The sequence below is a fragment of the Vulpes lagopus genome, chromosome 9 (assembly GCF_018345385.1).
Source record: "Vulpes lagopus strain Blue_001 chromosome 9, ASM1834538v1, whole genome shotgun sequence".
NCBI lineage: Eukaryota > Metazoa > Chordata > Mammalia > Carnivora > Canidae > Vulpes > Vulpes lagopus.
The window spans coordinates 40,731,922-40,856,538 of NC_054832.1; the positions used below are offsets into that span (position 1 = coordinate 40,731,922).

At 43.6% G+C, this 124,617-nt stretch overlaps 3 protein-coding genes across 11 annotated transcripts in view; 2 read left to right on the forward strand and 1 right to left on the reverse strand.

The window, feature by feature from the left end:
• Positions 1-9,217, forward strand: part of TP53INP1 (tumor protein p53 inducible nuclear protein 1) — an 18,942-nt gene extending 9,725 nt beyond the window's left edge. For 5 of the 6 annotated variants that reach the window (XM_041769247.1, XM_041769250.1, XM_041769251.1 and 2 more), the window contains one exon: positions 4,224-9,217. In XM_041769247.1, coding sequence (XP_041625181.1) covers positions 4,224-4,470 — 247 coding nt within the window. In that variant the 3' untranslated portion in view covers positions 4,471-9,217. Of the gene's footprint in view, positions 1-3,049; positions 3,088-4,223 lie in introns of all 6 variants that reach the window. The other variant, XM_041769253.1, reaches the window with a different exon arrangement.
• Positions 9,218-39,070: 29,853 nt separating this feature from the next.
• On the forward strand, positions 39,071-52,571 carry CCNE2 (cyclin E2). 4 transcript variants are annotated; one of them, XM_041769105.1, is made up of 12 exons: positions 39,071-39,288; positions 40,285-40,320; positions 40,407-40,503; positions 40,601-40,654; positions 41,576-41,727; positions 42,591-42,726; positions 44,729-44,875; positions 46,125-46,220; positions 47,494-47,628; positions 49,518-49,629; positions 50,756-50,913; positions 51,309-52,571. In XM_041769105.1, exons 2-12 carry the CDS (start codon positions 40,307-40,309, stop codon positions 51,420-51,422), a joined length of 1,215 nt encoding a protein of 404 aa, XP_041625039.1. In that variant the 5' UTR covers positions 39,071-39,288; positions 40,285-40,306; the 3' UTR covers positions 51,423-52,571. The 4 variants fall into 4 exon arrangements, with proteins under 4 accessions (XP_041625039.1, XP_041625040.1, XP_041625038.1 ...); XM_041769106.1 differs by lacking the exon at positions 39,071-39,288 and adding an exon at positions 39,546-39,608; XM_041769103.1 differs by lacking the exon at positions 39,071-39,288 and having other exon boundaries at positions 39,989-40,320.
• A 147-nt stretch (positions 52,572-52,718) lies between these two features.
• INTS8 (integrator complex subunit 8) lies at positions 52,719-104,178 on the reverse strand. The gene is made up of 27 exons (XM_041769101.1): positions 103,757-104,178; positions 101,698-101,872; positions 98,802-98,942; positions 98,417-98,488; positions 97,527-97,578; positions 96,449-96,631; positions 92,515-92,622; positions 90,976-91,131; positions 88,592-88,692; positions 88,026-88,167; positions 82,094-82,164; positions 81,555-81,730; positions 80,212-80,345; positions 78,474-78,584; positions 74,304-74,505; positions 70,247-70,368; positions 66,390-66,574; positions 65,947-65,980; positions 64,782-64,838; positions 64,630-64,691; positions 61,023-61,141; positions 59,341-59,444; positions 58,535-58,585; positions 56,930-57,003; positions 56,786-56,850; positions 56,593-56,636; positions 52,719-52,910 (listed from the first exon to the last, which is right to left on the reverse strand). The coding sequence occupies exons 1-27, from the start codon at positions 104,172-104,174 to the stop codon at positions 52,794-52,796; spliced, it is 3,276 nt and encodes a 1,091-aa protein (XP_041625035.1). The 5' UTR covers positions 104,175-104,178; the 3' UTR covers positions 52,719-52,793.
• Between the last annotated feature and the right edge of the window lie 20,439 nt (positions 104,179-124,617).

Below are 124,617 nucleotides of genomic sequence, written 5' to 3' on the forward strand. Positions count from 1 at the left end.
GGGTTTGAACTGCATGTGTCTACTTACATACACAGAATATTTTTTGATAAGCGTAGTGCAGCACCATAAATGTATTTTGTGTCCCTTATGATTTTCTTGATAATATTTTCTTTTCTCTGGCTTACTTTATTATAAGAATACAATAGTTAATGCCTGTAACACGCAAAATGTGTGTTATTTGATTGTCAATGTCATTGGTAAATTTCCCAGTCAGCAGTTCAGTTTTTGGGGAGTCATAAGTTAAGCGTGGATTTTCAACTGCACAGGAGTTGGTGCCCCATCTCCAGGTCGTTCAGGGGTCAACTCTGTTTTACTCTGTCCACAGGCAGTCTGTGTGGCATGCATTTTATTTATTTCTACACCACAAAGCTAATTTTTTAGAAGATGGCAATCTTGTTAGAGAACTCGGGAAAGCATGTGCATAGTGGTGCACAGTGTACCAAGTAGTGGATGATATGGAAGAACATGTTCATTTTCGATTTTCAAAAATATTCATTGGAACCTGACCCCAGTTATGTAATGGAAAGCAGTTGGGTTTATAGTACTCTGCTGGTGACAGAAAAGACAAGACTGGCATTTCTGCTAAGTGTCTCAGGATATAACTCTGGCACTTTACACACTGAGTTATTTGGGGTATCAGATTCAACAAGAATTGTATTATCTATCTTTGTTTCTTTTTTTTTGTTTTTTGTTTTGTTTTTTTTTTTAGAGAGCGCGTGCGAGCAGGGAGGGGCAGAGGGAGAAGGACAGAGAATCTTAAGCAGGCTCCCCGCTTGGTGCAGAGCCCAACGCAGGGCTCGATCTCACAACCCCGAGATCATGACCTGAGCCGAAATCAAGAGTCAGACGCTCAACCGACTGAGCCACCCAGGCGCCCCAAGAGTAGTATATCTTAAAATAAAACTCTTATTTTCTTCCAAGTAGTCTTAGCTGGGTCACATCAAATGGCACTTAACCTCGAAAACTTGACAAATCTTGAAGTAGAATGGCGGTTTAACAGAAACATGTTGCCCAGAGAGTTGTTTTCTTGCCTCACAGAGGAAAGATTTCATACCCAAGGGATATTTTCTCGTTATGTGGGGGTCCTAATTGATCTGAAAGGCTCTGTTTGAATGGCAGGTAGGCTGAGGGCCTTGAAAGGTTCAGGGCAAGTGCCCAGCCAGTAAAGATTGATACTCCAAAGCCAACCTACAGACGTTCTGTGGCCTGCATCCAGCAAGTGTATTCCAGATTGCTTCCACCTGCTAAAATAAAGCTCACAGCCATGTTAATCAGCTCAAAGCCTGGCTTAGTCACGATGCATGTTAGTGGAATGTGCCTGCGCTGTTCCAGTATTGGGGGGATGCTGGCCCCGACCTAATTCCCTAAAGACCTGTCAGTCAGTGGTACAGGCCAAGCAGTACCTTTGGAGCAGTTCAGAGTGTACCTTTAGTTAGTCCTGTGATCCAGAGGGCCTCTTCTTAGATTGTTCAGGCTCTAACTCAACCGACTGGACCACCGGTATCGTCCAAGTCTCCTGTTTGCCAAACATAAGCAAAACCCAGGCAGCTCGTTAGCTTAACTTTACCAGAGTTTGCTGCACTCACAAGTCTTAATGTCGTAGATGACCTTGTGATCCTCTATGAGGCTAAACCTATCCTTTACCAAGTTGAAAAAACAATTTGCTTATATAATTACCCAGCTTCATACATAATTAAGATCTTTGTTGAGGAAATGTTACTCTAACTGGCACTTGATTTAGCACTTTATTAAGAGGTCAGTGCTTCAGGCATTCCCACAAAAGTTTAAAAAATTTTTGGACGTGGTATTGATTAAATTGCCATATAGTTGATTGAGATTAATTTCTTCAGTTTTTGGACATGCTTCCCATGCTTCCTGACTTTGATCTCACCTCTGTGGAATTCCACTCAAGAATTTTAGCATAATTAATAGTCACTTTAAACTTACTGATATTTGTATATTTACTTCTCAGTGTTTAAAGTGTGGGTGTGTATATATACAGCAGCTTTTTAAATATTATTATAGAAGCAGTGCATATGCATTGCAGAAAATTAGAAAATGAAAATATGTAAAAAATTTAAAAAAATTTTTTTAAATTAAAAATTTTAAAAGACATATTTGCACAACCCAGAGATGAACACTATTAACACCCTAGGGCACATCCTTCCAGGTCATTTTTTTGTCTCTCCTTTTTAACCTAAATGGGATCAAACTGTGTATGTTGTTTTGCAACCTGCTTCTTCAGGCAATGAGCTGCACCTTTTTTTTTTTCTGAGTAAAACTTCACTTCATCTATACCCAAACCATACTCTGCTCTCTGCACCGGAGTCCAGAATATTTCACTTCATTAGTCCAAACCAGCGTCCAGTCCAAGACCACACTCTGCATCTGATTATGTGTTTGCAGCTTTGATGCAGTCAGAATCATCATTTTTTAAATATCTTGTTTTTTATATCTTGTTATGTTTTGATGTGACATATAGGAATGTTAGACAAATAATGTACTTTTCCATATATGTAGGATCCAAAGCACATACTTAAATTTAGATGAATTCCTTCTGAACATTGGGAAGTACTGCAAATTATCAGAGTTTTTTCCAATAACAAAATTTTTTTCACATCTTTATTTCTGGATTTCAAATCTTTTAAAAAAAAAAAAACCCCGCTAAACTGAAATAGTTCAGGTGTTAACCAAAATTCGGATGGCTTTGGAGTAAGTAAACTTTCTGAGCAGGAAATAAGCAATGTCTCTAAAAAGTGAGACTGCTTCCATCCTGTCTGTCCTTCGGGATACCATCATTGGGCACGGAGAAGTAAGGTGCTTCAGAATTACAGATGGGCTTCAGAGTGTGCACTTTATTGTATGTTGGCCTTTGTAAGTATCGTTTATGAGGTTTATGTGCTATCATAGTCTTAAGTAATACATGTGCCTTTAATGACCCATAGTAAACCAGTTTTAATACATAAAATGAACCATGTCCTAACAGTTAAATTAAATAGCATTTTAAATCGTAATAGTGATTTAATAGTTCACCATTTAACATTTGTAGGGCCAGGAAAAGCTGCTTATAAGACTCACGGGCCCAGAGTAAGTATATTCCCTTTGAGACTGTGTAATGCGTGTGAATCACTCTGAGCAGGAAAACTCAAAATGCCCACCTTTCAGAAGCTGCTGTCTCTGTATTAACTTCTCTCTCTTAGTTTCTTAATGTGACCCCCCCCCCCTTAATCCTACCATTAAAAACAAAACAAAAAAATCTTAGAAAGGCACAGTGTTTCCTCTAGTGCTCACGGGCGGGGTGGCAACTGCCCTCGCTGTGCAAGTACCCCTGGCCGCTCCTCAGACCCTCCGCGTCCCGTGCCAAGAGGGCACACACAGGCTGCCGGTGACACAGGACACACGGACCCTCATGCGGTGCAGCCGTAGCTTAAGGGGGTGCCCCACTGGCCTTGGTGACACAACTGCGCAAACGCCACGCCACAGCATGCCCTGTTGGGACAGAAATCAAAGGCATACAGTTGTCTTTTATCATAAGCAAGTAGCATTTTAGCTAGAAAAAAACTTGTCAAATGAACAGATTTTCCTGGGCGTATTTCTATAAAATCGAGATTTAAAGCTCGTTTCCTGGAGCATTCACCCCCAGACAGAAGGTGCAGTGAGCCTCGCGCATGCACAATCACCGCCTCGTAAGCACGGTCTGTGGAGAGAGGCCTGTGCTAGGATCTCGGTCGCGAGACGTAATGATCGTGGCCTCAGCGTCACTGAGCCTCAGCTTTCTGAGCAGTGAAATCGGGCAATTTAGATATTTTCCTTTTAAGGATAATGGTGAGAACCAGATCCGTTATATTTGCAAAAACAGTCGGCCCACACGGACCCTCAGCAGGCGATAGTTCCCCTCACAGAAAAGCTTACCTGAATGCATTCGCCGCATGATTGAAGTCCACTCAAAACATGAGGCACTTCTTTTAAAAAAAGACAGTCTCCTGAATTAACCATATCTGCAGAGTGTATGGCACATGCCTCTGAGGATCTGGCTTCTCCTTTCTATCACTATCTGTCAGGGTGATCACAAACCAGAAGCTTGTGTGTCAGCCAGGAGACACTAAGCTCTTAGAGAAGCAGGAATCAATTGATTGTGGCAGGTTGAATCACTAAGTAACTTTTTCAAGTTCATTCCTAACATACTCTGTTACTTAATGCATCCCCGCGTTTTTCTGTTTCAGAGTAGAACCTCAAGATGAAATGGGGCAGCACATCCATTGCTACGTGGCAGCTCTTGCTCACACGGCTTTTCTGGAACAACCCAAGAGCTTTCGCCCCTCCCAGTGGATAAAAGAACATAGTGAAAGACAGTTTTTGAACAGAAATAGCCTTCGTCGCCAAAATCTTACCAGGGATTGCCACTCTAGGCAAGTCAAGCACAGTGGCTGGGCTGTCCATCAGCCCTGCCCACGTCAGTACAATTACTAAGAATTTCAAGCTTGGTTGGGATTCTCATGGTTTGTGCATATGTGTGTGGACGTGTGTGGAAGGACAATGAAGATGCTGTCTCTTTGCAGCCAACTGACGACCAATCACATAGTTTTATCGACGTGTTTAGACACTATCTTGAAAACCAGATTTACACGCTGTGTATCACGTAATGCCTTGCTTTTAACATTCACTTTTTTTTGTAAACTTTTTCAGAATATTTTTGGAAACATATCAATACGATTACAGTGTTTGGTGTTTGGGGATTGTCTTTAAATCTATTAAGGTGTACGTGAGTTAGCATTCTAAAGACATTTCTTCCCAAGTATGAGAATAGGCATCTTTCAATTTCATTTTATTTTGTATTACTTAATATTTTGAGCGAGCAAAAATTTATTCTCAGGGTCAGCCATACACTTTATTGACCAGTACTTGATAATCTTTTCTGTATATAACGAATACGTTTTTACACACTAACATGAGCATTAACAGGTGATAGTTGCCATAGATACAATGGAATTATGGCTGAACTTTCTCTTGAAAGAAAACTTGATATATTTCTGTGTGTTTGAGGGTTTTTTTGTTTGTTTATTTGGTTGTTTTTGTTTTTTTGTTTTTTTCCGGATTAGCCATGCAGTTCATTTTGGAATTCAGGTACATTAAGTGTTAGTGAACAGTGCATTCGGTAATTCCAACGTGACTGTGTGACGTGGTACAGAGACATTACAGAGTGTCGTGGGGCAAGAGCACTCGTCTCACCCGCAGAGGGATTCAATTAGACCTGTGAAGCTCTATTTGGGAAAATGTGTGTCTACGACTAAGCCGTGAGTCCACTATTTAACGTGTTTGGAGTCTTTCCTGTCAGCTCGGCTCACTTGCCACCTCACGTCAGCTGTCGATTCAGCAGAAGTACTTGTCCAGGCACTTTAGTGACCCCCTAGTTCTGACTGTCCCAGGGGGGAGATGTAGGCCTTGTGTTCCTGATACGGTGACCACGCCGCCGCCTGAGGTGCCGAGTGGCCGCCAGGCTGAGCAGGGGTTCCTGGGGACACCTTCCTAGCATCTGAATGAGGAGCAACCAGTTGGCTTCCCTCAGTTTCCATTTTTGGTTTTGTTTTGTTTGTCTTTTGGGGGGTTTTTTTGGAAACTGGGGCTTCAGGCAAAATCTTTAACCACTTTGGCCTCTGTTTCCTCCAGCGGGGGAGGGAGCTTTGCCGCCGTGAGGGCTGCGTGGGGATCTGAGGTGGACTGTCCGGGCCCAACCCTGTGTGGGCCGCCACGGGCCTGGGCCAGTCTTCCCGCTGCAGCCGCCCCCAGAGCGCCCGTGCTAAGGAGGCCAGGGTTCAGGGCTCGAGTCCCACGGAGGCCAGTTAACCCGGAGAAAAGTCTCTTTCTTACCTCCAGCCAGTCACTTTATTCTTAGCAGTTGTGATGGGTCCCCCTGAGCCACCCGCACTCCCTGGTTTCTTCTCGAAGTTACCCATCCACAGTCCAAAGCACATTCTGCCGACAGAACAGTAGTATCACCTCTGTCATCAAATAGCTTCTTTTTCCACGTCCTCTGCAACCTGAATTAAATTCATGGCCACACAAGGTTTTCAAGGGAAAAAAGCAGCATATAAGTTATGTGAAGTATTATATTTTTCAATGACCCTGTAACAGCTCAGTGCAGGGAATTATGGGAGACTTTTTTTTTCTTTTTTCTTTTCTTTCTTTTTTTTTTTTTTTTAAGTGAAGCGCCGTGCTCTTTTCTGCCTGGGTTGTTTGGAGTCAGAAGAGGTCAAACAGCATCCTTAGGTGGTGGTAGTTGGGCCGCTCTTTCACTGGCAGTGATGCAGTGCCAGGAATGTCTCCTCAGAACAAGAGCCTAGATCCCCCTTTCCTTGTTCCCTGTCCATTTCCACTACCCCTTTATTTATTTGTTTTCTGATTAGGGGCCAAGTTGTAAAGTTTTGTCAAACTGAGCTAGAAGTTATTTCGTTACTATTTGTGTTTACGCGAGTTGAGAGGTAGGGTGGAGTCTTCATGAAGGTGTGTGTGTTTTACGCCTTGTCTGTCGTAGGGCCGTGTGTTGGTCCCTTGAAAACAGACCAGCTCAATGTTTTCGGATGTAAGCCTCAGAATACACGGGGTCTCATTTTTCATAGATTACATGCAAGTCGTTAGTACCTCACAAGCTACAGAAGTTCAGCCATGAGAATTTGTTTGGCACCATGAACAGATTTGTATATAAAACAGCAACAGTCTTTTTTTTTTTTTTTTACTATTATTTTTTCAAATTTCCTGATACCTGAAATACATTTACATCTCTCTCGATTATTGACTTTTTTTTTGTTTGCTTTATCTAGACCTAGTTGGTTTTCTTTTTTCTTTTTTTTTTCTTTTCTTTCTTTTTTTTTTTTTTTTGGTGGTTTTTTTGTTTTGGTTTGGTTTGGTTTGGTTTGGTTTGGTTTGGTTTTGGTTTTTTTATGGTTTATACCTGGAAAGCAAATACTTTGTCTTGGGGATGTTTTGTTTGAAGGGTTAGCATGCCATCAGTCATACCAGACTGGCTTCTGTATCAACACCCAAGGTTTCTGCCTGAAATTGGCATGTGTTGGAACTGAAAGAAGCGGTTACATAATTCATTTGAAGTTCTTGATCACTAGATTGTTGGGCTTCTACTGTGTGCAAGACACAAGACCAATAAGAACAGAATGATGTTGACTGGTTAAGTATTCTTTGAAACATAGCCAAAATGCAACTTATTATAAGTTAATTATCATTTCTGCTGTTGTAAATATTACTGGTTTACAATGTGCTTTAGTGCATATTTCTTAAAACTTCAAGCAGTGAGAAATAAGACCCCTCTGAACTTAGTGCTCTGTTTCTAAACTGATAACATAGAATGTTACTTGGAAAAAGTCTGGAATATGTGGTGCACACAAGCAGTGCTTCACGAACGAGTTTCTTAGCTTTTAAAACGCACCATGTTCCTCGAAGTTTGTGTTTTTGTTAATAAAACATTTTATAATGTATTTTCTATGTTTATTACTTTTTCTTTCTCAACTATGTATTGCACTGTAAGTTGAAGATGAACCATCCTTTATTTATCCTCTGTGGCAATGCATTTATATGGCTGGGTGGGTGGGGAATTTTTTGCAGAAGGTGCACAGCGATTGGGTTTTTTGACTTTCTACTCCAGCAGGCTTTTTCTACATTAATTTCCTGTACATTTTTCCAGTTCCCACGCAGACTGCTCCTGTTTACGTACCTTCTCTGTTGTATCAGTACTTTGATTCCAGTGAGAAGACAGTTTGCTTAAAACTTGCAAGCGCCATTCAGCATCGCCCATTGATCTTACTTTTCAAATCTTTGTAGTGCACTGGTTTTGTCATCTTTACATCTTCATTGAAGCTAAGTGTCTCTGCTATTTCTCTTTCCCCTCAAGGAAAGATACTGTCTTTCTACACTCATAGGAAAAAAAGAGTATCTATCTTTATCCTCATTTTCTTTGAAGTAGAAACAAAACAAAGCAAAAAAAAAAAAAAATGAAGGATTCCAACTGGAAGATAGGCATTTAAGTTTAAATAGATTAGTGGAGAAAGTTTAAGATTTTCCAGGTATTTTTGTTTTTAGAATCAGTAAAGAGACTGCTCCTTGTACTGGAGATACTAGCATATGTTTGTAATGTTATCTTAAATTTATCTTTTATAAGGCCCATTCATACTGGTTAAATTCTTTTAAAAGTTGGGCTACTCTCTTGGATGGCTTCGCTGCCATCAGTCACGTTGATGCATTATAAATGGCATCCTTATCTACTTATTTTAATGCTTAAAATTTTATATGAAATGCTTTATTAAGAGAACCTACCTAATACAGTGGTGTCAGCCTTGCCATGTACTAATTTCACTTGAAATATGACACCGGTTACAGTGGTTTAGGGCAGAGGAGGAGGTACTAGGAAGCCTACAGATAAGGAGATCTTTTTCTATTTGCAGCAGTATCCTTTATGTGGGAGGAGAAGTTACTATTCAAGGAAGGCAGCTTCAGTGGATGTTTTATATGTATCATTTAGAATTTTTCTTATATATATTTTTTAATTGTATAATTGTTAAATGCCCCATTTTGCTCTGTATGTGCTGAGGTTTTAGCATTTGTTTTCTAGGTGGACTTCTGAAAACCAAATCAGTACCTGGGGAGTTAGATGTGTGTGTATCCAAGCTTGATATGTATGAGTGGTTTTGCTTGCTTTTTGGTTGTTTTCCTCCAGAGGTTTGGAACTTTAATCAATAATTGTGTGCGTTATTTTCTTAAAAAGTAGCTTGGGTTTTTTTCTCAAGTATCCTTGTGAACACATTTGCTTTTCAAGGGCAGGGCATCAGTTAGACTGAAGAGTATTGTAGATTATTATACTATGTGCCTTCTTGATGTATTTCTGGACACAAATTTTTTCAACTTGAAAACTCAAAAGGGACATTTGGTTAGATTATATACTGTACATCATCTATGCATAAATGGCAGCTTGTTTTCTTGAGCCACTGTCTATAAATTTTTTTCTGTTTTTATAGGATTTTTTATACTGATTGGTTCATAGATGGTCAGTTTTATACACAGACTAAACAATACAGCACTTTGCCAAAAATAAGTGTAGCATTGCTTAAACTTTGTGTATTAACACCAGTTCTTTGTATTTGGGTTCCTTAGTGCATTTTGCACTACTTGGAGTTGTGGTTTTTAATCTGTCAATAAACAAAATGTTCTTTAACTTCACATTCGTCAGATTTTTTTATTTTACCTTTATGGTCATCAGTCTTAAAACTAACAACAACTTAATAGAGTTACTTGCTATTTAGTTTTACTTTACCCAAAAGATGGGTTCAGTATGCACTTTAAATGCTGTTTTAAAAATTTGTATAAAATTGGTATGTTAAAATTTCCCCCCTGAAATGAATACTCATTTATGTGAACATGAATTTGAGGATGACTCCAAGCCAGTACCTCTTCCTCCAACCTATGTGTGTTAAACAAATACATAATTCTTAGCCTTTTTTTTTTATTTATGATAGTCACAGAGAGAGACAGAGAGGGGCAGAGACACAGGCAGAGGGAGAAGCAGGCTCCATGCACTGGGAGCCCGACGTGGGATTCGATCCAGGGTCTCCAGGATCGCGCCCTGGGCCAAAGGCAGGCGCTAAACCACTGCGCCACCCAGGGTTCCCTCTTAGCCTTTTTTTTTTTTTTTTAAGGTATTATTTATCTGAGAGAGACAAAGCACAAGCAGGGGGGAGGAGCAGAGGGAGAAGGACAAGCAGACTCCCCACTGACACAGGGCTCAATCCCAGGACCCTGAGATCATGTTCTAAACTGAAGTCAGACACTTTACCGACTGAGCCAGCCAGGCACTGCTGGTTCTTAGCCTTTTTAAAGCTACGCTGTTTTCAATGGCTCTTTCCCAGAAGAATATAGACACAATCTAACATAAACCTCTTAGGGCCATATGGACATTCATTTATATATATATAATATATAAATTTTTTATCGGAGTTCAATTTGCCAACATATAGCATAACACCCAGTGCTCATCCCGTCAAGTGCCCCCCTCAGTGCCCGTCACCCAGTCACCCCAACCCTCGCCCACCTCCCCTTCCACCACCCCTAGTTCATTTCCCAGAGTGAGGAGTCTCTTACGTTCCATCACCCTCTCTGATTTTTCCCACTCATTTTCTCTCCTTTCCCCTATAATCTTTCACTATTTTTTATATTCCCCATATGAGTGAAACCATATGATGATTGTCCTTCTCTGATTGACTGACTTCACTCAGCATCATACCCTCCAGTTCTATCCATGTTGAAGCAAATGGTGGGTATTTGTCATTTCTAATGGCTGAGGAATATCCCATTGTATACAGAGACCACATTTTCCATTCATCTTTCGATGGACACCGAGGCTCCTTCCACAGTTTGGCTATTGTGGACATTGCTGCTATAATCATTGGGGTGCAGGTGTCCTGCCGTTTCCCTGCATCTGTATCTTTGGGGTAAATCCCCAGCAGTGCAATTGCTGGGTTGTAGGGCAGGTCTATTTTTAACTCTTTGAGGAACCTCCACACAGTTTTCCAGAGTGGCTGCACATTCCCACCAACAGTGCAAGCGGGTTCCCCTTTCTCCACATCCCTTCCAACATTTGTTGTTTCCCGTCTTGTTAATTTTCCCCATTCTCACTGGTGTGAGGTGGTATCATTGTGGTTTTGATTTGTACTTCCCTGATGGCAAGTGATGCAGAGCATTTTCTCATGTGCTTGTTGGCCATGTCTATGTCTTCTTCCAATCCAATCATGAAATGGGCAAAAGACATGAACAGAAATTTCACCAAAGAAGACATATGGACATTCCCGATTTCCATTAATGCCATAATCTGGGAGCTCTAGTTTAATTAGGCCATTCTAGAGAACCCAAAGAATATCCACCATGTTAATGAATCCTTGGGGGAAGATCTGCATTCTAGAACAAGCCGATTTCAAGACAGATTCTTGTCATCTCTGAGAATCCACACTGAGATATAATGATTGGGGACAGGCAGGTAGAGGGGTCATCCAAAAAATGGGAAGAACATCTTGAAGTGAAAGAGCCGACCCTGGAATAGTCGGTTAATGGTCACCACTGAGAAGTGTTTGGCCTGCTTACAAGGGAAAGGGGTGGTTGAGGGAAACTAGCAGCTATATCCCATCTCAAGGGCAGTGACTGCATGGGGTCTTGAAAGTAGGTAAGTAGAAAGCAAGGCTGTTTCATAAGGACAAGCATGTCAAAGTTTCAGTTTGACGTGGCATCAGGTTATCTCGCTCCTTTGTTTGACTGTGTCCTGGTGACCAGAAGGTTATTCGTTGCCACGTGGTCTGTAAATGCAACATATTGAAAAAAAAAAAAAACACCTAAATGCTTATACAGAGGAGAATGATTGAAAATATGGCATATCCACAAATGGAAGTCTATGCACATTAATAAAAAAAAAAAAAGATGAGCTCTGTGAACTGATCTGGAATTATTTCTGAGACTCTTAAGTGAAAAAAAAAAAAAGCAAAGTGCAAAGACTACAGTAAGCTACCCTTCACATAAGAAAGAGTATAGGGAAACACACATTTGTGCAAAATACTGGAGGAATAAATCCAAAACTACAGACACTGGCCAGCTACCGAGGATGGGTCAGAAAGAATTGGACCAAGGGGAGGAATCGGACAGGGTCGTGAGGATCAGGGGCCGCCTCATTTCTCTGGCATCCCTGTTTGCACAGCTCTGACTCCTAGAACCACAGAGATGCCGCCAACGCCCCCAATAAAGAATGAAAATCAACTAGGCTCTGGGGGGGTTGAGGAGGGACCCCAAATGGGAAGCAAGAGCAATTGAACCGATTAGAAATGAGTCCATAACGACCGTGAAAGCAAAGGGGAAGGAAGAGCTAAGTAGCTGGGAGTCCGTGTGTGCACTGGGGCCACCGAGCGAGAACACACCTGCACCAGCGCGCTCCTCTAAGGGAGTCTGTTTCTCACACATTGAGCAGCAATTCTGCAGTTAATTTATGTGCCATTAATTCATGTATAGCAGGACTGCACGGCGAATGTATGATAGAAGACGAGAGCCAGCTTTCTCACAGTACGTGGGGCACACCCTCTAAGGGGACCCCTGTGCAACCCACCCCTTCCCCGTCGGGGGGGCCTTTCCCATAGAATATGACAAAGGTGATAGGATGTCGCTCCCAGGCGAGGTTACATCCTACAGCAGAGGTAGGGATTTTGTAGACGTAATCGCAGTCTTAATCAGTTGCTTTTAAGGTCTAAAAAGACATTCTCTTGGATGGGACTGACCAATCAGAGACAGTCTAGAGGTCACGAACTTGAAGCAATCGAGACTCTCTTTCCATTGCTGGATTTGAAAAACGCCAGCTGCTCTGAATTCTATAGTTATTTTTTAAAAAAAAGAATCCACCTTCTAGTGGCCCAGGGAGCATGGGGACAGGTCCCTCCTCAGCCACGCCCACACCACGACGCTGCCACATAGCTCTTTCTTCCACTTTACCTGCTTCAAGTTTCTAGAATATTCAGGCTGCCACCCTCTTTCTTCTCGGCCACCCTCTGTGCATTCAGCTTAGACCCCCTTCTGCACCACTAGGCCATCCTCGGGCCTGCAAGCTCAACCGAACCCCAGCACGCCTTATCTTTCCAGCACGCCTGCTCCGCTAATCTCCAACTTCATGTCCGCCTCAGTCTAGGACCTAGTTTCTGTGCCCCAGCTGCCCCAGAGCCCCTAGAGGGTATCACACAATTGTGGGGAGCAGGGCCACGAGACACCTGGGGGCAACAAGCTGAAGTGCCATTCTCTGGCGCCTTCTGTGTGCTGCTGGCCACCTCTGTGAGCTTCCCCTTCGCTCCTCTCTTCAAGCCTCCAAGCCCAGCGCTATCAAACCATGAAGTGCAAACGAATCATGTGGGAAACCTGAGTAAGAGTGCAGATTCTGTGGGGTGCCCCGAGGCTCCGTCAGTTGCAAGTCTGACTCCCGATTTCAGCTCGGGTCACGGTCTCAGGGTCATGAAATAGAGCCCTGCATCAAGCTCCATGGAGCCTGCTTAAGATTCTCTCTCCCCCTCTCTGCTCTCCCACCACCCCCACCTCTGCTCACACATGCACGCATGCACACTGTCTCTTAAAAAAAAAAAAAGAAAAGAAAAAAATGCAGACTCTGATCCAGTAGGTCTAGGCTGGGGCCAGAAGTTCTGCATTTCTTTCTTTCTTTTTTCTTTTTTAAGATTTCATTTATTTACTCATGAGAAACACACAGAGAGAGGCAGAGACACAGGTGGAGGGAGAAGCAGGCTTCCTGCGGGGCTCCATCCCAGGACCCCGGGATCCCGACCTGAGCCAAAGGGAGATGCTCCACTGCTGAGCCACCCAGGTGCCCCAGATTCTGCATTTCTAATAAAGTCCCAAGTGATATCCATGCTGTGAGCTCACGGGCCACATTTTGAGTAGCAAAGCGCTAGCCTAAAGACTTTTTTTTTAAGATTTTATTTATTCATGAGACACAGAGAGAGGCAGAGACACAGGCAGTGGGAGAAGCAGGCTTCATGCAGGGACCCCGATGTGGAACTTGATCCCAGGACCCAGGATCACACCCAGCGCCCAAGGCGATGCTAAACTGCTGAGCCACCCTAACCTAACGGTTCTTAAACTCGATGAGCATTACAGACATCTAGGTATTTATTGAAAGGATACAAAAATACTAATTTAAAGGGGCACATGCACCCCGCAGTTTATAGCCACATTATCAACAACAGCCTAATTATGGAGAAAGCCCACACATCCATCAGCTGATGAGTGGATAAAGATGTGTGTGTCTATATAATGAATATATTGTTATATATTATGTATAGTTGAATATTACTCAGCATCAAAACGAATGAAATCTGGCCATTTGCAACGATGTCGATGGAGCTAGAGGGTCCTATGCTAAGTAAGTCAGTTAGAGAAAGACAAATACCTTATGTGGAATTTAAGAAACAAACACAGGAGAGGAGAGGGAAACCAAGGAACAGATTATAGGGAACAAGCTGGAAGGGAGGCAGGCGGGGGATGGATTGACCACGTGATGGGGGTTAGAAGGGCCCTCTGATGAGCACTGGGTGTTGGCAGTGATGAATCGCTAAATCCTACACCTGAAACTAGTACCACATTGTGTGTTAACTAACTGGAATTTAAATAAAAACTTGGAGAGAAAAAAAAGAATTACCTGGAGGGCTGGTTCAAACACAAACCACTGGGTCCCACCTCCTTAGTGTCTAACTAGCAGGGACTAGTCGGAGGAAAGGCAGGCAGGGGCAGCGCCCTCCAGCCAAAGAGCAAACTGCCCTTAAAGGGAGAAGCCCCACCGCCCTCCTCGGCGCCCAGGGCGCCCTCCACCCTGCCCCGCCTGCAGCTCCCTGCAGCTGATGAGCCCCGGATAACAGTCTGACAGGTGACGGGTGCCTGGGGGTTAATTGGATGAAGACAGCCCACCAACGAGCTCGTGAAGACTCCCAGGCCGGGCAGCAGCCAGTGGCTCAGGATTGCGTCGGCCTCCCGGGCGGGGTGCCGGGGTGCCAGGGTCCTGGGGCCCAGCCCCGCGGGGGCCCTGCCTCTCCTGCTGCTGCTGCCCCGGCTTGTGCCCTCTCATCCTCTGCCAAATATATAAGTAAAGTTCTAAAAGGAACCCCAAACCCCAGCCGTAGACCCTCCGACCGTGGCGACCGTCTCAGGCCCCCCGGTCCTCGGGAGCTGTGCCCCTGACCACTGTCTCCCTGCCCGCGTCCTCATTCCTCCGAGGGACAGCGTGGCCGGACCTCGGCCCCAAAGGAAAAGAAATTGTGGCACGAAATCCGTGACCTGGTGGCGGCCCAGCAGGTGTGCCTGCAGTCCCCAGGTGCACTGGGGGCCTGGGACCCCGGAGGCCAGCACCCCAACCTCCAGTGGCGCCCGGGACCCGGTCTCTGGCTGCAGGGTCCCCAAGGAGCACGAAGAGGAAGGACGCGTCCGGGCTCGGGAAGCACGGAGCCCCACGGGATGCCCGTGCACCTGCTGCCGACGTCTTCCTCCGGATGAGAGCGGCCCAGTGCTTCTGGGGTCCCCCCCACCCCCAATGGTCCCAGAGGCCGTGGAAGCCAGCAGCCAGGCCTGGCCTAGCAGGAAGGCGCCACCCCCACCGGGCCTGGAGCCCAGGCCCCGCCTGCCCCTCTTCTGGGCCTGCGGACCGGGGTGACACCCCTTCCCACCTGCCGCCCTCAGGGAGCCCCCAAAGTGGGAGGCCAGGGCGGTGGCCCCCGAGCCCACCCGGGCTGCGCTGAGCGGTCTGCTGCTGCTCAGCCGCCGTGGGTGCGCCCTCCTGGTGGCCTCTGGGCTTGGAGCAGGGGCCCGCGGGCGCGTTCCCCTTGGCCCCCCGACAGGCCGCCGCGGGTGGCCGGGCAGCAGTACCATAGGGAGGCCCGGGGAGCCGCCGCACCCCTGCCACGCGGCACAGGTGGCACTGCCCCGGCCCCTGCCGCCCTCCGGGAGGGGGTGCTCGGAGCTCGCTGCCCCCAGGGGGTCCCCATGCGGGGTGGCCCCACACTGTCGTCTGTGGCCCTTGCCGGAACCTGCTTTTTGGGCGAACTGTCCTATTCCCTCTGAACTGTGCACATTTTCCTTGTTCCCTTCCCCCCACTGAGGGGACCTCCCGTCCCAGCCCTGCAAGATGCACGATTTTGTCCCTGGGACACCGGCGCGCCCCGTGTGTCTCACGCCCAGCGGCCTGTCCGTGTTCTTAGTGACACTGAGAACGGGCCCTCTGGCAACTGGTGGCATCTTGGACCCAGCGTGGGACGCTCCACGCCCTTTCGGTCCCCAGGCGGCGCCGCCTCCCCCAGCCTGGCTCCCCCTGCCCCGCTCTGGGCCTCTAAGCCCCCCGGCCCTGGGTGCCGGCTCCCCAGGCATCGCTTAACCTCTGACCTTACCTCGGGTGTGCATTCGGCCCTGGGGCGGTTAAGATGCGTCCTTCTTGCTTGGCTGCCTCCTCTAAACTCCAAGTGGGACCTGCCAAAGCAGTGAGGCTCCGGGAAATTCTGTATTAAAGACTCTCTAGGGGATCCCTGGGTGGCGCAGCGGTTTAGCGCCTGCCTTTGGCCGGGGGCATGATCCTGGAGACCCAGGATCGAATCCCACGTCGGGCTCCCAGTGCATGGAGCCTGCTTCTCCCTCCGTCTATGTCTCTGTCTCTCCCTCTCTTTCTCTCTCTCTGTGACTATCATAAGTAAATAAAATTTAAAAAAAATAAAAAATAAAAAAAAATAATAAAGACTCTCTAGACCCCCTGGTTCCTCCCTGAATAATTACCCTGATGCATCGAGTAGGGCGGTATTTTCAGGTTCTATAAGCTAAAAATCATGTATTCAAAGGAATAGGAATCAGAGGGATTACTAAAAGAAGGGATTTACTTCTAGAAGATGAAGAAAAACTAACTTCAATTTATTTATTTATTTATTTATTTATTTATTTATTTATTTATTTATTTCGCTGCTGAATGATTTACCTAAGGAGACTGTGTCCCAAAGTTGCTTCCATACACCCTGGCTTGATGGTTTCATATAAAATTTAACATTTGACTGAATGAAAATTAATCTCCTATTCACACGTAAGGACGGTAAAGGGGGATGGAGAGTATCCGGTGCTCAGCGTTCCCCGAATCCCCTCCCCCGGGGCGAATGTGGAGACTGAGCTGGAGAGGAGGAGGCTGGGGACCCTGTCACAGAAGGGATGCGTGGGAAGGGGCGTGGAGAGGACAGCAAAAGGAGATGTTTGGTTTGGGCCCCCTGAGGACTCCAGTCCACGGACTTCCACGCGGGAGCTCTTCCCAATGGATCTCAGGGATGACATTATTCGGGTCAAAGGAACATTTGACAACTGTATTCAGGGGGAGGCCATCCTAGGGCCTCCCGGCGGGCTCAGTCGCTTCAGTGTCTGACTCGTGATCTCAGCTCAGGTCTTGATCTCAGGGTCCTGAGTTCAAGCCCTACGCTGTGCTCCATGCTGGGTGTCGAGTCTACATATAAAAAAGGGGGGGGTGGATGCCTGGGTGGCTCAGCAGTGGAGTGTCTGCCTCTGGCTCAGGGCGTGACCCCAGGGTCCAGGGATAGAGGCCCTCATCGGGCTCCCTGCATAGAGCCTGCTTTTCCCTCTGCCTGTGTCTCTGCCTCTCTCTGTGGGTCTCTTGTGAGTAAACAAATAAAATCTTAAAAAAAAAAAAAATAGTAGGTCATGGTATAGACATCCAGTGCTATTTTATCCCACTACCTCCTAGGCTACAAGCAGCCTCTACAGGGATGCCTGGGTCGCTCAGCAGTTTAGCATCCACCTTCAGCCCAGGGCGTGACCCCAGGGTCCCAGGATCGAGTCCCACATCAGGCTCCCTGGGCAGACCCTGCATCTCCCTCTGCCTGTGTCTCTGCCTCTCTCTCTCTCTCTCTCTCTCTCTCTCTGTATCTCTCATGAATAAATAAATAAAATCTTTAAAAAAAAAAGTAGCCTCTATAGAAGATGATAAATTGAGCAATGGATTAGTAGTTAAAGAGTTGACCAGGCTTTATCTGCGATGAACAAAGCCTCTAGAATAACAATAATAGGGGCAGTTGTGGTGGCTTCAAGGGGCAGCTTATTTCTTGGCCAGCCTTCCCTGTCACCTCCCCTGTCACCTCCTCTCTCACCTCCCTTGTCACCTCCCCTCTCACCTCCCCTGTCACCATTGCCTCAGAAACCCCGAGAGGCCCGGGCCAGGGTTTCCTGATTCAAACCCAGCCTGGGCTCCAGAGGACACGGGGAGTAGTGGCTTCTCCCTGAGGAGCCTGGCTCATGGTGCAGGCCCTCGTCAGGAAGGGAGTCCGGCTGGTGAGGTCCACGTGCTCGGAAGACCTTGAGTTGTACAGGTCAGGCAAGGGGGCGGCTTTGTGGTATCTCTACTGGGGGCGGGGGGGTGGGCGGATTATGAATATCCAGAAATCCTAGGCAAGTTAGAAAACCTTGGAACTAAAGAAGAACTTAAAGATTTATTTATTTATTTATTTATTTATTTATTTATTTATTTATTTATTTATTTAGGAGAGAGAGAGAGAGAGAGAGAGCACGAGTGGTGAGAGGGGCAGCGGGAGAGGCGGACGCCCTGCTGAGCAGGGAGCCTGATGCAGGACTCGATCCCAGGACCCTGGGATCATGACCCAAGGCTGATGCTCAACCCCTGGGCCACCCAGCGGCCCCAAACAACAACCTAAAACACACAGAGAGAAAGTTCTGCTGGTCCTAAAGCATTTGGACCCAAACAGCGTCAGACAGCAGGTGCCGGGGATGTCTGTGTGCGGCGAGGCCTGTGGAGCCGGGGAGCGGCTGGTAGCGTCTTGAGTAGCAGACATGACGGCAACGTTGCTGTATGTCCCTGAAGGAGAGGAATAAACTTGGAATTAGCTCTCGTATACCTTGTTACAGAACCGGGTCGCTAGACCTCACACATGCGGTTACACGGAGCCGATGACAGCGCTTGTGTTCCCACTGAAATTTTTGCCGTATTCTTTTTAATAGAATTTGTACATTTTTGGACATTTCCTAAAATCCCTACAGGGTTGACATCCTAGACCGCTTCTTGGCGATTCTCTGTGGTTGCTTTTTTTTTTTTTTTTTTGCATGATTCTATTTTAAAGCCAGTTTTGCGAGGTGCCGGTGCCAATGCACGTACTGGGAGTTCAACCGTCTTGTCATCACGTACTCAGGCCCCAACGCCTTGTGTGTTTTTGACAGAGCGTGCTTTCCCGTCTCTCTGTTGTTACGTGGTGGGAAAGCCCACCGGTCTGGAGCCTGGGAGGGTGGCTTCTGGTGGCACGCCACGGCAGTGCCCGCCTTGCCGCTAAAGTTCCGGGGAGCAAGGGAAGGCACCAGGGGACATGGGGCTAATGCAGCAGGTCAGCAAGGGCCCCCACCCTGGAGGGACTCAGGCTGCGTAGACGCCAGAGGCCTGCAGGCCTGGGGTTACTGCCTGGACGCACGCTCAGGTGAAGCTACGTGCCGTCAGGATCCGTCCTCCGCGTTTATTCCTCGTGGCTGTTTCTGCTTTTCAGTCGGGCCTAGTGTCGTAGTCCCCGTGAATGTGGCCTCAGTAAGCCGGGGACCCCTGGGTGGCTCAGCGAGTTAGCGCAGCCTTCAGCCCAGGCCGTGACCCCAGGGTCCCGGGATCGAGTCCCGTATCAGGCCCCTGCGTGGAGCCTGCTTCTCCCTCTGCCTGGGTCTCTGCCTCTCTCTGTGTCTCTCGTGAGTAAATAAACAAAATCTTTAAAAAAAAGAAAAGCCTCAGTAAGCCTGCGTGGCTGATGTGGTGACAGGGTGACAGCTGAGCTACGAAGGGACTGGGCCATTCTGGGGCCGGGCCGGGCCTCTCCCCTCCACGGGCCCGGCGTCCTGGAGCCGAGGTCTCTCTGGTAAGGGTGTCATCTTATCGGACGCCGGGACAGGGGTGCACCTGCCCCCAGTTGTACGTGGAGGGACGACGGGGAGGACAGCCACCTGCCTGTGTCTCCCGCGGCCCACGACCCAGAGGTGGGCCAGCACCCTGGTGGCGGCGCGGCCCAGGAGGGCTTCGTGTCGCCTGCCTGGCACCGACCAGGAGACCGAGTGGCAGGACGGAGCCCACTGGCCTGCAAGGGCCTCGGGGTCTCCCTGGTGCTCCCCAGGCCTCCTGGGCCGGCCCCCCATCGCTCCCGCGCTGAAGCCCCCTCGTGCTCCCTTCCCTTGCTTTTGGCCTGTGACAGCCTGACGTGTGCCCTATCCAGGTCTCCGTCCCAGCTTGGGGTCCCGACCCCTGTGACGCACTCGCTGCCCACTTTCGTCCTCCTAAGGGCCAAAGGCCACCGTGGGAGTCTGCGGCCACGACCCTGGGACCCCTGGGAAGACTAGCGAACGCTTCTACTGCGCTCTTCTCCCGAATCCATTTAAACTATGACGTGCACTGGGTGACGTGCTATATGCTGGCAAATTGAACACCAATTAAAAAAAAAAAAGGGTGACAACTGCCACTCCTTGCACTTCACGGGCCAAAATGTGTTACATGCAAGGCCTAACCTTAGAGGCAGGCACATACCATCCAGGAACATCCCCAAAAATGGTGAGAACTGGAGATGTTTGATAAATTCCACCAATAATTGTAAAACCTGTAGTTTCAGGTAGCAGCCTTGCATAAACTCAAAAAATAAAAGTGGGATCACACACACAAAAATAAAACATACATACATAAATAAATAAATAAATAATAAATAAATAAATAAATAAATAAATAAATAAATAAATAAATAAACTACGACGTGGAGCCAGTCAATATTCTGCATAACCGGAATTGGTTGGAAGGCCACCCGAATTGGCTCTTTCTAGAAACGACATTATTTCAGTGTGATGAGGCCGGTTACCCATCCTATCAGAACCCTTGTCTGGCCATTACACACACATTGTCCCAAGACTAAAAGGGTCTCTGGTTGAAAAAAAAAAAAAAAAGGAGGAGGGTTGGAGAATTCCTGTCCTGGGTGCTCAGGAAGCTTTTTTTTTTTTTTTTTTTTTTTTAATAGAAGGTCTTACTTTTTTTTTTTTTTTTAAGATTTTATTTATTTATTCATGAGAGACACAGAGAGAGAGAGGCAGAGACCCATGCAGAGGGAGAAGCAGGCTCCGTGCAGGGAGCCCGACGCAGGACTCGATCCCGGGACCCCGGGGTCACGCCCTGGGCTGAAGGCAGCGCCAAACCGCTGAGCCACCCGGGCTGCCCAGCATTTCTTAATACAGCAGGAAACGGACATTTCTTCCACTGCATAAAAAAATTCTCTACAAAAAAATTAGGTCCACGGTTCCTTTTCTGCAATTCTCATCTGAAAAGCCCTTCAACCCAAAAGTTATTCCATAAATTTGGCACCGAAACTTATTTTGCAGCATAAACGGGCTTGAAGGGACCAAAGACTCAGCTGTCACAACATCACTCTCAAAATATCTGCTGAGTGTTGGAGTTTTGTTGCCTTTTTTGTTGTTGTTCTTTTTGTAACCAGGAAAACATCAAAGATACCCTCCTGGTAAACGTGAGAAGACAAAAAAGAAGAAAAAAGAAGTCTCTCTTGTTAACAGCGGCACAGAGAGGGAGGTCATCAGAGAAGCTCCATCCTGGCGCATTTGGGACGTATTTTACGAAAGATTACGGAGTAGAATAATTACTATCTACGACCTAAAGGGACAGAAGTCATCTAAGTTGTACAATGATGAGAAGCAAGAATTAATAAAAATAGGAAAACAACTGCAGAAGACAAAAGTTAAAGATTTTTTTTTTAAAGATTTTTACATAATCTCTACTCCCAACGTGGGGCTGGAAGTCATGACCCGGAGATCAAGAGTCGCAGGCTCCACCGGGAAAAGTTCAGCCTTCAGGTTACCATCAGTACAGTCACTAAGGCTTGGAATGATGTTGATAAATTAGTATTAAAAATGCTTGGCATTGGGGCACCTGGCTGGCTCAGTCGGTTGAGCATGTGACTCTAGATCTCCGGGTCATGAGTTTGAGCCTCAAATTGGGTGTAGAGAGGACTTAAAAATAAAAATCTAAAAAAAAAAAAATGCTTGGCGTCAATAGGATGCATAACCACACATTAATTATGAGGAAAATCAGAACCAAATTGAAAGACGTTCTACGAAACACGTGACCATCACTCCTCAAAAGTTTCAAGCTTGTGGGGAAACAAGAGAAGACTGAAGAAAGACCACAGACAAGAGGTGGCTCAGGAGACATGATGTTTTTTTTTTAATTTTTAATTTAAAAAAAAAAAAATTTTAATTTTTAATTTTTATTTATTTTTTTTTTTATTTTAGGAGACTTGGTGATTAAATGCAGTGAAGTGTCCCAGACTGGATCCTGGAACAGGAAAAAAAAAAGGCCATCAGTGGGAAAAACTGGTGAAATCTGATAAAACGTGTATCCATTAATTGTACTAGGCCGTTGTTAATGTCTTAGTTTTGACAAACGTGCCGTGGTTACTTGACGTTAGTGGAAGATGGGTGCAGATCGCACAGGGGCTCCGTACCGTATTTGTAACTTGTCTGTAAGTGTAAGATCACTTCAAAATTAGAGACCATTTTTATAAATGCTTGGCATGGGCCTTGGAAACCAAATCTAGGAAGACTTTGAAGGATTTCATGTCACCAGTGAGAAGACAACTTATGCCCCAAGGTCGCCAGTCAGAAGTATAAGGCCGACACCAAAGAAATGTTCCACCTTGACAGCGACCCTTCTGCTGGGCACTCTTGAGTGAGAAAATTGCTAAAGTGCTTTTTTTTTTTTTTTTTTAAGATTCTGTGTGCACAGGATTTTTTTAAATTGTGGTAAAATACATATAAAATGGACCACATTAGCCATCTTTAAGTGCACAGTTCAGTGGTGTTGAACACCCTGGCCCTGTGCAACCATCGCCATGAAGCATCCCTGTTACTCCTTCCATCCTGTAAAATGGGAACTCTAAACCTACAAGCAGCTCTCCATTCTCCCTCCCCCCCATTCCCTGGCAACCACCATTACAACTTCCGTCTTTCTGGTTTTGACTACGGGGGTACCTTATACGAGTGGAATCCTGCACTACTTGTCTTTATTGTGATGCCCTATGTCACTTGGCATAGCGTCCCCCCAAGGTTCATCCGTGTTGTAGCATAAGGAGGACCTTCTCCCTTTTTTCAGGCTAAGTAATATTCCATTGTATGGGGGGGGCCCTGGCTGGGTCCATCAGCAGAGGTGAGGTGTGGGAGTCTTGATCTCTGGGTTATGAGTTCGAGTCCCACGCTGGGTGTGGACATTACTTAAAAATAAAATATTTTTTAAAAATTCATTGGAGGGGGGATCCCTGGGTGGCGCAGCGGTTTGGCGCCTGTCTTTGGCCCAGGGCGCGATCCTGGAGACCCGGGATTGAATCCCACATCGGGCTCCTGGTGCATGGAGCCTGCTTCTCCCTCTGCCTGTGTCTCTGCCTCTCCCTCTCTCTCTCTCTTTGACTACCATAAATAAATAAAAATTTTAAAAAAAAAATTCATTGGAGGGACACCCGGGTGGCTCAGTGGTGGAGCATCTGCCTTTGGCTCAGGGCGTGACCCTGGGGTCCCGGGTTCAAGTCTCACATCACGGTCCCTGCAGGGAGCCTGCTTCTCCCTCTGCCTGGGTCTCTGCCTCTCTCCGTGTGTCTCTCATGAATAAATAAATAAAATCTTTAAAAAATTTCCATAGTATGTTTTACTATATTTTGCTTATCCATTCATCAGTTGATGGACACTTGGATCACTTTTCTGTTTTAGCTACCGTGGATAAGGCTGCTGTGAAAATGGGTGCACAGTATATCTGAGACCTGCTTCTAATTCTTTTGAGTACCCAGAAGTCTGACTGTATGGAATTGCTGATTATACAGTAATTTTATTTTCTTGGGGCGATGCCTTACTGTTCCCCACAGTAACGGTACCATTTTAACACTCCCACCAACAGTGTAGAGGGGCTCTGATTTCTCTACATCCTCGCCAACACGTGTTGTCGGGGTTTTTTTCATAGTAGCCAACCTAATGAGTGTGTGAAATGGTTTTACATACAGATGAGCATGAGGACAATAGGGCTGATGAAGATGAAACCACAGACAGGTGGGAAAAAGTACCTCGATGATATAGTGAAAATGTGTGATGAGTCAACAGCTGGCCTTGAACTAAGCACATTTATCAGTGGATGTGAGTTTATGGTGGTTTTGGTAATTAAGAAAACTGCTTAGATGGAGACTTAAATACCTCAGGCATGGGGAGATGTCCTTCAGGAGGCCCCTATTCGCATGCTTCCCTGAATCCAGCTCCTGGGATGGTGGGGGCCTCCAGCCTGCCACCAGTGAGAGGTCAGGGACGCTCGGGGCTTGCGTATGCACAGGCATATGTAGCTGAATTCGAACCTGTGTGTATTTAAACATTTATAAAATGTTTTCTTAGAAATAAGAGTGTTGGGCAGCCCAGGTAGTCAGCGGTTTGGCACCACCTTCAGCCCAGGGCATGATCCTGGGATCCCAGGATCGAGTCCCACGTCGGGTTCCCTGCGTGGAGCCTGCTTCTCCCTCTGCCTGTGTCTCTCCCTATGAGGGACTCTCTCTCTATGTCTCTCATGAATAAATAAATAAATCTAAAAAAAAATATATGAGTGTTAGAGTTTTTACCATCTCTTTTTATTCCACTATTTCATTCAGTGGTTTATTACTAAGTACACTACACACTCTTTGTCCTAATGAATGCTTCGCTGCAGAATTATTCACCTCTTTGGTCATGATTTGCCTCCTTAGCTCCTGCTGGAGCTGTTAGATAACATACCATGTTACACACGTAGTGCCTTTCAAGAGATCTGAAAAGTTTTGAGTCCCAAAATTCCCCAGGCAGGCCCCAAGGACTTTGGAGCATAGATTGTAGATCTTATTTTAGCAATTAAACAAATAACACGTTTGTAGGAGATGAGTACATTGCTCCAGGTTAATAGCCTTTGTGGACAATTTCTCATGCCCGCCGTGGTTAGCTACGCAGGATTCTATCTCTCCTTCATTGGACAAAGGCCTCTGTTGTATGCGGCACTGATATGAAACCAATCCTTACTTTTTAAGCAGCAAGACTGAAAACGTCTAATCCTCTCTGGTGAGAAGACTTCTAGGCTGCATTACAGTCTAATTAGGGGCATTTATAGGATTATATAAAGCATGAGGGACGCCTGCCTGGCTCTCTCGGAAGAGCCCGTGACTCTGGATGTTGGGGTCATGAGTTCAAGCCCCACGTTGGGTGTAGAGATGACTTAAGGAAACAAATAATTTTTAAAATATCATGTACAGAATGAATTTGTTTCTCCCTAATAATTCAGCGTCGCCTTTATGAAAAGGGGTCATTCGCCTGTGAAAGCAGGGCCTGGCTCCAGACCAGCTAGCTCGCTGAGTCCTTGTGTCCTCCCCGCACCCCAGGGCTGGGACCAGCAGGCCCTCCGGGCTGCGGTCGGGGTGCTGCCGGCCGTAGCACCCTCGCTAATGCCCTCGGGCTGGAAAAGCTTATTTGGGCTCAGATAAGAATAAATGATCCAGAAGGAGCCTGAACCTCTGAACATGCATTTGGGGTACCCGAGGCCCTCAGCCCATCCTACTTCTCAGCTGGGTCACTGGCTGGGGTCCCGGGGAAAGTAGCCCCAAGGGCTGAGCACCGTGGCGAGTCACCCCCCCTTCTGAGGAGGGAGGGAAACGGAGCCCCGGAGCCCTGGGTCCTGGAGGCCGGTGTTGGGCGGAGAACGTTGGGAGGACTGTCGCCCGGCCGCTGCGGACACACCTGCACGGTCCAGTGTTCCAGCCGCAAACCAGTAAGCGACAGAAACTGGATCATAGCCCATCTGTCTCGCAAACCCATTTTCTCCATTTTTTTTCACTTTATTAAAAAAAAAAATCACAGTATCCCTGCGTGCTTGTTGTAACAAGTCAAATATCGCAGAGGGGTTAATGTCTCCTTCCTCATCCCACTTCTAACCTCACGATTACACACTTGACCAGCTGAGATGCTGTCCTGCAGAGTCGTGCGATCACGCAGACACATGGAGAAAAGAGTTCTGCATTTTCCCCAAAACTGTAAGATCATCCCATTAGCGTTCATCCGTAACTTTTCCTGCCCTACTCGCGTGGTAACGTTCCGGGACAGCTTTCTCAGCCCTGGCATGTAAGCCTCGCCTGCTTTTTAAAAACCTAACAACGTGGTATGTTCCGTACTGCAGTTTATTCAACACTTCCTGACAGAAATTCAAATTATTTTCAGGCTTTTGCAATCCCAGATAATGCTCTGGTGAACTTTCTTGAACATATGACCTTACAAACTGTTAAACCTTGATTTCCACAGGATGAAGGAACAAGAATAACATGACTGAATGTAATCTATTTCTATATATTTTTTATTTTAATAGACAGTAGGCTATGTTCTAAAAAGATACAGTAATTCCTATTTACAGCACCAATGTGTGAATGCTCATTTTCTCCCCCCTTGCCAGCACAAAATATTAGCAGTCTCCTATCTCTCTCTGTCTCTTTTTTTTTTTTTTTTTTGCCTACTACTGGATGGTTGAAAAATGGCATTTTGTTGAATTTCTCTGATTCCTGGTAAGATTCAGGTTTGAGCTCTTGCTCGCCAGGCTCTGACTCACAGACAGAGTGATGTGCAAGGCCAGTCAATGGAATTATCTTCTCCATGGCCTGGTAAAGTCACTCCTACTGGATGAGGCAAGATTCCCTTAGAGTCCATGCAAGGCGAACCCTCGGTTAGCCAGCAGGGCCCAGACCGGGGGGCATCAGAGAAAGAAAGAAAAACAAAACTAGGTTCTGAGTGGTTAGCAGTTCTAAAGCCAGTAAATAAAAGGAGAGAGAAATGAGGTTACTTTTTTACTTTTTACTAACTTTCAAACTCAGTGACCTTTATCAAAACCGGGTCTTACAGGGGACGGCATAGGGAACGAGGGCTGGATGCCTCTTCCATAATCTCGTCCTACACCTCCAAGATAAATAAGAAGGAAGGAAAAATAAATGACAGAGGGAGAGAGAAAAACGACGTTTCCTTCAGCTGGGGCTGCATTCCTGTCCGAGCTGGAGGCCTCTGGGCGTGCTGGGCCTCCAGGGGCCTCCAGGGGCCTCCAGGGGCTCTGCTGCAGTGAAGCAGAGGGCACCCTGGTCTCCTACCAGCTCAGTCCACCCTCTCCAGCGGAGAGCGAAACCTAAGGACAAACCAGAGGCAGGAAACAGAGGAGCCAACTTCAGTGTAGTCCCTGCTTCAGCTGGAGGGGCGCCGTTGGACGCCCCCAGAGAACCTCTCCGAATCTTACATTCCCATTTTGAAAAATGAAGGAGGGGTTTGGAATGTTTCATGTGCGAGGTCGCCTCCAAAGCCAAGGCTCCACAGCTCCCACTGTACCCTGTCAATCGTGTTCTACGACTCCTGCGTCACCTTCTGCTGGTATCCATGCAGACGCGGAATGGTCGCCAACGTCCTGGGCTCAAGTGCCAACCTGCAAGCTACGTCACCTTAGACAAGCCCATTGAGTCTCCTGAGCCCTTTTCCTCATCCATAAAACCTACCAAATAAACCTCTTCGGGTTGTTGCAAGACTCAAGCGAGTGGGTGTGTTGGCTTATAAGTTCCAACGGTGTTAAAAAGCAAACGCAGTACAGCCACTCACTTCCATTTCTTTGCCCAATTTAAGCTTCACTCACCAAATACTTACATCATTCATTGCATGAAAACCGACAGAGGGTTTGGAGCACTAGAGCTACCTTAGCGAACGAGGCCCCGGAAGTTACGGACCTCGCGGGGCTGGGACGCGGTAGTTCTTTTAACGTGTGGGTCAGTTAAGGCGATCCTGGTGCAGGTGTTAGGGCCCGGGTGATCGGACCCCGCGTCAGGGGCTGGAGGCTGAGCGCTGGACCACACACACCGAGGCCTTGGCCTCCTGGAGCTTACCTCCCATCGGAGGGTTGACTGGGTTGGACCATGGGAGTCATCCCTGGAAGATCAGCCAGCGGACGGCGTGAGGCTGATTACGAGGTAGGAACCCTTGTTCTGGAACCAGGACTTCTGGCCTCTTGGCAACACTCAGTTTCCCCTTTATGAGAACTGAAGGCATTACAGATCCTGACACCTCCTGCCCCATTTCCAACCCCAAGCACTCGGCCTGGATAGGTCAACAGTCTACCAAGCGGAGATGTTGGGACGAGGCATCATGACAGCTCTTCTCCAGCCGTGGTCGGCTGTCCGGGCTTCACTAGATGCTTAAGCAGCATTCGTTTCTACATTCTTCAGGAGTATGGCTCGGCCCCCCCGCTCTTGAGGTTCCTCTGGACCTACCCCATGACCACACCACCAGGCACACCTGCAGGACCCATCACCATCCCTCGGTGGGATATTCCTGCCAGGGCACTCTGCTAGGCCCTCGCTTCCTGGCATTCGCAATATTCGAAAACTTGAAGAAGAGAATCACTAATAACTCCAGTATAAGGTGGCGTAAGTAGATGCCACTGGATAAAATGGGACCAAGGAGCTCCGCGGAGGGAAGACATCACCTGTGACCTGAGGAATTAGGGCCGAGCAGGACGTGGCCCTGATGGCAGCACGCTGTGTCCACACGCAGGCTGGACGTGTTGCACGGATCCTGTCCCCTGGCGAGGGAGCCTCGGCGAAGGACTCGGACGGGAGGCCGTGAGTGATGGAGGGGATCGGGGGAGGCCGGCGCGCTGCCGCCCGGAACTGGGCCCCGACGGTGGGCTGTGCGGGTCCTGCCCGACTGGGCTTCCGGGGGTCGTGGTCCCACAGGGCCACCGGAGACAAGGTGCTGTCCGTGGTGCGTGGCCAAACTGACTCGGTTTCCTGGGCCAGACCGCAGCAGACGGGCTCATGTCATTAGGGACCCCGGGGTGTGTCCGGACCTAACCAAGGGAACCCTGTCTCTCTGCACTGTCACCGGACCGTCCACACTGCGGACTGGGCTCCCGACCAACGGCGCTGGGCACGGTGACCTCAGGGCAGCGATGCTGGGGGGCTGCACCGCCGTCCCTGCACCTGCCCCCGAGGAGGACGCCGGAAGTGGGGGACATGGAGGGATGCGCGCTGGCTGGGCCACCAGAACGGCACCCCCTGCAGTCACGGGCCAGCGGGAACAGCATTGGCAGCTGCGTTCCTGGGATGGTGACAGGCCCGCTGGGCCGCAGCCGCGCCGCCCAGAGGGAAGCAGACAGGGGGAGCCTGGGGGGCATGCTGGCCGCCTCGTGCAGAATGTCCCCGACTCTCCCGAAGATCATCCAGCGCCCCCAGATCGGAGGTGTGGGCAGTAGAGATGGCCGGCCTCAGGGCGACAACGGGGAGGCCCAAGGACCCCCCGGGGAGCCGGCCACGGGCCCCAGCGATGCCCCACATCCCAGCCCAGGGGGAGGAGACACAGCCCAGGGGCGACACCGTGAGCTGGACCAGGAGGAGGAAGGGAGGACTCACCATGGGCCTGGAACCCCAGGAGCAGGGCGGCTCCTTCCCCCCGGGAAGGGCCCTGGAAGCTTTGAGCGGGAGCCAGCTGGGACCCTCCCCTCTGGAGGCCTCCACACACACCCCTGAGCCACGGAGAGGGACCCTGTGAGCCAAGCAACCAGGAAAGCTGGCCGGCCAAGGCCCTGCTTGCAAACTGCGGGCCTGGAAAAGTCCAGGTCGTGCAAAGTGAGTGTTACCAAGTTGTAAGGCAGCATCGGATCAGAGGCACCAGGAGAAAAGCATCCAGACGAAGGTACCGTCAGGGAAAAGCAGATCTGAAAGGGAGTAGCCGAGCTTCCCGGCATGAAAATGCATCAGAAACTATGAAAATGCATCAGAAACTATGAAAATGCATCAGAAACTATGAAATTATGAAAATGCATCAGAAATTATGAAACTGTGAAAATGCATCAGAAACTATAAAATTAGGCAGCCCAGGTGGCTCAGTGGTTGAGCGCCACCTTCAGCCTGGGGCCTGATCCTGGAGACCCGGGATCGAGTCCTGCATTGGGCTCCATGCATGAAGCCTGCTTCTCCCTCTGCCTGTGTCTCTACCTCTCTCTCTCTCTGTGTGTCTCTTGTGAATGAATGAATAGAATCTTTAAAAAAAAAAAAAAAAAGAAACTATGAAAACGCATCAGAAATTATGAAAACGCATCAGAAACTATGAAACTGTGAAAATGCATCAGAAACTGAAAATGCATCAGAAACTATGAAAATGCATGAGAAACTATGAAACTTGAAAACGCATCAGAAACTATGAAAACACATCAGAAACTATGAAACTTTGAAAGCACATCAGAAACTATGAAAATATATCAGAAACTATAAAACTTGAAAACACATCAGAAACTATGAAACTGTGAAAACGCATCAGAAACTATGAAACTGTGAAAACGCATCAGAAACTATGAAAACGCATCAGAAACTGAAAACACATCAGAAACTATGAAATTATGAAAACGCATCAGAAACTATGAAAACGCATGAGAAATTATGAAAACGCATCAGAAATTATGAAAATGCATCAGAAACTATGAAATTATGAAAACGCATCAGAAACTAGGAAACTTAAAACGCATCAGAAACTACAAAAATGCATCAGAAACTATGAAACTGTGAAAACGCATGTGAAACTATGAAAACGCATGAGAACTATGAAAATGCATCAGAAACTATGAAACTGAAAACGCATCAGAAATTATGAAGACGCATCAGAAACTATGAAATTATGAAACGCATCAGAAAGTAGGAAACTTAAAACACATCAGAAACTACAAAAACGCATCAGAAACTATGAAAACGCATGTGAAACTATGAAAACGCATGAGAAACTATGAAAACGCATCAGACAGTATGAAACTGTGAAGACACATCAGAAACTATGAAAACACATCAGAAACTATGAAATTATGAAAACGCATCAGAAACTAGGAAACTTAAAATGCATCAGAAACTACAAAAACGCATCAGAAACTATGAAACTGTGAAAACACACCAGAAACTATGAAAACGCATGTGAAACTATGAAAATGCATCAGAAACTATGAAACTTGAAAATGCATCAGAAACTATGAAACTGTGAAAACACATCAGACAGTATGAAACTGTGAAAATGAATCAGAAACTATGAAAACACATGAGAAACTATAAAAACGCATCAGAAACTATGAAAATGCATCAGAAACTATGAAACTGAAAACGCATCAGAAACTATGACACTGTGAAAATGCATCAGAAACTATGAAACTGTGAAAACGCATCAGAAATTATGAAATTATGAAAGCGGCATCAGAAACCAGGAAACTCAAAACGCATCAGAAACTACAAAAACGCATCAGAAACTATGAAACTGTGAAAACGCACCAGAAACTATGAAATTATGAAAACACATCAGAAACTATGAAAACGTATCAGAAACTATGAAATTATGAAAATGCATCAGAGGGCAGCCCGGGTGTCCCAGCGGTTTAGCGCCGCCTGCGGCCCAGGGCGTGACCCTGGAGACCCAGGATCGAGTCCCCACGTCGGGCTCCGTGCATGGAGCCTGCTTCTCCCTCTGCCTGTGTCTCTGCCTCTCTCTCTGTGTCTCTCATGAATAAATAAATAAAATATTAAAGAAAAAACAAAACAACCATGCCTCTGGGCTCTTCCTAAGCACGCACCAGTAACTATATGTAGTATTTGCGTCACAGGCCTTCAACTTTATGTAAATGGTATGTATCATAGTGAATGTTTCAGTCTACAATTTGCTTTTCCCCCTGAACATCACATTTTTGAAGACCATCCATGTTGCTACATCGGCCCTCCTTCAGCTTAACCACAGCACAGTATTCCATAATAGGACTACGCCTCCATGGACTTACCCACCCTTTTGTTGACAGGACTTTGAAAAAAGGTCTAATGAGTGTGTTGGGATTTTTTTTTTTCAAGTTTTTGTTTAAATTCCAGTTGACATACAGTGTGATACTAGTTTCAGGTGTAGATTTAGTGATTCAACACTTACATATGCCACCTGGTGCTCATCGTCACAAGAGGGTGGTGGTTGTTTGTTTGCTTTAATAAAACTGAAACAGGGGATCCCTGGGTGGCTCAGTGGTTGAGCGTCTGCCTCCAGCCCAGGGTGTGATCCTGGAGTCCCGGGATCGAGTCCCGCATCGGGCTCCCTGCATGGAGCCTGCTTCTCCCTCCACCTGTGTCTCTGCCTCTCTCTCTGTGTCTCTCATGAATAAATAAATAAAATCTTTAAAAATAGTAATAATAATAATCACAAAACTGAAACCTATACCTACTCTGTGACCCAGAAATCCCGCTCTTAGGTATGTACCTGAAAAGAATGAGTATGTTTGTCCCCAAAAAAGTGTTCACAGCAGGAATGTTCACCCACGAGAACGTCCACGGCACCATTACTCATGATCACCAGAACCTAAAAAAATAAACCGAGGTAGAGCTATGATGGAACAGGGAACAGTAACAAGGAACAAAGTCCTGGTCGGTGCAGTGGCACGGATGAGAGTGAGAAACACGGGAAGAAGCCGCACAAGCATGCGATTCCACACGCGTGTGTGTATTTACACACATATAACACAGTATATATGTACCACGAAGTTCTAGCATCAAACTAGTAAAACCACTCTATGGTGGGAAAAAAAATCAGGACAGTGGCTCCTTGCTGGTTGAAGGTCGGAGCGGGGATTGCCGGGGAGAGGGAACTTTCCGGGCCCATACCATAATTCTGACTTGGCGGGAGTTGGGTTGCCCGTGTGCGCCCTGGTAGGGATGTAGAGGTGGCATTTGCGCTTTTCATTTTAAATAAGTTTCCCCTCTAAATAAATAAATAAATAAATAAATAAATAAATAAATAAATAAATAAGTTTCCCCTCAAAACCAACCAACCAACCAACCCTGAACAAATGCTGAAGTCTGCTCACGCTGGGCACGCTCAGGTTTTCGGGGGGAAATGCACCGGTATCGCGGGTCCCGTTGGAAAGGCACCCCGTAGTGAGACGGGATAACGGACGGACAGAGGGACGGTCGGAAGGCGAGAACTGGGGTCGAGTGGGCCCAGCAGAAAGCAGGCGCCGGTGCGCAGGGGTCCCTCATAAATCCCTTTGACTGTCACGGGCACTTAGAATTTTCATGATATCACGGGGCGCATCTGAGTCTTGGTTCTGGCTCAGGCCGTGATCTCAGGGTCTTGGGATCGAGCCCCGTGTCGGGCTCTGTGCTCGGGGCAGCGTCGTGCTCTCACTCTCGCTCTTTCTCTAGAATAAATAAATCTTTTTTTTTTTTTTTTTTAGAATAAATAAATCTTTAAAACTTTCATAAAGTGTAGGGCAAGATTCCAAGGTGGAATCTGTCCAAAACCAAGCGTTGGTCTCTGTGCCCGAAAGCCAGCCTCCTTCCTCTGCCCGGGCCACGCTTGTCCGCCCACAGTCCGTGTGCACCCCCCGCTCCCCTTCAGCGCTCGCTCTCCACCTGGCCCCTGGCCTCGGGGCTGTCGCTGGTCACCCCTGTCCTCCTGGGTGCGTCCCTCCCGCAGCCCCCCGGGCCTCCTCACACCCCCTCCTGCTGCGGCCTCCTCGGGCTCCCCGGGCCTCGCTGGGCTCGCTGCTGTCCTGGAGGAGCGGGGGACCCTGGGGCCTCTGCTCCCCTGTCCCCCCCCCCCCCCCCCGTGCACGGGGCCCCCTGCCAGCGCCCGGTTCTCGCCGAGCCTCACCCCACAGGGCATCCCCCAACACCTGACGGAGCCCCTCCGGTCACCGTGGGCTGCTTGCACTGCCCTCCTCGCGACTCACTATCCCACACACGTCTGTTTTCTAGGCCCCTCACCTGGAACCAAGCTCCGAGGGTGCAGGGACTTTTGTCCGCTTCATACCGTGTCCCAGTGTTTGCTGGATGAATGAATGAGACAGAGGACGTGTCACCGCCCACCCCCCACGGCTCCTAGCCCCCCCCCCATGACTCTTTTCCTTCTCGTATGGGCTCAGCGACCGTGTTCCCCGCTCCCCTGGCGCCCCCACCAGACGCAGCCACGCTCTCACCAGGCCCTGCCCGGCCCCCGCAGGTGCACCCCTGCCTCTGCCTGCCAACCCTACCCGCCGCCTGCCTCTCCCTGTCCTTCCTCTGCACCTTCGGGGGGCACAGGCCACCATCCTGGGGGGCCCTAACGCCCAGCCCTCAAGACCTCTCTCCTTGTGCGCACCCCCAGCACCCCTACCCCAGGGTGGCCAAAGGCAGCTCCCACCGGGCCAGACTCCCTGCCTGGACCCCCAGGTGCGGCTGGAATCCCAGGACCCCCGCCAGCAGCCCCGGGCCGGGCCTCCAAGGCCCCCGCAGAGGCAGAGGCCCAGTGTGGGCGGGGAGCCCCTCCACTCATTCCACAGACGGGCTGTGCTGGGCCAGGCCCAGGCTGGGCAGGCGGCGTCAGGTAGGAAGGGGGGTTGCTCCCCAGCTCCCACGGCCTGGTATGGGGGGCAGGGGCGTGAAGAGCCCCACCTCGCAGCAGGACAGCTCTCTGAGCGGGCATGTGGCAGGCAGCCGGGGCGCGGAGTGACGTGCAGGCACACGGGTCCACCCCACGGGCCCAGAGGCCTGGGGCACAGCCCCGCGCCCGATTCCCAGGTGTGGAGAGACGGGGCAGAGGCCCTGGCCTTCACCCCGAGGCCAGCGCAGCAGGGCAGACGGGGTGTGGGCAAGTCTGTGCCTGGAAACAGGGCTCTGGCAACCCGTGGAAGGGGCAAGCCTGTCAGGGGAGCCAGCCAGGAGATGACCACACTGAGGACACCTTGGAGTAGTCCTGAGCTGGGGGAGAGGAGGGAGGAAAAAGAAGAGGATTAATTTGGAAATGACACGGTGGTAAGTGGAAGCAGCTCAGCGCAGGGGTGCTGGAGTCACCGCACGGCAGGTCCCGGGCAAAGCGTGACGTCCTCTATAAAGTGGGGGTGACAGTAGGAACGCCTGTGTCAGTGCTGGTGGGGGCCTGCCAGGAGCTGGAACAGTGGACAAGCTGAGAGCACAGCTTAGCCCTCACCTCACTCTAGTTATGGGAACCCTGGGGGGCCCAGCTGGTTAGCGCCACCTTCAGCCCAGGGCATGACCCCGGGGTCCCGGGATCGAGTCCCACATCGGGCTCCCTGCATGGAGCCTGCTTCTCCCTCTGCCTGTGTCTCCGCCTCTCTCTCTGTGTCTCTCATGAATGAATAAATAAAATCTTAAAAAAAAACAAACTGGTGGTTAAAACTGGTGCCCTAGCATAAATGAAGACAAGGTGCCAAACTATACCAGTAGTCATTGTACCACCACTCACTATTAAAAAAAAAAAAAAACCCAAAACACAACAGTTTATTGAAAAATGTCCTTGATGAGGCAATAAAAGGAATAGTCTAATGGAAAATTCAGTATTAAAATGTGAAAGGATTTTTTTTTCTGTTGGTGTGTTTTGGCTAAAATGGATAATAAGTTTAATGGTAGATGGTAAAAAATGTTGTATTCCTCTCTTCGTAGGAGATACAGTGGTTATCATGTAGCCATATTCATTGTGGCTTAACTTCAAATCTATGATAAAAAAATATATTAAAAATACACTGGCCAAAGCTCGAACGATTTGAGCAACCAGATAAAGTACTATCAAGTTATACAATTCAAAATATTAAAAAAAAAAAAACTGTTTAGTGCCGCCTTCAGTCCAGGGCGTGACCCGGGGGTCCCAGGATCGAGTCACTTGTCGGGTTCCCCACAGGGAGCTTGCTTCTCCCTCTGCCTGTGTCTCTGCCTCTCTGTCTCTCATGAATAAATACATAAAATCTTTAAAAAACAAAAAAAGAAAACAAAACAAGTATAAATATCCATGAGTGTGTGCTGATACAACCACATCACTGGCTGAGTTAATCAATGAGACAGGAGACAAATCTAGCAGAATTCCAAATAAATCATGGAGATATTTTTCCCTAAAGGAGGGGGGCATAACTTCCCACTCCTTCCGTGCAGGCGGCGCACCGTGGCTTCCTTCCACCCAGCCTAGTATTTGAGGGTGGGGTTGGGGGAGCGACTCCACAGACGCTGTAGGCGGTCAAGGTCAACAGCAGCAGTCACAAGCCGCGGTGATGCGCGTACTCTTGGTACGATACAGGGACAACAGCGTCTACCTCTGCGGTGTTCTTCTTCGCAACCTACCACCTTAGTTGAACCATTAGAAAACCTAATTCTGCTAGAAAGTCATCCTACAGGGGCGCCTGGAAGGTTCAGCGAGCCGAGCGCCTTCCGCCCAGGTCAGGAGCCCAGGGCCTGGAACCGAGCCCCAGTGGAGCCTCTGGGCCGCACGCTCCCGGCTCAGTGGGGAGCCTGCTTGTCCCTCTCCCTCTGCACCCCACATTTGTGCTCGCTCGTTCTCAAATAAATACATAAAATATTTAAAAAATTTAAAAAGGCATCCTACAAATACTTGACCACTCCTTAAAACTGTCAAGGACATTAAGAGATCGGAAAATCTGAGAAACTGTCACAGCCAAGAGGAACCCCAAGGAGGCGTGAGTTCTAAACGCGATGGGTTCGGGGCTCAACTGGTGAAGCGTCTGCAATCGGCTCGGGTCGTGATGCCCGTGATGCCCGAGTCTGTGGAGCTCCCTGCCTCGCCCTCTCTCTCTGCCCCAGTCCCCACCCCACCCCACCCCCGTACTAGGGCTCTCTCCCCCTGTCGCTCTCAAATAAATGGAATCTTTAAAAATATGTAAGATACATAAATGTGGTAGGTTTGCATCTGGCTGCAATACAAAGACATTCGGGTAAAACTGATGAAATCTGAATGAAGCGTGGGCTTTAGCCAATAATAATGCACCGACATTGATTCATAATAAACGTAATAAACGTATCGCACCAATGTGTCAATAATAGGAAAACCTGTGTGAGGTGGTTGGGGAGGGTGGAGGGATATATGGAAGCTCGGCTCTACCTTCGCCATTTTTCCATAAATCTAAAACTTCTAAAAAATAGAACTGATTAGTTTGTAAGAAGTTTATCGTTAATTAGGAATAATTCTACTGTCCGTTACTCTAGCCTTGGAGAATCCAAGTTCTACAGTGGGATCTCCTTGCATCATTCAATTCAGTATTTACCAAGGTCCTACTTCATATGCCTCTGACCTGCTGGGTCCGGACTATAAAAAAGATGAACAAAACAAGACCCAAGGCCTAGGTGGAGATCAAAGACGTTTAAATAGGTAATTATTGTCCTGTGAGGTGAGCAGAACTGAAAAGTACAGAAAAGGGGTTTGGGGAAGGTTTCACAGAGGAGGCATAAGGAGGAAAAGGTACAGAAACAAGAAATAAGTGAGCTGGACCTGATTTTTTTTAAACCCGTGCCTATAAAAGTCTTCCTGTTTTTCTCCCCTCCCGTTTTTTCCCTGAAAATTCAAGCCCTTATAGAGGCCACTACTTTACTTACCATGGTGTTTGAACTTTGCATGAACAACGGGAAAATATACTTTAGAAAATGCCAAAATCTCTAAAATTATTACAGGCATGAAAGAATATCATGCATTTCAAAGTCATTTTTAAAAAATATTTATTTGGGATCCCTGGGTGGCGCAGCGGTTTGGCGCCTGCCTTTGGCCCAGGGCGCGATCCTGGAGACCCGGGATCGAATCCCACATCGGGCTCCCGGTGCATGGAGCCTGCTTCTCCCTCTGCCTGTGTCTCTGCCTCTCTCTCTCTCTGTATGACTATCATAAATAAATAATAAAAAAAAAATTTAAAAAATATTTATTTATTCATGAGAGACAGAGAGAGAGGCAGAGACATAGGGAGAGGGAGAAGCAGGCTCCCTGCAGGGCCCCTGATGTGAGACTTGATCCTGGGCCGAGGGCAGATGCTCAACCACTGAGCCATGCAGCCGTCCCCAAAGTCAATTTTTAAAAGAAATCATTTATTTTAGAGAGAGTGAGCACAAGCAGGAGGGAAGAGAAAGAGAGAGAGAGAATCTCAAGCAGGCTCCATACTGAGCGTGGAACCTGACACAGGACTGGATCTCACAAACCGCAGAGCGCAAAAATAAGTGAATTTTAAAACTGGGATAAAAAAATAATAATAATAAATAAATAAAACTGGGATAAGTCGGGGAAAGAGGGAGCTACAGAGGAATGTATACAAATATGAAACAAAGATAACATATTGAAGGGCAATGTCTGAGGGCGCCTGGCGGGCTCAGCCGGAAGGGCCCGTGACTCCTGATCTCCAGGTTGTGAGTTCAAGCCCCACGTTGGGAACAGAGATGACTTACATTCAATATTTTTTTTTAAGACTTAAAATTCTGGGAAATGGCAATTCTGTAGTTCAGCTTTGTTTCACCCAGGATCTTTTAAGCAAGTCGGTTTCTGCGGGTGTAAACCAGTAACAGGAGCGGACAGGGGGGCCAAGGGCCTGGCCCTGCGCATCTGCTCTGCGACGGGCACGTGCACCGGCGTCTCTATGTAACTCTTTGGAAGGAGCCTGGAAACGAGAGTGAGCTTCGCTTTCTGGAGAAAACCCGCGCTCGGAGGAACTTGGTCAGTTGCAGGCGAGCCGGATTGGAACCCGGGTCCGTCTCCGCCCGGCTCAGCCTCGTGCCCTGAGGTCGCCTCTCCCGCCTGCTTTCCCGGGGCTGCGGCCCCTGCACTTCCCGGCCAGGGGCTCCGGCCGAAGTTCACTTCTGGTTCCGCATCTCGTTCGTTTTTTTTTAATATTTTATTTATTCATTCATGAGACAGAGAGAGAGGCGGGGGCCCAGGCGGAGGGAGGAGCGGGCTGCAGCCGGGCGCCCGGCGCGGGACTCGATCCCGGGGCCGCAGGGTCCCCCCCACCCCCGGGCTGCGCGGGAGCTCCCGGGTCGGCGGGGCCTGGGCTCGCGGGCCCGTCCCGCCGCGCGCATCCACCTGTCCGCCGCCGGCCGCCGTGCGCGCGGGAAGCCTTGGCCGCCGGCCCCGCCCCTCAGCGCCCCGCGGGCGAGGTGGGCCTCTAAGCCCCGGGGCTCGTCACCCGCGTCGCGGGGCTGTGGGAGGACTCGGAGTTCCGAGGGGCGCGCGGGCCCCGGGGGGCGGGGGGCGGGGAGGGGGGCCAGGTCCCCGCCGCCGCCCGGTGCATCTCGGGAGCCCGCCGCCCGCCCGCCCGCCCGCAGCGGCTCCCGCCCGGCCAGGGCCGCGCCCGCCCCCGGGGCGCCTTTGTTCCCGCCCGCGTCCCCGGCCCGCGGCTCCCGGCGCTGCGGCCCTCGGCGGGGTCCCCGGGGGGCGCCCGGGCGCGGCGGCCGTGCAGGCGGCGAGACCCCGAGCCCGGGGCGGGCGGCTCCCTCCGCAGGGCGGGCTCCGCAGGGCGCGCGGGCGGCGGGGCGGGGCCGCACGTGGCGGGCGGCGGCGGCGAAGGCGCTGCGGCCCGGGGCCCGGGGCGGGGCGGCGGGGGCGGAGGGGGTCCCGGGCGGGGGCTCCTCCGCGGCGGCCGGCGCGGGCGGGGGCGCGGGCGGGGGCGGGGGCGCGGTCCGTGTTTACCTTCCGCGGCCGCTGCACGTTGCGCCGCCGCCCGCGCCTCCCATTGGCCGCTCCCGGGGGCGGGTCCGCCGAGCCCGCGCCTCCCGGCCGCCCGCTTCCCGCCGCCTGCGCGCCCCGGGGCCGCCGCCCGGCAGCTCCAGGCCCGGCCTGGGGGCGGGACGCGCGGGGCCGCAGCGGCAGGTGAGGCGCCGGGCAGGTGGGCGCGGGCCGAGGCCGGGGCGGCGGGGGCCGGGGGCGGGGGGGCGCCGAAGGGGGCTCGCGGGGCGGGGGGCGCATGGGGGTGCGAGCGCCGAAGGGGGCGCGCGGGGCGGGGCGCGGGGGGAGCGGGAGGAGCGGGAGGAGCGCGGGCGGGAGGCGGCGAGCGCGGGCGGCGAGCGCGGGCGGGCGGGGCGCGCGCCCGAGGTGTCAGTCGAGGCGCATGCGCGCGGGCGGGCCCGGCCCGGCCTATATATTGGTTGGCGCCGGCGCCAGCTGAGCGCGGAGCGGCGGCGGGTCCCGCGGTGAGGAGGCGCCGGGCGTGCGGGCTGCGGGCTGCGGGCTGCGGGGGGGACCGGCCCCGGGGCTCCCCCCGGGCGCGGCCTGGGGGCGGGGGAGGGGCGTCCCCGCGCTGCCGCCCTGTGGGGGCCGCCGGGTCGGGGCCGCCCTGTCGGGGGGCGCCCTGTCGGGGGCTGCCGGGGCGGGAGCCGCAGGGAATGCGGGGTCCCGGGGGCCGAGCGTCCGGGCGTCGTCGGGGCGCCCCCCGCGCGGAGGCCCTGGGGGCGGTGTCCTCCCGGGCTGGCCGAGGCGCCCCGCCGCCCCTCCGCGGGGTCCGTCCGCGTGTCCCTCACTCCCCCCCTGGGGTCGGGGTCCCGGGGTCCCCGCGGCGGCCGGGCCCGGGGGGCGGGGAGGGCGGCCAGGAGGCCGGAGGGCGCGACCCAAGCCCCAGTTCCCGCCGCCGCGGCCGCCGCTCTCCAAATTGGCGCGGAACCGGCTCCTCCGCCGCCTGGGCGTCCGCGGCCCGTCCGGGATGCGGGGGGGGCGGGGGGGGGTTCTGCGCTGCAAACCCTGGAGGTCCCCGTGTGGCTCGGGCACAGCCTGCGGACAGCCGCGGCGCGGGGGCCCCGCGGGCCGGGGCAGGGCGCGGGGAGCACGGCTGACAGTGTTCCTGAGCCTTGCTTTTTCCCCTCCCTCCTCCAGAGGCTTCACCCGAAAGAGGAGGATGTCCAGACGCAGGTAACCTCACTTGTCTTGTCCGTGCGTTTAAGACTACCTGAGACTCAGCACCCAGTGAAAGCTTTCCCCCCAACTTTCCCCCGCAGTAGCCGTTTACAAGCCAAGCAGCAGCCACAGCCCAGCCAGCCGGATTCCCCCCAAGAAGCCCAGATAATCCAGGCCAAGAAGAGGAAAACTGCCCAGGTGAGGCAGCCAAGGGGCGAGGCAGGCAGGTGGGGGCGGGGGAGGAGAAATCCCCGGCTGGGACCTCGGTGTGACTGTGGTCTCTTGTGTTTTGCAGGATGTCAAAAAAAGAAAAGAGGAGGTCGCCAGGAAACAGCAGTATGAGATTAGGGTACTGCAGGACTGGGCTGGGGGGATTGGGGCGAAACAAGCGGGGGACCGCGGAGAACAGCACTGTGCTGTTGCGGGGCTGTGGGAAGACCCCGCTGACGCGGTGACCGGGAGGGCCCCGGGGGTCAGCAGGAAGGCGCGCATCTCCGGGGGCTGGTGCGGCCCCAGTCCGCCTACAGCTGCAGAGTAAGTTTGCCTTGAAGCAGCTGGTTCCTCTTTGTAAATCCCTCCCTCTTGGAGTCGCCTGGTGCACCAGGGCCCGCCTAATCTGTCCAATGTACTGCTCTTTGTTCCCTCCCCGACTGCCGTGGAGGGTCCTAAGAGCTGCTCCTTGGGGCCCAAGTGGGATGTGAAGCCACTGACAGCTGGCACGTCCCCCTGGCTACCTGTTCCCCGTGGGGGGGGGGGGTACAGAGAACGCTGGAGACTCTGTACCAGCCTCAGTTAGGGAAAGGGTCCTTTAAATGTTTGACTTCATTCAGTGGATTCCATTTTTTAAGGCTTTGCCTTATCGAGTTCTGAAGTATGGGTGCAGGTTTACCTGGGGTGGGGAGGGAGGGAGGAACTTCCTATAAAACAAGGTGCCCTTGCCACTGCCGTAAACGAGGCAGAATTTTGATTTTTACGATCCTGAAAAGTGATTCATGTTTGGCTACAGATGCATTTTCTTATTCCTCCCCTCCCCCGACACCTGATATCTTCTTGTATTTCCAGAACTGTATTTTGTTCTCTAAAACATCCCACTTGTTGCTACTCACGGAGATCACTAGGAGCTGTTATGTCTTATGTATAAGATACACCTGTCAACTAGATGTCAGCCATGCTAGCTATAGACCGTGTAGAGATATGCACTTCCACTTAGGAACGATCCAAGACAAAAGCTGATTTTTTGCACCATTTTTTTCTCTTTTTTTAATGACAGAATTGTTGGCCACCTGTATTATCCGGGGGGATCAGTCCGTGTATTATCATTGAAACACCCCACAAAGAAATAGGAACAAGTGACTTCTCTAGGTTTACAAATTACAGATTTAAAAATCTTTTTATTAATCCTTCACCTTTGCCTGATTTAAGGTAAGAAAATTTTCTGTAATTTAATATCAAAGGTTAAAATTGTACTAAATATTGTACATAATGACACTTTTGAGTCCTATTTTGCCTTCGTTAGAAGAATAGAAAAACATCCAAAACTTGCTTTACTAATATTTATGCACATATCAAGAATGGTGCTGTTTGCAAAGGATATGGGTATTTAAAATACTGATTTTATGAAGTTATTTTCATTGCGGAATACCATAAGCCTCAGGAGAAGAGCTGAATCATCTTTTAAATGGAATTTAAATGATTTTTCTAAAATCATTGTTCAAATGGAAGCACTTTAACATGAACTCCATTTTCACTTGACATATCAACCCTATTATTTCTTGCCAAGCTTAGAAAGATCCATACACAGTTCTTTTTTCTAGTTAATGTGACTAAGAGGTACAGCTTACACAAAACGTGTAGTGTATTTGGCTCTAATACACAAATCAACGGGCAGACATTTACACTTACCATCCCTCCCCTTCGCTGTACTTTGTCCAGCTACCACCACGTTAGGTGACTCGACTACTCTACTGGGATTATATGCTTAAATATTTAGATTTTCAGTGTCGCTCTTGAGAAAACCTTGTTATCTTAAGTGGGAGAATTTGTAATTTATAAATGGGGAAAGTACTCCTGAAATCCACAGCCTAGGTTCTTGCTGTGGGATTTCAGGCTTCTGCTTTTTCATGCTAAAGAAATGGTTTCTAGCAATTTTGTCCTAACTTACTAAGAGCTGCTCCTTCCATGTTCTAACTGAAAATTTTATTTCAATGCCTTGAAGTTTATTCTTTGTAAAACAGATAGCGTATTCTGTGGGTCACATGGTTATTCTTTTCTTTCCCTTTCCATAGTTGGGGATGTTCAAAGGATGTTTGGCTAAACATGCTAAAAAAAGAGAGCAGATATGTTCACGACAAACATTTTGAAGTTCTGCATTCTGACTTGGAGCCACAGATGAGGTCAATACTTCTAGACTGGCTTTTAGAGGTATGTTCCATCAATATAAATTTCCTTTGTCTCTGTATAATGGAAAGATATTTAGAAGTGCGTGCGCCTTCCACGTGCCCTTGGTAGGAGCCATCCTTTTGGGGGGTACCTACTGTAGTCCAAAATGGAACGCGTCTGCCTTGTGAGAATGAAATCTTAACACAGCCACTACATCCCTTACAAGCCAAACCCAATGGAGAATTCCTGATGTCTGTGGGTGGTGCTGTGTGCCAGGCATTAGTTACCATTGAGGGTAACCAAGATGAACGGGAGGTATAACTGACAGGTTTTGAACCCTGCTACGCAAAGAACCAGGACGAGGTTTCAGGGCCCTCAGAGGTCCTTTTCTGCATCACCAAAATCAAAATAGGATTTGGAATCCTGATTTCTAGGTCCTAAGTGATAAGGAGGCTTTGAATATCCAGAAGGCTAATAAGCCCTGTAGGTTCCCTATAGTCTCCCTTTAATATATACCTTTATTCCTTTTCATAATGCACTGTGCCCTTAATGTAAAGGAGTAGCAGTGACCTCCAGGTTTCTAAAGATCTGTGCCAGAATGTTCTCCTGCTTAGGTCCATTCCCCTTCTCTGGATAAATTCTAAGAGTCTCAAATTATTGAGAAAGGGATTACTTGTGTAAATGACCAACTGATCTTCCTCCAGCCCTTGGATACTTGCTCTGTAGTTTCCCTGTGCTTGACAGAGATGATGCACGGAGGCAGAAACCCTACAGGCTCCTTGGTAGAATGATACATGGCAGAGTAGATCTCAGAAGCTATCAGAAAAGTCCTTAAGACTATAGAACGCTGCCCTTTTGAGTCCAGTTCTCATACCTTATTCTGAATAGAAGGGAAGCTATTTCAATCATGTCGGTACAAGTAGGTGGCTGCGTCCTGACCTCTGGAGTGCCTAGTGATTATGGAAGCAACCAAAGCACAATTAGGTAGATTTTTTTTTCCTTTTTTTTTTTTTTTTGTTACACTGACTTTTTATCTGGTGGTTGTCCATCAGATTTATTGTTTTCCCTTAAATAGGATTATATGCAAAACTGTACAGAGTGTTAAACTTTTTCTTAGTACATCCTTTCAGTCTCAGAATGCAAAGATGGTTCAACAGTACTTTAATGTTTTAAAGGGAAAAAAAATCAAAGTCTCAATAGACGTGAGAGACATTTTTTTGAAATTGTTTCCATTCATTTCAAAATGTATAATAAATGAAGACTCCCTTAACACATTGTATATTAGAAATTCCTGTATTTCCATCCCTGTTTCCTCATTTTCAAAATGGGGATAATGGTTGCTACTTCCTGGAGTTGAGAATTTAAAGCTTTCCCTATAATAAGTATGGAAATGACAGATACTGTTTATTATTAATGACACTAGTGAAACATTAGGGAAATTCCCATTATAGTCAAAAACGAGGGATGAGATCAAGACTTTTCTATCACCAATGTTGTTCACTCAGTTCTCTTCTATAAAGACTCTTGGCCAATGCAGTACAACATGAAAAGATGAAGTTAAAAACAGAAAGGAACTGTATCACTTTGTAGTTAAATGTCTACATAGAGCAGTGAAGAGAATCATTTAGAGCTGTTAGAATTAAAAATACAGCTAAGTGTGAAAACTTATTTACCAACAATAAACAATTAGGAAATTAATGGAAAAAAAGTTATCACTCCTAATCAGCAAAAGTATAAATGTATCTGGGAACAAATTAAGTCCTCATGGAAAAAAGAAAAAAAACTATAAAACTAGTAAGAACAAATGCGGATGGTAATAGATACTTTTTATCCTATCATAGTGCACATTAATTATCTGCCTCCCCTCCTTCACCACCCTCCCCCCCCGCCCAATCCCAACTGTGGTATCCTAAAAAGCAAAGTTGGGCTTTAGAAATATTCTGAAGAAAAAAAAAAAAAGTATTCTGAAGACTCGTATATTAGGAGAGATCTTTCTAATTTGGAGAAATGCATAGAATATTTCAACATGTGGATTCTTCTCTAGGTATGTGAAGTATACACACTTCATAGAGAAACATTTTACCTGGCGCAAGACTTTTTTGATAGATTTATGTTGACACAGAAGGATATAAATAAAAATATGCTCCAACTCATTGGAATTACCTCATTATTCATTGCTTCCAAACTTGAGGTAAGTTCTCAAAGTTTATCTATTTACCTCAGACTCCTTTAAATCAGCACATTAATCCTAGCCATAAAAAAAAAAAAAAAAAAAAAAATCCTAGCCAATAGAGCTTTTGACAGTAACTCTGTAGGAAAGATGAGTGGGGTTTTTTTCCAAAACATTTTCTGAATATTATTGATTTTGGATGAATGGATAAACATAGTTCCCTTTGTAGTATCTGAGCATCTGGTTTAGATTCTGGAACATTACCTGGGTGAAGTGTTCTATGGCACATTCTGCTGAACAAAATACACCGGTGTGGTCTCTGTACGTAATCCTGGCACTTGGATCCATAGGAGAGTCTTTGAATACTGACCAACCACCAACCAGATGAAATAAATATGACACCGAGTTAGAATAATAATGGTCTATATCCACACTAAGATTTCTGTATCTGGTGGTAGTGCCAGGATAGAGGACAACTCTTTTCTTGCCTGAGGTTTTCTTTCACACAATCTTTTTTCTTAATACAGTTTGGATATCATAATTTCTTCTGAAAGTTTGAAACCTGTATCATTTTGAGGGTGGGAGAGGGACCGATTCACTATTTGGACTCTCACTGTATGCTTCAGGTATTCTTTCCAGCCTGTTCTCACTCGTAGCAGGTCTCTCTTCTACTCTCATCATTCCGTTTGTTCTCTGGACTCTTAAGACAGACCAGTCGGCCAAACTGCACAACATATTTCTCGACATAACCTACTTTTTATAAAGTAAAGGAAATGTTTTCTGTAGTTTCTAGACCTTAGTCAAGCCTTGTTTCAGTCTGGCCAATACACTAAGAATTTATTCATGAGAGAGGCAGAGACACAGGCAGAGGGAGAAGCAGGCTCCATGCAGAGAGCCCGACACGGGACTCAATCTTGGGACCCCGGGGCCACGCCCTGGGCTGAAGGCAGGCGCCAAACCGCTGAGCCACCCAGGGATCCCCTACACCAAGCAATCTTAAAAGAAGTTTGGCTTTTTATTTTTTAACTGAAATGACTGGTTAAAATATTCTAGCTGTTTATTAAATGAAATTCAAGATCAGGTCTATGAAAATAAGTCTCAGTATAGTTGGCTAATTTAGATTCCTAGATCCTTAAAAAATTTCGTTACTAAGATATATCATCACTTTATGAAGCTGTCCTTAAAAATGAGGCCTGTATGTGATTTGTGTGACTTTTTGTTTTCATCACAATTTCAACTGTGCTTAATTTTTTAAAAATCCATTTTAAAGGAAATTTATGCTCCTAAGCTCCAAGAGTTTGCTTATGTCACTGATGGTGCCTGCAGTGAAGAGGATATCTTAAGAATGGAACTTATTATATTAAAGGTAATAAATTTATTACGTCTAGGTTGCAATTTAGTAACTTAGTAGTTACTACTGAAAGACCACAATATAAGTAGTCAGAACAGGTTTTATTCAGTTTTAGGGTCCAGTTCAAAGAATTTAATGCATCAACATACTGACAATGGTATGAATGGAGGGGAATTTACTTAACCTGTAGACTCTTCTTTTTCTCTATCCTTGAAGTTTTCTATATTGAGAATATATTACACTTTCTTGATTTTAAAGTGATTAAGAACACCACTTTGAAAAGTAGTTAGCATACCACGCGTGAATATGTATAAATGAATTACAACGACTCCCAAATCTTAGTTCGGATTTTCCCCTTCTTCCAAAAGATAATGAGAATTATTTTATTGCCTTTTTTTTTCTTTTTATTAAAAAAGGGCTATTAACACAGAAGGATGGAGAAGAGAAGCATAAAGGTTTTTAATCAGGCCCTAAATTAGAGTTAAGGCTGAATGTTAGCTACTAGAAAGTATGTTATTAGATCTGGATACCATGAATTTATACATAAGACACAAGAAAACAATGACTTTCACTTATAGATTATCTAAGGTATATGTATTATAAATTATAAATTCATATTTTTTGCTAATTATGTCTATAAACATTTGTATTCATGGCTCTTAAATATCAAGTGCCCAGGCAAGATTCCATTCTCACAATAGAAGTTGCTCAGATTCAGGCTTGAAGCACTGCATAAAGAGGATGTAAAGAGAAGATGGAATTCTCTGTAACACTGTTCTCCCCTAATTATTGTAGACTGCTTGTAAATGGTAAAGTCCCTGGGCTTCATGGAGGAGAGGATATCATAAATCCGGATTTGTCTTTTTTGTTTTGAACTTTTACATTGATGAGAAGCTATCAAAGACCATGGAAAGAAAAAGTCTGGAATCAGTTCTTGGAAAATCTGAATAGAATTGGCTTTGGTCATTGAATACAATTTCACAAAGGCAGCTTTGATAAATAATAAATAGATGTGGAAGACCAGGGGCTGTAAGAAAGAAGAGGAATGAATACTAGGCTCAATGAGCTTTCTAAATAAAGACAACTAGAGAATAATAAAGGGGCCCATATTAATAGACTGGAAAATATAAGCACCTTTACATTCTGAGGTAGCTATGAATATTTTTAATAAAAATGGAAGAAATAAGCCAAACCAGAAAGCTTTTAAATGACTATCTAGTAAAGTAGCAATTTATTAGATTGTCTATATACCTACATTTATTAACAGGCATTTTTATTCCATTAACAGGCTTTAAAATGGGAACTCTGTCCTGTAACAGTCATCTCCTGGCTAAATCTCTTCCTCCAAGTTGACGCTCTTAAAGATGCTCCTAAAGTTCTTCTACCTCAGTATTCTCAGGAAAAGTTCATTCAAATAGCTCAGGTATTTTCACTGAATGTATGCTAATGTCGTTTATTATAGCTGTTTAGTGCATTTATAGTCTTAAAATAAGCTAAACTACAAGAAACATAATGAATTAAATTCACTCTGATGAGAACAGAACTGCTGATACTGGGAACAGAATCTTGTGTTACTTAGTAATTCTAGAAAACTTGTGTTGCTTAGTAATTCTAGAAAACAAACTTAATGTTAGAGTTTAATTTTTTTTAATGTTTGAGTTTAAATGTATTAGGAGTAGTTTTCATTCTTTGAGTCCAAAATTACAGTGAAAGACTTCTTTTTGATGTAAAATGGAAAAAGGCATTTTGTCTGTTGTCTTTCGTATGAAATTAATTTGAAAACACGGGGTACTCATTCCATTAGAATGAAGAGTACTTTGGTTACTTTTTTAAATTTATTTTTATTTTCTAAAAGGGGCCCTGAGTCTATGTGATTTTTATTTATTCATGAGAGAGAGAGAGGCAGAGACCCAGGCAGAGGGAAAAGCAGGCTCCCTGCAGGGAGCCCGACATGGGACTTGATCCCAGGACTCCAGGATCACACCCTGGGCTGAAGGCGGCGCAAAACCGCTAAGTCCTGTCCACCACCACCCCCCCCCCCGGGCTGCCCCTTAGTTACTTTTCTAAAACTTGAGTTTAAACTCTGCTTTCCTAGGCCAGCAGAACAAACGTTCTTTCCTGCCTGCTCCTTGGAGGTATCTTAATGGCTACCATAACTGCCATATAGGAGCGAGGAAGACCGATGTTCTAATTCTCTGCAGGATACGAAAAGCTTACCATGGAATTGAAGGAACTGTGGTGTTCTGGGATGGGTTTTAAAGAACCTAGGTTGAAATTTATTTTTTTTTCTAGGTTGAAATTTAATTTGTATTTTAAATCTAGTCAACACACTGTGAACTAAAACTGAATTACCAGTAAAATATTAGAACTGGTTCATCTTATAAAATTTTCTAATGAATAAGGCTTATATTTTTCTGTCACAATTCCCAGTGTCCCAGATTATCTTAGGCAGCCGCTACATCCTTTTGATGGAGAACAAACATTTGATAAGCTAGTAATCACTGTGTCTGCATTGTTTGTTTCTAACTCTTTTACTCACATTTCTATCTTCTGGACCCATGTGAACAACTTGTTTTATTCCACTGGACAGGTATCACCTTAGGCCTCTGAAATGTAGCTTTTTTACACCATTCTGCCCTTTGTTCAATTTAGTATCTGGATTATACTGCCTTTTAGCTAATCTAATCTCACTATTCAGACTACACTGAGGCAGATATACAGAAGGGACTAGGTTTCTGAAGGATCATTCTTAAAAATGTATCTTTCATGACTTAAAATCATCCAGTAATTTCAGTAATCAGAACTAAAATTCTTCAGGACCCTTTATGATGTAACTGAGCTCACCTATGACCTAATCTGTTCCTCTCCAGCTACTGTCCTCCTCCCCCTTTAAGGAATGAAGGAAAGGAATTCCTTTGTTCTGCACGAGGAGTTCCAAGGGAAAGGGGTACCTTCTCATCGTCTTGGCCAATGCTGTTCCCTAGACATGGAATACTTCCTACACCCCCCGCCCCCAATCTTCCCAGCTGCCTTGGCTTTTAAGATTCACGCAGCACAGGCCTTCCCCACTCTGGATTAGGCGCCCTTCCTACCACTACCACCGCACTGCATCCTAACAGTCCTGGTCCCTTATTCACTTCCCAACTCAAGCCACCACTCTGAAGTAAGTTCTCTTTGGGTCCCTGCAGTTCTAGCAATCTTGGCATACGGGTCCACATCGAAGTACTCATTACAGCTGACTGGTCTTTAGGAGCAACACGTATTACTCATCCTTTCTCCTCCTAAATATGTTTTTGCTTTTTCCTTTGCTAGCTTTTAGATCTGTGTATTCTGGCCGTCGACTCACTAGAGTTCCAGTACAGAATACTGGCTGCCGCTGCCCTGTGCCATTTTACCTCTATTGAGGTGGTTAAGAAAGCCTCAGGTAAGGCACTGTGTGTTTCCTTACATGTGCACAACTAGGAAGGGCACTTGTACCAACCTCAGCTTCCTATCAAGATAGAAGAAAATTAGTTTAGAGGCCACCTGGGCGGCTCAGTTGGTTAAGCATCTCCCTTTGGCTCGGGTCATGATCCCAGGGTCCTGGGATTGAGTCCACCAGGCATCGGCTCTTAGCAGGGAGTCTGCTTTCTCTCCCTCCCTCTCTGCCCCTGCCTGCTCGAGCTCGCACTCTCTCTCTATCCCCCTCCTTCCCTTGCCCCACTGCCCGTGCTCTAAAATAAAATTACAGATTACCTTCCCTTGTGTTAGAAGTACTTTCTAATCTTCAATATATATCCATTAACAAAAAATAAGGTCAAATGGAACTTCTATCCATTTGAAGTTAGTCAACGTAGGTATAGTTCCACTTCAAGAATTCTTTGTGTGTTGACAATTTGTTTCATTTGTAGAAGTTATTGGTTAAGAAGCCCAGAGTCAGGGATCCCTGGGTGGCTCAGCAGTTTGGCGCCTGCCTGAGTCCCAGGATCGAGTTCCGCGTCGGGCTCCTAGCATGGAGCCTGCTTCTCCCTCCTCCTGTGTCTCTGCCTCTCTCTATCATATATAAATAAATCTTAAAAAAAAAAAAAAAGAAGCCCTGAGTCTTGGGGCACCTGGGTGGCTTAGTGGGTTAAATGTCCGATTCTTGATTTGCTCCCACAAACTGAGATGGAGCCCTGTTTTGGGCTCCACACTCAGAGGGGAGTCTGCTCCTCTGCCCTTCCCCCTGCACGTGTGCTCTCAAATAAATATTTAAACACAGCAGCAGCTCTTTTTCTCCCTCAAAATAGTCACATTATTAAAAGGCCAAAAATCAGGGCACCTGGGCGGTGCAGTGGGTTAAGCGTCAGACTCTGGATTTCAGGCCTGTGTTAGGCTCTGTGTACAGCATGGAGTCTGCTTGCCCCTCTCCCTCTGCTCCTCCCTTTGCTATCACATGTTTGCACTCTCTCTCAAATAAAATAAAAGGCCAAAATCAAGTTCCAACAATTTAAAACAGATTAACACTCTCAAACTATGGTTAAGGGCGGTTTCTAACGTAAACCTCACATTTTCCTCTTTCCTCTCTCTAGGTTTGGAATGGGACAACATTTCTGAATGTGTAGACTGGATGGTGCCTTTTGTCAGTGTAATAAAAAGTACTAGCCCCGTGAAGCTGAAGATTTTTAAGAAGATTTCTATGGAAGATAGACACAATATCCAGACACATACAAATTATCTGTCTATGCTGGTATGTTTCTTGTGGGGCTTCTTGGTTTGATATCTAGTAAGTCACCGAAACTGGTAGTAAAGATACTAAAAATACTTCAGGGCGGTGCTAGAGGCTATTAGGTAGTGGAAAGTTCTAACGGGCACACACTAATGTCACAGCCAGACTGCGGAGTGTTTCAGGATCAATGCTGGTAGCCCGGGGTAAGAGTTTTTTAAAAATACAGTTACAGGCAATTCAAACAACTGAATCTCCAGAACGGGACTAGTCCTACTTGCAGAGACCTAGAGAGACCACTAACGTTTGGGCCTACGTAGTCTCAAATTAATACCCAAGAGTTTGCGGGTTTGACTTTGTTTTACTCTATCAGTGCTTTATATTACCTGATTATCTCTGCATGATTTCTTCACATCTAGGATGAAGTAAACTATGTAAACACCTTCAGAAAGGGGGGACAGCTGTCACCCGTGTGCAGTGGAGGCATTATGACACCGCCGAAGAGCACTGAGAAACCACCAGGAAAACACTAAAGAAGTTAACTAAGCAAACATGTTCGGATTGACTGAGTATTGGGTATAATTTCATAGAACTTGAACTACTAAAGTTTTCAGGAAAGTAGTGCTGTGACTGTCCTAGCCAATTTGAAAGTTTCACTGCCATTCTTTGATTAAAAAAAAAACACTTAAAATTGGCATTAAGGAAGAAATTCCTAGATTAGCTGTTTAAGCAGCTGGACTTGTTTACAAAGATGACTTCATTCCCAATGTGACTGGATAAAAGCCAGCCACAATTTATGCCATAACAATTTTTCTTCTGATCCAGTGTTACTAGTTGTATCTTGATAAACTAAGAATTTTATCATTGGAGTTTTAGACTAGGTAAGGGCTACCTTAAAGGGGACACTGAGTAATACAATACTTTGAATCTAGTTTAGATTCTCAAAATTCATTCATATTCTTGACTAGTGCAATTTGGTTATTGAAAATAAAATTTAAACTTGTTTACAAAGGTTTAGTTTTATAATAAGGTGACTAATTTATCTATAGCTGCTGTAGCAAGCTATTATAAAACTTGAATTTTTACAAATGGTGAACTTTAATCTGTTTTTTTAAACTGGTACATTTGCCTTGCCATAATATTTTTTTAACCAGTAAGGCTTAGATGAACATGGCATTTAAACTGTGCTCTAAAAAGGGGGAATACCAAAGAAATTTTAAACAAGATAAATGTTGCAGCTCCTCTTTTGGGCTTTGACACAGAGGTTGCTTTATAATGACTTTATACACCACAATTTAAGAAGTACCCTTTCAACCTATTTATATGAGAAAGTCACTTTATTAACTCCAAGATATCCCCAAGGACTTTTTCTTAATTTAGTGTGACTAAGACTATTTATGTTTGCAAAACCATTAAGGTCCTTTTTAAATTCCTACATAATGAGTTAAGGACAGTGTCAAAGTGATTAATGCTTAACACTTGACATAAATTTCTATTTTCGTAAGGCAGAAAAGTAGTACATGTATACTGACTCCTAGATTATTTATTAAAAACAAAAAAACCTGACGTAAGAACTTGCTGTATATAGACTAGCTACTTCTACACAAATACTTCAGTTTTTTTAAAAATGAAATTTGGCCTCAAGAGTGGGTCTAGTACAAGACAAATTATACTAGATTGCTAGTTTATTCTGTTACTGGACATGTGAATCTCTTCCTTTGAAGAAATTATAAATCTAAGCCATGGTTATGGTATGAAGTCTTCTGTATAGTTGTTTTTACTGTTTCAGTATTGTCTGAAAAGAAAACACCACTAAATGTGTACATATGTATTATATAATCTAATACTGTTTATTTTTTAGCCCATTGTTTAAAAAATAAAAGTTAAAAATTTTCACTAACTGCTTAAAAGTAAAGTTTTGCCATTGCTTGGAGAAATTTCTTTTTCCTTCTCTGCGCTGCCAGCTGTAACACTTCTTCTGGGTTGCTTGCGTTCAGTTCGGTCTGGCCGATGGCTTTGATCTTCCAAAACAAGAAAGTGATATTACTACGGGTGTAAAAAATAAAGTCTTGCTAGTACACCTAATACAGCACTACCTCCACGCTAACAGTTGGTCTCATGGTAAGGGCTGCGGAAGACATCCAGACCAGAGCCACCGGTCATGGACTAACAGTAGGTGCCCCCGTGTCATACCCCAGCATGCCAGCGGTAGCCTAAGGCCGTCCCACACCACCATGGCACTCACCTCGCGTCCCCAGGACCTGTGGCACGTATGGTTACAACCGCTGTATCAACCTGGGGTGTATACAGGGCTCTCGCACTAGCCGTGGTCTCAGGCACCCACCGGGGCCTTGGCAATTATCCGCAGGGGGCGGGGGGATACTGCTCTACAGTAGCACTAATTCACATAAATTCATTGGACTAAAAATACTAGTATGTAAACCCAAATGTCATTTGACACATTTTTACAGTTAAATTAAGGCTCTGACAAAACAGCCTGAAAAATCAAAATTCATGTTTCAGGAAAGGCTTCATTCTTTTATTTTTTTTTTTTTTATTTTTTTTTTTATTTTTTATTTTTTTTTGGCTTCATTCTTTTAATGGGAAAAAATAGCTAGTTGCTCAGCAGCGTAATAGCAACAGTGGTTCATTTCTTTCATGATTAGAAAGCGTCACCTTGGCCTATTAATAATCCACAGAATTCAGCCAAGGAGCACTTTGGGAGAACACATTCAGACCTTCGCAGATTACTTTAAAAGTAGTAATCTATACCTTTAGATTAAAAAAGCCAATTAGAACATCTCTAAACAACAAAAACTACTGTTCTGTAGCCTGAAGGGTGGCGGTAGTAGTACTGAGAAATGATCATCAGCAGGAAGGATTGCTGGACGATTCCATTTCAATCTGAGGGAATGTGTGTGGAAAACCGGGTCCTACGGCATAACTAGAGCATTACTTCCAAACAAACAATGTCACCAACATGACAGGCTACACAAGTCCAAGGAGAAGGCAGAGGCTGGAAATGGCCAGAGACTGGAGAAATAATGGTGTGCTCTGCGTAGGAGCCTAAACCATGAGTGGATGACACCTCCTAGGGAGGATGTAGGGCAACCTGAAAGTAACGGAAGGACTAGCTTTGGGGGAGCCAAGGTTAAGGGGTCGACAGAGGGAGACACCCACACAGAAGAAAAGTAACAGAAGAATTGAATAAAAATGTCAAGGAAACCAAAGGAATAAAGAACTTTAAGAAGTGAGATGTGAACAAAAGGCTAAGGACTGAAGAGCACCCACTGGCTTTGGCCTTCGGTGACGCCAGGAGTCCAGTTACGCCGGATGGAAGAGCTTCAACACACCATGCAGAGAAGAGGAAGAGGAAGTAGAGGCACAGCCGCAGATGAAACCGTGTGTAAGCTGGGGGAGGTTAAGTACAGGAGTGGAGACAACTCATTAAGTGTCGCTGGAGAGAGAGAAAGCCTAAAACCTTGCCTTCATCAAGGAGTAACCATTCTCACCAAGAGTGCCCTGAGCGGTGAGTGCAGGAACATATTTTAAAGGTGGGAAGGAGGGATTTCAAGCTGGTACTTAATGGCCACAATTCCAAAGACTACAGTTCCCATGTGCACAGGAGCTGCTCAATCTGTCTTCTGGTCTATTCTACACACAGGCAGGGAAGCATGGAATAGGGGGAGAGAGGACAGGGGGCTAAACAGAAGGAAAGTCTAAAATAGTCCCTGACCACTGACCGCTGGCCCGGACACAGGAGATGAGGGGCCAGCGAAGGGCGGAGACCATGGTTTGGTTGGTAGTGGCACCAGTTTATATGGTTGCAGGATTTTTTCCAACCGGACTCAGTGGCTCAGGAAAAAAAAAAGCACACATTTTTGAAGTGGGATTTTTCCAGGTGAAATGAAGGATGAAAAAAGCAAAGATGCTGTAAATATCGGTCACAGGGTAGTTCTGACAGTAAGCCGTAGACAAGGAGGGGATCCCAAATCTGGCTGGCCATAAGAACTACCTGGGAAACTTAAAATCTGGATTCCAGAACCTCATCTCAGACCAAGCGACAGTACCTGACGGCGTACAGATTGGCATTTGCTGCACTGAAGTGAGTAGGGAAGGAAGGGAAGCTGTGAAGGGGCGGACAGACTGGTGAAAACCTAGTCTTCAACCTGAACACCTCACTGATCCTGAGGAACATGGGAGCCAGGAAGTGAGAGAGGGACAGGTAACTGGCCCAGAGCTCTTACGTGGAACAATTCTGACGACAAGGCACAGCTATGGGTGGGGTGGATAACGCAGGGTCTCGGTAACCATGGAACCCGTAAAGCTAGGGGGGTACTGGGTAAACTGACCATGTACATCCTGATGCACGCAGAGGAATAACCAGCAGACTGGTTAGATGAGCTGGTAAGGAGAAGACGTAAGCTTTAAGGACAAAGCATAAACCGATCACAAGGAGAAACGGTTTGGAAGCAGCACTGGGGAAGTGACAGGGTCGTACTGCCTGCCAGCCCTGCACAGGCTGGAAGTGGCAAGGGACTCGCCTCCCAAGTAAAGCTGGCTTTATGTTCTTTTTCTTTCTTTCTTTTTTTTTAAATACTATCAGGCTATAGGGATCCCTGGGGGGCTCAGTGGTTGAGTGTCCGCCTTGGGCCCAGGGTGTGATCTTGGAGTTCTGGGATTGATACCTACATCGGGCTCCCCACAGGGAGCCTGCTTCTCCCTCTGCCTGTGTCTCTGCCTTCCGTGTCTCTCTCATGAATAAATAAAATCATTAAATAAATAAATAAATAAATAAATAAATAAACAAACAAACAAACAAACTATTATCATTTTTCCTCTAAATGATGGTCATACAATTTAGTCCAAGTAGGGAACTTTAAAAGACATACCATAGGGCAAAATTTTGTTAATATGGGTGAAAGAGCAAAGACAAAGTATCTATAGTGATAACGATGCAATGAATGTTAGGCAAGTAAAAATGGGCCAAAAATTTATAATGCTTTGGCTAGTGAGTCAAATTTTCATATAAATAATTCATCTCTTCAATAACTACTGAGCATCTGTTATGCACCAGGCACCATTCTAGGTAGCAATTATGACACAATCAAGTCCCTACTTTGTGGGGAAATAGCCAGTAAGTAAGTATATAGTACATCAAAGGTACGTAAGTATAATGGAGGAAAATTTCAAAAGGGAAATGAGAAGCACAGAGAGTCTTGGGGGGGAAAAGGGTGGGGAGAGACACTGCAGTTTTATAAGATGACATCTCAGGAGACCTGAGAGAAGAAATGTTTCTGGAAAATTAAATTTCAAAGGCCCCACAGTGGTGAATGCTTTCAGCATATGCAAGGAACAGTAGGGCTAATGGGATAAGAGAAGTTGGCAGGGGAGAAAGTCAGGTAGATGGTTCGAGGTCAAGTCATCTGCAACCCTGTAGGCCATTATGAGGATCTGACGCCGCCCGAGATGGGAAATCATTTAAAGATTTGGAGCAGAGAAAGGACATGATCTAACATTTTAATACAAAATAAAGTAGGGGTAAAAGCTCTAAGATCAAAACAGGATCTGTTAAAAGTAAACACAGATAACCAAATTCTGGTAGCAACAAGGTACACAAAATCTTTTTTTGTTGGTCCAAATCTTAATAGTTTAATACCAGGGGAAATAGTATATACTGAAGAAAGGCATAAAGTAACTTACTGCAATTTGTCTTTTATCTGTTTCTCCTCTTTTATGATGAAGATCTAAACAAATCAGTTAAGAATAATAAATCTGATTAAATGCCATCACAGAATCTCAATTGTGCCTCAAATATGATTTGTAAAGTACACAGTATTTTTTTAATTTACAGAAATGAACTGTTCTAATAGCCCATGTATTGATGAAAGGATACAAGTCAAGTATTCCAAAATGGTGACATCCCATATGTAGTCATAGTAGGAGTCCATAGCATCGTGACTGAAAAACAGAATTTAGTTACTTCCTCTTTCTTAAGCAGAAAATTTCAACTTCATTTTATTTTAAAAATCATTCATACCTGTTTTGTTCCTGCAATGATTTAAAGGCTGTCTTGTAGTCAATCTCTCTGAGGAACTGACATAAAATTGCCACCTACATAAATAAAGATTTGAAAAATGGTTTCATGTAACCAGTATCAACAATGATTCCTGCTTTGGATAGAGTAAATTTATTTTATTCAATATTGTTTAGAAATCTCTACACTCAATGTGGGGTTCAAACTCACAACCCTACGATCAAGAGCTGTGTGCTGCTCCAACTGAGCCAGCCAGGTACCCCCAGCAGGGGTAATTTTTAATGATTCGTACATCATCACGATCCTGTGCTCCCTGCTCAGTGGGGAGCTCGCTTCTCCCTCTCCCTCGTCCCCTGCTTGTGAGCATTCACTCTCTTGAGCTTTCTCTCTCCCTCTCTCGTACTCCCTCTCAAATAAAAATCTTAAAAAAGAAAAATCTGCCTAATGTTGTTAATCAATGACCTAAATCATAAATTTTTACCAGCTTTATTTGAGAAACTGGCAAAAAGCCAGCTCAGAAAACTAAAAGGAATGGAAAACTGCCAAACAAAAGTATTATGTAATGACTTTCAAGGATGTAGAGAGCATGCAATTAGAGCCGTCACAGCTAATTCACTCCTCCGCCCCCTCAAGGCTCTGGCAACCACCGATCTACATTCTGACTATAGATTCGCCTACTCTGGACATTTCACATGAATGAAATCCTACTACAAAGCCATGTCAATGCGGTTTTTATTCAACATAAACACTTCTAAGATCCATCCCTGATATAGCATGTATCAGCCCTTCATTCACTTTTATGGCAAAATAATATTCTACTGTAGGATCTACCAAATTTTACTGATCCATTCATCAACTGATGGACATCTGGGTTGTTTCTACTTTTTGGCTCTTATGAATAATGCTACTGTGAACATTCATGTACAAATCTTCCTATGGACAGGTTTTTAATTTTCTTGGTTACAAACCTAAGAATTAAACTGCTAGGTCACATGGTAATTTTAAGCATACATTTTGAAGAAGTGCCAAACTGTTTTCCAAAGAGGTTGCCCCATTTTAGATCACTACCAACAGTGAGTGTATGAGGGTTACAATTTCTCCACACCTTCACCAACAGTAGCTACTGTCTGTCTTTCAATTACAGTCATCCTAGTCAATATGAAGGGTATCTCACTGTGGTATTGATTTGTGTTTCCCTAGTGACTGATGTACATATCCACTCTTAAATATTTAAAAAAAAAAAAAAAAAAAAGGATGCCAGGGTGACTCAATGGTTGAGTATCTGCCTTTTTAGCTCAAGGCGTGATCCGGGGTCCTGGGATCAAGTCTCTGCCTGCTTCTCCCTCTGCCTAATGTCTCTGCCTCTCTCTCTGTGTCTCTCATGAATAAATGAAATATTAAAAAATATATGTATATAAAATACACACACACACACACACACACACACACACACACTTGAAAACACTTCCATTTAGAAGATTCAATGACCAATGTTTTCTAATTCATACTTTCATTTTAGTTAAAATTTACTAAAAAATTTTAAAGAATATGCCAAATTCTTAACCAAAACTATACATATGAAAATAAACCAACATAATATAAACTAACCTGTGTGTGGCAATTCAGCAAAGAACAACATTTTATCATTCGTTTTATTACCTACAAAAACAAATTGATTATTTTCAAAAACTAGTTAACATCAACTGCAACCAATTTACCATTACCACTCTGATGTGGAATGTCAACAGTGGTGAAAACTGTATGTGGGAACGGTAGGTATGTAAGAACTCTTATTTTTTGCTTAATTTTGCTGTGATTCTAAAAGTGCTCTAAAAATTATAATTTTTCATTAAAAATAGCTGGTTACTAAAAAATTTAAGGAATTATTTCAAAAGCCATTTATTATTAAGTATTGAAAAATACCATTTAGAAGTTGATACCGGTGGCCTAAACCAGAGGAAAGAGAAATACGTACAGAAAGAAAATGAAATAAATTTGAGATTTACAAGATAGAATCAATTATGTCTTGAAGACTAATAGGATTTTGGTAAGAGCATTAGCGAATAGAGGAGACTCAGGATTTGGGCTTGGTCAACTCAAATGGCTGACTGAACAAAAGGTGTGTGGTGTTTTGGAGTTTTGTCATCGTTATTTTATGGAAAAAGGTCAGCAGGAGGGAGACTATAAGGTAAGATGCTGAAATCAGTTTTGGACAGGTTGAGTTTTCAGGTGTTCTAGGAAATCAAAGCAGCAATGATCTATATAGGCCCTGAAAATATGGAGAGGAACTGGGTCCAGAGCATTCAATTTAGGAGTTACCATCATATACGTGGAAACAAACTCACCCTGAAAGGGGTCCAGGAAAATGAAAGCATTCAGGTAGACAAGAAAGAGAGCCCACAGAAACAACTTACCTGGTCTGTATACACGTCAGGGGGCACGGCTTTATTGAAGAAATCAGAACACACAGCTCCTGCCTGCAGGTAATAGTGAAGAGCTGCCGAATACTGATTTGTTGCTGAAGTAGAAAAATGGAAATGCAGAATTACCTATTAGACACACCAGGTGAAAAAACAGACAAGGCCTCTTTTGTGAAGAGTTGGGTATTATACTTCATGAGTTGAAAAAAGCAGACTCAAAAACAAAACAAAACAAAACCAGACTCAAACCACAAGGCTACAGATAACACTCAACGAGGACAACACAGAAAAATCGCATCTTTAAAAACTATTTTAAGGAAGCAATAGGATATGCTCCTTGCTTTCTAACGGATTAGCCAAAAATTTAGCTCACAGAAATTAAGTATTGGAGGTATCTGTTTCCCAAACACCCACTAGGAACATGCCTAATTTGCTGAGGTAGTTTATCATCAGTAAATCTATTTTGAATATAGGTATTAAGATCTTGAGAATAAGTTATTTGGGGGGGTTAGGGTGAAAATGAACATTAAAACTGCTATTTAGGGGGATCCCTGGGTGGCTCAGTGGTTTAGCAGCGCCTTCAGCCCAGGGCGTGATCTTGGAGACCCAGGATCGAGTCCCACGTCGGGCTCCTTGCATGGAGCCTGCTTCTTCCTCTGCCTGTGTCTCTGCCTCTCTGTCTCTCATGAATAAATAAATAAAATATTAAAAAAAAAAAAACTAGTAATTATTGGGACGCCTAGATGGCTCAGTGGTTGGGTATCAGCCTTCAGCTCAGGGCATGATCCTGCGGTCCTGGGATCAAGTCCCACGTCAGGCTCCCTGCATGGAGCCTGCTTCTCCCTCTGCAGAGACACAGGCAGAGGGGGAAGCAGACTCCTCCTGACAGTTACGCATCTGCCTTTAGCCCAGCGCCTGATGCCAGTGTCCTGGGATTGAGTCCCACATCTGGCTCCCTGCAAGGAGCCTGCTTCTCCCTCTGCCTGTGTCTCTGCGCCTCTCTCTCTGTGTCGTTCATGAATAAATAAAATCTTTACAAAAAAAAAGTGTCTAAACAGATTTTAAAATAGCATATTTAGACTAGAACATTTTAAAATAGCAATTTTACAGGGTCGCCCCTGGATGGCTCAGTCAACTAAGCATCCGACTCCTGGTTTCAGCTCAGGTTGTAATAATTTATTTTTTAAATTAGCGATTTTACAAACTAAACTTTAACTTCTTTCCCTAGGAATGTTTTAACCGACTTAGTAGATGAACATTCACTTTTTCAAAAGAAAAAAAGAGTTAACATAAAAATTTAAAGCATCTGAACCAAAGGCTCAACATGGAAAAATGAATATATAATGAGTATATCTAGAAGAAGAATTAGAGGTCAAAACAAGACTTAAAGTAGTGGGGAGGGACACCTGGGTGGCTCAGTGGTCGAGCACCTGCCTCCAGCCCAGGGCGTGATCCTGGAGTCCCGGGATCGAGTCCCGTATCGGGCTCCCTGACTGGAGCCTGCTTCTCCCTCTGCCTGTGTCTCTGCCTCTCTCTCTGTGTCCCTCATGAATAAATAAATAAATTCTTTAAAACAAAATAAAATATTGAGGAAAAATGTGTAATAAATTTATTTTTTGCTTCTAAAAATGCTACAAAAAAGAACAAACCACAAAGCAACCATACATCTCACTTACCAAAATAAATGTCTGCCTGAATAATTAACCAGGAATGGTTGTTTGGATTTATACTGAGGGCATATCGAACCAGCTCCTTCACTGTGATTGCCACAGCTTCAAAGTCCACTGACTGGAGGCTTCAAAGGAAAAACAAAAAACAAAAAACCCACAATGAACATTAATCTCTCTCTTTCAACTTCAAATTCCATACATATTTATTAAAAACAAAAAGATTTAGCCAAAATTTAGGTGACCAAAATACAATGCTACATATTCCTGAGAGTAGACCCATTAAAACCAACACAGCTAAGTGTAGGAGGGCCCAGGCCAGCTGCTCTGGGCCGGGTTAAACCTGCAGCCCTCTGATGCAGAGAGCCATCTGCAGCCCTCTGTGAGCCTACCTGCCAGCCCCAGCCCTGCTGCCCCCCTGCTGCCCCCAGGAGGCAGTCGGGCACAGCCGGAGAGAACACCGGCTCCGGGTCAGACCCCCGGGAGGCTCAGGTCCTAGCTCTAGCATTACAAGGTGAAGCTGGATAAAGTGCTTCCTGCCAGGAGGGGTCAGATCCGGCCATAATCTGCCAGCCTCCCCGGGACAGCAGGAAAGCTGCGGTACTGTCTGCTAGATTATATTACATTTACAGCTAAATGACTGAAACTCCTTTGTGATATTTTATAGAAATCTATAAAATGTTGGGTCGCCCGGAGGGCTCAGCGGTTGAGCGTTTGCCTTGGGCCCAGGGTGTGACCCCGGGGTCCCAGGATCGCATCCCGCGTCGGGCTCCCTGCATGGAGCCTGCTTCTCCCTCTGCCTGGGTCTCTGCCTCTCTCTCTGTGTCTCTCATGAATGAATAAACAAAATCTTTTAAAAAATTAAATTTAAATTAAAAAAAAAAACTTTGGGAAAAAAAAACAACTTCGTAGAACCTGCTGAGTACGTGAATATAGGAGTGAAGAGGAGCAGGGAGGTAGACATCTCGGCACAGTGGCTCTAGTCTGGGGCAGAGGCAGAGGAAGTCCTCGACCATTAATAGGAATGGGGAATTTGGGGGGCCGCCTGGGTGGCTCAGCAGTTGAGCCTCTGCCTTTGGCCCAGGTCGTGACCCCGGGGTCTCAGGATGGAGTCCCACATCAGGCTACCTGCATGGAGCCTGCTTCTCCCTCTGCCTGTCTCCACCTGTCTCCTGCATCTCTCACGATTAATAAATAAAATTTTTAATTTATTAAAAAAAGAGAAATTTATAAAATGTTACCAAGAATTCTACCTACATATCAAATAACTGATCTTAAAATAGCCATACTTAATTCATGCCATTCTCACACTATTCTTGGGAGTCAATAAAGACTCCTGCTCAGGAGAAGTGTTTTTTTTTTTCTGGTCATTTGGTCACATTTTATTTTCTCTAGGTCAATTTACATAAAAGTATCATGAAGATAATAGTTATTAAGCCTATTATGTGCCAGTTCTTATTCTAAACACCTAGTTTAGAAAATGTATTAATTTATTTAATCCTCACAAATCTGAGGTAGGTACTATTCCTACATCTACTTAATAAATGAGAAAATGGACTAAGAAAGCAACTTATCCAAAGTTATATACCAGGTAAGTGAAGAAGAGTCTTTGAGACTCAAACCCTATCAATCTAGCTCAAAGCCTCTATGGTAAACTATTTTTTTGCCTCATTTATAAACATACACTGAAAATCAATCATTAGGTTACATTTTTTTAAGAGACTTTTTTATTTTAAAGATTTATTTATTTATTCATGAGAGATATAGAGAGAGGCAGACACACAGGCAGAGGGAGAAGCAGGCTCCCTGCCGGGAGCCCGATGCGGAACTCGATCCCAGATTCCGTGATCACAGCCTGAGCCGAAGGCAGGTGCCCATCTGCTAAGCCACCCAGGTATCCCTGAGGTTACAATCTTAATTTAGGATAAGGAAGCAACTTCACAGAGTTCCTACCAATCACCAGTTAAAAAAGCAGAAGGATCTCTATCTGATTTTTGGACTGCTATCTAGTATACTAAATTTTACACAAGGTGCCTCTGGGTGGCTCAGTCAGTTAAGGGCCCAACTCTTGATTTTGGCTGGGGTCATGACCTCAGAGTTCTGAGATCGAGCCCCATGTCAGGTGCCTGCTTAAGATTCTCTCTCCCAGGAAAAAAAAAAAAAAAAAAAAAAAGATTCTCTCTCCCAGGACACCTGGGATCTCAGTGGCTGAGTGCCTTCAGCTCAGGGTGATCCCAGGGTCCTGTGATCGAGTCCCTCTGCCTATGTCTCTGCCTTCAGTGTTTCTCTCATGAATAAATAAATAAAATCTTGGGACACCTGGGTGGCTCAGCGGTTGAGCATCTGCCTTCAACTCAGAACATGATCCCAGAGTTCTGGGATCTAGTCCCACATCGGGCTCCTGCATAGAGCCTGCTTCTCCCTCTGCCTGTCTCTCTGCCTCCCTCTGTGTCTCTCATGAATAAATAAATAAATTTTTAATAAATAAATAAATAAATAAAATCTTAAAAAAAAAAATCTCTCTCCCCCTCCTACAGTCCCTCCCTCCCCCACCTGGTTCCTGTGTATGTGTAAGAAAATTAAAAAAAAAAAAAATTTACATAAAAATCTACACTTATGAGATGCCTGTGGCTGGCTCAGTCAGTAAAGCATGTGACTTTTGCTCTTGGGGTTGTAAATTCAAGCCCCATGATGGGTATAGAAATTACTTAAAAATCTTGAAAAAAATCTACAGTTATAATGTTACGTAATAGGCACATTTGCTTCTTGATGCATAGTGATCCTTTGGGAAACAAGCCTCAGTGAGCACAGCAGAGGGTCACTCACCCACCTTTGATCCTCCAAGCCTCTACATGAGATGCACAACAACTTCCAATCTCCAAGCTTGGGATGAAAGCAAAGTACTCTCAATCTACAGACTGCTTATCTACCTACTAAAATCTTTTCTTCTTCAAGTATGCCACAAAGAACAATAAAATAAGGCCTAGTCCTGCCTTTTAGGCACAAAGTGGGGGAAAAAAAAGGGCTGCCTGGAGAGAAGAAAAAGTAACTTCTGTGAGGAAAGAAATGGGACTTCTGAATGAGAAGCTGCTATGTGTAGGAAGAGAAATGTGTAAATAGTTTCTTCTAGAAAAAGAACATTTTCTTCTCCCTCTCCAAAATTCCATCATCTTCTTACAATTCTCAGGAGATGAAAGAGAGAACATTTCTTAACGTATCCAAGAACTTAGTAACTAAAAAGGGTTTGGGAGCCTCTGACAATCACAGCATTAGAATGGACCCACAAAGAATTATTAAAAAATCATTTTCAAAAAGATACTTGTAAAAGATGTAAAATGCTGGAAACCTAACAGGAAATTTTTTTGACCTTGATTTTCTAATTCTACCCATTGACAAAATATCAGGATCACTTAGGGATCTTTTTCGACCAAAGGCTGGTATACCTTAGCTCTTAGAGTCACACCATATTCATTTTTAGGAAAATAATGGCTGCAAAAGACAAACTAACTTGGCTGTAGAATCCTTATAGACTTTAGCCTTTTAGTCAAATTATTCGAGGTTATCTGTATCAGGATGGTTTCTAAATACATAAATAATAAGTTATAATACATCTTACTTGGGGATGGAGGATGGCCAAATAGAAATGTGCTCAGCTGTAATATCATTCACAATGTCCTCCTTAAAAAAAAAAAAAAAAAAAATTAAAGTGTGATTTTAACAGGAAATTTCTTTCAAAGATTTTTTTTAATAAAATTATAAAATACTGACCCGAACATTGTGAAGTTTCACAAATAGTGACAAAATAATAGTCAAAACCAATGGTTCCTACAATAAAGAAAATACAGAATCCTTAAATATTATAAGTATTTAATATTCCTCCTATCAACCTCAGGGATACCAAGTATTTTCTCTCTAAAGATTCTTTGACTTTAGAAATGTACCATATTCTTTAGTTTAAAGCATACACACTACAGGTCAAGTTTATTTTTAATCTCATGAAAGAAATCATAGTATATAATTTACACAAAAATTACCCTACTTAGGGGAGCTTGGGGGCTTGGTTGGTTGAATGTCTGACTCTTGGTTCTGGCTCAGGTCATGATCTCAGGGGTGTGAGATCAAGCCCCGAGTTGGGCTCTGCTCTCAGCATGGAGGGAGCTTGAGATTCTCTGCCCCTCCCCCAATCACGTGTGTGTGTGTGTGTGTGTGTGTGTGTGTGTGTGTGTGTGTGTGTCACGCACACACACAGTTTCTCTCTAAAATAAATAAATCTTAAGAGACAAATTACCATATTTAGGTGACTGGTTTATGGTGCTCAAGTCTCTTCAGATGACTTTTTGAATTGAGTAAATCTCTTTTCCAATTAGTATTTCCAGCTATCTCTAAAAAACGTTTTTTTTCCTTACTCAACATTTAAAGGATGGAATCTAGGTTATGTTCAGTAAATACATGTAACATTAATCCTAGCAAAAATTAAAGCTAGGCTTCACACATCCAGCCCTATTAGGAAGACTGCTTTAGGGACGCCTGGGTGGCTCAGCAGTTTAGCGCCTGCCTTCAGCTCAGCGCGTGATCCTGGAGTCCTGGGATCGAGTCCCACATCGGGCTCCCTGCAGGGAGCCTGCTTCTCCTCTGCCTGTGTCTCTGCCTCTCTCTGTCTCTCATGAATAAAAACATAAAATCTTAAAAAGGGGGGGGGGGGGGAGATTGCTTTAAAATTTAAAAAATACCTGTTCTATTCACTAAAACATGTAAAGGTAAATGCACAATAAACCTCTCCATTCAGACCATCTCAACTTCAGGAATATCACTGAAGATAATAAGCACACTATACAGAGCACTTAAATAACCAGCATTTAAACACTCAATATTTTTCAGTCCTATTTTATGAAAATCAGTAGTAATAATTAGATCAACTTTTAGTAAGACTTACCCGTAATTTTTTGATAAAGGAAAGTAGTTCACTCCTACAAAAAACACAAATTTTGTATACACATTTACTATCATAAATTAGAAAGTAAATTATAGATGTAAGTTTATTCCTAACTCTCCAATTCTGCATGTATGAAAGAGCATAATGTTCTATTGTTAAACAAACCTAATAAAACAATTTCTGTTTTAATCACATGTGACTTCTTCAACACTATGCAGTCACAGGCATCACTGATTCTGATTTCCAGAAGATACTAAATGACTAATAATCTCTTAAAAATAACATTTATAAACAAAAGACATTTCCAAAGGTGGCCATGTCAGTACAGAGATCAGCACCAGAGAACACTGTCCATCTTTATGATATACAAGGATAAAGGCAGATGCTCTTGAAACAGTACAAATAGAATAATAAACTCAAAAAATAAACTGACAGAAACATACCGATACATTATACCTAATGTAGATTCCCTCTGCTTTATTAAACTAACTCTGCCATCATTTCCTCGTTTGTGTTGACTGGACACACTACAGATCTGAACAACAACTTCCCAAAGGTCTTTAGCAGTCCGTCTACTTTCTTTAGGGCCAGGAAGTTCTTTGCATGTAGCTGCTAAAAGCTGTCCAAGCTATAACACGAAAAACAGAAAATATACAAAAAAATAATTTGTGACATCATACATCTAAGTTCTATTATTAAGGCACACTTAAAGAAGGATAACTACCCAAATATACCCCAGTTATTTTACATTGTGCCTTCTATCCAACCGCTGAGGAATGTTAGAGCTCACTGTCTACTGACGGATCAGAAATCTGAATGGGGAAGAGAATGCTCTGGTTCTGCTGCATTATAAGGCTCATTTTTTCTACACAATTAATGAGGACAAAAACAAGTAGAGTCTAATTACAAAACTGAGACAAAGCAGAGAGGTACATGATTTATTAAGAGTATGTGTGTGGAGGGGTACCAAGCTGGTAAATAGTATGATCCTACTTAAAGAGGTAGGGGCTGTGTGTGTGTGTGTGTGTGTGTGTGTGTCTGTGTGTGTGATGGAACATATATACAATGTTAACTGTGGTAAAAGCCCAGAGGTGCAATTAAAATAGTGCTTTAGGGGATCCCCGGGTGGCTCAGTGGCTGAACATCTGCCTTCAGCCCAGGGTGTGACCCCGGGGTCCTGGGATGGAGTCCCACATCGAGATCCCCGCAGGGGGTAAGATCTAGAACAACCTTTCTCTAAGAAAAAGCCACTGGGGCTACTGCAGCTGTGAGGAAGCAGCAAAAAGGAAGGACAGACTACTGAAGCTGAACGATCTGATAGAGGCAGCCTTAGAGACCAAAAATGCAGGAAGAATCCATAAAGAGTGCAATGGCTGAAAGCAAAAGTCAGAGAAAATATAGGCTCAAAAGGTAGAGGGGGAAAAAAACAGACACAAGTCAAGTTGAGCACTTCCTACATTCCCTCTGTAATTTCCCAAAAAGAGGGCCCCTCTATCCTTCGTCCTTATTAAATCTTACACATCATTGCTCTTGTAGAGAGTGAAGTGGCAAAGATCATTTCAAGTCCATCAGGAAAACCCAGATGCCCAACTGAACCTAGAAAATAGGATGGGGTCCCCACTGCTGACGGCAGCTTTTAAGGAGGTGGTCATACTATGACAAGATGAAAACTGATACTTTTCCCAATCTTTTTATAATAAAAAACGTCACACGGAAAATCTGAATAGTCCCCTGACACCTGCAGACCGGACTCACCGTTGCTGCTCTGCACACACTTCGGAGCCTACGAGTACTGTTTGCCGGCTGCTAAGCTGCAGACACCACACCTTGTCCCTAAGACCCTTGGGATGTATCTCCGGGGACGGGAACACTCACCTTCATAGCCACAACTGCATGATCACACCTAAGGTAATTCAGAACGCCGGTGCCTCCTAAGGCAGTAGAAATGATGTAAAAACCCTAGGTGTGGGCGCCTGGGTGGCTCAGGGGGTTAAGCTTCCGACTCTTGATTCCTCCTCAGGTCATATCAGGGTCATGAGATTGAGCCCTGCGTTGTGGAGCCTGCTTAGGATCCACTTTCTCCCTCCCTCTCTGGCTCTCCCCACCCCCGCACCACTGGCACTCTTTCTCTAACAACAACAACAACAAAACCCTAGGTGTGCTCTGTGAATGGACATCAAGGAGTCCACAGTCTGAAGAACATTTCACCCTATTCGCCTACTGAACACAAGTTCGCTTAGCCAGGGCCACCGTATATGCAGCTACTGACTGCAGTGCAGGGCTACTGTAGCTCCTTATCTCAATTCATTTGCCGTCGTCAACAATCACATGCTTAGTTGAAGGTCACTTACGTTAATTTACTTGAAAGTAAGAATTTTGAGAAGTCTTAGGCCCCAGGGGCACCTGGCTGGCTCAGTCAGAACACGTGACTCTTGATCTTGGCGTGGTGAGTTCAAGCCCAACACTGGGTACCAAGATTACTTAAATAAGTAAACTTAAAGAAAAAAAAAAAAAGCCTTGGGCCCAAATCAGTTGAATTCCATAAACATCTATGTGTGGGAACCAAACAAAGCACTGAGAATATAGAAAGTAAGTATCCAGATTATACAGGTCCAGTGCAACAAAAATGTATGTCCATGGTGCAAAAGTAGCAGGGCCAGTGGCACAGTTCAAAGGTAATAAGAGGAGAAAGTGATTTACTCATCTGCAGAGAAAGGAATAAGGCAAAGCTTCGAAGAAGCCACACCAACAGGCAGAAGTGGACGGGGCACCCTGGCTAAGCGACCAAATGGCACATGCTTACATGCAGAGGCGGAGAAAGCATCCGGCGTACAGAGCCCTGGAAGTACTCAGAGTACTCTGGTACTGCCAGCACAGAACCGGTGTGACCAAGGAGCAGGAACCAGCAGACTGAGGAAGAAGCACCTATACCTTAAGGCCTTGTAGGCCACACTCAAAAGACATAGGTCTTTGTCCTATGCTACTACTATTACCACCAAGCCCTCCTCCTCCTCCTATTAGCTAGTCTCTAACAACCCACGCGTCCATCAGTCCTGTGCACTTTCCAATATACCACACTGCCTCCTATCCTCATCCAAGAGGGAGACTGTATAGTTTCATATTATTTCAAAAGATCACATTTTAGTTACATGCTTAATTAAGATTATTCCCTTTCCTTTTTATGATTAACAGAATATTCAAATTAAAAAAAAAAAAAACAGGAAAAATAAAACTGATAAAAATCACCTAATATTCCACTATCCAGAGATAATGACTGCTAATATCCTTCCAGACTTTTCCCTTCCCATGTCTATCCATGTCCCATGCCAAATTCCAAGTTTGGAAACTGCTCCAAATTATAGTATTTTCAAAACAAAGTCCCTTACTCTAGACTTCTTTCTCTGACAAGGGAGCAAGGCGCCAACTAGGGAAGGTGCCACACAAACCCTAACCAGATGAGATAATGAAATGCTTCAATGACTCTTCAGCAAGGTCACCAGATATCCCTCCTTCTTCTGGACCAGATCAAGGAGACTGCAGGAAGCAGTGGGAGAACTCAGCCCAAAGTCAGGCAACTTGCAGCACAATATCCTGTGCCCTTGTACACAGCAAGCCATCAAACACACACCCAGGTCCACCGAAGCACAGCTCCCCAGAACTCATTGCTGAGAGAAGCAAAGAAAAAGCTACTGTCCTGAGCAACAAGCTAGGATCATAAAAGGAAATATCTTGGAACAAAATGGTTCTCTCTGAGACCTTATTAAAGACCAAGACTACGGGGCATAATCAGACAAATACTCTAGATATGAGGTAATGATGTTACAGAAAGTTCACTAAAAAAGCAGATATAATCCAATGTCTAAAATTTCAAAGAGAAGGATGATTCAAATTATGACAATAAATTTTAGGAACAAAAGGAAGAAAAACTTTACAAAAGAAATAAGTAAACCTTCAGAGGGTTGAAATGAGCTCAGTTTTTAAAAGGACATACATGAAATTAGGAGGAAAAAACAAAGTAAAAAAGTGACAAGAGTCTTGTGCCTGGGTGGCTCAGTCAGTTAAGCGTCGGCCTTCAGCTCAGGTCATGATCATCCCAGGGTCCTGGGATCAAGACCCGCAGGAGGCTCCCAGCTCAACAGGGAGTCTGCTTCCCCCTTTTCTCTCTCCCTCCACCTCTTTGACCTGCTTTTGCTTGCTCTCTCTCAAATAAATAAAATCTTAAAAAAAAAAGAAAATCTAAAGAAACAGGTACAATAATCTCATCCTAATAATCCTTTTGTTTAGATTAAACACAAGTTACCTTTACATATGGATTATTCTGAAGCAGAAATGCAGGAACTTGCAGTGTAAGGTATTCATTTTCCCTCCAGTTTAACATAAAAGCAACACACTCCTCAGCAATAACTTGACGAAGAGGAATATCTAAAAAAGAGGAAAACAGTCGGAGTTACCATCATAACATTAAAATGAGAACAAAACAAATACGTACTAAGATTTCAGTTAAACAAATTAAAAAGTATCTGTAGATGAAAAAATAGAAAAATTCTAAAGTTTTACATTTCTTCCAGAAAGTTAAGGTTTCCCAACAAAAGACTGCATGGTCCTACTAATCAACAAAATCATCTGCTAAGAATATTTTACATGCCCAATGCCCTCCTGAGGAAGTTCACAGTACCTGTCCTCTAGAAACTTATAATTCAAGTGAGCAGAGAACACACAAAAAAGTACATTGGTACATACAGTATAAACTTTTAGCACATTAAGAGCACAGAAATAGCTAAAACATAGAATTGTAACAACTCTGAGTAAACGTAGTTTAAATATTTCTTTTTTTTTTTTTTTTAGTTTTTAGTTTAAATATTTCTGATTAAAATGTAATAAATACTCCTAAGAAACAAGTCATTCACTTTCAAAAAATACTGACTATACCAAAAACAATTTTAAATAAAAAGTAACGAGACCCCCTCCAAAAAAAAAACCAAAAACCCAGAATTGTTTTGAACAAGAAAAGGAACTGTTTTGCACATAATTTCCTTTGAAATAATTATTAAATATACCTTAATATAAAATAGGTTACAAATGTTCATAGCTCAAAGTATATACCATTCAGGTTTTAATGTACTTCAGCAAAAAGAAAAAAAAATCAAAAGAATGCTAAATAACAATGTTAACTGAAAACAGAGCTATTAAATGTCTTGAGTACCTATATTTTCATCTTTCTAAACAAGACAGCCTGTGGCTCTTTATTTCTCACCTTACCCAAAAAGGATTTGAAATGAAAAAGAGTGGCAAAGGAACACAGCAAAATAAATTATACATTATTTGTATCACTGTCAAAAACAAACAAACAAACAAACAAACAAATAACCAGAAGTGAAAGCAGTATCCCCAACGCATGCCTATCACTGAGTTCAAGATCACACAGCATTCGGCTCCAAGGCTTCCTTTATTCACCCAGCACTCTTCAATAAAAGACTAACAAAGGTTCTTAAAAATAAATCAGAATCTAGGGAGAATTCTGATACAGGCTGAAAAGCAGTAATTTGAAGATTTAATTTCCTTGTAGGCATCTCAATGCAATTAATCATTATCTCTAAATGTAGAGTCCTATGCTACAACAGGAACCCAGAGCAGGCCTAGAATTCAATTTTTCTGAAATCTAAGGAACATAACAGGACAAGTATCTCAATAGAACGTTACCTAAAATACAAAGATACTAAAAGTTGAGGAATTTCAGGCACCTGGGTGGTTTGGTCAGTTGTAGCGTCCAACTCTTGATTTCAGCTGAGGTCATGATCCCAAGGTTGTGGGATCGAGTTCCATGTTGGGCTCCAGGCTCAGGTGGGAGTCTGCTTAAGATTCTCTCCCTCCCTCTCTCTCTGCCACCCCCCACTTGCATGCACACTCACATGCTCTCTAAAATGTCTTTTTTAAAAAAATTAATAAAAGGAGGAAAATTTCTCCCATAATACATTACTGGTTTTAGAATAATTAATCTGTAGCCCTTATTTATAAACAGAAGGATGGATCTGTTGTCCATTAACATCACTCCCAATTCCTGATAGAGCCAGGCCAATCCACATTAACACCCTCTTTTACAGAGGGCATGCATCTAATTTGATCAAAATTGACCCAATATCACCAGGGAACAATTTTTTTTTCCTTAAAAGAAGAGGGAGGAGGGTCACCCGGGTGGTATAGTTTATCAGGCCTCCAACTCCTGATTTCAGCTGAGGTCATGCATCTGCATCAGGGGACTGAGCCTGTGCTGGGCTCTCCTTCTCCCCGCCCTACTGCCCCCTCAACCTACAGGCTCTCACAAAAGAATAAACCTTAAAAAAAAAAAAAAAAAAAGAGGGAGGAAAAGGCAGAGGACACCTTTTTGTACCCCTCCCCGTCCCGACCCATGGAGAGACCCGACTCTCACAGTGGCAGTGGAGTGCAGAGCTGTCAAACATCAGAGCCAGGTATCTGCTGAACCCAGGGACCTTAGTCTGTAACTGAGGCTTGAAGACCAGGAACTGAGTCTGTGCTTGCTCCTCCTAACAATAAAGGATATGCTTGCCTTTCCGTTTTAAACACTATTTGTATACAACACAAACTAAGGGATAAGCAGCTGAACATCCAACAAGAACTTACATAAATTATGTTCAGTCCTAGGAGTCTTAGACCAAAAACAGAAAAAGTGGTATGAATTCCAAACCACTTAAAGGTCAAAAACGTACCACAAATAGACCTGTGCTTATTTAAAGGCATTTCCATCCATTTCAAAGATTAAGAACAGAGGCTTAACCTGGACTGATGGGTTCAAATCACTGTTATGTCCCTTACTGCATGACTTTGGCCAAATTCCTTAACCTCTCTGCACCTGTTTCCTGACTTATGAACAGGAATAATTAAAGTAGCTACAGGAATAATTAAAGTAGCTACTTCACAGACCTGCCACCAGGACTAAATGAGTTATGCACCTAAAGCTCTTAGAATAGCTGATGCGTGCAGCTAACACTCAACAATGTTAGAATTTTTAAAAATTCCTTTTCCTTTCAGAGAAATCATACAAAAAATCAAACTTCCATCTTATTTAAAACACACACACACACAGAGCATGTGTCAGTTGATAATACCAGTATGAGATCAATTTTTTTTAACATTTTTATTTATTTATTTATTTATTTCAGAGAAAGAGTGTGAGAGAGGCAAGCAGGAGCAGGGAAACTGATGAGGGGCTCAATCCCAGAACGCCAGGATCATGACCAGAGCCGAAGGCAGACACTTAATCGACTGAGCTACCCACGTGCCCCATGGATCAATTCGTAAGACATTAAAGGGCACTGACGCATTAAAACTCATACAGTGCTAAAAAGTTGTATTATCTCCTAGAAATCAGAATGTTTATCCAAAAGACTCAAAAGCCATTTTTGTTTTGGCACATTACTAATACCTTCTTTTACACTTCAATTTTATAGCTTTAAATGTGTACAGTATGTTTTAATTGCTCTAAATATTAGTAAAAGATGTATAATTAAGAAACTGCTTTAATTAAGCAAGATTTACACACAATAGAGATAGTTTATACAATAAGCTCCTTTTCCTAACAACATAGTTACAACTGGTCACACAAGGTCTGTTCCTAAAGTGACAGGCGAGTTCTTGACCCACTGGCAATCTGATTTCTGTGACGGTAATGAGGAATCAAACATTCAACCTATACTTACTAGAACATTTTAATTCTTTGTTAAAAGAGTATCTTAAAGTTGCCATATAGTTTTATACTTCACTGAACAGTGTTTCCTCAATATTCATTTCCACCTGAGACCTGAGTTTCCTCACTTGGAAAGAGGGTGTTCACAGATATACTTAGTTAAGATGACATCATACAGAATTAGGACAGACCCTAAATCCAATGACTGTTGCGTTCGTAAGAGGACACACACACACACCCCTCCCCCAAAGACACACTGGGAAGGCCACGTAACAAAGGAGGCAGAGACAGAGTGTGAGGCGCTAGGCCAAGGAATGCCCAAGACTGCTGGGAGCCACCTGAAGCTAGAAAAAGCTTCAAAGAGAGTGTGGCCCTGCAGACACCTTGATTTCAGGTGTCTAGTCTCCAAAAATGTGAGAGAATAAACTTCTGTTTTAAATCATCTAGCTTGTGGTACTTTGTTACGGTAATCTTAGGAAATGGAATAGTTTCCCTACATTATCCTCAATGTTTAAGAGATGTCTACACCTGATTTCTGTTCTAGGAGAGCAGTAACTTTTTTTAAAGATGGCAAAAAGCCAAGAACATGTTAAGACTCTTCCCTACAATTACTTGAGTAGCACATTTCTGAAATTTGACTTTGTGAACGTCTTACCAGGAAGCCTCATTTCCAGATATCCCCGCACCCTACTAATAAGATCAGAAGGAGGCCTCTCTCCTGATTGCCCTGTTCCAGCTTCATGTGTATGAATATCCAAAAGCAGCATCTCATTCAGCATGACCTGACGAAGTTTCGGTGAGAACTCTGTCACCAATTCCAAACAAGCAGCAAACAGCTGTTTGGCATGGGAAAAGTCCTATAGAAAGAAATAACAGATCACTGGCTCACCTTTCCTATAGAATAAAAAAATGTACATGAGTACAGAACAAAAAATTCATTTAAATGGTTTACACTGATTATCCTGGAGAATGAAGCCAGATTATCTTTTATCATCTGTGTCACTGATTTATTCCAATACATACTTAATTCTTTTGTAATTAAAACCCAATAAACAGTATAAAAACATGCTATATTATTAAACAAGTTGTACATAAATTATAACCAAAAAAGCTTTTATAGAACTTACATATTATATACACATCATATACATATATTTTATATATATAACATATATATTATACACACACACATCATACATACATACACATAAATTATACAGATTTTAAACATATATATGTATAAACAGAATACATACAGATTCTGTGACAAGTACCCTACTATACCTAGGCTATACATTCTTTTTTTTTTTTTTTTAATTTTTTTTTAATTTATTATTTATTATAGTCACAGAGAGAGAGAGAGAGAGAGGCAGAGACACAGGCAGAGGGAGAAGCAGGCTCCATGCACCGGGAGCCCGACGTGGGATTCGATCCAGGGTCTCCGGGATCGCGCCCTGGGCCAAAGGCAGGCGCCAAACCGCTGCGCCACCCAGGGATCCCTAGGCTATACATTCTTCAACAAGGTTTCACATTCTAAAATCTTTGCACACACCCCTTACTAGTTCACATCATTGGCTAATAAATCAAATAAATACACTACAATCCAACCCTTTTCTTACATATCTGCTACTAATTTTTTCAAAGAGAAGTCTTCATTCATTTTGTCTTCCACCATGCCTCCTTGACTCCTATCCTCAAGACAATGAAGAAATAATTCTTACTAAATGACGATCTTCTCATTGTGCAACCTACTGACCACTTTTCAGTTATCTTACAGTGCTTGAGGGCTGCAATCACAGGGCTGCCCACTCCCTTGTTCTTGACATTCTCTCCATTCCGAACTTGGCTATTATGACTTGACCTCGGTCTGGTCCTCATACCCACCATGCCACTGTTTCTTGGATCCGATGCTGCATCCTCTCAGTTCTGTATATTCTCCCTGGGTGATTTCTAAGGCCTCCCAAATCTGTATTTCTAGCCCAGACCATTCCCCAAACTTCAGGCTGTTTCCAGTTATAGGCCCAAATTAACCACTATAAAAATGAATAATCCTTCAAAAATGTCTTTCTGTATATTTACTTGCTGGCATCCAAAGCAGAAAGCTAAGTATTGTTTTCCATTGTTTTTTCCCTCCCTCTTGCCTTCTCATCGCACATCAATAAGCAATCAATTCTAGATTTTACCTCCTAATGTTTCCCTCTGTTTTCTTTTATCCTAATACTTGTGCCACTTACTAGCTGTGTGACCTTGGACAATACCTTTGACTCTGATTTCCCACCTACAAAACTGAGCTAACACCTTCTACACAGTTTGTGTGTATGTGTGAAGAATAAATGAAAGAATAAATATGTATGAAAACTGCAGAATAATCTCTGTGCCCAATAAACGTTAGTTATTTTAGGCATGGAAAAAGAAAAGCTGCCAATGACAAGCCGCCTATTATAAATTTTTCAACAGCTCCACAATTATACAGAGCTGTATAGTCCAATATGGTAGCCACTAGCTATATGTGGCTACTGAGCATGTGAACTGTGACCAGTCCAAACTGGTTATTTTATTTTACACTTGAGGTGTAAAATAATACATTTTGAATGAAAACCTAGCACACACATTAGAAAAAAAAATCTAGTGTTAGTCTAGAAATAGTTCTCAAACCTTAGCATGCATCAAAATGGAGGGCCTATTAAAACAGAATTGCTGGTCCTCATCCCCAATTTCTGACTCAGCAGGTCAAGAGTGGGACCCAATATTTAGCATTTCTAACAAGTTCCCAAATGTGGCCAATTCTGCTGGTGTGGCAACCATGCTTTGAAGGACCTCTGGTTTATAGCACTATCTACTAAAGGTTCTTTGCTCACTACCCTCTTAAAAACAGTTTCACATAAAAATTTCTATCAGAAATTGAATATTTAACCTCAGAAATATTTCTGAAGGGAGAGTTTAAGGAGAAGCTAGAGTGTAGCAAAAATACAGACTTTCTGAATAAATGAATTACACAGGATGCCTGGGTGGCTCAGCAGTTTAGCGTCTGCCTTTGGCTCAGGTCGTGATCCCAGAGTCCTGGAATCGAGCCCCAAATTGGTCTCCCTGCATGGAGCCTGCTTCTCCCTCTGCCTAGGTCTCTGCCTCTCTCTCTCTCTGTCTCTCATGAATAAATAAATAAAATCTTTTAAAAAAAATGAATTACACTATTTTTTATTTTAAAACATACATACATTTAGGGATAAATCTAACAAAATACATGCAAGATTTGTAAGCTTAAAATTATAGAACTTGATGAGACAAAAATATAAATAAATGCAGACCTAAATAAATGAAAATATACTAAGGTCATGGATTAAAAAACATACTAAGGCCATCAATTGTCCCCAAATTGATTTACAGAGAGACTCATTACAATCTGAATCAAAATCCCAGAAAGCTTTTTTTTTTTTAAGTAAACAATGAAAAGCTGATTCTAAAATTTATATTAAAAAGCAAAGAGAAGGGTACCTGGCTAGCTCAGTAGGTAGAGCATGTGACTCTGATCTCTGGATCATTTGAGCCCCACAATGGGTGGAGAGATTACTTAAAACTCTTAAGAATGAATGAATGAATGAATGAATAAATAAACAAATAAATAAATAAATAAATAAAAGAGGGAAGGAAGAGGGGTGCACCTGGCTGGCCCAGTCAATACAGCATCTGACGCCTGATCTTGGATTGGAAAGATCAAAAGCCTCACATTCAGCACAGAGTTTATATAAATCTTTATTAAAAATAATAAATAAAATTCAAAGCAAAAGACCTAGAATATCCAAAGTGATTCTGAAGTACAATAAAACTGGAGGCCTTGACAGCACTTGGTTTCAAAACTTACTATAAAGCTAAAGTATAGCTCTTGTCCCACCTTTCTAAAATAAGCTCCAGAGTTGGGCTCCCTGTTCAGCAGGGAGTCTGCTGCTTCCTCTCCCCACCTCCCACTTGTGCTCTCTTTCACAAGCTCTCTCTCAAATAAAATCTTAAAAAAAAAACAAACAAAGTAAGCTGGAAAAGGAAAATTGTGAAAAGAGAATAGAACGTGGAGAAAGAACAGGGCATGTTACCTCTAACAGTATTTCAGGTGATTTCTGTAACGGCTGCACCTAACTTCCTCCTCTAGCCTCATCACAGCCTCACCGCGCACACCAGTGGCACTCTACCATCAGCTTACTCCTGCCAATCCGCATGTATACCATTCTATTTCTTATCTTTGAGCTTTTCCATGATGCCATCCCTTTTACCTCGCTAACTTATTCAAGCCTTGAGGTTTATTTAGCTCAGGATTTCTGCCTGAACTAAGTTTGGAAATGTCATCTTTAACCTGCTTATAAAATTTTCTGTACTAATACTTGCACAATTATACCATCTTAAATCATTTATTTAACATTTCACTTACATCTCAACTTCCCAAATACACTACAAAGTCCTTATGTAAAATAAATTACAAAAGTGATTTTAAGAGATTTGGAACACAATTTTACTAACAGAATCCTAAAGATACAATCAATAATTTTTCATGGTCTCTATATTTTTAAAAAGGAATGGAGCAGTATCCATATATCCAAGACTCCAGTTATCAAGGTGAAGGAAAAAGAATGAACTACAACCCCTTTAAAATATCTTTTTGGAGAAAAAGAAAAACATTTTAGGCCTAGAACTATATTTTAAGATCAAGGAAATATAGGAAATTCTGATTCCTGGGTTTCATGGTAAAATTAATAATGCTTTTTTTTTTCCTAAGGTCAGACTCTGGCTGAATATAAAGCATATTCTTAACCAGTAGTTGATGTACACTTTTACTCACCTTAACAGTACTGCAGTGTAAACCTTTGGCCATGAGAATGTAAACCAAATCTCTTGTTAAATTGTCTTTAATTCCCAGGATAACCCCACTATAAACAGAAGGTACCTCCCACTAGGAAAGAGAAAAATATATAAATATACACACATAAACACACACACAGTCATATCTAGAGAAGAATCTTTCAATAATCTTCAATCACATTTAAAATGGTCATGCAAAGGTCACCTTTATAGAGAAAGAAAAATGACAGCCATAATGAAATGTTAATCAAAATGAACTGTAAGCCAATATTAATTTAAATGGACTGGAACTTCCTAAAGGACAGTCTATAGAAAAAGAAGAAAAAAAAAACCCCTAGGAGTATATAGATATATTTTTATGTGATCTTCACCACAATATTCTGAAGTAGGTACAATTATCCTCATTTTACAGATAAGAAAAGCAAAGTGCACAAATGTTAAGTAACTTGCCCAAGATTGATTCTATAGCTAGTAAGTATAGAAGCTGGGATTTAAACTCAGGCAGTAAGATCAGAACTCTCCAACTATTATACTTCCTAATCTATAAAAATGAGTACTACTAGCATCAATACTGATGTTCAGGGAAGTTTTTCATTTTACTGCACTTCCATGTTCAAACCCCATAAAATGTACATAAATTTCTGGCTGCTTTTTTAATTATACTTTTAGCAGACAAGTATACAGTAAGTTAGAAGTACTGCCATAGTACTTTGATTTCTCCCACATCTATGTGCTATCTCCTTTGTACCTTAGTCACATTCCACTGAAATAGTGTTCTAAAAGTTATTTTCATTTGCACTTTGCATGCAGAAAAGCTTTTAAATAAATAAACTCAGAAATAGGTAAGTCCATTAGCTGGGCATTTTTAAATGAACATACAAAGCCAAAAACTTCCTAGAAGTAAGTTTTTATGAATCAATTTCAATCTGCAGGCAAATACTCTGTAAGCACATAGCAAAGCAGCTACAGACTACATAGAAAATATTCCTTATACATATACTTACAGCTACATTTAAAATATTTGGAGATGCTATGACAATAAATAGAATATAAATTTATTTTAAAAGTTACAGACTTAATCACTTTTCTTCTCAGCTTTTTGGCTAAGATCAGACTTACAAGTATCCTTTTTGACATTTTGTATATTCTCCATCAGTCATGTTCAAAGTGCATTTTGTCACGTGAAAGCCCTAACATTATTGAGCAAACAGGGTCTTTATTCTAAAAAAGGTCAGAGAATAACTCTTCTATTAAATTACATCAGAGGAGCATGTGGATGGCTCAGTTGGTTACGCATCTGACTTCAGCTCAGGTCATAATCTCAGGGTCCTAAGATGGGCTCTGCATTGGGCTCTTCCAAGCTCAGAAGGAGTCTGCTCTTCCCTCTCTCTCTGCCCATTCCCCCACTGGTACTCTCTCTCTCTCAAAATCTTTTTAAAAATAAGTAAATTACAATCAGAAAACAAGTATAACACTTTTTTTTTTTTTTTAGTATAACACTCTTATCTCTTTTTTTTTAAGATTTTATTTATTTGAGATAGCACATGCGCAGGCACATGAGTTCCAAGAGGGGCAGAGGGAGAAACAGACTCCCCACCGACCATGGAGCCCAAATGGGGCTCGACCCCAAGATCATGACCTGAGCTGAAGGCAGATGCTGAACTGAGGCACCCAGATGCCCCCTTCTTATCCACTCTTGAAAAAGTGTTATTTCTAACCTTGTTAGACACTGTCCAGAACTGGCGCTCTGAAGTCATGCCATGTAATTCAATTAAAATCTGTCGAATCCTCCAGGGATCCACTGATAATATCAGCTGATGCTCCAACTGACCAATGTTGACACTTGCTGAAGCTAAGAAGAGATTTCTATTTCAATAATAATTTAATTCAAAGAAACAATCCTACAAATATGAGAATGATAATTTGTTGAGAGAAATTGTATGTTTGTTAAGTATTATATCTCTAAGTGAAAAACAGCTCTCATTTTCAGAACTCATTCATTCAACACAATGTAAATTTTATCCTCATACAGAAAACCTAACAATTTGTATTAAGCCTGTATTTAATAAATAAATAAAATATAAACAGATAAAAATCAGTAACTGTTCATGGAAAGAACAAGATGGGATATACAGAAAAACTTAAGTTGTGCAGACAGTTTCCTGTCTCAAATAATTTTTATTTGAACATTGGCCCTTTAAAACATACCCTACAGTTTGAAAAGTTTAGATTTAAAAAGTCTCCTACTTTCAAACATAATATGTTAATAAAGGCACATATAAATATTTTTTATTTGTTTTGGTAAATACTAAAAATGTGCTTTTCAAAGGAAGAAGAAAAGAAGGTGGAGGCACCGCCTTCCCAGAAAAACAAAAAGATCATTAAAATCCCTAATTACAACTCAGCTTTCAGATACAGTCTTCATTAATCCATTCTCCGCATTTTAGGTCCTAATGTCATTTTCCTAGTGAGGTTCAAGCAGCTACAATTTTGTTTTGTTAAACCAACTGAATTGTCTCACCTACATTAAGCTCTAAAGCTTATGTTTCTTATTAATGAACAGCATTATATTTTCTATTTTATGGACTCATAAAATAAAAGCAAAAATGGAAGAAAATGATCAAATGAATAAGGAAAAAAATGGCAACGTTGCTCAAAACTGGTATACTGAGCCAGCAGATACTACAACAGCTCCGCGCTGATGGCTGAAATGCAGGAGAGCCTGTACTCTCTCTGAGTCTCAGGACCCTTTACCACTCCCCTCCCAGCTTTCATTTTTACCTCTAAGAACACAGCAGCAGCAGGAGAATCACCTTGGTATATTTCCCCAGCTAGAATCTTGTATGTAACTAGGCCTCAATCTCCATTAACCATAGACTCAGCAGAGTTCCAGCACTTAACTGCTTAGACAGAAATAGGACTACAGAAGACTAGTAAATTTCTAATTAATTAATGATATAAATTAAAACAAGTGCGAGGGCAACCTCAAATACACTGAGGGGCAAATATAACAGAGGGGCAAAATGTGCCAACATTTTCGCTAGCAGACTAGAGAGCTAACCTGGGATATCATAAAATGAAGTTACAGGTTTAATGCACAGATTTACTCTAGGGGATCTCTTCCTCATCTGATCAACAAGTAGCTTTCGTTCTTCATCTTTCAACAATGTAATGAAAAGCTCATGTGAAGAAATCATGAAAACATACTGCAGATCTTCCAACCCCAGACACACATTCCTAGATCAGTAAAAATATTGTAAAACAAAAAAAGTTTATAATTTAGTTTGGGGAAAACAATCATATTAACCAATCTTTATTAACAAACCATTTAATAAGCTACCCATTTCATAAACTGTATAATAATATTTGAAATAGATCTTAAAAAATTTTTGGTCCTTATTTAAAATTGTGACATCATGTCCCAATATACAGAAAGAATAACTAATATAAATCCTAAATTTTGTGTCATTATACAAATCTGAACTGTCTCTCAAATGACTACCTGGATATAAGACATGCAGGACAAATACAAAAAGTAATTAAAGTTATTTTTCTCACAGGACTAAAATGAAAGTTAAGGGGGGGAAAAAAATCACTTACTTTAGAAAAGCAGCCATGTTTTCTTTCAAAGAATCTGAAGCTTTTTCTAAATTTACTGATCTTGAACATACCTAGGAATTTGAGTAATTTTTATTTGAATATTGACCCTTTAAAAAACATACCTTACAGTTTGAAAAGTTTAGATTTAAAAACAACCAAATTCTCCTTTTCAGTTACATATCAATCACAGATTTGGCTACGTAACTTAAGATAAGACTGTGACTAAGAACCATTATGGAGAGTGAGTAGAACATGAACATTTCAACAACTGCAGGTATTTATATGAAAAAAGAATAACCTACCTAGCATGGTATAGAGTTCTCCCAAAATGTATAGATTATATTAACCAATTATATGAGGTGATAAATTCTGCCGCAGCTCCAGCCAGAAAAGTGAAAGATTTCACCTGAGATAGCTGAATGATTAGTAATAGCTAAAGTACTGAGAACCAACAATTAAGAAGGTAACAGACGTTTTAAAAATAAACAATGAAATTAAAGAATAACAAAAACTAGTTGTGGAATATTAGTTACCTACAAATAACGATCTCACAATATTCTGACTTTATTCATCAGATTAGGATTTCCTCCAAATATTACTTACATGAAACCAAAATAAAGCAATCACTATAAAAGTCCCTAATATAAGGAAATTGTCAAATACTCTCTAATATGTTAACAAAAAAACACAGAATGTTCACAGCAGCATTATTCATAATAGCCAAGAATTGGAAATAACCCTAAAGTCCATCAACTGATAGACACACAAAATGAGCAACAAATAATGTATCCATTCAATGGAATATTATTCAGCCACAAAAAAATAATGAAGCACTGACAGATGCTACATTATGGATGAATCTTGAAAACATTTAGTAGGGCAGCCCCGGTGGCCTAGCAGTTTAGCACCACCTTTGGCCAAGGGTGTGACCTCGGGGTCCTGGGATTGAGTCCCATGTCGGACTCCCTGCAGGGAGCCTGCTTCTCCTTCCGCCCGTGTCTTTGCCTCTCTGTGTCTCTCAAGAATAAATAAAATCTTTAAAAAAAAGAAAAAGAAAAGAAAAAAACATTTAGTAAAGGGCGGCAGGGGGGAAGGCCCACATAGGAGTGTGTGAGTGGCTCGGATGGTTGGGTGTCCAGTTCTTGGTTTTGGCTCAGCTCAAGATCTCAGGGTCCTGGGACAGGGCCACAAGTCAGGCTCCACAGTCAGCGTGGAGTCCACTTGGGTTTTGCCCCTCCCCCTGCTCACAATCGCTCTCTGAAATGAATTTTAAAATTAAAAAAAAAAAAAAAAAAGGACCACATATTATTTTCTTTTATATGAAATGCCCAGAGCAGGCAAATCCAGAGACAAAAGTAGCTTAGTAGTTTCCTGGAGTGAGGGAACTCAAGGAAAATGAAGGAGGACTGTTACTGGGTAAGAAGTTTTGTTGCAGAGTAGAAGAGGGAGGGTGAAAATGTTCTAAAACTGACTGAGGTGGTGGTTGTACAAATCTATGAACATACTAAAAACTAAAAAAAAATAATAATCACTGAATTGTACACTTTTAACGGATGAATAGTATGTGATTATACCTCAATAAAGAGGTTATTAAAAGGAAAAAAAACCGGAGCAGCTGGGTGGCACAGTAAGTTAAGTGTCGGACTCTTGATTTCGACTCAGGTCACGATCTCAAAATGCTGAGATCGAGCCCCACTCCAGCTCCACGCTGGGTGTGGAGCCTGCTTATGATTCTCTCCTCCTACCTCTCTCCCCCTGCCCCTCAAAAGAAAAAAAAAAAAGGCAAAAAAGGACAAAGGAAATAAGTTTTCAAGTACTGTGCTCAGAAACAGCATTGTAAATTATGCTCAGATGAATAGATTCCTCTATCAGCATATAGCATATATACATCTTGATGTACAAAATACTCATATTGTAATAATTTTGCTACACACTATAAATTAATAATGATCTTACAATAAGTAACACCTGAATATGCTTTCATGCTACCTTATTCACACATAGTGATGCACTGTATACGTGTCATGAAAATTAGGTAATAGGTGTTAACTTCTTTTTTTTTATTTTTTTATTTTTTTTATTTTTATTTATTTATGGTAGTCACACACACAGAGAGAGAGAGAGAGAGGCAGAGACATAGGCAGAGGGAGAAGCAGGCTCCATGCACCAGGAGCCCGATGTGGGATTCGATCCCGGGTCTCCAGGATCGCGCCCTGGGCCAAAGGCAGGCGCTAAACCGCTGCGCCACCCAGGGATCCCTGGTGTTAACTTCTGATAAGCAATATAACAAATGTGTTAAGTTCAATTCTTAAAAACAGTTAAAACATGACATACTGGGCATCTATAAATGCTATAAACATTTTATTTCTTTTTAAAGATTTTATTAATTTATTTGAAAGAAAGAGGCTGAGTTAGGGGGTGGAGGGTGAGGGCAAAGGTAGAGGGAGAAGCAGACTCCTTGGATGAGCAGGGAGCTCTGATGTGGGGCTCAATCCCAGGACCCTGAGATCAAGACCTAAGCCAAAGGCAGATGCTTAATTGACTGAGCCACCCAAGCATCCAATGCTGTAAACATTGTTAAAAGCTAATAAACTTAAAAACGTAGATTAAGTGGGGGCACCTGGTGGCTTAGTCTAGTTAAGCATCCAACTCTTGACCTGAGTTGTGAGTTCAAGCCCTGCATTGGGCTCCACACTAGGCATGGAACCTACTTTTTTTTTTTTTAAGATTTTATTCATTTATTCATGAGAGAGACACAGAGAGAGAGAGGTGGAGACACAGGCAGAGGGGGAAGCAGGCTCCACGCAGGGAGCCCGACGTAGGACTTGATCCCAGGACCCCAGGATCATGCCCCAGGCTGAAGGCAGGTGCCAAACTGCTGAGCCACCCAGAGATCCCCTGGAGCCTACTTTAAAAAATAAATAAATAAAAATAAAAATAAATGGATAAATTCTTAGAAAATTACCTCTTAATCAGGAAAAACAGATTACCTCTACATCCATTGAAACTGAAGCAATATCAAAAAAATCTTCCCTCACACAAAAAAATCTCTAGGCCCAAATATTTCATTGGTAAATTCTACCACTTAAAGAAGCATTCAATTTTATGGAAACTTTTCCAGGCAAGGAAAAAAGATACCTCAATTCATTTATGAGGTAACCATGACCAAAACCAAAAGTAGGACATTAAAAAAAAAAAAAAAATAGATGCCTCGGGATCCCTGGGTGGCGCAGCGGTTTGGCGCCTGCCTTTGGCCCAGGGCGCGATCCTGGAGACCCTGGATCGAATCCCACGTCGGGCTCCCGGTGCATGGAGCCTGCTTCTCCCTCTGCCTGTGTCTCTGCCTCTCTCTCTATCTCTCTGTGACTATCATAAATTTAAAAAAAAAAAAAAAAATAGATGCCTCAACCTCATACATGTATGTAAAAGACCTTAAAATATTAGCAAACTAAACCCTGCAATATAGATTTTATTTTTTTTTAAAGATTTATTTATTTTTATTTGTGATAGACAGAGAGAAAGAGGCAGAGACCCAGGAGGAGGGAGAAGCAGGCTCCATGCTGGGAGCCTGACGTGGGACTTGATCCCGGGACTCCAGGATCACGCCCTGGGCCAAAGGCAGGCGCCAAACCGCTGAGCCTCCCAGGGATCCCCCTGCAATATAGATTTTAAAAAGAGAACATATACCTAAAATGAATATGCTATATGTCCATTATATCTCAACTAAAAAATAAAAAGTTATGACTGGAGTTTACTACAAACAAGCCAAGGTAGCCTAACACTTAAAATTAACATATTTCTGCAGCCACTGCAGAAGTCAAGATGGAGATTCATCAAAAAATTAAAAACAGAACTACCATGTAATCCTGTAATGGCACTACTGAGTATTTACCCAAAGAATACAAAAACACTGATTCAAAAGGATATACGCACCCCCATATTTACTTCAGCATTTTTTACAACAGCCACATTTTGGAGGCAGCCCAAGTATCCATCGATAGATGAATGGATACAGATGTGTATGCATAAAATAAATAGCCATAAAAAAGAATGAAGTCTTGCCATTTGCAACAACATGGATAGAACAAGAGAGTATAATGTTAAGTGAAAAAAGTCTGTCAGGGAAAGATAAATACCATATGATTTCATTCATATGTAGTATTTAAGAAACAAATGAATGAAAGAAAAAAAAGACCAACCAAAGAGACTCAACTACAGTAAATATCTAGATGACTACTAGAGGGAAGGGAGGAGGCGGGGAATGAAACAGGTGAAGAGGATTAAGTCAACACTATCTTGATGAGCACTGAATAACCCATGAATTGTTGAATCACTGTATTGTACACCTGAAATGAATATACCACTGTGTTAATCAGAATTTTTTGAAAATTTAAAAATTGATGTATTTCACCACATACACTAGAGGTGAAAAATTAAATTACAAAGCATCATAATAGAAATACAAAAAGCTTTTAATAAAATCTAAAAATCATTCATGATAAAAAGAAGAAACAGCGGCCCCTGGGTGGCTCAGTGGTTGAGCATCTACCTTCAGCCCAGGTCGTGACCTGGACTCCCTGCAGGGAGCTTGCTTCTCCCTCTGCCTGTGTCTCTGCCTCTCTCTAAGTGTCCTTCATGAATAAATAAAATCATAAAGAAAAAAAAAACCCTCAACAAAGCCGTTTAAAGGGAGCATACCTCAACATAATAAAGGCCACATATGAAAAATCCATAGCTACCATCATCCTCAATGGTGAAAAGCTGAGAATCTGAGAGTCTTTCCTCTAATGTCAGGAACAAGACAAGGATGTTCATTCTTATCACTTTTATTCAACATAATAATGGAAGTCCTAGCCACAGCAATCAGACAACAAAAAGAAATAAAAGGCATCCAAATTGGTAAGGAAGTAAAACTTTCACTATTTGCAGATGACATGATACTGAATATAGAAAACTCAAAAGACTCCACTAAAAAACTGCTAGAATTGATAAACCAATTCAGTAAACTTCAGTAAAGGAAGATACAAAACTAACCCACAGAAATTTGTTGCATTTCTATACATCAATAAAGAAGCACCAGAAAGAAGAAAACAATCCCATTTATAATTGCACCAAAAATATTAGACACCTAGGAGAATAAACCTAACCAAAAAAAGGTGAAAGACCTGTACTCTAAAAAGTTTAATATATTGATGAAAGAAATTGAAGATGACACAAAGAAATGGAAAGAAATGCTCATGGATTATAAAAACAAGTATTGTTAAAATGTCTATACTACCCAAAGCAATTTACATATTTAATGCAATTCCTATCAAAATACCAACAGTGGGGACCCCTGGGTGACTCAGCGGTTTAGCACCCGCCTTTGACCCAGGGCGTGATCCTGGGGTCCTGGGACTGAGTCCCACATTGGGCTCCCTGCATGGAGTCTGCTTCTCCCTCTGCCTGTGTCTCTGCCTCTCTCTCTCTGTGTCTCATGAAAAAAAAATTTTTTTTAAATTGTGCTTTATGTATTTCTCTCGATGTCTATCACATTAAGAGAGTTAAAGAAAGAGGTAGAAAGATCCAATGCAAACACAGATTCTGGAGCTCTCAGGATAGGTCATTGTTACAATTTGGGAACTTTTAGTCAACAGGTGACCCAAACTTTAAATGAGAATTTAAAAATGATATGAGACAATGAAGGAGTCAGAAACAAATGACCATAAACAGAAACACTACAGAGACGTCGATGAAGGATTAAGGAAAACCTAATAATGGAGAACTATCAAAGAGCTCTAGCAAAGGATAAGGTTGGAGAGCACAGTCCGTCGGGAGTATCAAACATAGCAAGCCAGATGAAGAGAGAAAGGGGGCACCATATTTGGCAACCAAGAGGTCACTGGTAAGCTTATAGCAAAATTATAAATCAAATAGGGAAAAAATATCTTACCTCAAGAAGAAAGTCTATTTTCTCTTTATTAGGTCTAAGAAACAGCTGGTTAAATTGAACACTAATCGCTCTACCTTCCAATATATCACGGACTGTATTACAGGCACAGACTTTAAAACAGATTTCATCTAGAGCTTCATTTCTGTTGAATACAAAAGTAGATCTGCTAATATATTCTTTTTAATAAAAGAAAAGCATATATTACAAAACCAAATTCACAAGAATGAGTTATTTATCCTTGGAGGTAAGATTTTAGGTTTAGGTTATTCAAGCATATGTCAAGGGTGGGGATAGAGCAGAAAAGTTTTAAATTTGTCCAGGGACAATTTAGTTACAGCTTAGAAAATAAAACCAAATTCTGCTAATTTTTCCCAAGTGCTTTTAAAATGAGATTAGATGAACATTAAAGTGGTTCCTCTGGCTACACTTATTTCTCATATAATAATAAAACTAAAAGTATTGTCACAGACTTAGAGGGAATTTGGAGGTAGATTTTTGATAAACCCAAAATGCACTCGCTGTTTTATTCAAAAGTAAGAAAGTAATTCTTCAATTTATTCACTTACCCCTGTTGAGCTTTCTGGAAGAGTTCCCTTAATACTGACTGCCGGAACTGGACAGGTAAACTGAAGGTTAAGTTATCTTCAATGAAAATCTTTACTACATCCTAGAATACAAACATAAAATTGTGTCCAGTTCAATAATCACGGCAAACTTTACTTTAAAAGTCTTTCCAAAAAGAAAAAAAAAGTCTTTCTATAATGGAAAATATATATTGAAGATAATCACAAGAATATCTTAACCAGGAAAGTCTTTTCTAAAACTTTAAAATAAGACTGAGGATAAAAAAAATAGCCACCCACCCCCCCAACCCTGCTTTTTTAAATTGAAGATCATGAACCAAAAATGAGAGGTGAAGGAAGAATCAATCAATAAGAAGCAATTCAGGTAGGTTATTAGAAGTTGTAAAAATTCTTTTCATCCATTTAAACATCAGTTCATACAACAAACTTAACAACTACCAAAACAGTTAAGATAACTCAGATGGAAAAAGCATGCAAAGAAACAATTATAATAAACATAAGTGGTTTAAATTATAATAGCTAGTGAATTATAGAAAATACCCACATTATTCCATATAGACTTTGTTTCATGTCTTTAACAAGCAACATAAGAGAAAAAAGAAGTGATAATATAGGGATAGGAAAGAGGATTTCCAGAAACATTAAAGCTAATCAGCTGCTACTACAAAAGTACTGACAAAAGTGATTTCAAAACTATAGAGCAAACACTGTATCACCTCCATAGCAAAACATGAACAATGGCTACAGAGGCAAGACAGCCTCTTCCCACCCGTGAGAAGACACATTTGTTACAGCTGTTCAAATAACTATTTCCATTTACTTCATTTATTTATTGGGCGTTGGTGTAGAGGGAGAAGGAGAGAGAGAATCCCCAAGTAGGCTCCATACCCAGTGCAGAGTTGGAACATGGCTCGGATCTCACAAGCCCAAGATCATGAGCTGAGATGAAATCAAGAGCTGGACGTTTAACTGACTAAGCCACCAAATAACTACTCGATCAGCACAAAAACTACAGTTTACATAAAGAGAAAAAACAGGCTAAATATGATTTCTAAGATATATATATATATATAACTGAAGTGATAAATTTCAGAGTTGCAACTTACTCTTCCTAGCTACTCATTACAATACTTTGATTTACAGATGTTGGCTCTTCATTACATTCACAGGAACATATGCCTATCCCTGAGTAGTATTTCTAAGGTCTCGTTTACATAGGTTTACCACTCCAGGGAGCTTCTTCAAGAGTCTATATCTTACTATATTAGGGATATATAACTAAAAGACGTTTAAATAAATAAATAAATTCATCTGTACCTAAGAAAGTTTAGTCTTCTTCCCTAGGGCAAAGCAGAATTTGAAAAGGGGGCAGAGGTAGGAGAGGAAGTATTATCCCTTTTCTTCTCCTATTTTCTGTGGGGAAGGAAAAAAAATATCAATTCTATTTAAGAGTGAGCTAAAAAGCTCAGCTAAAAGCCCATTGGTAGAGACAAAACTAAAGATATGCTGTAGCTTTGTCATTTCATGACTCCTACTTTAAGTAACATGAAGCCTTTCCGATAAAGATTTTAAAAGTACAAATGATAATTCCCAAAGATTTTTCATTATAAAACTAAAAATATATACCCAAAGAAGACAATAAAAATATCGAGACTAATTTAACCCTTTCCGTGTGTAAAATTGAGATAACAACCAGGCTCACTGGTAAAGCAAGCTCTGTAAGAGACCATCCAAACCACCAACACCAGCTTGCTCACTTTCTTCTTCAGTCTTAATATTTGTGGTGGCTAGTAAGGCCAGGCTACAGGGCCATACTTTTAAGTCAGACACAAGACTTAAGGCTCCACAAAACTAACAATTCTCTACCCACAATTTTAAAACTTAAAAGTTCTGTTTACAGAGGTTTTTTTACTTAAGATTTTTAAAAATTTATGTATTCACAAGAGACACTGAGAGAGAGGTAGAGACATAGGCAGAGGGAGAAGCTCCCTGTGGGGAGCCTGACACAGGACTCAATCCCAGGATCCTGAGTCAAAGGCACTCAACCACCGAGCCACCCAGGTGACCCTGCTTAAAGAGTTTAATCTTAAAGAATTTACTTAACAAGGGCAAATTCTATATCCTCAAGAAAGGATATTACCAAAACGAGTCAATATCTGTATAGCGCACCACTTAGTTTATAAACTGTAACTTCCCACTTGATTCTCCTAAGAAGCCTATGCAATAAGTTAATTATTACCACCATTTTAGAGACCAATCTGACTGTGACTTGCCCCAAATCATACAACTGGTAAATGGTGATGCCAGTTGTGCCTGGCTTCCAAAGCTTTTCAACTACCCTATTACATCCCCATCATACATCTTACCTGATAGTTGCCAGATCTCAAACAAATATGGACTTGACTATATGGAGTCAACTGTTGAGATGTACTATCAGAAGAAGGTACAAGAACATCACATGCTTGACAATAGCCTGCTAACCGCTTCTCATCTATGGTACAATGAAGAGATAATGAACCTATCTGTAAAGTAAGAAGTATACATCATTATCCATCAATCTAACAGAAACAACAGTCTAGTACCCACTCAATGCATTTTAACAGTACAAGAAAATGTAATGGAAAATTCAGAGCTGGAGGAATCATAAAAAAAATGAAAAAGCGAAAAAAGTTTAGAGCAAGGGTGAACAAACTACTGTTCACAAGCCAAATGTGGCCTGTGGCCAATTTCTGTATAGCCCTTAAGGTAAGAACCACATGTAAGGTTGTAAAGGAAGGAAACCAAAAAACACAACAAATGAGAATATGCCACATAAACTGAATTTAGCCCACAGAGCCTAAAATAGCTACTATTTGGCCTTTTATAAAAGTTTACGGACTCCTGGTTTAGAGTTTCCAGGCCAACACAAAACGTAGATACCTAAGTAGATATGACAATTGAGATATTAACACTGAGAGTGAACACTGTGAAAAATGAGTTTAAAATATTTAAAAATACATAAGAGGAGAACAAATATGATGAGATGCCTGGGCAAAAGTAAAATGGGGATTCTCAATAGGTCTAGAATAGATGTAAAGTAAATCTCTTGAGCATTTAATCAATTTCGATGAGAGACAAAAACGGGAATTTTTCTAGGGACCAAGCACATGAAAACCTAGTTATATACTTTAAAATTCAGTTGCAGGAATCATAAAAAGAAAAATTCAGGTGATATATATATGAAAAAGTTCACTCTTACTAAGAATTCAGAAATGCAAATGTTTAAAAGTTATGGTTATTTCACCGTTAGCAATTGGAGGGGGAAAAACAAAAACACCACATACACCTCTCACTACAGATCAGAGTCACCTGAGTGAAATGTACCTGGAAAGCAACTTGGTTTTAAGTTTCAAAGCCTTTATCAAATTAGTAACCACTAACATGATAATTCTATCTGTAGGAATTTAACTTGAAAGTATCTAAAAACCAAAAAAACCATATGCTTGGAGACAGAAATATTACAGCTTTATATATATTAAAAAAAAAACAAAAAAAAAAACAGCAGCAAACATAAATACCCAAATACTAGGGAAATGAAGTAAATCACAATATCCCTATATAACAAAAGAGAATACATTTAAATATCAAAAGATTTAAGTATAATAACAATATAGTATATATAGTTAGTCTAAGCTCATCTGTAATAAAAACAAAGAATGGAAACAGGAAGAAAATAAGCTAAAATGACAAAGAGGTAATTTCTAGGCAGTAGTATTACAGAGTTTCAAAATGTTTTCAGTATTTTTTAAAACTTAGCAAATGTACTACAATAAACACTTATTTTTATTATCATCAGAAAAAGTAAAGCCAAAAAGTATAGACTTTTTAAGGACTGAATGTTATGTGCCTTTTATCACTGTATTTACCTCTGCAATTAGTTCTTTGGTTCTAAAAAACTTTTCTCTGGCATTTTCATAGACAGCTGAATTTGTGGAGCCTTGCTGGAAGTATGCTGCACCCAAATCATAGCACACCTAAAATTGTAATGAGTATCAATTTGCTTATTAGTAACTTTCCATTTTTAAGAGCTGACAAAACTCACAATTATGTTTATCTCAGCGAAACACATTTCAGTGAGCAATGAAACAATGTTCTTAGTCACAAGCAACAGAATCCAGTGGACTGATTTCAGCAGAAAACAGATATAACAGGTTAACATTTCAGGTGGCCTACAGAATTAATAGACCAAAGAATCAGACTTGAAGGGAGACAAGAAGCCAAGATGAGAGCCAGAACTGACCTGTGAGCACTGCAGCCATCGCAACACTAGACTCCGATGCTCTCAGCAGCCACAGCCGCCAGCACTGCAGAGAGCAGCAGCTAGCTACACACCTGCTAGGGCTGCCCTGGGATAGCTAGCTGCTGCTCTGGAAACCGGATTTTACTGTCACCACTGCTGCTATTCACCGTCGTAATGGATTCTCTATCATCTCCACTTTTCTTTTTTACGATTTTGAGAGAGAGAGCGAAAGAGAGCTCACATGCGCGCGGGGAAAGGGGCGGAGGAGACAATGACCTGAGCCGAAACCAAGAGTCTGACCCTTACCCGACTACAGCACCCAGGTGCCCCAATCTCCACTTCTTTTTAAAGTGGGGGAGAGCACCTGACCAACCAGAATGAAATATTGAGAAATTTGAATTAATGACTATAAAAGGACTGAAAAAGACAAAAAAAAAAGTTACTAATAGAATTTCTGTATTTCTTCAAAAACATTCTTAAACTGATGCCAAGATTCCATCAAATGCAGAAATCAGAGACTCAGCTTATTTAATTCAACTTGAACGTTTTATGGACAGAGCAAAGCCCAGAAGGGGACAATGTCTGCCTAAAGACATATAACCAACTACTGGCAGAGCCCAGGCTTGAACCTCGATCCCATAGCTCCTTATATCCTGTCCCAAGTTTATTCTACACATCCTGACAGGTTTGGGAGTTTTTTGTTGGTTTTTATTTTAAGATTTGAGAGAAAGAGGGAGAGCAAATCTCAAGCCGACTCCATGCTGAGCATGACGTGGGGCTCAATCCCAAACCCTGGGATCATGACTTGAGCAGAAACCACGAGTCAGATGCTCAACCAGCTGAACCACCCCAGTGCTACAATAGATTTTTCTTTAAAAAGTTTTCAAATTAAAAAAAAAAAAAGTTTTCAAATTATTCCAAATAGGAGAAAGTTCAAATCCCTTGGCCTACTCTTCAAGGGTCTCAGAATCTGGACTAACTTCTCTCTCAAAATCTCTCTATTCTCCTCTATTTCAACCACACCAGCCTTTTCAAGTCCCCATTCATATCAGATCTTGGACATATACTTTCCTGTATTTCCCCTCCCTGTATTTCCATCTACACAAAACCAATCTTAGCTAACAGATACTTGTTCCTCCTCCAAACTCCTAACAGTCTGATATCCATTAGAACTACCCTTTATTGATAAGCATGATATATAGAACTAATCAGGATATATTCTTCTCAGCCTCTATGATACTGCTTTCCACTACTTAATCCACATTAAATGTTTGGCTGATTTTCACTCTAGAGTGCTTCCTCCCATCTGGGACAAAGTGGTGCTAAAGAAGATTTTTAAAAAGGAAATGGATATACAGATATGTATACACACATGCACACATAGATATTATAGTTTCATGTAGTTGCTCTCTCCAAAGATAGATTACAAGATATCAGAAGGATATTTTCAAGTATTACTATATTAGCCATTAGAACAAGTTTTTATTTTTAATTCTTCTTTTTTCAAGATTTTATCTTTAAGTGGAGCACGTGGGTGGCTGAGGTTGAGCGTCTGCCTTTGGCTCAGGTCGTGATCCCAGGGTATGGGGATCAAGCCGGGAGTCTGCTTTTCCCTCTGCCTGTGTCTCTCTCCCTCTCTCTGTGTCTCTCATGAATAAATAAATAAAACCTTTAAAAAAAATTATCTTTAATCTCTATACCCAATGGGGCTCCAACTTAGTTACTTGAGTCACATGTTTCTCCAACTGGACCAGCCAGACACCCCCATTAAAACAAGTTTAACTTCTAGGGTCACCTGACTGGCTCAGTATAGCATGTGACTCCTGAACCCGGGGTCATGAATTCAAGCCCTCAATTTAAAAAAATAAAGAATTCTAGGGGCACCTGGGTGGCTCAGTGGTTGAGCATCTACCTTAGGCTCAGGTCGTGATCCTGGGGTTCTGGGAGTCCCAAATCAGGTTCCCCACAGGGAGCCTACTTCTGTGTCTGCCTATGTCTCTGCCTCTCTCTGTGTGTCTCTCTCATGAATAAATAAAACGTTTAAAAATAAATATATAAAACATTTAAATTCTATAATCAAGAGACAGTCAATAGGTTAAAAACAAAAAGCCTGATAATAAAGCTGCCCTGAAGGACAATAAATACTTTCAGTTTTACTGGGGAAAGAATGTAAAGATTTTCCTTTTGAGTCAGGTATATTTCTGTAATGTAAAGAATGCACTTTAAACATTAACATGCCAGGAAGTGAATATTGCTATTAATTTGCCATTCAAGACACAGAATTAGGACTCAGCTACATAATTAAGAGAATATTTGACAGCTTACCAAGCACACTGAGATGTTTTGTTAAGAGTTGTTCTTTTTCAGGTTCTATCACCCCACTCTATAGTGAATATCAGAAGTATTACCAATAATTTTTAAACAGACTCCCAGCGATTACAAGATACTACAGTGCCAGAAGCCCTCCTATACGCAAGTTTCATTAACAATTTAAAGACGTTACTGTCAATCCTCACTACTCCTATTCCAACCATAACCTCCATCTCACCAGGTACCAAAAAATGACTACCTTCAACTCTGCAACCAGCTAATCTGGAAAGGCACCTCCAGACACTGCCCTAGCTATTCCCACCCGTTTCAGAACGGGAAACAGTGATGCAAGAAATCATGCAAGGGGCACCCATCAAGAAATCATGGCTCAAGGGGCATGGCATGTGACTCTTGATCTCGGGGTTGGGAGGTCAAGCCCCACTCTGGGGGTAGACTTTACATTAATTAGTAGATTAATGAAAAAAAAAAAAACTGCCAAATCGTTTCAAAAAAGAAAGCAACATGCCAACTAACACAAAGAAGAGCATACAGAATGTAAGATGCACTATCCTCGTGGCCCTCTTTAGGCAGATTTTGAATACTTTACAATTTCTATTACACTAAAGATCTTGTGCTACAAAGTGAGGAAGATGCAAAATACCCATTAAAAAAGAGATACCTCAGAGAGTTTACAATCCAGCAGAGAAACCGACAACATGAACCCATAAGATATCTCACAACATCAACTGAAAGTGATCAAAGGAGCTAGAGCCCAGAGTTACAGAAAGCAGACAACCTTAAGATTCTTAAAGAAACTACTTTCTCTAGAAGCCTATATTTTTCTTTTTTTTTTTTTTTTAGAAGCCTATATTTTTCAAAGCACAATATTTGTTTTGCAGGGTGGGGTTTTTGTTTTTTTGTCTAATCAAATATCTAATAATATCAATGAACTGTAAAATCAGTTACATGCTCACTGTATTCTCAGTATTTCAACTCTGTATCGTAAACATGACTGGGAAACAATTTCAGAGGTGATAAAATCAAATAAAATTTCCCTTCCACTTCTTTTAGAAAAATTTCAAGTGAAGTCTTATAAAATTTACAAATTAAATAGGATTCAAAGTTTTAATTGCATCTTAAGTCAAAATGAAAGAGACAAAGGCAGAAATTCTAATTAAAAATACTAGAATGATCTCACTTAAGATTTTCCAAAAATTTGCCATATATTGATTAAATACAGATATAAATACCTGGCATTGCATCTCCTCAGTTCTGATTTTCAATCCAGCGGTAGAACTCTCAGTTTCTCCATTTACCATGCCTGGCTCCACTGCCAATAAATCTAGAGTTCTCATTGTGTGGACATAAAGATCCTTGTTTAATTTAAGGGCTGCCTCCAGTACCAAAATAGAATCAGAAGCTTGCTCTTTTAGCTACAAAAATTCAATTAAAAAATTATTAAAATACAGAAACCACAGAAAATTAACCAAAATATATTTACAGGATATTTCGTAGCTTGTCCTAAGCTATCAAAAAAAATTTTAACACAGCAGGAATGCAAGTAAATGTGCCGAGATAGTTATCTTAAATTAAAAAAAAAAAAAAAAGATACAAAGTTCCTATTGTGAAAATTAGAAATACAAAGTGAAAAAGATACTTTTTTTTAACAGAAAATTTAAAGAAAAATGCTTTAAAGATTTGCTTCCACTGACTTACTCAAGAAATGTTTGTATGCTTCAATGTATCAGCCATTTTAGTAGACACTCATAACAAAAATAATGCAGGTTTTTTTCCTTCCACATTCAAAATACTATGGCACGTTAATTTTATACAGACACAGAACACAGAACAGTCTTATCTTCCCTCTCCTTTCCTAGCTTCTGGACTTTACATAGTATCTCTGGCACCGTAGGTGTTAAAGAATTACAGAGATCATTTTCAAATTATGGAAACGCCCATGTTTCTTTTATATTAACTAGATTTTTAAAAAAGCTAATAGTTTTCTGACTGCAGAAATAATTTTAAAATATAAGTAACGTGTTTATTGTAGAATTTTGGGAAAATTATATAAAGATATCACCTGAGTGATTTCTCTTACCTGCTCAAGTATCACAAAAATTTGAAAACAGAATTGGTGGCAAAGCACCACCATTAATGCTGAAAAGCTGTACAACTTACAATTATTACCAAACTATGTTCTTAAAAGTAAAAACCTGTCATTGCCTCTAGACCTTGCCAACTCTCATATACCTAAGGTTATAAGAAGTATGTGAATGTGCTCTGCACGTGCCCCAGAAATGTGTAAGTATAACTGATGCCGATACTCACTACTTTCAAAATGTTTTCTGTTAGCTCTTTCTCCTGTTGCATCTGATTCATACTGAAAGAGAAATGATTGAAAAGTATCAAATGTTACTCAAAAGACTGAAAATTCTAAACTTCAAAGCATTATTCTTGAAAGTGAGGTGGAATTTAAATAAAAATGTTCCTAATGCTATTTCTTTTCATGCTTAAAAAAACAAAAACAACTCGGTGCATGGGTGGCTCAGTCAGTTAAGCATTCAACTCTTGATTTCTGCTCAGGTCATGATCTCAAGGTCCTGGGATGGAGCCCCCAGTCAAGCTCCATGCTCAGGGTGGAGTCTTCTTGAAGATTCTCTCCCTCTGCCCCTCCCCCCTACTTGCACACACTCTCTAAAATAAATAATTCTTCCAAAAAACAAGACAAAAAACTCCCCAAAACTCAATTATGATGCTTATTTAACCATTATTTTCCTATTTGCTTTGTGTTTAAAAAAATAGTAACAATCCTCAATTTAAGACTAAAACACTGACAGCAAAAACTCATCTATATCAAGTTAGAAACTATGGTCTAAGGTGCTCTAAAATGATTTCCCTATATACAGAATACTTATTCGAATAACTTAATTACAAAAGAAAATTTCACTACTTCGGAGCAGGTGAGCTAACACTTACTAAAGACAAAAGGCACAATTCACAAAGTGCTGGCTCCCCTCATCTTTCTATAGCTCTCTACTCTGGATATCCAGAGCCCTACCTGATTCTTCCAAATCCTCCAAAGCTACCTGCCTGCAAGCCTTCTGCCTTCTGGGTTCTACTTTACACTTCTGTACCAGGGTTATTAAAAACTTGCAAGAAATTTTTTTTTTAATTCTGATGAAAAAAGTACCAAGCAAGGGTCATATCTGCCAACTTACACACTTAACTGAGGAGGTCCAGGTTTTGCCTGTTTGACAGGAAAACTACTTTGGACAATTGTCCTAATTGCCCTGAAGAAAAAAACAGAAAAAGAAAATTTAATACATTATAAATATCACTTATTTTTTCAAGTATTCCTTAGTACATTTGTATTATAAATTATCTAAGGTTTTAATTCACATAAAAACTTCATAAATCATCCACATTTTTATCAGAATGCTCTTCTCAACTATGCAGTCACGAATTTTCTCCACCCTCAGACTAGTTTTTAAGATCCTCCAAGAGATCTCTAGGGTATGAGACCCTTAAAAGCATAACCCTGAAAGCCAGAGGGCAACTCAACAGAGGCTGCCCAACACATTTTAGATCTATGAAAAAATTTACCATCTGTTGTAGAGAAGTATAGCCATGGCAGTGGTTGGAGGTAAAGTAGCCAGATCCATGTCCACATGCTTTGTCCCAGGAGGAACTTTACTGATGCACAGCAATTCATTTAGTAGCATATTCAATACTGGAACAGACAAACTTAAAAGAAAGAAGCAGAAAGTTCATATCTGCATAAGAAGCATAAAACATACAATTCAGTATTTTCACTAAAAATAATTACATTGTTAAAGGACTAAATCCACGGGGCCATTTTATTAACCTGTCTCAACAACTTATATGAAAGTACTCAAATTCAAAATATTTTTTTAAATCTCATTATGAGGGACACCTGGGTGGCTCAGCAGTTGAGTGCCTGCCTTCGACTCAGGGCGTGATCCCAGGGTCCTAGGATCGAGTCCCACATCGGGCTCCCTGCGAGGAGCCTGCTTCTCCCTCTGCCTCTCTCTCTGTGTCTCTCATGAATAAATTTTTTTTTTTAAATCTCGTTATGAAAACAAATTATACACAAAAGTAGTCATAAACAATGAACCCCCAAGTGCCCATTATTCAGTTTCAACAATTAGCAACTGATGGCTCATGTGGTTTCATCTCTTCTCTCACCTACTTCCATTCTTCCCATACTATTGTGAAGCAAATTTTTAACATTAAATCATTTCTTCCTTAAGTATTTCAGAACAGATCTCCAAAAAATTAACAGGAGTGCCTGGATGGCTTAGTTGGAAGAGCATGTGACTCTTGATCATGAATTTGAGTCCTACTTTGCATGTAGAAATTACTTAAATAAAACTTAAAAAATTAATATAGTCACAGGATTAATTTCGCATCTAAAAAGTTTTCAGTTGCTTATTAAATATCCCTGTGTTCAATTTCCAACTGTACCAAATACTTTACACTTTCTTTGTACACATTACTATCTCTTGATATGCTCCCCCTCAGATTAAAGAATTTTCCTTTAATTCTAATGCTTAACGCTAAAAAAAAAGTGTTTAAACACTACTAGAGAGAACATAAACTAGTACGACCCTCTTGGAATGCCATCCGGCAATATGCATCATGGGATTTAAAAATGTTTATACCACCTGAGTCAGCAATTTAATAATCTGTACTAAAGATATAACCAAAAATTCAGATAAAATTTAAGGCTGTGATTTACTAGAATGAAAAACTGAAACAAACTAAATATCAATGGAAGAAGTTAATAAATTATCCACATAAAAAAAAACTATCCACATGATGGAATTATCTCCAAAAAATAAAATGGGGAAATGTTCATTGTTATGTGGGGGAAAATGAAAAAGAAGGGGTGCCTGGGCGGCAGAGTCAGTTGGGCATCCAACTCTTGGTTTTGATCAGGTCATGATCTCAGGGTTGTGGGATTTGATTCAGCAGAGAGTCAACCTGAGATTCTCTCCCTCTCCTCTGTCTCTGTGCCCCACTCATTCTCTATAAATAAATAAATAAATAAAAAATACACACACACACACACACACACACACACGGAGAGGGGCGCCTGACTGGCTCAGTCAATAGAGCATCCGACTCTTGATCTCGGGGTCATGAGTTTGAGCCCTACATTGGGTACAGAGAATAATTAAAAAAAAAAAATAGAACCCCATGTGTCAGGATCCCTGTTCAGCAAGAAGTAGGCTTCTCCCTCTCCCTCTGCTCCTCCTGTGCCCCACCCATACTCACTCTCAACTCACTCTCGCTCTCAAATAAAATCTTTTTTAAAAAACAGAAAAAAAACAACAAAAATTATATAAAAATGTTAGAAGTACTTGTCTATTATTTCCTGGTTTCTGTATTTTACTTTCTCTTTAAATTGTGAGAAAAAGGGGGATGAACATAACCTTCATAGTACTTATTAACAAATAAGCACTAAGATATTTTAATAGTTTAGTAGATAGTGATTGATTTAGGATCAGAAAAAATAACTGAATTCTGGATGGCTCAATGGTTTGAGTGTCTGCCTTTGGCTCAGGTCGTGACCCCGGGGTCCTGGGATTAAGTCCCACATCAGGCTCTCTGCATAGAACCTGCTTCTCCCTCTGCCTGTGTCTTTGCCTCTTTCTGTGTCTCTCACAAATAAACTTCTTAAGAAACTTAAAAAAAAATAACTGAATTATTTAACAGCAAATCATCTATACTATGTAACAACTATCATTAATTTTCATTCATTTTCTTCAGATACGTAAAAATAGACTAAAACATTTAAAACCGTTTATGTGTGGATTTTCCCTAGTTATCACATCAAGCAATGATTACCTCATTATTAAGTTCATGCTTTATTTTTATTTTTTAAAGATTTTATTTATTCATGAGAGACACAGAGAGAAAGGCAGAGACAGAAGCAGAGGAAGAAGCAGGCTCCATGCAGGGAGCCCGATGTGGGACTGGATGTGGGACTCAATCCCGGGTCTCCAGGATAATGCCCTGGGCTGAAGGCGGTGCTAAACCACTGAGCCACCAGAGCTGCCCAAGTTCATGTTTTAAAAGGCAATTTAAATGCACCTAACATTCAAAAACTTTACACCTTTTTTTTTTTTTAATTTTTTTTTTATTTATTTATTTATGATAGTCACAGAGAGAGAGAGAGAGAGGCAGAGACACAGGCGGAGGGAGAAGCAGGCTCCATACACCGGGAGCCCGACGTGGGATTCGATCCCGGGTCTCCAGGATCGCGCCCTGGGCCAAAGGCAGGTGCCAAACCGCTGCGCCACCCAGGGATCCCCAAAAACTTTACACCTTTTGAAAGCAGTTGCAATATTTTACCAAGAATATAGAGAAAAATAACTTGCACTTTAGGGCCTGATTACCATAAAAGCATATATAGAAATAACCCAAAATATCTAAGTAGAGCTTCAAAAACATATTTCTTTTAAATATTATGTACCTTTTCTCTAGTATGTCTAAATCCCACTTCAAATGCGCAGCAACTTTAAGAGCAAGCAGTTTTAAAATACGATTTCTCTTGTTATCAGGTGGAGGTTGCACCTGGTTTTGCTCATTAACTGAAGGTTTGGAAGCCTGTTCCAAAAACTGAACGATAAGTTGAACTGGTGCAGGATCTAGGATTTAAAAGAAAATGAATTCTTAAGTTTAAGTTCTAATTGTGAAGATGCAAAAAGTTTCACTGTATTGGTTTTTGGCCACAGAAAGAATTCCAAGAGCTGTGTAGTTATAAGGACTAAGGAATAGGATTTCTAAGAGGTATGTTTGGGATTGCAAGGAAGACCAGGAAGGGCGGGAAGGAGAATGGTGATCAGACTGGTGCAGAAGAAAATACATCACAACAAAGAATACAATGGTCACGGATTTCCAGGTCAGCAAATTAGAAGACAGACAGTTCTAGACGCCTGGGGGGCTCAGTGGTTGAGTGTCTGCCTTCAGCTCAGGGCATGACCCCAGGGTGAGTCCCACATCTGGCTCCCTGCATGGAGCCTGCTTCTCCCTCTACCTGTGTCTCTGCCTCTCATGAATAAAACAATAAAAATTAAAACTTTTCTCCAAAAAAAAAAAAAAAAGAGAGAGAGAGAGAAGACAGACCATCTATGGAACTGTTTTAACAATTAGTGGGACCTGCATCAAGTTACCTCTCTGCACCTGTTTCCATCATGCAAAATAGAGGACACCACCATCTACCTGAGGTTATGACGACTGAATTAAATGAGATAAAACATGAGCAGCATTAAGCCTGCCCCTGGAAAGCACTCAGTAACTGTGGGAGAAATGATGAATTCAAAGAACTATGGAAGGATCCAGGGGATGAAACCATGGCTGTGGCAGAGTGGTCTCCACCGCTTTGGGCTCAAGGAGACTGAACGAGCTACATCTTCAAGAACTTTGGGAGCAAAACCCTATCGAAGAAACTTCTTTTTCACGCCCCTCCCTCCATCCAGAAGCGCCTGGAGGCCTCCTCCTTCCCTGGGATATCAGCCTTCCCTATTCGTCCAGCCGTTCCCACCTTAACTTACAGCCCAACGTCCCCGAAAACCAGAACGTTCAAAGGACCTAAGATGATAAGGAGTCCGCGTGGGGACCAGCCCCCCCACAGCAATTTCTCTCCCTCAGCAAAGCGGCCTCAGGCCGGAGTCCCGCAGGGGGTGTCCCAGCCCCCCTTCCCCCAACCCCGCGGGACCTCCTCCCGGAAGCTAAGACCCCCAAGAGTAAAAGGACAAGGGGGGGTCGGGGCTTTGCGGTGTCAGCCCTCCCCGCGCCCGGCTCCGGGATGCTGAAGGCTTAGCGACGGTCGGGGGGTTGGGGAGTCGGAGATCGGGGGGTCGAGGATCGGGGATGGCGGGGTCGGGGATCGGGAGGTCGGGGATGGGGGGGTCAGGGAGTCGGGGATCGGGGGGGTCAGGGGTCCGGTGATCGGGAGGTCGGGGATCGGGGGTCGGGAATCGGGGAGTCGGGGGCCCGGGGATGGGGGTGGCCTGAGATCGGGGATGGTGGGGTCGGGGATCGGGGATGGTGGGGTGGGGGATCGGGGAGTCGGGGCGCCGGGAATCGGGAGGCCGGGGATCGGGGCGTCGGGGGGCCGGGGTTCGGGGGGGGGGGGGGGTCGGGGATGGGGGGTCGGGGATCGGGGGGGGGGGGTCGGGGAACGGGGGGCCGGCGATCAGGGGATCCGGGGGTCGGGGATCGGGGGGTCGCGGATCGGGGCGTCGGGGGGCCGGGGATCGGGGTGGTCGGGGAGTCGGGGGGTCGGGAGTCGGGGGGTCGGGAGTCGGGGGGTCGGGGACCGGGGTGCCGTCGGGGGGTCAGGGGGCTGGGGGCCGGGGACGGGGTTCGGAGCCCGGGGGTCGGGGTCGGAGTCTGGGGTCGGGTATCGGGGTCGGGGTCTGGGTCAGCTCGGAGCTCGGGAGTCGGAGCGGGTATCCGGGTCGGGTCCCGGGGGTTGGGTCCGGGTATCCGGGTCGGGTCCCGCCCCCCCGGGCCGGCGCCCCGCCTACCCGGGCAGGGCTTGCGCAGGTGCTTCTCGAGCAGCGACTCCTCCAGCAGGAACTCGAACCAGCTGGTCTGCGGCGGCGTGCAGGGCCGGCTGGAGGTGGCCGCCTCCCGGTCCGCCGCCTCCGCGCTCATCCTGCCCCCGCCGCCGCTGCCCCCGGGGGCGCTGCCCGGCTCCAACCTGACCTCGCGCGCCTGCGTCTCCGCCTCCGCCTCCGCCTCCCGCCTCGGAGCCGCCGCACCTCCCGAGCCGACGCCGCGCTCGCACCGTCCCGAGGCCCGCACAACCCAAAATGGCGGCGCGGCCCGGGCGCCTAAGGCCCGCCCCCCCGCGCCGCCGCCGCGCCTCTGGGCCAATCGCTGTCCGACTTGTCGAGATGGGGCGGGGCCGAGCCCTGGGCCACGCCCCCTCGTGGTTGCCATGGGAGACGCCCGCCGAGCCCCGGGTCACAGGTGGGCTCCGCCCCTCTCCCGGGAGATTCGCCCTCCCGGCGTGCAGAGGGCCCTGGGGTGCGCAGGGACGGCGGCGAGCACCCTAGTTTGAGCCGCGAGCCGGCCGTAGCTTGCCTTCGGTGCTCTCAGGTTCCCCGTCTCCATCTCCTAGGTTTCCTCCTAGGAAACCAGCGCCCCGACCCCCTTCCCGGAGGGATGCCGGAGGGACGGCCCACCGTGGGATCCAGCTGCTGCTACTTCTCAGGACCAGCTCTCGGGGTGACGGCCCTGAGGAGGGCGCGTGATGGGATGAGCACCCGGTGCCACACTGAATGTTGGCAAATTGAATTCAAATTTTAAAGATGTAACCAAAAAATAAATAAATAAATAAACAAACAAACAAACAAATAAAAATGTAACCAAAAAAAAAAAGAAGAAGAAAAAAAGGACTAGCTCTCAATACTTAGCGCAGAATTCAGCCTCTTGATAGCCCAGCTAGAGATACGGTCAATCCCATTTTATATCTAACTCCACTCTGTAATGTTCTATGTATTTTAATTAACAATTAAAATCAGAGAGAGTGTATTCATAGGTCGTGCACATGCTCCAGGTAAAGAGTGGAGTGTTGTCTAGGTCAGGCCGTTTAACTTACTCTCTGAAGCTCAGTTTCCATATTTGTGCCTAATCTTAGGGTTGATGGCAGGGCAGCCGGGGTGGCCCAGTGGGCTTAGCGCCAAGGCCTGATCCTAGAGACCCTGGATCGAGTCCCATGTTGGGCTCCCTGCATGGGGCCTGCTTCTCCCTGTGTGTCTCTCATGAATAAGTAAATAAAATCTTTTAAAAAGAGAAAATCCAAGAGCCCAGCAGCGGGCTCCATCCCAGGCCCAGGGGGGACCATGACCTGAGCAGAAGCAAACACTTAACCTGCTGAACCACCCAGGTGCCCCTATCTGGGCTTTTCAAACAAGGCCTGGCACCTAGAAATATCCATGTTTCCTGGTCTTATATAATGCTTTTTTTTTTTTTTGCAAATTATTTTCATACACAGAACTCTAATTTTCTCTTGTCAACAAACTCATTATACATCTTTTAACCAATGAAGAAATTGAAGTTCCAGAGTTCTCATTTGCCCAACATTTCCCAATAAAGAAAGGGCTGAGGGCAGCCCAGATGGCTCAGGGGTTTAGCGCCCCCTTCAGCCCAGGGCATGATCCTGGAGACCCGGGATCCAGGCCCACGTGGGGCTCCCTGTGTGGAGCCTGCTTCAGCCTCTGCCTGTGTCTCTGCCCACCCCCTCTCTCTCTCTGCGTCTCTCATAAATAAATAAATAAAATATTTTTTAAAAATAAAAGAAATAGGGATCCCTGGGTGGCGCAGCGGTTTGGCGCCTGCCTTTGGCCCAGGGCGCGATCCTGGAGACTCGGGATCGAGTCCCACGTCAGGCTCCCGGTGCATGGAGCCTGCTTCTCCCTCTGCCTGTGTCTCTGCCTCTTTCTCTCTCTCACTGTGTGCCTATCATAAATATAAAATAAAATTTAAAAAAAAATTTTTTTTTTAATAAATAAATAAAAGAAATAGTACTTTAAAAAAAAGAAAGGGCTGAGCCACCGCTCTAATGATCTTTCACCTGTACCTAGGCTGAGTCCAACATGGATAAGATCAATTGCTTATTAGTCTTTTCCAGAATGAAGAAGCAGAATTCATAAGTTTTAAGAAAAATAAATGGAAGTAATTCCTCCGTAAGCAAAAGTAAATCAAATGCTTCAGTGGCAATCACTGCCTTATTCTTCTCTTCCTGCCCAATCCTCTTTCTGGGCTCTGTGCTACCTCTCCTCTTTCATTTTAGGGTTCCCTGGGATCCTACTCCTTATCCTCTTCTCACTGTAAAAACCCTCTCTGGGTCACTCTCCCACAATTCCTGCAATTCTATCCTATGCTCTAAAGAAATAATGTATTAGACTAATAAAACATGAGGACTAAATTAATAAAATACAAACAGGGAGATTAAACTGTTATTTTCATGGAAGATTTGGCATGTTTTACTCACCAGTTAGGCATAAAAAGATGACGGGAAAAAGGACAGATCCTATGTTCCTGGCCCTAGTAATAAGGGTAGATGACCTGTGTCCTGATCCTTTGCCAATATAATAGCTATGGGGGAGGGGGGGTGTGAAATTCATGTTGGAGGACACCTGGATGGCTCAGGGGTTGAGCGTCTACCTTCAGCTCAGGGCATGACCCCCGGGGTCCTGGGAACAAGTGCCGCATCGGGTTCCCCACAGGGAGCCTGCTTCTCCCTCTGCCTGTGTCTCTGCCTCTCTCTCTATGTGTCTCTCATGAATAAATAAATAAAATCTTTAAAAAAATAAAAATAAAAATAAAATAAATAAATAAAAGAAATTCATGTTGGAAACTTTTGAATAGGCACCACCTGTCAGGTGTCAGAATGGAAATGTCCAGAGGGCACTGAGTTTTAGATGATTAATATATTTAAAAAAAAAAAAAAACATTATATGGGGCAGCCCAGGTGGCTCAGTGGTTTAGCGCCACCTTCAATCCAGGTCCTGATCCTGGAGGCCCGGGATCGAGTCCCACTTCGGGCTCCCTGCATGGAGCCTGCTTCTCCTTCTGCCTGGTTCTCTGCCTCTCTGTGTGTGTCTCTCATGAATAAATAAATAAAATCTTTCAAAAAAGAAAAACCATAATACTAGCAAATGCTCACTTGTAAACTCGCTATGGGCACTGTTCTAAGCACTTTATACATTGTCTTAGTCCATTCAGGCTGCTATAAACAAAATTTCATAAGCTCAATAGCTTATAAACAACAGAAATGTATTTCTCACAGTTCTGGAGGCTCACAGTCAGGGTGCCAACATGGTTCAGTTCTAGTATCAGCCCTTCAGCCCTCTTCTGGGGTGCAGGCTGCCAACTTCTCATTGTATCCTCAACTGACAAAGCAGAAAGGGAACAAGTTCTTTCCTAAGGGCATTAATCCCATCCAGGAGGTCTCCACCATTATGGACTCATCTAATCCTAATTATTACCCAAAGGCCCTGCCTACTAATATACCATCAGATTAGGTGGTAAAGTTTCAACATTTCATTATATAAGGGAGAGGAGCACAAACATTCAGTCCATAACATGCCTATTATCTCATTCAAGCCCTGCAAGGTGGGTTTCACTATTATCTTTATTTTCAGGTGATAAAACAAGCACAGAGAAATTGTTAAAACTCTCCTAAAGTCACACAGCTATTAAGTGCCAGATACTAAGCATGAATTTAAGCAGCATGACTTCAGAGATTAAAATCTTACCCCACATACTATGTGCCTCTTTAATAAGAAAAGATCAAACCAAACCAAAGAAAACATTCCAATAGAAAACTGGGCTGAGGTCAGGAAAATGTAAGCTACAAAAGAAGATATCTGAATCCAAGTCAAACACTGAATAAAATATTCAGGCTCATCAATAATCAATGAACAGAGTTTGATAAGTTAATCGACATGATTGCAAATTCCAACTAACCTTTTTAAAAAGCATCACTTTCTTGACTTTTGGTGTAATATCAAAGAAGAAAAATACCACAATTATCTGAAAAAAATTAAAATACTCTTTTTTTTCTTTCTTCTTCTTTTTTTTTTTTTTTTTAAGTAAGCTCCAGGCCTGAAATCCCTGGGTGGCTCAGTGGTTTAGAGCCTGCCTTTGGCCCAGGGCATGATCCTGGAGACCCGGGATCGAGTCCTGCATCGGGCTCCCTGGATGGAGCCTGCTTCTCCCTCTGCCTGTGTCTCTGCCTCACGCTCTCTCTCTCTGTCTCTCATGAATAAATAAATTTAAAAAAATACATAAGCTCCAGGCCACATGGGTCTTGAATTTGTGACCCTGAGATCAAGAGTCACATGCTCTACCAACTTAGCCAAAAAAGCACCCCCAAATACTCCTCTTTAAGCTACGTATCTATGCGAAGCTGGATTTTCTTCATGTATGTTTACAAAAAAAATATACAGTAATAGTTCAAAGACAGAAGCAGATATGAGAACCCACTGTCTTCTACTAGCCACACATGAGATCTGCAAAAATGTAAAACAAAGCCATCTTCTTACCAGATTTTTTAATGAAAATAAAGTTACTTTGCATAAAAATTATATCAACATATAATAGGCTTGCAATTTGCATTAGTTTTATTTATTATTTATTTTAATTCCAATAGTTAATATACAGTGTTTCAGGTATTTCAGGTGTACAATTTAACGGACTTTTAAAAAGATTTTATTTATTTATTTAACAGAGAACGGGAGTGCAGGAACACATAAGCAGGGGGAGCAGCAGAGGGAGAGGGAGGCAGGGGGAGAGGGAAAACAGGCTCCCCACTGAGCAGGGAGCCCAATGCAGAACTGATCCCAGGACCCCGGGATCATGACCTGAGCCGATGGCAGACACTTAACAGACTGAGCCGCCCAGGTGCCCCAATAGATTTTTATTTTTTTTATTTATTTATTTATTTATAAAGATTTTATTTATTTATTCATAGAGATACAGAGAGAGAGAGAGAGGCAGAGACACAGGCAGAGGGAGAAGCAGGCTCCTGCGGGGGAACCTGACATGGGACTCCATCCTGGGTCTCCAGGATCACACCCTGGGCTGCAGGCGGCGCTAAACCGCTGGGCCACTGGAGCTGCCCAGATTTTTATTATTTTTAAACGATTTTAGGATCCCCAGCTCCACTGGGCCACACCACCATTTTGAATTGTGTGGGTTTCCAGGACGTTCTAAGCCCAGCCTGATCCCTGGCTCCCTGAGATCTTTAAAGGAATTAAATATTTTAAAAGTATCTCAGTTTTATTTTTTATTTTTTGTTTTTTTAGTATCTCAGTTTTAATTTGTAATATGGTAAATATCAATAAATATAACTCATAAAGGCTGTTTATCACTTATGAACCAGGCACTGTGCCAAGTATTATACACAGATCGTCTCAGTTAAGCCACATAACAATAATTTCACAATTATAATTTCACAATAATTAGGTACCATTAGCAGTACTATGCCCATCTTATAGATGAGAAAACTGAGTCTCAGGGGAGTTAAGTGACCTGCCCAGTATCATGCACCTAGTTAGTAGAAAATAGGGATTTGAGTCCCTGTTTTATCTGATCCTAGAGCCCAATCACTCCATCAAGAAGATAACTTGCTGTTGATTTTTTGTTTGCTTTATGTTTAAAACATAAACCTACAAAAAATGTTGCAAGAATCGTATAAAGAACTCTTACAACCCCTTGACCCAGATGTCTCAATTGTTTTTTGTTTTTTTTTTTTTAATTTTTATTTATTATAGTCACAGAGAGAGAGAGAGAGGCAGAGACACAGGCAGAGGGAGAAGCAAGCTCCATGCACTGGGAGCCTGATGTGGGATTCGATCCCGGGTCTCCAGGATCGCGCCCTGGGCCAAAGGCAGGGGCCAAACCGCTGCGCCACCCAGGGATCCCGACAATTGTTAATATTTTACTGCATTTCCTCCATCATCCTCTCTCCAATCCCTCTATGTCTCATCCTGCTTCTTTACACTCAGTAGAGTAACTCATCCTAGTTTGGCCAGGCCTTGCCCTGGTTTTAACAGTGAAAATCTTACATTCCAGCACCTCCCGACCCCCGTCCTGGGCAAACCCTGACATGAGGCCCGTTGCCTGTGCAACTGTACTTCCTCACTTTGCTTCCAGTTGCTTTGGTGCTGGGGGCTGACATCTCTCCTTCAGGAAGGAAGATGGAATGAGAACCTTGTAGTTAATTATTAATTAATCAAGTGGCCTGAAGGTGCCAGAGTGCTTAGCTTTAGAATAAGGGAAAAACCACAAATTAGGTGGTTCCAGGTTTAATAATATCATAAGTGAAATTCTAACAAACATTTTTACAGTGGTGATATGTAATCACAGAACATCTTGCGAGGTTCATATACTGTATGTGCTCAATAACTATTCAAGTAGGACTCTGTCCTGTGCTCGCAACAGGCTGCTGTACCTGGTCTTATTTCCTCTTCCTTCCCGAGATCACAACCTGGGTGGAAACCAAGAGTCGGATGCTCAACTGACTGAGCCACCCAGGTGCCCCAAGATATTATTAGGGTGTTATGCACCCTAAAGATGAAGATGTTTTTCTCATCACCTGAGAACCACATCGGTAAAAATCCATTTAAATTCAGTTCATATGTTTAAGGTTTTTTGTTTTTTTTTTAAACAAATGCACTACAATTCAATTACGAGTAAACGATTTAAAACCTTATTCAATAAGTATTTGTGGGGTGGGGTGCCTGGTTGGTTCAGTCCGTGGAGCATGGGACTTTTGATTTTGGGGTCGTGAGTTCAAGCTCCAAGCTAGGCAGAGAGCTTTCTTAAAATACTAGTAATGATAGGGACATCTGGGTGCTCAGCAGTGGAGCGTCTGCCTTCGGCCCAGGGCGTGACCCCAGGGTCCCAGGATCGAGTCCCACGTCGGTTCCCCGCAGGGAGCCTGCTTCTCCCTCTGCCTGTGTCTCTGCCTCTCTGTCTCTCATGAATAAATAAAATCTTAAAATAATAATCATAGTAATAATAATAATAAATGAGGGAGAGGGACTATGTTAATGGTTACACTGCCATCTTGTGGCCTTTGGGGAGGGTCCATATCTACCAGGTGTGCTGGATGACCTTTGCCCAATACTTTCTGGTGTGGAAGAAGGAAGATAGCATGAGGCTTGTCATTGGTTGCTGAGCTATCCTTACCTGAGCTATCTGGCTACATCTACTGAATCACATCTTCCTAGGGACTCCCAGAAGCAGATCTTTCAATAAAGATAATGAGTCCTACAGCCATGAAACATGACTTCCCGGGCTCCTGGCTGGCTCAGCCTGTAGACCATGCAGCTCCTCGGATCTCAGGGTCATGAGTTTGAGCCCCATGTTGGGTGTAGAGATGACTTAAAAAAAATAAAAATAAATACTTCCAAACTTTAAAAAAAATGATTTCCTTACGCTTATATTTTACTTCTCTCGGGCTTTCCCTGGACTCCTTGACCATGTAGGCTCCCTGTTACATGCTCCTGTAGCACTGAGCATCAGCGTCCTAGCCCTCAACTCACCTCCTTGCAATCAGTTAGGAGCCTAACTTCCCTGTGAGACTAGGCTCTTAGGGGTGTGGTGGCGAGGAGCAGGGTAGTGGTTGCACTGCGTACCTAGTTACAGTCCTCGGTGCGTGAGAGGTGCCCCATAAACACTTGCTAACTAAGTGAGTTGTTGTGTTGAGCAAATAGCACCTACGTTCCACACGCACCCAGATGGGGATACAAGCCTTTCCGTATCTCTCCTTCATCTGACCTACACCTTTACTAAATTGCTCTTAAAACATGATTCTCTGCTGCTGTAGGTTTTACAAGCAGCAGTGAACCCAGAGCTCTGCTAAGGCAGCGTTCACACCGTGCACTTGTCTTTGTTTCACTCCTACGTGGTTTCTAGCGGAGCGAGGGGTGCAAGGAGACCTCATCTCCCTCGGGAGGGCGCGTGTGGGTGCTGGAGCTGCGTCCCAGGGGCTTCCTGCCTTCACCTGGCCACCTGCACACCGCCCCCCTCTACCACCCTGCCGACGGCGACAGACCACCCTGCTCGGGGCCTGGGCCGGCAGCTGCCTCCCTTCCAGCATCTCCAGGCCTCACGAGGGGGGCACAGCCCTCCCGCCAGGCTGATGGCCAGGACAAGAAGCCACTGGAGCTTTCATGTTGGTCTCTCGTTGGCTTACTTCCAGCTACTGTCCTCCTCCTTACCTGGGGCTTTAAGACATTAAAATCCATCTGCATGCAGATGAGGCAAGAACTGGACCTAGAATCATACTGACGTTCTCAGTAGCCAGGACAACACTGTCCCCTTAACACACCAGCCAGGGCCCCAAAGTCCATACTGAACTGTTTCCTCGTGTGGTTGAAGAATCCTGAGTCACCGAGGCCGACACTCCGCCCTTGATAAGCCCCTGGCTTCATTCAGCACTGTGCGTGAGCAGAGCGTGCTAGGTTTAACCCAGAAGCAAATAATGTGATTGCTCTGAATCGCCTGCTTTCGGGCCACACACACGTGCACATACACAGTCACAGAACAGAGGTATTTAAAGTGTGTTGTGCAGACCGGGGTCGTGCCCCTACCTGCTTGTTGCTGGCCTGCATGGAACCAAGCCCTGCCCTTGACAGTGTGTGCTGAGCAGGGCTTACAGCAGTTGGCCCTTGTCCGGATGTCCAAGAGCATGGTCAGTGGCTGCAACTTCTAGAAGAGTCTGGGTGCCGGGGAGCGTGGCTGGGGAGTTCAGCACATAGTGTGAGCTGCCAACCGGTTCTGAACAGCAGACCCACACCTCGGTCTGGGCTGCAAACTAAAACACACACATAGGGCAGGGGGATGGGGTTGCTGGGTGACAGGCACTGAGGAGGGCAAATGATGGGATGAGCACTGGGGGTGATGCTGTGTGTTGGCAAATTGAATTCAAATTTAAAAAGTGTAAAAAAGGGATCCTGGGGGGCTCAGTGGTTTAACGCCACCTTCAGCCCAGGGCGTGATCCTGGAGACCCGGAATAGAGTCCCACCTCGGGCTCCTGGCATGGAGCCTGCTTCTCCCTCTGCCTGTGTCTCTGCCTCTTTCTCTCTCTCTGTGTCTCTCACGAATAAACAAATAAAATCTTAAAATAATAATAAAATAAAATAATAATAAAAATAAAATTTTATTATTTTTAAAAATAATAAAAAATAATAAAATAAAAAGTGTAAAAAATTTAAAATAAAAAATTAAAATTGAGACACAGACTGGTCCTTCAGTGCAGATGGCTCGAGAACCACTATTCCAGAACCTACATAAAAGGTACTCTCAGCCACACTGAACAAGCTTGAAGTTCACTGTACACGAAAAACAACAAAATCCACGAAGAAAGGACTTCTGTGAAAGGAAAGCAATTTAGTTTGTTGTTGCAGCAAAACCAGGACTGACACAATTCCTTCAGATACTTCTCTATGTGTTTTCTTTTTTCTCTACGTGTTTTTTCTTTTTCCTTTTCTTTTTTTAAGTAATCTCTGCTTGTTCATATACTTTTTTTTTTTTTAAAGATGTTACCTATTTATTCCTGAGAGACCCAGAGAGAGGCAGAGACACAGCAGAGGGAGAAGCAGGCCCTGCGGGGACCCATGCGGGCCTCGAGCCCTGACCCGGGGTCATATACTGCCAGAGCCACGTAAGCCAGGCCTAGAGGGGGAAGCAGGTGCTCGGGGAACCCACACCCACACTGGGTGCGCCACAGGCCCTCTGCGAGAGGGGACCTGCAGCCTCAGCCCCCCAGCCCCCCTGGCCGGGCAGGCCCCCCACAGGCACACCCCGCAGGCAGCCTGTTGGAGGGGAGGAGCCAGCAGACACGCTGGGGACCTGGAGAGCCACCAGCGGTGACTGCAAGGCAGCGGCAGGCCGTGGGGAGCCCCGCTCCCGGCCCTAAGCACTTGCTCGGCTGGTGACCTCCCCTTCTGGGACCCTGCTCTGTTCTACCTTGACTGTTCAGGGGCGCTGCTCCCAAGGGCTCCCGGGGGGGGCCAGGGACAGTCAGCCCCCCAAGGCAGGCCGCCCACTGGCCGCTCAGCCACAGTGTGGCCTTCAAGGGACACGCCGAGAGGCTCCGAGCCTGATGCTAGCCGGTGGGGGTCACTGAGCCTGAAGATCCCCGGCCAGGGGCTGGAAGCCGTCATCTGCGGGCAGAAGCAGTGGGTCTATAGAGAAGAGGAAGGGGCAGACATGCCAAGAGAAGCAGAGGTAAGAAACCAAGTTCAGCTCCAATGAGACACAGTAGCTAAGTGCTTGAAGATTTTTTTTTTAATTTATTTACTCATGAGAGACCCAGAGAGAGGCAGAGACACAGGCAGAGGGAGAAGCAGGCTCCCTGCAGGGAGCCCGATGTGGGACTTGATCCCACGACTCTGGGATCACAACCTGAGTCAAAGGCAGATGCTCAACCGCTGAGGCCCCAGACATCCCTTGAAGAATGTTTTAAAAAATGTTTATTTAAATAATCTCTACACCCAACCTGGGGCTCAAACTCACAACCCCAAGATCAAGAGTCACCCGCTCTTTCACCTGAGCCAGGCAGGTGCCCCTTGAAGATCTCTTTAGTATCCATTTCAGGCCTATTGCTGGGCATGGAATTAGAGATCCTAAGCAGTGTTGTTCCTCTCCCGAGTTTCCTGTCCTCAGAAGCCTGAGGATTTCTCTCCATGACCATGACGGTTTCTGTTCTTCGTGATCCCCAACACTTTGGCATACCTCACTGTTGCCCACTCCCAGTATGGGAACCTGAATCACAAGGAGGCCTTGTCCCTGTGATATCTCAGTCACCCATTTCCACATGGCAATCATTGCACCATGTGGCATGTCCTGCTGCCCCTCTGAGTGACATGGCTCAGCCCACGGGACAGATGGCCTTGTCTCTGAGGACCGTGAAACGTTCCTTGCTTTCAACAGTCTACTTTCCCACTGAACACCAGGCTCATCTTATTGCCACCACATAATTACAGTTCTTAAATGATCATATATTGAACTTAATCAGATGGTATTAAGCAACAAAATTTCCTTAGAAATTCCAAGGACGAGAGTGGCGTGCCTAACTCTTCACCAAGGAAAAAACTCCCAGTACAATTTACAGTTCCACCATAGGAAGGGAACGATGTACCTCCTTGCTGGCTACTTACCCGTGGCCAAGGATGATTTGCGGCTAATAATCTGCCTCTTAAAAGAAGTAGAGGGTGGTGCACCTGCCCAGCTCAGTCGGCTGGGCGTCTGACTCTTGATTTTGGCTGGATTGGTGATCTTAGGTCATGGTCTCAGGGTCATGGGATCAAGCCCCGCATTGGGCTTCTCATTGGGTGTGGAACCTGCTTAGGATTCTCAATCTCACCCTCTCCCCGTCCCCTGCTGTGTGCATGTGCTCACTTGGGCTTGCTCTCTCTCTCTCTCAAAAAAAAAAGTAGTAATAGTAGTAGTAGTAGTAGTAGTAGTAGTAGTAGTAGTAGTAAGGGGTTTTAAACTGTGTTTCCCAGGCTATGAAGTATGGTCCCCCAGGATTGACCAGGGAGTGCTTCAATCTCACTGACAGACCAGCCCCTTCACCTTTGCCCCTAAATAAACAAATCAAAGAGCCTGGCCCTCTAGACCAAGCATTCTCAAAAGGGGTGATATCAGATCTAAAGGGGTGCCAAGTTCTCTTTTTATGTGAACAAGCACAATGTACATTTAGTACCCAAACAGACATACAGTCTATGAGGGAGACCATTCCCAAAAAAGATCTCTGAAAAAAGGCTTCCTGGGGGGGCCATATGAAAAATAGGAAGTTGAGAAACATTTGTTTAGACTCAAATGAAATCCTGAGTTTTGCACAGGAAATGGTACAGAGAAGAGACCATCAAACAAGACAGAAGCCAGAAATCCAGTTCTGGATTCAGCTCTGGCACAGCTGTGAAAACTCGAGCAAATCAATGTCTCCGAACCTCTCATGTCATTCCCAAAATGAGGATAACAATGACCTTCATGGAGTTGTCATCAGGCTCAAATAAAATAATGGCTATGATTGTGTTCTACCCTCATTCTTTTTAAAAAATATTTTATTCATTTGAGGGGCAGCCCCAGTAGCTCAGCGGTTTAACGCCACCTTCAGCCCAGGGTGGGATCCTGGAGACCCCAGATCGAGTCCCCACGTCGGGCTCCCTGCATGGAGCCTGCTTCTCCCTCTGCCTGTGTCTCTGCCTCTCTCTCTCTCTCTCTCTCATGAATAAATAAATCAATATATATATATATATATATTTTTTTTTTTATTCATTTGAGAGAAAAAGAGAGAGCAAGTGTGCACAGGGGGAGGGGGAGAGGGCAAGGGATGAGCAGACTCCGCACTGAGGGGGCAGAGCCTGATGCGGAACTCGATCCCAGGACCCCGGGATCGAGCCAAAGGCAATCCTCACCCGCTGAGGCACCCAGGCTTCCCCCCCCCGCTCTCTTTTTTTAAATAGAGACTTTATTTATTTATTATTTATTTGAGAGAGAGAGAGAGCGAGAGAGCAGGGGGAGGACAGAGGGAGATGGACAAGCAGACTCCTCCCTGAGCCCACCTCGGGGCTCAATCCCACAACCTGGAGATCATGACCTGAGCCATAATCAAGAGTTGGACACTCAACCGACGCGCCACCCAGGTGCCCCTGCCCTCAGTAGTAGGCCCTTCTCTTGAACGCTCTGACGTGCCATTGCCATCAGGATCCATAGTATGGACGGTAGCTACTAAGGACCAGCATCTTCTGAGAGAACTATTTTATAGCTGAAGGAAAGAAGAATGTTTGAGTACCACCACGAGTTTTGTAGCGAGGGTGGGTTCATCAGTTTTGGCTATTAAATGGACTAATTTACAATTATATAGCCTGTGTTCCTTGGGGCTTTGGGGATTTGGGGAAAAATCATTGTGACTAAAATTGTGCAATTTTATAAAAGCTCGATCATCTTGTTTAATTACTAGTGCACACAACTCACAAAGTTCATTCATTTGTCCACCTTGTCCTAAATGGATTTAATGTGGCCCCATTCTCCAATGTACATCACATATGGTCTGCTCGCAGGTATCCTTTAAGGGGCTGCTGAGAGCACTAATCCCTCTCAGGTACTTGCCGATACAATTCCACACCATCCGAGGATTTCCTGTGCTTGCAGAGGGGCACTCTCACTGCTACCTGCACTTTGTCACTCCTATAGTTACATCTGGATATCTAACAGACACGTTTGAAAATTAGGTTTATTTTTTTTTTTTAAGATTTTATTTATTTATTCATGAGAGACACACAGAGAGAGGCAGAGACACAGGCAGAGGGAGAAGCAGGCTCCATGCAGGGAGCCTGATGCGGGACCCCATCCTGGGTCTCCTGGACCACACCCTGGGCTGAAGGCGGCGCTAAACCGCTGAGCCACCCGGGCTGCCCGAAAATTAGTTTTTTTTAAATGCTTAAATATGAGTCACAATTTAATCTCATGAACAATGTGAACTACGATTAACAAATTTAGTGTGACTGATCCAAATACATTAAAAAGCCATCAAAAACACAAGAATTATAAAATGTATTTCTCCTTATACTCTAATCTAAAATATTAACCTTCTCCTAATTAACTTCTTCATTTTTACCCCCTACATTTGTTCAAATGCTCCCTAGGGTTACAATACTTGTGTTGCTACCTTGCTGAGGTTATGGTAACGCTCATCTCCATACCCTCTTAGGGTCATAGACATCTGAACACACAGAAGAGAAAGGGAGGTCACAGGTTGGCGGATGGGACTCAGCCTTAATTGCTGCTTTTTAGGTGATTCACATGCAAGCTATAGTCAACTGGCTGGGTCCACTTTTATATTTGACCTTTGCTTGCTCATAAGACTTTTAAGCTTAATATCTTTCTTGTAAGATACACGTAGCTACATGTGTCTACGATCATTTATTTACACAAGTACTATCTTCCTTGAGATGAGATGTTTTCCAACAAACTCTGCACTATCCACCATCACGGGGTACATTGTTTGCATTACTGCAAATTTAATTTTTTTAAAAAAGATTTTATTTATTTATTCATGAGAGACACAGAGAGAGAGGCAGAGACCCAGGCAGAGGGAGAAGCAGGCTCCATGCAGGGAGCTCAACGTGGGACTCAGTCCTGGGAACCCGAGGTCACACCCTGGGCTGAAGGCAGCGCTAAACTGCTGAGCCACCCGGGCTTCCCTGTAAATTTATTTATACCTCAATAATATCTCATGGTCTGTAGGGTTATCTAGAGATTTCCTCTCCTGAGTGATGGACTCAATTTGGCCCAGTTAGCGCCCCTCCTGGGACTTTAGATGAGCCATCATCTTGGAACAATGTCTTCTTTTTGTGACAGTCAGTGCTGATCATCAGGGCTTCCTTGTCTTGATGTGGTTTCGGCTATTCTCTGGAATTCATCTACATTGTTTAGTATAAGATGTACGACACTTTTAGAGATGTTAAAACGTGGGACAATAGGTACTTTAGAACCATTGAATTATGATCTTGAGTTCCTCTAGTTCCTCATACTCATCCTTCTTAACAGAGAGAGAGAGAGAGCTACACATGACACTCATAAACTTAATAGAAGTGAACTACCCGTATATTACCAGTTCCTCATTTAAACAACAAAGTAGATCCTACTACCATCATATCCTAGTACAGCCAACCTTGTGTGTCACAACCACTAAGCTGTATACTCTGTATTAACTTTTCCATTTGAGGATCATGAGGAACTTTGACCTATAATAGACTCAATGTATTTCAACTTACTATATTCACTATTTTCTTACTGATGTTCAAATGGTCATAATTGGGGCACCTGGGTGGCTCAGTGGTTGAGTGTCTGACTTCGGCTCAGGGTGTGACCCTGGGGTCTTGGGATCGAGTCCCGCATCAGGCTCCCTGCATGGAGCCTATTTCTCCCTCTGCCTGTGTCTCTGCCTCTCTCTGTGTCTCTCATGAATACATGGATGGAATCTTTAAAAAAAAAAAAAAAAAGAAAAACCAAAGGCAAAACCAAAAAACAAATGGTCATAATTTGGGCTGAAGTATAGTTCTATTAGGTAATACAGATCTAGCTCCTTCTTGTTTTTTTTCCCCTGCCTCAAGATGTGGAATTAACTACTACAAGTCCTTACTCCCTTGTTGCAGAAAACATTTTAAAAACCAAATCTGGAGGAGGGGTGCCTAGCTGGCTCAGTTGGTGGAATGTGTGACTCTTGATCTTGGGGCTATAAAAGTTCGAACCCCACATTGGAAGGAAAGATTATATAAAAATAAAACCTAAAAAACAAACAAACCCAAAAACCAAATCTGCATGATATGAGTCTATCTAAGGGTTAAATCAAATGGCTGCTGCTGCTGCAACTTTTGGTAGTAACTGAGCTGCATAATCAGTTCACACCGATTTTTCAATTTTTTAATTGGGCTATTGATTCTACTTTTTTTTAGACCATGAAGTTTAATCAATCATGGTATGTTTCCATTATACTGATAGTATTTAATCACAAAAGATCAGTATCAGTTCCTCAGAACCTCCTCCCTACACCCCAAAAGACTTAACGGGCATTTTCAAGTGTTTATATCCACAGCAATATTGTACACTTTTTTTCTTTGAAAATTTTTATGATGTTTCCGTTGCTTTTTAAATTACAAAGTCAATACATGTTTATGGAATTATACTTAAAAAAATACAAAAAAAAGAACAAATTACAAATTGCCAATAATTTTGCCACTTTCCCATTATCAACATTTTGCTGTACAAGTGGTCTTTGCTTTGTACAGTAGTGCAGAACGACAGAAATGACCCTGCGAGCTGCAGTGATGCAAAAATGATCCCAGTAACTATAATTCCATGATCTTTAAATTTTAAGACTTTTTTTGTTTAAGGGGCACCTGGGTTGCTCAGTGGTTAAATGTCAGCCTTCAGCTCAGGTCGTGACCCTGGGGTCCCAGGATCAAGTCCCACGTCGGGCTCCCTGCATGGAGCCTGCTTCTCCCTCTGCCTGTGTCTCTGCCTCTCTCTCTCTGTGTCTCTCATGAATAAATAAATAAATAAATAAATAAATAAATAAATAAAATCTTTTTTTAAAAAAAAACCCAACTTTTAAAAAAAGATTTATTTATTTGACAGAGAGAGAGAGCATCCAAGCATAAGTAGGGGAGGGGCAAAAGGATGGAATCTTTAAGCAGACTCTCTGCTGAGCATAGATCCCGACATAGAGCTCCGTCTCCCAAACTGTGAGATCCCAAAACCAAGAATCGGAAGCTTAACTGAGCCACCCGGGCTCCCCTAAATTTTAAAACTTGGAAAAATTTTGTCAGAACATTAAAAAAACTCTCTAATTGGTGGTGATATATGAACAGGGAAGTAAAAGGATGGAAAAAGTAATATTTATTTAGTACATTATAATTTAAACATTAAAAACTCTGAGAATTGGGGATCCCTGGGTGGCTCAGCGGTTTGGCACCTACCTTAGGCCCAGGGAGTGATCTTGGAGTCCCAGGATCGAATCCTACATCGGGCTCCATGCAGGGAGCCTGCTTCTCCCTCTGCCTGTGTCTCTGCCTCTCTCTCTCTCTCTCTGTGTGTGTCTCTATGAATAAATAAATAAAATCTTTAAAAAAAAAAAAAAGCTCATTATAAAAAAAAAATCTAGATGACCTTGGATATGGTGATGACTTTTTAGATTAAATACCAAAGGCATAACCCATGAAAGTAATAGCTGATAAGCTGAACTTCACTGAAATTAAAACCTTTTGTTCTGTGAAAGGCAATGTCAAGAAAATGAGAAGCCACAGACTGCGAAAAAATATTTGCAAAAGATATATTTGATGAAGGACTGCTACTCACAAATTTTTTTTCAATTTTTATTTATTATTTATGATAGTCACACAGAAAGAGAGGCAGAGACACAGGCAGAGGGAGAAGCAGGCTCCATGCACCGGGAGCCCGACGTGGGATTCGATCCCGGGACTCCAGGATCACACCCTGGGCCGAAGGCAGGCGCCAAACCGCTGCGCCACCCAGGGATCCTGTTACTCGCAATTATAAAAAGAATCCTGCCCTGGGTGCCTGGGTGGGTCAGGGGTTTAGCACCTCCCTTCCGCCCAGGGCGTGACCCCGGGGTCCGGATCCATCGAGTCCCACGATGGGCTCCCTGTGTGGAGCCTACCTCTCCCTCTGCCTGTGTCTCTGCCTCTCTCTGTGTGTCTCTCGTGAATAAATAAATAAATAACATTTTTAAAGGAAAAACCCCAACTATGATTTGTATGCTAAGGGCTCTAATGGATAGACAGCCTGCAAGAACAGGTGAGCAGTGTAAGCAGAGAGATAGAAACCCTAAGGAAAAAAAGGAGAGAAATACTAGAGATCAGAAACCCTGTAACCAATGTGGAGCCTGTCTCTGATGGATTCACTGGTGTTGCTAGTTACTTCATCCAATATACTTAGATTTCATTTAACACGCCCACCCTTAGGGTTAACTTTTGCAGAATTAATTTCTAATGTAATATTCAAAGAATATTACTCCTTCGGCCCCTCCCTCTGCGTGCTCTCTCTCTCTCTCTCTCTCTCTCTAACAAATAAAATCATTTAAAAATTTTCTAAAAATAAAGATTTTTATTTGAGACAGAGAGAGAGGACGAGCGGCAGGAGGTAAACATTATCCTGATGTCACTGTGTTTTGTCACTGTGATCATAAAAACCACCAATAGGATCATAATGGCATATTTGCAGCGGTTCCCCGAGCACAGTCCTCATTGCCTTGACATTTCGTTTATCAGACTGACAAGGAGCCAGTCCCTCATTTCAACGGCCCTGGTCATAGTTTCCAGGTAAGTAATAACTCTTCATGAATTCGACTTCTTACCAATACTACCAAAAAGAAAGCCAATTGGGAACTACTGAGAGGATGGCTAAAGGGCCGCCTGGGGGCTCAGCAGTGGAGCGCCTGCCTTGGGCCCAGGGCGTGACCCCGGGGTCCCGGGATCGAGTCCCCCGAGTCCCCGAGCAGGGAGCCTGCTTCTCCCTCTGCCTGGGTCTCTGCCTCTCTCTGGGTCTCTGATGAATAAATAAATAAATAACACAATGTGCTCTGTCGTCTAAAGGCGGCCTTGACCTCTGGAGGCGGCCTTGACCTCTCGGGCCCAGGGCACACGGCACACCTGGATTGGTGTGAGGAGCGCCGGGGAGCGGGCCTGCTGACCATCATCTTCTCAAAGAACAACCCTTGACAGTCCCTGGGAACTGACCGAAGGGCACAGGCGACCCGAAACCTCTTTATTCTGCGAGCTCCGCCAAGCTGGGTGAGGCCTGGCAGGGCCTGGGGAGGGGGCGGCTCCTGGGGTGCAGGCCGCTGAGGGCCCCGGGGTCTCGGGAGGCGGCGCCCAACTCTGCGGCCCCCAGGGGAGGCCAAGGTGAGGGTTCCCTTCCTCACCTGTCAGCACAACTCGAACAAACCTCCTGCGAGCTCTAAAAGGGAAAAAAGGAGTGTTATTCCAGCCCACGCCCGACAGCAGACCAGGAAACACTCTTCACAGGGAACAAAGTGCTCTGAGGGCGCCTGGCGGGCTCAGGGCAGCTTGTGACTTGATCTCGGGGTTGTGGGTTCGAGCCCCATGCTCGAAATTACTTAAAATCTTAAAAAAAAAAGTGTTCTGGGAAATGAAGAGTTTTCACAGGGCGAGGTACCTTTTCGCATCTTGTAAAAGCTCATGGATTGTAGATTAGCGGACAGGCAGGACTCAGGTTCTATCGTAAAGGAACGCAGGGCCTGGGGACACGGAAGCACAGCCATCTCAGGGGCAACGCGCTTTTCCTTTCCGCTACTCATTCTGGAAGCAGATGTGCCACGCACATGTGCTGGGCCACAAGTCAGGCTTTCGGTTCCAACAAAGTTTATATACAATCAGGTTGACTTAAAAAGACCTCAAGAGTGGTTTCCCTTGTACACTGGGATTTTAAAGAGTTTTTCTCTCATCACAACCAGCCCCCAGGTTAGGAGTAGAGACTCTGGGCACCTGGGCGGCTCATTCCATTTCGGGTCTGCCTCCGGCTCACGTCAGGATCCCAGGGTCCTGGGATCCCACTCCCTGCTCTGCGACAAGCCTACCTCTCCCATGGCCTCCCTTTCTGTCTTTTATGAATGAATAAATAATATCTTTAAAAATTAATTTTTTTTTAAAGAGTAGAGACTCTATCTTAGGCATGGCACACTGGTCATTGTCACCCCAGCCGACTCGGAGGGTGAAGGTTCCGGATTGGGAGAGCCATGTCAAGACCACAGAGGCTATCATCTCCACCCAGAAGCCTGCTCCTAAATTAGGAATGCCGTGTAGACACACAACTGCCCCCAGTGCCAGCTCCAGCGCTGTGGCTCAGTGATTTTTGCCCAGAGAAAACCAGGACGTACAACAGAGAGCTCCACAGCTATCTCCAAAAGAACCGTCTTTGTTTGAAAGAGTGCAGGGAAGTTCAAGCTGAAGGGTATTCCAAACAACAAAGATTTTGGTGGAAAGCAATTAAGAAGAAGCAAGGAAAGAGACAGCAAAGAGCCCTCTTGGCATTAGGACAAACCATAGTCATTTGCTCTCCCTTCTCCCAACTACTACCAAACTACCCCTTCAAAGGAGACAGGATTTAATTGGATCAGGTTGTGGAGCAATTCATGCCTCAGGAGATCTTGAAAACAATACAACGGGGCAGCCCTGGTGGCTCAGCGGTTTAGCGCTGCCTTCAGCCCAGGGCATGATCCTGGAGACCCAGGATCAAGTCCCATGTCTGTCTCCCTGCATGGAGCCTGCTTCTCCCTCTGCCTGTGTCTCTGCCTCTCTCTCCTCTGTGTGTCTCTCATGAATAAATAAAACCTTAAAAAAAAAAAAAACAATACAACAAGCTGGAGATATGACTAGTAGAGTTTCACAGCTGCGTAAGACCAAGGAAAGGGACGGTCCGGGCCCTGCTAAAACCACAGTCACCCCGGGGTGACCGTGTACCTGCTCAGGGTGGTGGTGTCTGAGGACCAACATCAGAGGCTCCATAGTGTGGAGGAAACAGACATCACTAAAATAGTTCAGCCGAAGCTCAGCAAATAAGCCAACTATAATAACAAGCTCCAGGGGGTACCCACAGTTACTATAGAGAACATCAACAGAGAGAATAGTGGTACAGGCACACACACACACACACACACACACACAGACACCCAAATGGAAATTCAGAGAGTCTCAGAAGTAGATTTGAACCGACAAAATTAGCAAACTTGAAGACAGATTGATGGAGGTTATGCAATTGATAGAGGTTATGCAATTCAAAGGACAAAGAGGAAAAAAATGAAAAGTGAACAGAGCCTCAGGGAAATGTGGGTCAGCATTAAACACACCACCGTAAGTACAACAGGAATATGAGAAGTTGCAAATTTGATTTAAAGAAAATTCTTAATGTATGTAACCGAGAAGCTCAACAAACTACAAGTAGGATACATGTAAGATCTACTTCAAACACATAGTAAAAATGCTCCATCGGGACACGTGGGTAGCTCAGTCGGTTGAGCATCCAACTCTTGAGTAGAATTTCTGGGTTCTACAAACCGTGGTAACTGAGGAACTGCCAGACTGGTTCTCAAAACGGCTGTACCACTTTAACAATCCCTGCAGCAATGTATGAGCTTTCCAACTTCTCCCTCTCCTTGCCAACACTTGCTCATTACCTTGCTCCTTGATCACAGCCATCCTAGTGGATGTAAGCAGTTTATCATTCTACTCCTAGATATATACTCAAGAAAAAAGAAAACCTATACCACCCCAAAATTTGTAACACAAGTGTTCATAGTAAGGATTGTTTGTAATA

Excerpts from the sequence above, each read along its gene's own strand:
- CCNE2 (XM_041769103.1), top strand. The coding sequence starts at position 40,115 with ATGCGGGGGGGGCGGGGGGGGGTTCTGCGCTGCAAACCCTGGAGGTCC. Across the intron at positions 40,655-41,575 it reads AACAGCAGTATGAGATTAGG|AATTGTTGGCCACCTGTATT; the intron begins GTACTGCAGGAC and ends TTTTAATGACAG. Across the intron at positions 47,629-49,517 it reads AGTTCATTCAAATAGCTCAG|CTTTTAGATCTGTGTATTCT; the intron begins GTATTTTCACTG and ends TTCCTTTGCTAG.
- INTS8 (XM_041769101.1), bottom strand. The coding sequence starts at position 104,174 with ATGGCAACCACGAGGGGGCGTGGCCCAGGGCTCGGCCCCGCCCCATCT. Across the intron at positions 101,873-103,756 it reads CCTGCGCAAGCCCTGCCCGG|ATCCTGCACCAGTTCAACTT; the intron begins GTAGGCGGGGCG and ends TTTAAATCCTAG. Across the intron at positions 74,506-78,473 it reads TACACTGCAGTACTGTTAAG|GACTTTTCCCATGCCAAACA; the intron begins GTGAGTAAAAGT and ends TTCTTTCTATAG.